We start from the raw sequence: 144,179 nt of genomic DNA, 5'->3' as shown, positions 1-144,179 counted from the left end.
TCCCAGAACGAGGCTCATATATGTACAGGGCAACTTAAAACTTACACAAAAAAGAAGACGAAGATATGATGATGACGAATAATGATTATAGATGATAATTACGACGATAATGGTATTTATCACAATGATCATAATGCTGGAGATAATATACTCATGCTGACGATGATAATGATGATGATGATAGTATAGAATGATGATGATAACGATAATGACGGACAATTGTGCTGCTGATGAGGATGACGAGGAGGAGGATGTAACTGGTGATTTTGCTGCTGCTGAAAAAATAATAACACAGGGAAGAGACAAATAATGACAAATTGAACGACGACGACTATGACTATCATGGCAAACATTTATACTATGTACCGGTATTACGAGTACCAGTATTGAATCCTACCCGTGATATGCCGTGATGTACCGTTATGCTATTTTTTTGAACATTTTCTGGGAAATATAAGGGGGAAGAACAATCTTTATGGAAAAAAAACAGCATCAAGTGGAAAATTATTATAAGCTGAAAAAGACATTGTTCAGGGGGAATGTATTGTTATAGGGAAATTATCCTTATCTAGACATAATCATCAATACTGAAATTATGTACTAACCTTTCTTTAAGATGGACTACTTCAGACTCCTGAAAGCCATGTGACCTTAAGTTGTCCTCCAAGGTATCTTTGTTACATAGAAAGGCTATCTAAAATAATAATATTTTATGAGCCTCGCTCTGTGAAAAGGGTGTTTAAGCATGTGCGTAAAGTGCCGTTCCATTTCAGCATGTGTAGTCCGCACAGGTTAATCAGGAACGACACTTTCCGCCTAAACAAGATTTTCGCTATCAAGAGACTTCCTTTAAACAAAAGATACCATAAAAGCGTAAAGTGTCGTCCCTGGTTAGCATGTGCAGACTGCACAGGCTAATCATGGGCGACACTTTACGCACATTCATTAAACCCCTCCTTTTCCACAGAGCGAGGCTTATAGTAATGTAAATATCTGTATTTACTGCTTCACTTACAGTAAAATGTACATATAGTATTATGTTTCTCAACCAAAACCTGCATTTTGCTTGTATCTCAAACATTTAATGAGCGAAGAAAGTAATAGCAGTGGTGATGCGTATTAAGTAGGTATTAGTAGTAGAAGTTGTAGAAAATGTAGTAGTATAGCAACAGCAGCATCAGCAGCAGACATAGTAAACACTTCCCAGATTTGAGCGCACATACGTTTGCATTATACCGACACAGTCTGATTTATTCAGGGACTCGGAGAGAAATGGCGTAAACATAATTTTATGACAAGTCTTGAAACACGCTATGTCGAGGACTGCATGGGATACGTACAGCAAACCTACATAACGTCAGATTGATTGTTCACGACTCTATCAGCTGATGTTGTCGACTCATGATTCGAACACATAATTAATATATAAGATTCTATTACATTAAATTGATGCACAATACCTTGCCATGTTGTACGCCGAGGCACGTGTTACGCAGTACAACCACCGCTTCCTGGTCGGTGGAATGGGCCAGGGTTCCACAGAACACCACCCGGTGTCCGGACATCGCTCCGTTCAATGCGGCTGCTTGCGGTGTGCTGTCTGTAGAGTAGATCACGTCAATAATTATAAACCTTATATTTCCTTAAATGATGCGAAGAAAACTGATTACGTCTTTCGGGCGCAAACCCGAAATTATATGCATTTTACACGTCGATTGGTCGAACTCTTCCGCTCGCACTCGTATTATGCGGTTAAACGCTTGTGTTATGTGAACACTCCGCGACAAGGGATCTGGTGTGTGTGACGAGATGTGGTCGCTTGCTCAGTCCTATTTATTCCGGGATTGTTCAAATCAAGAAGTCTTTTCGTGATATTGGTGTATTTTGCTCTACATTAAAAACAAACGTACTTAAAATATATCAAACGTGGTTTGACAAATACTTAAAATACGCGTATTATTAATTTTAGCAGATATGCATAAATTAATTAAAGCATTAATGAAATTCATAATTTTATAAATTATAACAAAAAACAATTTCGTTTATAGATAATAACATGATATTTAAAAATACTTGCGACATATAAGTTATTTCACTTTGAAAAAAAAAAATTGTATTTATAAATATCAGTAATTACAATATTTAGCAAATTTGTTGTTTTTAAATATTTTTAATAAAAATATCTTTATTACATGTATCACATCGCTAATCATTAATTAAATCAGACATAATTAATAATATCTCCCAAACGCATTACTGTATGAGATATCGTTCGACCTACAAAATATTACATAAAACTATGTGTTACTTTCATTCATAAAAAAGTTAACGTTATATATGACAAAAAAATAAGCAACGTATGCAATCAAAGTCCACCTTATTAGAAAGGAAAGATAACAAGTATTTAACAACTTCAGAGAAGTGTGTTGATAAAGCTGAATGCCAAAATAAGAATGCATATACATGTTTTCACACAAGAAAAAAGCTAAATTACGTTTCTGTTTAAAAATTAAAGAAAAATAAGCTTTACTTGAAAGGTATACATTATTAATTAATTAAATTAAGTTCTTACCTAAAATGAAAAAGAAATAGCCTGCTAGTGAATCTGTTTATTTTGAAAGACAGATTGTAAAAGCACTTAAAAAAACTAAAGAAATGAAGTCGTCAACACATTTCATTAATCGAAGAAGCCAATAAAAATGAGTGATTGGTTGAGCAGTTCCGCCCACGACACCCTAACAATCGTGACATATCGGCTATCTCCGGAATTCTCCGTAAGAGTTAAGCAATAAATCGTCTGCTGATCCAGAGTGGACACCTTGAGTAATACTTGACAGATTTGAGTGTGCTGACGGCTCTATAAAAAGATGCCATATATCTGTGGTAAGTCTCACTTAGAAGTATACATTTATCAAGACATTACACGACATAAATATATATATATATATATATATATATATATATATATATATATATATATATATATATATATATATATATATATATATATATATATATATATATATATATATATATGTATCTATAGATAACACTTATCTATTTAAAACACGAAATATCCACAGGTGGTATGGTTGTTACTGGTTGAGTCGTGGGTTCTGTTTGATTCGTGGGTATAGAAATCGCCTGAAATCTCGCGATAGAATGTTCGCACATGATGCAGTTCGTTACGGAAAAATGTTTTGACACGGTCACCATTTTTTCGATCAAAAATGCGTCAAAAGCAAGTAAATAGTGTAATTCATCATAACTTGATAGGTCGGTATGAAATATTTCCTCATTTATGTATTGTTCATATAGTGTTTCAAAGTAACACAAAATCGTTTATTTAGAAGTATTTACCATGCTACATCGTGTGTTGACATTTTTTCACAAGAAATTAACCTGTCCTGCAAGGTCAGTTTAAAGGCTATTTATAGTATGCAAATCTGGAAATTCTGGCAGCCAATCAGAACCCACGAATCAACCGGAAGCTTATTTTCATGATGGTAGTTTGACACTATCAATACAGTCGATTATTTTGATGATAAAAGACGATAAACATTTGGGAAAAAGCAACAAATCTTAAAGAAGAAAGGTTAATTATTATTTTCATAATGATTCTGGTCATATATTTATAAAATATTTGTGATGTAACAACTTTATGAAAATTACCCACGACTCAACCAGACTATAGCATAAGCGTGTGGCTTTGATATTAATTAGTGAAAACATAATTTTGAATGACAAATATTCATATTATAACGAAATATCAACTTTGTGTATATGTTAATTCTGTATACATACACGTACACATCATTCTACAAAAACACACGTGTACCACACTCTCCAAAAAGAATGTTCACCACACTATTCATGCAGACACGTTTATCACTCTCTGTTAGAACAAAGACCTTTACCACACTCTACATACATGGACGTATGCAATATTCTACAAATGCAACACTCCTCAAACATTGGCATAATACCAACTCTATATCAACAAGATACCAAACTATAAAAACATGTACCTACACCAAACATGGACGTATATCAAATTCTACAAAGATGAACATGTACACTCTCTACATGCATTGACGTTTATCACACTCTACAAACGTGGGCGTTTACCGCATTATACTTAAATACACGTGTACCAAACTCTACATAAAACACGTGTACCACACTTTACTTACATACATGTGTACCACACTTTACATGCATACACGTGTACAACACTTTACATACATACACGTGTACAAACCTGTACATATACCACACCCTTCAGACATGGATGTTCACCACACTTTATATACCTATACCACTCTAAATACATTAACATATACCGCACTGACCAATCATGGACGTATATAAGCATAGACGTATAGCACAGTATACAAGCATTTGCGTAATCCAGTCTATACATACAATGACGTTTACTTCACTCTAAAGGTAGTAAATCGCTAATCACCTCGCTAATGAAACCTTAATCCACACACCTTGAAAGTGAGAACTAATAATAAATATATGTTGAGTTTTAACTAATCGTATATTTAAATCATCGAACGAGTATTTAAAGCTCGAGTTTGTGTTTTCTAAGAAGAAACAGTAGATGCTATCGAACCAAGGACCTTCTAAGAAAGGTTCCAACCTTTGGTACAATGTGGTCGCAAGACGGACTACAACACCAAGTTTAATTTGAAGGAAATAATCTCTACTATTACGGATGTTTTATCAATTATTTTCCACTAATAATACGCGCCGTAAACCCGAATCTTGTAAACTCTTACTTACGGTTAAACGTCCATTACAATGGCATTGGTAAGTCCGGTTTAAGAATAAATTATACAAGAACAAATCCGAAATCCGACGAAAGGTACACTAAAAGGTAGATAACATAATATTTTCGCTTTGCGTATTACTAATGTAACTGCAATAATTTTACTGTGCAAGTACCATTAAGTACATGGATCGACAGATGGCATTTCAATGACTGTGTCGATAATTTAAAGCCGCGTACGATATACAGCATTACAGTGACCTACTTTCAGGGCTTTATTGTGTCCAAAAACCATACAACTCAGTCTGATAAATGTTTAAATGGAGCCTTACTGTGCCAAGGTTGACGATGTCGGTGATATGATACGGAACAGGCCAATAGCAAAACACAACGCATGTGAAAGATTTCGACATTAAACGCAATTGCAGCCAGATATAAATTAGTATACTAGTAACCAACATTAGTATTTACAGCTAATACTTCGGCGACAACACCACCAACTACTACTACTACTACTACTACTACTACAACTACTACTACTAGAACTCGAATAAGCATGTTCAATCTATTTTTTTTTAAATTAATGTAATGTCATCTATATATCATTATAGCAAATTCACTCATTTAAAAAAAGGAAGAAAAAAATCTTATACGACGAATATGTACCTTTTACATGCAGCTGACGCGAACTCCGTTAATTTTGATTATGTTCACGGCCACGAAAAAGAAAACAATAATCCAACGAGCGGTTTAATTAAAATAAAGTATTCCAACTGCAAATGTAGAATATGTATATACTTAACAAAACTTTCATCACACAATGGACTAAGAAATACTGTTATTTTCAAATTACTTGTTTCAAATACAATACGCCGTGGTATATATGAAATTCGCTTCAAAAATATTTCGGACTCGCTTTATCATATTTGACCTTTCAATTGAAATTCGTATACATTGTAAATATTATATAGCGCCTTATAGCTCGTTTTATCGATACCAGTTTGTATATATAGCTACTTAGTAATCATGCACATAATCCTTGCATGCACCCTGTATACAGCTACTTAGTAATCATGCACATAATCCTTGCATGCACCCTGTATACAGCTACTTAGTAATCATGCATATAATCCCGGCAGATAACGCATAATAAGTAGCATGTGTCAACTAACTACATGCCATTTGAAAGTTATACAAGAATGCGATTGATGTGAAATATCATAGGGCCGCCATTTAAATACTAGTATTTTGATATTTAGACACACGTTAAGATATATTGCTTAGCTTCTCGACATCGCGGGTGTTGTATTGCTCATTTTTAAATACTGAAATTTGTAACAGGCTGACAGAAAAGCAAAGGTCATGAATGGCAGTTGAAATATAAGTGACTATTCGAATGATCAACTGTTTTAAGGCTAATACAGTAAGTTTAAAAGGAGAATTACAACTTCTTTTAAACAAAACTGACTGTTGTTGTTTTTGTCAATAAGAGTACATGTATGTTGTTAATTTCAAATACTGTAGGTACATTCCTCTAAGGGACGGGTGGGGTACTACACAGTAAATTTCCGTCATATGTATTCCACATTATGGGTTTAGAATGAAACTTCTCCTACTTCAAGTAACTCTTGATATTAAAAGGGCCTTTTCACAGATTTTGGCAGATTTTGAAGTTTGTCCTTAAATGCTTTATATTGATAAATGTAAAATTTGAATATAAGAAGCTCCAGTAAAAAATAAAGAATTAAATTTAAAAAAAAAAGAAAAAAAGTAAACTTCAGAAAGGCTCGAACCAGTGACCCCTGGATTCCTGGAGTCAAAACGAATTAAACCGCTCGGCCATCCTGCCAAGTATGTATGACGGACGTATTTTATACTTTATTTAAGCAATCTACGTAGTTTCACAAAATTAAACGACAACAACAGAACTCTCCAAATTATTCAAACGTTTTGCGTTGCAACGCTTTATAATTCTCATGTTTTTAAATCGTCAAAAGATGCATATAATGGATATATTAGAGCATGGTTAATGTTCAGTTTTACTGTTTCCTCACAGATATCATAACTAAATCGAAAATTTGCGAATCTGAAACGACTTTTTTCAATTTTGTCAATTTGCCAAAACGTGAAAAGGCCCCTTTAAAAACATGACCTAGATACATTTGATACCCTTTGTGCGACTGAAGACTTTTGTGAGTTCGCACAACTTGATTTTAACCATCTTACCGTAGATAATAGACGTTTGAGACAACTTAAGGTTTATGTAGAGGCTTCAGTTTGAAAAATGTGGGACCCCTGGCATTGAACTCAAATTTGACTTAACGCAGAGTGTCACATTGAAAATGTATATATATTTGCTTAAAAGGATGGTTTTCCTTCAAACTGCTACCAATTTTGTGAAGCAACGTCTCATACCATCGACATAATCAATCAAAATACAAAACGATTTTAGCACAAAAATAGACATTATTTTCAAAAATCTGAATGATGTTTATTCAACGTATTTCGGCGGAAAATGATATAACTAGTTTATAATATCGACATTGATGAGGGCAAGTTACGCTTAAATAGTAAAAAAAGTTAACATATCTAGAAATATCAAAACTCGAACACATGTCATTTCATGACGATGGGGGCAGCCATTTTTAAATTAATAAAATCGAAAGAAACATGCTAAAAACTCACTCATCGCCTAATTGACAATCCAAACGGTTGACGATGACAAATGCATTGAATTGTAATCTTTCCGTTGATGTGTGCAAACTGCATATAATTCGATGCGTTACATGAACTTTATTGTATTTTAAAGCAAATGTAGCGAACTATAGCCGAGATTAGCAACTCAAAATAGATGCATCATCTTAGCTATTGTATCTTCCTATTTATCGAAAAAAACACCAACCTTTCAACGTATTCCTTTAAATATCACACGCGTTATAAACGCGACCTTTGTATGAAATAATATAAACACTTACTTATTGATGGCAAGGCCGTAGCTTATGGGATGGCTTAGGCGGCGTTGTCCGCAACAATATTCGGGCTACCGGTAATCGTCGTAACTAAAGTTGCCATATACAGGGATTTGCCCCCGCCTGTTGATGCATTTCTGAAAGGTTTTAGCGGATATGCGTTTACTTGTGTGCGTTTGTGTCATAAATATTGCCCAGGATAAGCTATAATCAGGAACGACACTTTCCGCTTTAACCCTTAAAGCGCTGGAGCCGAATTTTAAAGGCCTTTGCAAACAGTTTGGATCCAGATGAGACGCCACAGAACGTGGCGTCTCATCTGGATCCAAACTGTTTGCTATTCTGATAGTATTCTTTGAAAAAAAAATGAAGAAAATGCTTATTTTACAAATTCAGCAGACGACATTTTAGCAGACGACAAATTTCCCAGCATGCAAAGGGTTAATGTTATTTTTCGTGTAAATGAAGTCTCTTATAGGCGAAAATCCAGTTTAGGTGGAAAGTGTCGTCTTTGATTAGCCTTTGTGGACAGCATTAAGCCCAGTTTTCCGAGAGGTCGGCTCATATCAACTCTGAAGGAGGGCCAGTCCCACGAAGGCAGCTGACAGCTTCATAAACCAGATAATCCTCGTCATACGTGAAAGTCTGGTTATGCCGGCAACGAACACCAGGCAGGGATCGATCGCCGCCCATAGGGCATTCGAGACGTATCACCTCAATGAAATCTATCTAAAATAAATATGCATTATCTAAATATTGTGTCCTATTGATGTTTGTTAGTGTACTTTTACAGAGTTTATAATTAACTGACCACACAGATTACGTTGATTTACCGTTAATTAAATACATGTCTAATGTCTACATCAAATCATGAAGTTTGTGTGTATACTTTTCAGGATATGCGATGTTCGCTGCACCAATGTTTAAATGTTAGCTACGCCCCTGGATCACCAAATAATTGATCACCTATTATTATTGATCAGGTAGTTCTAGTATTACTAATTAATGTAATGTGAATGCACATGTGAAGCCTCTATAGTGTAGACTCGACGGGGAATGGTCTATTTGTCACCGCAGTCCAGCGAAAGTGCACTGGCGAGTGACGCTCTCCAGCGATATACATAGTCCAGTTTAACCGTGTTGTGTAAATAATTATTGAAGGTCAGACTTGTTCGTGTTTCAGTGTGGGGAGACCGTCCGCTAAAGCCGGATTATGGGCCTCGCTATATGAAGACGGTGTTTAATGTACGTGCTTTAAGTGTCGTCCCAGATTAACCGACACAGTCCGCACAGGCAAATAAGCGACGACACTTTCCGGTTTTATTTTTTTCTGGGAAAATGGGGTTTAATGCACATGCGTACAGTGTCGTCCCAGATAAGCCGGAACAGTCCGCACAGGCAATTAAGAGACGACACTTTCCGGTTTAATGTGAAAACGATGTTTAATGCAAGTGCGTAAAGTGTCGTCCCTGATATGCATGTGCTTTCTGTCCAGGTGTTGAGACGACACTTCCCGCGCATGTATTAAACACCGTTTTCACAGAGGGAATGTTTTCACAGAGGGAATGTTTTCAAACATTTATGTAACATTTAAAATGAATAAAGCCTATTTTGTTATTATATGCATGTAAGATTTTATTTTGTTCTCTGATCATTTTTATAAAGAAAATCGCAATATTTTCCATTAATTACACCGGACAATCAATGTCAAGTATGTTGTCTTGCAAATAGAAAGCGTGCAGAATACTCGAAAACATACTTGTTAAATTAACGTTTGTAATCTTTAAGTATATTTAACAAATGTGCAGAATTCATTCGCATTAAATTTTTGAAACAAACTTTATATACAACACAATTTTGATGTATGAGGTAGTAATGTAACTGGATTTGGTCACTCAAAGATATTGAATACATATTTATCACCCGCATTGATGTACATGTGCATTACCTGTACGTCAATAATATAAAATGTCACAAACCAGGTTGCCATGGACATAACGATAATCTATATCAACCGATTGTTGGATGGTTTGGTTGCCTGGTTATAATTTTGCCTTTGAATAGTATTGTCATTTATTTTTGATATAGAAGTGCTTCAGTTTGTACTTCGCCAATACAGTAAGACCTCTAATAAAGGAACGGTGTCTATATCTGTTTGACCTATTGGTTTATAGGCATTAGTTCGAATGAGTTTATTTGACAGTACATGCATATCAAAGTACATGTAAGTTTGCGGCCATTTCAAATGAAAAAAGTAAATCCTACGTTCAACAGAGTATGACACCTAAAGTACGCTTGCCACCACTAGGGTAAATGAAGGACGGAACCAGATTGATGGATAATTACTGTTTGTTTGTGAAATCAATATTGTAAGAGATATATCAAAGATTTATTACAAGATAAGTATTGACGCAAAGCATCAAAGGGCGTCTGGAATTTCAGTGTAAAAGGCACTCAATTAAGTTACATGGAACGATTTTCTTTCAACTGTAAATATTAATATATTTGCCGATTATTTTAAACAAAATAGAAAAAGATACTGGTATAACCATTATCTATGATTTTGTGTTATTACCCCCAAATAACCAATATCTATGATGTTGTGTTATAACCCCCAAATAACCATTATCTATGATTTTGTGTTGTAACCCCCAAATATTCCATAGTTCATTTTATTAACATTGGTTTCCTTTTTTTACTGGCGTCCGTGTGCAATTTTCATCAATGGAACAGAACTGTGTAGGATTTATAAAATCTGCTTCATCTCACAAAATGCGCATTGATAGTGTCACCTATAAAAGTCCATACCAAAGGGTCCATACCACCTGGATAGTAATACGTGTCGCGCTTCGCGCTAATTAAGGAACGGAAAAAGTGTCACAAAATGCGCATTGACAGTGTCACCTAAAAAAGTCCATACCAAAGGGCCCATACCACCTGGATAGTAAGTAATACGTGTCGCGCTTCGCGCTCTATATGTGGTTCTTAAAAAAAACTCCGAGGAGTGCTTGACTCTAGGAAAACGGGTTGCTGGGACATAGCTCCTCCTTGATAAGCGGCTGCTTCCTTTATCACAACTCATTGTTACAATCAATAATACGTGTCGCGCTTCGCGCACTATATGTGGTAGTGATAGTACTTAGGGCCTATGATAGACAGCCATAAACAACAACAAAAATACATGCATAATAGATGTGTTGTTTGCATTTATTTGTTCATATTAAACACGTGTATTTTTTTTATAAGATATTTTAGTGAAAAAGAAATTTTAATTTACGTTGTCACCACGCGGCATCCATAAATTTTAATAAAAATGTACTGTAAAAGTTTTAATGTGTTTACGATCCCCCCCCACCCTCTCACACATATTTTCATGGGCATTATAAAAACAAAAAATGGTTACAATAAAACAGCATATTTATTTAAACTAAAATGTCTACATCAAAACAAAAAGTTAACATAGAACCAAATAAAATAATTTGATTCTACTGGGGCTCGAACCTTGGACCTCTCACATGTGAAGCGAGCGTGTAACCACTACTCTACGGAACCGCTTGAACAATCACCCTCTAACTAAGCTATGTGGCTGGGAACGAGATTTTGATCCATCTGGTAAAAAAAAATATGACTTTTTAGTTAGGCATATATTATGAAAGTGCTTCATCTGACAAATCAAAATCTGAAATTTGAGCATCCAATTCCTATAAAGAGGCCCATGAGGGTCTGAATCGCTCTACTGCTATGAACACTGTGCAAGTTTGGAAATAATAAGATGGAAACTGTGCACTTAAACGCGCAAACAAGGAGAACTTTCTCAAATTCAAGGGGAGATTATTGTGTACTTACTTATCCAATACTACTCATATTCAATATGGTTCAAGTCCTCATTGATATAAAGATACTGTGCAAATTTGGAAATAATCGGATGAAAACTGTGGAATTAATTGCGTAAACAAGCGGGATTTCAAAATTTTCTCATATTCAAGGGGAAGTCATTCTGGATTTATTGCTGCGATATTGCTCTTTTTAAACAAGGGCCGTTTGTAAAACATTCATGCCCCCCATATGGGCTGTCAGCTGTAGTGGCAGCCATTGTGAGAATACGTTTTTGGTCACTGTGACCTTGACCTTTGACCTAGTGACCTGAAAATCATTAGGGGTCATCTGCCAGTCATGATCAATGTACCTATAAAGTTTCATGATCCTAGGCCTAATTGTTCTTGAGTTATTATCAGGAAACCATTTTACTGTTTTGAGTCACTGTGACCTTGACCTGAAAATTAATCGGGGTCATGTGCCAGTCCTGATCAATGTACCTATGAAGTTTCATTATCCTAGGTGTAAGCATTCTTGAGTAATCATTCAGAAACCATTTTACTATTTCGAGTCACTGTAACCTTGACCTTTGACCAAATGACCTAAAAAATCAATAGAGGTCATCTGCTAGTCATGATCAATGTCCCTATGAAGTTTAATGATCCTAGGCGTAAGCATTCTTGAGTTATCATCCGGAAACCATTTTACTGTTTCGAGTCACTGTGACCTTGACATTTGACCTAGTGACCTGAAAATCAATAGGGGTCATCTGTCAGTCATGATGAATGTACCTATGAAGTTTCATGATTCTATGCGTAAGCATTCTTGAGTAATAATCCGGAAACCATTTTACTGTTTCGAGTCACTGTGACGTTGACCTTTGACATAGCGACCTGAAAATCAATAGGGGTCTTCTGCCTGTCATGATGAATGTACCTATGAAGTTTCATGATCCTAGGCGTAAGCATTCTTGAGTTATCATCCGGAAACCATTTTATTGTTTCGAGTCACTATGACCTTGACCTTTGATATAGTGACCTGAAGATCAATAGGGGTCATCTTCCAGTCATGGTCAATATACCTATGAAGTTTCATGATCCTAGGCATCAGCATTCTTTAGTTATCATCCGGAAACCATTTTACTATTTCGAGTCACTGTGACCTTGGCCTTTGACATAGTGACCTGAAAATCAATAGGGGTCATTTGCCAGTCATGATCAATGTACCTATGAAGTTTCATGATCCTAGGCCTAAGCATTCTTGAGTTATCATCCGGAAACCATTTTACTATTTCGAGTCACTGTAACCTTGACCTTTGACCAAATGACCTGAAAATCAATAGAGGTCATCTGCTAGTCATGATCAATGTTCCTATGAAGTTTAATGATCCTTGGCGTAAGCATTCTTGAGTTATCATCCGGAAACCATTTTACTGTTTCGAGTCACTGTGACCTTGACCTTTGACCTAGTGACCTGAAAATCAATAGGGGTCATCTGTCAGTCATGATGAATGTACCTATGAAGTTTCATGATCCTTGGCGTAAGAATTCTTGAGTTAACATCCGGAAACCATTTTACTGTTTCGAGTAACTGTGACGTTGACCTTTGACCTAGCGACCTGAAAATCAATAGGGGTCTTCTGCCTGTCATGATGAATGTACCTATGAAGTTTCATGATCCTAGGCGTAAGCATTCTTGAGTTATCCTCCGGAAACCATTTTATTGTTTCGAGTCACTATGATCTTGACCTTTGATATAGTGACCTGGAGATCAATAGGGGTCATCTTCCAGTCATGGTCAATATACCTATGAAGTTTCATGATCCTAGACATCAGCATTCTTTAGTTATCATCCGGAAACCATTTTACTATTTCGAGTTACTGTGACCTTGGCCTTTGACCCAGTGACCTGAAAATCAATAGGGTTCGAGTCCTCATTAATATACAGACACAGAACAAGTTTGAAAAGAATCGGATGAAAACTGTGGACTTTATCGCGTAAACAACGGACGGACAAAAACTACGCCATCCCATAAGCTCTTCTGGCCTTTGGCCAGTAGAGCTAAAATGACGAAGTTATGTCATTTTTATGTGTCATGTCATAAACGCCAAATAGCGCCATTTTGAATGAAATGACGTCTCAATTCAATAAGTAACAGTGCATGTTATGTTGATAATTTCGTGCTGATAATAACTTCATTATTCGCATATGTCGATGAACATAATTTATTACAAAATACAGAATTTATTGTAGTATTAAAAATAAATACTCGTGGTTGACATGGATTTTTTTCATATTTATTACCATTTTAAAGAATTTAAGACAAAATCATAACAGCAAAATAAGAAAAATGCCCTAGACAGATATGGAACATCATAAGTATGTTTATAATTAAAAAAATGTTTGCACATTATCTTGAAATAGATTCAGAAATTGAACAGTTTGTATAGCTACAAATTTGAAACTAAAATAAATAACGGCTCATGATACAATTTGTGTTGTGCATCTATACTGCCAGACATTTTTTTAAATTAGCAATTCTAGTTTATTCAACAATTGATAAAATTAATAAGACAAATTTAATTTAGTTAATTTACAGTTGCTATGGAAACAGTACATTTTCAATTGCATATACATGTACTAACTAATTCTAATTATAGCCAGGCTATAATAGGTTTAGAAAATGTATCTTCATTAAATACATTATATATAATTATATGAGTATTCCTGAAATATCATAATCAGATAATTACATCTTTGTAACATATGTTGCTATTGTACCAGATGGCACAGTTGACTCAGTGACTATTTTGGTATATCACATTTCAAATCCATTAAAACAACATTATGTAACACTAATTACCGATATTTTAAATAGATGAAAACTTCAATCTTCTTCCATCAAATATCCATTAGCAACAATGTTTGCAACATGCTATGATAAAACGCGATTTTACGTGGACAATCGGCATGCCATTATGTTATAATATAATTTGTTTAAGGCCAACCTTCTGTGAATATTGATGAGGATACGCATAGGTTTTTGTATTAATCCTTGACACAACATATGTCATTTTAAATGTAATGGAATCAATATAGATGTGCCACTTTGTCGCTACAAAATTAATGTTTGTGCAAAAGGAAACTCAGAAAATGAACATAAAATGACTTGGTGAAGAATTGAGTAAAAGGGATGACTTTCAGATGGTCCAGTCGTCCAATACATTTGTTTACAGAACAAAATAATCATATTAAAAGAGAACACACGCTCTTAAACCCCGAGAAAGATGCTATGTGTTATCAACAATATATTTGTAGTTAATATATTATTAAACTAAGTATAAGTGTAGATAGAAAACAAAATTCATTCATTTCATATGTATAGGTTCAAAAACTCGATTTTTAACTTAAACAAAATTATAGCAATCAGCAAGACATATTTAATGGCACACATCATCATAGATTGAACGTTACACTTCTTGATTTTTGTTTACCGGTAAAAATAATATACATGTACACAATATAATACATAATATGACTACATATGTTTGCATCACATATCTTGATGTCAATATGAACTACAACAGTATTTGTGAATTTATTTTTAGAACACATACCAGGCATACAATACAATTTATTTATTATACTGGACAGAATATTTTAATAGTGAGATCACTATGAGTGAGTTTTTCATCATTAATCATAAAACAGATTTTCATGTATCATTGCAGAAACAACAAAAATGTATACATTATATTCCCTAAACATACTTAAAATGCTTAATATGCTCATTTATGGATGGCAGACTGTTAAAAAAGCAACATAAGATACACATTTTTTATATTATGTACTACAAGTTCAAGCATATCAATAAAATTGTATTTTTGTTATTTCCTTGATGAAAAATGACATGTTAAGTCTTGAATAAAACACTTTATCTGTTCAAAAAAACAGTCAATCACAACACAATATATTGTCCATATTACTATCTACACAATGTCCAAACTGACAGTAAGATGTAAACTTGGTAAGCTCAGGTTGCACCAGGATTGGCAAAATGCATTTTCGAAGATCTGCAATGATAAAAAATATATTAATAACTAATTACTTATAAGCAACCTTCTACGAACACATCAATAATACATCACACAATGGAGACAACATACTTGTCCGCAATTTATTGAAATTATATTCAATATAACACGCAATATTTGTCAATCTTCATCGTTATTTTTCTTTTTAAAATTAATCTTTGCGAAAATCGCATAACAAATTATTAATATATTTTAGGGATGGCAACGAATACCGATTTCGGTATTCGAATATTCGGTCACCCTTCCGAACGAATATTCGGATATTCGGTCAACATCTGTTGGAAAAAAGTCAACTTTGTTTACCGTACCATTACTCCATGAATTCTACTTTCGTTTTTACCGGAAGTTCACCGGAAGTGTTTAAATATTGACACGGCGTTGCCGTCGTTAATTCGAAGCTGATGTTGTTGATTACTTTTTATTGTTAAAATTGAATGACAAAAACTGTTTTAAACTATTATATCGTACATCAACAATAGAACGAGAAACATAATATTACATGACGACAAAATAATTACATGACAAAACAGTTAGATCTACATATAATTAAAGCTGAACTTAAACGAATTACTTAGTATGTACATAGCCACAACACACTTTGAACCTGTTTAACAGACTAAACAGTCAGTCTTTTAAAGTTGCCACGTTTAAAAGACACTTGGATCGGCGACTTCTTATCGGATGATGTCGTGAAATACTTCCAAGCAGCGGAAGGCGTAGGTGGCATTTTGCGTGGACAGATATTTACTTTATGCGTGTAGCAATTATAATATTTTCAATTAAATGAGGGTGAAATACCAAAAACATTTCTTTAAGTATAATACCTGATTGAATATTGAGTAATTAATTAATGTTTGGACCATACGATACGCAAATACTCATTAGAGGTTGAGTGAATTATTTTCTAAAAGCTTTTTTGATTGGACAACGTGATTATAACCATACGATCTGTTTTGTTTTTCACACCAAGTCGGCTCTTTCTTTACTCATTTAATCTTTGATCATTTTAAATGTAATTCGAGTTATTAGATCAATACGGGTCGGTGTTTTAATTGCCATACGGTCTTATTTGTTTTTACACAAAGTGGCTTTTCCTTTACTCATTTAATCTTTGATAATTTTAGTGCAGGTCGGTGTTTTGATTGCCGACGCGATTTGCAACTATCATAATTTTGACACAAAGTGTCTGGCTTTGTTAGCGGGATTTATGACCGGTATACTGTCATCACCATAGCGACGCATTAACGCGCCTACCGGAATAAACATTATGACACGAGAAACAACTTTTTTGACAATGTTTGAAGCAAATTTTACGAATACAAAGTCTTTGAAATTACTCGATTTTTTTTTCTTCCGAATATTCGATTCGGAAAACAGTATCCGAATATTCGGTCTGGGACCGAATATTCGGATATCCCGGACCGAATATTCGGATATTCGGATATTCGTTGACATCCCTAATATATTTATATCATCAAGATGAAACATCTTGTTTTGTACATAGTTCTCTCTGAAATCTGTCTTTAATACATCATTAAAATTCAATTGTGTATGCTTATATGTGTAAATATATTTCCCAAACTGAAAAAACACATTCATTTCTTCAAATCAGGCTGTTCACACAATTTTTTCCCTTTCATAAATCAACCACATGTTAACATTCCCTTTTTAAATTTACTATGCAATGTCTTTCCAGGATAAAACACTTGAAATTGAGGCATGTGTAATTAACAACTGGCCTGTATATTATTTCTCCTCATAGGCCAGTCTGGCCTGTAAATTGTGACGGTCTTTCGCCATGTCTGCCAGACATGCACAGAGAACAGAAAATAGTCAATGTTCTAAATTTAAAAAAATACAAATAATAAAAGTATAGTGCTTATTAATTACTTTATCATACATGTATTAATTGTTGTCACCATAGTGTTGAAGACAAGGAAGCTTAACACATATAAGGTAAAAAATGCAGTTTGTTAAGTCTTCTTTTACTTCCAATCCAGCACTCCTCCTGAATAGAAGATGTGCCGGCGCTTATAGGTTATGGGTTGAAAACTGTACAAAGGTGCTCAGTTTGGTGTTAATTTTAAATTATTTACGTGGTCATATCATACCTGATAATAATGAGCACATCTTTTGGTGTTCGCACCATGTCTTTTCGCTCAATCTGTATTTTTGGCTGAAATAAATGAATGAAGAGTTGCAGTTTAAAACAAGAATTTAAATATTTTTGAATTGATCATAAACACAGCCATTTATATGGACATAAGCAACTAGATCATCCGACAAGAAAAGAAACATAAAAAATTATTCTAATAATTATCATCAAATAGAATGAATAACATAATACATTGCTGTCACATAAGTCATTGATTGTGTAGTCACTTCGAATAAAATTGTTATTGCTTACATGCTGTTGTGTGATTGCACAAAGTTTTGCAAATGAATTTTGAATGTTGTTTATACAACCCTATTCAGTTCACTTTAACTTAAAGAATATAAAGTGATAGAATAATACTGAAAGGGTAATATATGGACACAACTTTTAAACGAAATGTCATTACTTTCATTATAGAAAAGTACAACAACAAATGTTAAATTGAGAAGTGTTATGGATTTTGACAACTTTCGGATAAAACTTACAAACTTGACATAGCATTATCGTCTAAAATCTTCATTGTGACACCCACAAGGCCACAACGGCTCATACACACACCATGATTGATGGAAGAGATTCAGTTTACCAACAAATTTGCAATTTGTTGAAGAAAAACAACTCAAAAAGTAAGAAAACCCCGGGGGGGGGGGTAACTTCCTATATACGGGTATATAGGGGTGTGCCGATTTTATGGGGTGTGTTTTTCGACTAAAATTATAGAAATGGGTATGGTTTTGAGCATCTAAGTATAGATATGGGTATTGAAATCAGAAATTTGCTTGTATATAAATGCATATAGATTTGAAAGTATCAGTATCAAAATGGGTATGATAAATGTCATTCTCGTATATAAATGGGTATAAAAATAAATTTCAGTAGCGGGAGAGATGCTGAAACTTGACTGTTTTTATATGTTGCTTGATCGACCAAGATGATATGCACTGACGTCATATATTAACATACGTCATATATGTGACGAAATCTACATAATCTAAAAGTGCCGGGAAAAGTGCAGTTACTGCAGATGATTTATGAAAATTGTGTCGGAATTAGACGACTGTCAATATAACCGACTTTACGCTACGTGTATGTGTAAACGGAATTATACTATATATCTCATTCCCGGCTGTCATTGTGACATCTTGGATAATAGCTCTAATATATGTTTTGTAGAAAATTTTGATTATGTGTGGAATCAAGAAATCGTTATCACAGGCTTTGAAAGTAAATTAAGAAAACATATTTAATTTCCGGTCATACTTAAATAAAGGATGTTATTAAAAGTTGAAAACATATTGAAAATGGGGATTTCTATTACGATAGACGAATTTGAAAGCGACCAATCTGTTTTCGTAGACAGTTTAGATATTTCTCTAGCTCAACTAAGGGCCCAGTTTATTAAAATGTTTGTATTGAAATGGGTCCACTTTCTTAATGGTATCGTATACAAATGGGTATGCTTTTTCAAAAATCTTGTATCAAAATGGGTCTACTTTATCAGAGTTCCGGTATAAAAATGGGTAACATTTCGGAAGTCTCCGCGGGACACCCCTACCCTAAAATTTGGGAAGTTACCCCCTCCCCCCTACTGTATTGATTCAATGTATAAGCTGAGGTTAATTTAAAACATATAGAAACCATAAGAAAATACGGAAAAGTATTTTTCCCTTAACTTAATTAGAGCTTGTGTACCTATTTCCGAACACTTAAGCCACTTATAATGATGTTCGGAATTACGATCACTTTCAATCAAAGGGAGACAGTAATCAACTAGATATGTGCATATGATATACTTTAGTCCAATATAGAATTATATAATGGTCCAACCAAAAAGATATTATTTACAAAGCATGCGGGCATCCAACTGTTCCTAATTCCGAACATATGTTCGGAATTCCGAACCGAAGTGTTCGTAATTCCGAACATGATGACCTTTTTAAAATAAAAATCCCGATGATTCCATTTAATTGACACAGTTTGAAAAATACCAACTTAGAAACAAGTTTTGTAATAAAAACGATTACATGTAAGTTCGATAAATGACAAGGTCGTTAAAAAAGTAATATAGAGCAATAGATCTGGAGGTTTCGGTAAATTGATATTTTTAAAAACGTCAACGAAACAAGGATATTAACACGCATTTAGATACTTTACAGTTATTCACACCCTTTGTCAAGATATATTCAACTCTTTTAACTTTTTACCGAACTTTTCATTTACCAAACTCACTGTCAATTAGTGAAAATGCAAAGAACACTGTAATCCATTACCACAATAGGATTTGTGTTATTTATTCAAATTACACAAATAAACATTACATTTAAAAAGTAAATTGTGGGACTGACGGATATAATTACATACGAATATTTTGGCGAAAATTAACCAGTCTCTATTCAAACCAGGCAGCGTTAATGTCAGAAGTCGCGTTGATGTCATCCAAAAGTGTGAAACATAATTTTAGTGATGTTACGTTTATAATTTCGGTAACTTGAAACGAATGAATGTATCATTTTAAGTCCCAAACAGTTAATGCTTAATGGCATGAGCATTAAATACATATTAGCTATTTAAATACAAACATCAGTTAATTTGATACTCAATGCAAGTGATTTTGTTCCAAAGAATAATTTTATGTCTATTTTACTCATTTCATATTTCAAATATAGATTCTATCTTGCAAAACGCAGTGTTGCAAAACGCGCACTTTTATTTCTTCAAACTTAATACAGCCGGGATTCGATCAAAAATTTCGTGAAATTATGTACAAAAGCATGAAACTGTATTCACCCGGTTTTCGATAATAAATCTTGTGACAACATGTTTAAAAAATTATGTGCTCGTTTCGTTGTAGTGCTTCGTTGCACCCTACTTTGGTCCATGTGAATTACCATGTCGCTAATGTAGACTAACCACAATAGTTATATCATCCCAATAAGTAAATGTATTTTGCGACTCAATGCGTAAACATCATAACCAGACAGATCCTTTTAAAACCCCATTAACACTCAACATCAACGAATATTTCGTTTATTATTTCGTAAAATAAAGTTAACCCATACAAAATCAGTGTCCCCTAATAATAGCCATAATTTCAACGCTAGATGTGGTCTGGTAACAATGTATCTGGTTAAATCTATGTAACCATACCACATCTAGCTTTCATTCTGGCTATTGTGTATTTAGTAAATACATAATGCTCTGGTCTAAGGCTATTTCTTGTTTCGCACAAAAGGTTAAAATACTTCTTGGGGCATCCATGCTTGTTTTTGAACACCAAAGAAGATGGTTTAATATATCCTCGCGTAAAATATGGTTATATTCACATTCTTCGTTGTAAAGTACTTCTTATTGAGCGTTCACAATATGGTACAGGCCTAAATGCACACATTTGGATTGGCCAGTGATTTCCCGTTCCATTAGTCCAGCTTGGAAACCCATTGTACATAGAAACAGATATAAGGCAAATCATTTACACTAACATACTCAGTCAATTTTGGAAAAAGTTTTTTAGCAAATAAAGAGGGAAAAGTAGGTTATATGTTTTAGAGGATTGACAAAGAGACATTCTTCCACTTCTTACAACTTCGGCAGTTTGATCCATCATACAGGGGTCGTATGACTGCCTCTTCTCTCCAACTTGACGGCTCATTACTGCAAAAGAAAAACAAATATTACAAGTCATCGGACATGCAACATAAAAAAGGATCAAATTTAGTCATTCTTTCGGTATTTGGATCAGTCCTTGAATGTGGTATGTAATTCCGAACACTATCAATTCCTCCTTTACACAACCCTACATCTTGATCACGAGGGTCACACATGATCAGAACATGTTTCTAGATTATTATCTTTCATAGAACGCTACTGAAACGAAATTATTTGTTTTGATATAATCTTAGCAAATAAGTGTAAACAATTGGCGATCAAATAATTTCACTTACCTGAAGGCTGTGTATATCGGCAAATGTATTTTTCAGAAAAACTAGCTGCACCTTTACCTCAAAATTGCACCGAAAAGAAAGAGAAAGGAAGTGATGTCAAACTAATTACGTTAGATTCCTGATATCTTTTACGGCACATGATTAAATAAGAAATTTATATTGTGTTTGGAATCAGGAACATGGTCGAATTATGAAGCACCCGCTCTACCATGGTTTAGGTTATTCTTCAAAATTAAACTATTGTTTTATCTCAAGAAGTGTGTTGACAAATAACGCAAAACGGTCATCACAAGTTAAAGTCATTATGGAAACGACGTCAGCGCAAAATGGGTCAAAATCTCATTCCCAGCCACATAGTGCCTGTAGTGTAACGGTTATCAATAAAGCAATTAACCGTGTAATCGCTGTCGTCTTGTAAAAATGAAGAAAATACGCGTTAACCAAAACTCGAATAGCAAAAGTCTGCGCTATTGTTAGAAAAACCACAAAATAAATATATTTTATTATGTTTTGTTTTTATACAAAACCAGAAAGTTTCGCGTATTTGCCCAGTCCCTGTGATCTTTCCCCTGTGATCAGTTGTGGATCGGTTATTAATTACAACAATTAGCTTTGCATTATTGGCAATAAATGTTGTAATAAATGTAATAGGCACAAATGCAGTACTAATATACACTAATTTACACAAAAAATCACCACTATGCAAGATATTCTTAAAACAAAAATATATACATTGATCCGTAAAATAACTTCTCCTCCCATAAGCGAAAAAAATGCATTACATACTAGTCGCCGCACTCCAGTGCGACGCCAATAATGCAAATGTGTATAGATGAAAAAATGTTAAAGCAGAAAGTTACATTATCAACAAAAGCAGTTTTTTCACATATATAATATAAAATGGGTGTCAATAAGTAGATTTTTTTTAACGGAGAAATAGTCTCTGTCATGAATGTTGTTAATTCAGTGACATAAATATATCGTTTTTAGTCAGCCAACACAAACGAAACTCGTTAAATTGAAATTTCAATTCGCAGATATGGTAGTTGGTTCCTGTCATACGTATTTACTGCATAATAATAATTTATGGTTTACTGTAGACATGATACATACAAAATGTAGCTTTCTGATATTCTTTAAATAAAAAGTCAAAAGATTATATAAAATATCACCGAGCTTATTTCAGTTTTTCTATTTTTATATTTATTTCCATCTTATGAGAGTGTCACAATGGTTTTGATTGTTACAACTGACTTTCCAAACAGTGATTTTATTCTAGCTGTTAGTAAAATATCCCCAAAGACTTTCCTTCTACAAAATTATAAATTCACTGCATGTGTTTAATTATAAAATCGCTGGCGTGTTGTATTATTCAGACTTATTTTAATTGCAAATTTATGATCTCGTCTCCAGTAGAGGTTATTCAATCTATCGTGGTAAATACCTTTCGTGAAGTAGAATGTGTTGACAGAAGTGTCGACATTTGTATCTGCATTCATGGTATCTAATTCAGCTAGCATTAATTCACTTATACTACGAATAATGCGTGAAGAATAATATTATTCATACTTAGATCTCAATACCCTTGTTTGATACCTGACATGTTTCCTTTACTTTCGTTGTAACCGGTATTTTCTTACTTTGTCTATCTGCACAATTTGTCAGATAATCAATGAAAAATACGTAAAAGTAAATTACCTTTGCAATAAGGTAATTTTAACTGATAAAAAATATGAGGTGATAAATGATCGAAGTATATGTATTCACGTTTCAGATATAAATAAAGATTCAGTTCATTTCTATTAAGTTATGGGTCCACCGCCATAAAAAAAATCGTGTTAATTGGGAGCGAAAATATGGGGTGCAAGTGCACGTATTAAATAATCTTTGTTCTGCTGTTGTTTGTTTGGAACGCACATGACAATTGTATTAATATCAACTCATAGTGTTTCTTTTTTTAATACATGTTTTGTATAAATTGAATGAAATGCAGTATTAGAAATGCCTATTTTACGTGTACTATTTTCGACGTGTTGACTTCAACGCATTCATCTGTTATGCATATGTGACCGTATTTACTCATATTACAAAGTAACCGGCGTTGAAATGACATGATTTGTCGGTTTTAGCTGGAAATGAAATAAATATAAAGTATCAGCGTATCAGAACTTTAAGGTACTTCCGGTGACATGAAAAATAATAGTCGGACCCGAACGCACAAAATGATATAATGATGACATATATACCTTAAACATGCGACGGACGATATTTTATTATTGCTTTGCCAATGAGACATTGAAAATTATTATCGGTATGTTAAGGATAAATTCCAAATCAAATTTAGATATTTAGCTCAAAATGCCTATGCATGCCACCGTGTATACGTTGTGTGTGCAAACAAATGCTGGCCTCGAGTGTTCGGCAAAAAACACACATATACATTGAACGAGTTATTTTATCATATCTAATTTCTGCACCATAATTCATTCTGGCGCAAGATTTGACAGCGACTACTACGCAAAATGCTTTTTGTGTCAGTTATAGAACTGTTCGATGCGCGGGAACTGTAGTGATAACAGAGACATGTTCACAGACTTTTTGTATTTTTAAAAAATAAAATGTCATTCAACGAATTTATTTACAAAAAAAATCGGACTTGATAACAAAATTCAAAATGCTTCAACAACAACAATAATCGCATTTGTCCCGATATTTAAGTAAAAAATATCAGTCAACAACAGAAATGGACCCGCGTATAATTTTCCTACAAATAATAAACGATGCGCCTTTATGCTCTTTATATCCTAGTCCCGTTTAAAATAAAGAACGTGGACAATGATATCCATCAGTAGACCTTTTCAAGGTGACTATTTCATATTTACCTATAAATTGACCTGATCAAGTATTTGCTTAAAACACCGCAAACAAAAATGATAATTGGCGAATGCTAAAAATCATCGCAAATATCATCTGTCCTGCACTTAACTTTAGAATTGGACATATCACTATTGTTCAATGACGGGGTGCCTTTAAACAATTTCATATCCGGGGTACATTAAAGTATATCTTACAGAACCCGTTGTACTTTCAAATACCGATAGTACTTGAGCCGACACAAACCTAATGAGCGATAGCATCCTAAGTAGAATCGTTTCCAAACTACCGGTACTCGTCGTTCGGAATATCAAACTGGATTGTGCACGATTTAGTAGAGCGAGCCTAGTGCCTGTCTGCGCTTTTGGTAGAGACTCTCGTAATTGTGGTCGCTGTTTCCATTCGTGTTTCCGTTGTGCGTTTAAATTATTTAGAGAAAAACAACAACAACAACATCGCTGCCTGTCGATTGTAGTTACATTTAACCACCCTGTTTCAAGTTAGGGCTCCTGCATACTCGTGAGTGGGGACCTTAACAACATGCAGTAGCTGACTGTTTCAAACTTGGAATACAGTATTGTAGATTTGTCGAACCAGGTATGTGTATTAGACACATACCTGGTCGAACAAACCCAATGGATCAGTTTCACTTTTCAGTCTTAGTATGTCATATTTATATATCATGTCTACAACGTACATACTCGTAGATTCTCTTGATTCAATTGCATTGAGCATGGATGCTTTTAATTCAAGACAGTACTGCTAGGTCTGCATAGCAGATTTTTCTCGCACGCATACCATGCAGGTATTAAAGTTATCGACCGTTTTGTGCTACGACCGATATGACTTACCCATCTTATCTCAGGGTCAAGGACTTCGCACAGAGAGTGAAGTCCGGTTTTTTTTGCAAAACATGCGACATTCTCGTGTCTGAGAGGTAACCCAATGTGTGACTCTTTAATTATATAAATCATTTTGTATAATTAATAATTTCAACAGAAGTAATATCGAAAAAATATGTTCAATTGAGTTTAAATTGTTCTACTCTCATGCATATTAGTTCGAAGCAACCTATTTCGGACAAAATTTCATACATTGTTTTCGCACGTGTTCTGATAGGCACATAGTGATTATTTAGTCTTCTGAAAACTGTTGTTCCGTCCAGGATCAACCTTTGTGTCATTTAAGCAACAGCACATTGAAGTTTTCAAATTAAAGTAGAAGATCTGCAAAATTCTGGCCACCATAACTTTACTTTTTTATGTTTTATGATGGTAACAAAACATGTTCTATTCACTTTTTTAAAGAAAACATTATTCTTTAGATAATCTTTAATAAATACTGTGATATAGTCACAAACACATTCAATTGAATCAATGTTCTGAAAGTGGATTTAAAGCTTTTATGCCTGCAACCTCACATGTCTGCATCTGTGTAATTTACTAGTTAAGATTGTCAAGATGACACACATCACCCTTCTCGTAACATGAAAAACAAGACACACTTCGTGCTGCAGGGAAACAATGCAGATGAAATTCTATATTGTTGTATCTATCACCATATAACCAATAATCAAAAAAAGATTTCAAACAATCAAGATATTTTTTCTGGTGATATTAAGTTTAGTTTGTGCTCTTTTATATGAATTTTATGTATTTTACAAGTCAATGAACAACTTGAATAAATAAAAAATGGTCAATATAAATGAATGGACAACCTGGTTTATCATATGACTGAATTTTTAAATGTCTAATGTTTATTGATTATGTTAAATTTTTAGCAGAAAGATGGTGAAAATCCTAGGTGTAGAGTTTGCTCCCTTACGTGTTCCACTGGAGAGACGGATTCAGGTTGTATACATTAATATGCTAAATTTATTGCCATTATTTTTATTACTGCTGATGAAGGCACAAGACATGCATTATTAAATTAAAAATTGCACAGAAGTTTTCATGTTGGTGCAATAAATTTATTTAAATTGAATCATTACTACGATGTCATGATTCAATTTAAATAAAGTTATTGCATGACAACCTGTATTAAGACCCTGCTGCTTTCAAATGTTCTCATGACTGTTAACCTGATTTCAAACACTGTGCAACTGTCAAGTGTTATAAGATAAAGTATTGTTTGCTTTTGGAATCCTCCTTCAAAAGATAGCATGTGATAGCTCTGTTTTGTATCCTGTAGGGATCAAAGTTAATAGACACAGACATCTTTACTTTTTCTTGATATGATAAGCCTCAATAGGCTTTCTTTAAAGTTTGTTTCCATTAAGTGACTACATTTTCTTCATTTTACTTAACAAAACACTTATATATCAATTGCAAAATTTAAGTTAACGAAGCTTAAGGAAAAGTGGATCAAATTTCTGTAATTCTGCATATTAGATTCATACTTTTATGAAAATGATGCACCCATCAAGTGTCAGTTTAGATAAATAGAATGTTTGTAATTGATGAAGTATCAAATACAGTTACGTAATTTGCAAACAAAATTATAAAACCTACACAAATATAAAAATGTTCTGAGCTACCAACAGCATTGGATGCTGAAGGGGAAGCAAACAATATATGAACCTCGTACTGGGAAAATGTGGCTTTATGCATGTGCGTGTCGTCCTAGATTAGCCTGTGCAGTGGGCTGATTTTAATTTTGTCCCAACTGCCTGTATTTCAGACACTCTGCCTTAGCCAGTGGGTGTTGGTGTTCCTGTTTGGAGGGTTTGGCTGTCTGTTCCTGTGCATCTATCTACTGTTCACACGGTTCTACTGGATCCCTCTCCTATATGCTGTATGGTAGGTCCTGAAAAGGTTATAGGTATAAGAATGGCTTAGCTTATTGGATTGAGCATTGTTCTGGGAAGAATGGGCTAAATGCATGTGCGTGAAATGTCATCCCAGATAAGCCTTGCAGTCCACACAGGCCAATCAAGGCCAACACTTTCCGCTTTCATTGAATTTTTTCATTTTAAAGAGATCTCTACTTAACAAAAATCCAATGTAGGCAGAAAGTGTTGTTCCTGAAAAGCCTGTGCTGACTGAAAAGGCCAATCTGTGAAGGCACTTTATGCATATGCGTTAAGCCCAGTTTTTCCAGAATGCAGCTCCATCAGACCTTTGGTTTGCTTATCAACTTTAACTGGACATAAAGAAAACACTGGGTTAGCTATTAAAGAATTGGTGTAGGGGGCCTGTACTGCATTACCATCGCAGGGCATGTTTTCATCCATTTTGGTCTGTTTGACATTGAAAAGTACATTTTATACATTGAATTAAGAATTAAAAATGACAAAGAAAGAAAGGAAAAAACACACCTTTTTTTTACTTTGCTTTCTCTAGTACTTGCCCACTAGGCCATGTTGGTGAAAATCATTACTTGATTTAAATATTGGTTGCCTTATACTAAGACGTTGTTGGTCGTTGTGAATATTGTTACAAATGAATAATGAATAGAGCGTGTCTTTGCTGCTCAGGTATCTACTGGATAGAAAGACATCAGAGACTGGAGGGAATGCCATATCATGGATTCGCTACAACGTTGTCTGGCGTAAGATGGGCGAATACTTTCCTGCCAAACTGCATAAAACTGCTGACTTAGATCCACGGAAAAGCTATGTATTTGGTCTGCATCCTCATGGTGAGTTCTGTTTATATTTAAGCTCTGGCTTCGTTAAACAATTATTGGCAAACATTCTTTAAGACCACAAGGTTTCGAACTTAAAGTTTTACATATTGTTAAGCGATCGCTTATATGTTTGCGATTAAAAAATGGGCAATTTTATAGATTAAGATTGGTTTAAATATTTTCCATCTGATAAATCATAACAAGTCTGGTTACAAATTGTACTAGTGCAGCCTCCAGGGTGTTTTGGCATGTGTTAATTTCAAGGTGTTTAAAAAAGAATTTTATGAATTTTTTTTGATAAATGAATAATTTATGAAAAACAAATGAATAATTTATTGAAAACTATTAACCATTTAGAAGAAAAGTGAAAATGGCTTATCGCAAACTGCAGAAAACCAGAACAGCCTCCGAGTAACTAAGGGACAACAAATGCGTACAAATACGTATCTAAGTGGTAAAGGGTTAAACACTACATGCTCAGATAATTGTCCTATCTTTTCAGGGATTATGCACATCAGTGGTTTCCTATCGTTTGCCACAGAGGCGACAGGCTTTAGCGAGCTGTTTCCAGGCTTGTTCCCCCACTTGGCCATTCTTCACGGACAGTTCCAGTTCCCCTTCTACCGGGACTACCTCATGACTGCTGGTATACAATAGTGTTGTTACTTGCATTTTAACTCACCATCACAGTAATGTTGTTCTAGGGCACTGATAGACCTGTGATCTGCAGATTGTATTTTTCTACTATTAGAACATTTTATGGTCAAAGAGGGCTTAATGCATGTGCGTTAAGTGTCTTTCCAGATTAGCCTGTGCATTACTAATCAAGGAAGACATATTCTGCTTTTATGGAATTTTTGGTTTCAGGGAAGTTTCTTGTAAACAAAAATCCAGCCTAGTAAGAAAGTGTAGTCTATACATTCTTATCTATGATGACAATTTACACACATGCATAAATTCCCATTTCCTAGAGCACAGTTCACTTTATCTAATCACAATAATGAACCACTTGCCAGCTGTCAGTCTGATACATTGATAGTCCTATGATTGGCTGATCTGCAGATTTAAGTGTATTATTCTACTATTTTAACGTGTCTATGAGCCTCTTAATGGGTCTTAATGCATGTGCTTAAAGTGGCATCCCAGATTAGCCTGTGCTAATCAGGGATGGCACTTTCTGTGAAGACTTGATTTTTGGTTTAGAAGAGAACTCATTTAAATTATATATTCCATGCACGCGGAAAGACTGATTAGCCTGATTTCTTCCCCGATTCCTTGTAGGTCATGTGTCATGGGCTCCAGTTTCTGTTTGTTTACGGCAGGAATGTGCTCAGTGAGTCGCAACAGCTTCAACTGGATGTTGAACCGCCCGGGTCACTGTGCCTGTGTCGTGGTGGGTGGGGCAATGGAGGCCCTCGAGTCAAAACCGGGCTCCCTTAATCTGGTGCTAATGAAGAGAAAGGGGTTCATAAAACAGGCCCTAATCCATGGGTAAGTGTAGTTCCAGAATACTGTGTGGGTACTGTACTTTCAGCCCAGAATGTATTTTCATTTAAAAGAGACTTCATTTAAACAAAAAGTTGCATAAAAACAGCTATTTTCTTCCCTGATTAGCCCGTGGACAGGCTATCTGTGTAAAATATTTATATAGACTTTTTAAATAAGTAGTCTTCTGTGAAACTGCATGGGTGAGGTGTTTACTATTTGGTATGTAAGAGCATACGGTGGTTGTCTACCATGTTTGTTCAAATTATGCTTATAGGTTGAAAATTGGCCCCGCCATAGGGGTTACTTGTTTTTCCTTATAAGCTCTTATTGTGTATTGTAAGAAAACTAATATTTAGTTTCATATATCTGAATGTTATATATTGTCAGAAACTTTTCTCTTAACCTGACATTTAACAACATATCATTGGTTTGTTCATGTTTTGTAAGAAACTAAATAATTGACCTATTTTTTGCGAGGCTGTTTTCGGAGAAAACCCGAGCTATTGTAATAGCCAGCTCGTCCGACGTCCGCCTTAGGCATTGTGCTAAAACCTTAACATTGGCTCTAAAATCAAAGTGCTTCCACCTACAACTTTGAAACTTCATATGTAGATGCATCTTGATGAGTTCTACACGCCACACCCATCTTGGGTCACTGGTCAAGGTCACTGTGACCTCTAATATAAAACTTTAACATAGGCTCTAAAATCAAAGTGCTTCCACCTACAACTTTGAAAATTCATACGTAGTTGCACCTTGATGAGTTCTACATGCCACACCCATTTTTGGGTCACTAGGCCAAAGGTCAAGGTCACTGTGACCTCTAATATAAAACAAAAACCTTATCATTGCCTCTAAAATCAAAGTGCTTCCACCTACAACTTTGAAACTTCATATGTAGATACACCTTGATTAGTTCTACACGCAACATCCATTTTGGGTCACTAGGTCAAAGGTCAAGGTCACTGTGACCTCTAAAATAAAAAGAAAAAAAAATCTACACGCTTTCGCAGCCAAGCGTGGCACCCGTTATGCAGTGCTCTTGTAAATATACATTTTTGTCACAGCCTGAGAAAGAAAATGCTCATGGTAAGAATTAATATGCAACAAAAAACCCTCGTTTTAAATAATAGAACATTAACTTGCATGTTTTGCAGGAAAACTTAATGGTTTAATAATTTGAACTGCATCACATGAAAAAGGTCTTATGCCGTATGCAGCTTGGGTTGCTACATGTCAGCCTGCACAATTGGGCAGTCAGATCAGGAGCTACGCTATCCTCTATTAAAAAGTCACACTAGGTTTTGTGGTCTCATAAGGATACAGGGTAGCTTCTGACCAGACTGTGCTGATGTATATGGCATAAGACCCATTTTCGCAGGACACCGGTCATTTAATATTTAACTACAGAGCCTCACTCGTGCCAGTGTTCAGCTTTGGTGAAAATGATGTATATGAGCAAGTGGACAACCCTGATGGCTCATTCCTGAAGAGGTTACAGCTATTCCTCACGCATCGGGTGTTTGGGTTCTCACTGCCAATCATCAGGGGACGTGGAATATTCAACTACACCTTTGGTGTCTTCCCTCATCGGCGACCACTGAATACAGTTGGTAGGTCACAAGTTACAGTAATGATGAGAGACTAACATCCTGTCCATCTGTCTGTCTTTGAAATGTTCATGTTTGCTGCATATGTCATTTATCCTTGAGCCTTTTCTAATTTTTAGCTCGGCTGTTTCGGAGAAAACCCGAGGTATTGTAATAGCCAGCTCGCTGTCCGCCGTCCTGCGTCTGCCGTCCTCAGTCTGCGTTGTGCTTAAACCTTAACAATGGCTCTAAAATCAAAGTGCTTTGACCTACAACATTGAAACTTCATTATGTTGCTATACCTTGATGAGTTCTACAGGCCACACCCATTTGTTGGTCACAAGGTCAAAGGTCAAGGTCACTGTGACCTTTAATATTCTTCTGACAAGTTTTCATATTAAAAACTGCACACACAGCCGAGCTTTGGCACCCGCTATGTGGTGCTCTTGTTTAGTCATGTGTGATTGAGGCAATGTGCTTAAGGATTAGGTCATGACCTTGACTCAAGATCAAGGTCAAATATATGAGCTGCGCTCTTTGGAAAAAGGGGTTTAATTCATGTACGTAAAGTGTCGTCCCAGATTAGCCTGTGCAGTCTGCATAGGCTTATCAATTATGACACTCTCCACCTAAACTGATATTTGCTAAGATGAGTCTATCTTTAAATGATAAATACTATACAAGCAGAAAGGAGTGTCCCTGATAAATATGTGCAGACTTCACAAGCTAATCTGGGACGACACTTTATGCATATGTATATAAACCCCCTTTTCATAGAGAACAGTCCATATAAGTTTTTATGTCCCCCACTATAGTAGTGGGGGACATATTGGTTTTGCCCTGTCTGTTGGTTGGTTTGTTGATTGGTTTGCGCCAACTTTAATTATTTAATGTCAATTCCATATCCCAATTACTTTTGATGGATTTGAATGACACTCAACCGAAAAGATTTCATCATAGAGATGACATGTCAAATGCATGAGTCTCTTACAATGTCCTAACAAGAAGTGACACATTCTACCACTAAGAAGCAGTTTTTTGGCCATCTACAATCACCAATACTGATAAACATGTGCTTAAAAAAAAGATGGATTAACAAATAGAACTTATTTGGAACTCGGCTAATCCCTATGTACAAACAACTTTTTACTTTTTTTACTTTTTGCTATGAACTTGTGCCAGAAAATAGGTTGTAAATGTTCAATTAAATCTAGCTGAATTTAAATTCATTGTTGATTAATAATCATGATCAAATAGGAACAATGACCAACGCCCTCACACCGGTTTGCTTGTTTATGCATGTTCAATGGGAATTCTCCTCACCAGAATATACATTAATTACATCAAGTCTTTAAGAAGCTTCATATCCCACTTAAAATTCCATTTCATATGACTTTTTCATGCATACACAGTGGGTACTATCTTAAGCCGTATTTCTCACGACCATTTCATGCATACTTATGTCTAGATTTGTATTTCTGACTGTTTTGTGCGAAAGCCAATAAGCCGTACTTCTCATGACTATTTCATGCATCCACAGTGGCGGCACCTATCTTAAGACTGTTTTGGGCATTGTAACTTATTATGCCCCCCTTCGAAGAAGAGGGGGTATATTGCTTTGCTCATGTCGGTCGGTCGGTCCGTCCGTCCGTCCACCAGGTGGTTGTCATACCATAACTCAAGAACGCTTGGGCCTAGGATCATGAAACTTCATAGGTACATTGATCATGACTTGCAGATGACCCCTGTTGATTTTGAGGTCACTAGGGCAAAGGTCAAGGTCATGGTGACCCGAAATAGTAAAATGGTTTCCGGATGATAACTCAAGAACGCATACGCCTAGGATCATGAAACTTCATGGGTAGATTGATCATGACTCGCAGATGACCCCTATTGGTTTTGAGGTCACTAGGTCAAAGGTCAAGGTCACGGTGACCCGAAATAGTAAAATGGTTTCCTGATGATAACTCAAGAACGCATACGCCTAGGATCATGAAACTTCATGGGTAGATTGATCATGACTCGCAGATGACCCCTATTGATTTTGAGGTCACTAGGTCAAAGGTCACGGTGACCTGAAATAGTAAAATGATTTTTGGATGGTAATTCAAGAACGCATATGCCTAGGATCATGAAACTTTATAGGTAGATTGATCATTACTCGCAGATGACCCCTATTGATTTTTAGGTCACTAGGTCAAAGGTCAAGGTCACGGTGACCCGAAATAGTAAAATGATTTTCGGATGATAACTCAAGAAAGCATATGCCTAGGATCATGAAACTTCATAGGTAGATTGATCATGACTCGCAGATGACCCCTATTGATTTTGAGGTCACAGGGTCAAAGGTCAAGGTCACGGTGACCCGAAATAGTAAAATGATTTTCGGATGATAACTCAAGAACGCTTTTGCCTAGGATCATGACACTTCATAGGTACATTGATCGTGACTTGCAGATGACCCCTATTGATTTTCAGGTCACTAGGTCAAAGGTCAAGGTCAGTGACAAAAGTCGTATTTACGCAATGGCTGCCAGTACAACGGACAGCCCATATGGGGGGCATGCATGTTTTACAAACAGCCCTTGTTTCTAAATTTGTATTTCTTATTGTTTTGTGCGTACTTAGTGAGAAAGCAATTTGGCATATTTCTCATGACTATTTCATGCATCCACAGTGGGGGCACCTATCTAAAGACTGTTTTGGGCATTGTAACTTATTTCTAAATTTGTATTTCTTATTGTATTGTGCGTACTTAGTGAGAAAGCAATTTGGCATATTTCTCATGACTCTTTCATGCATACACAGTTGGTGCGCCAATCGACGTTGAGAAGACTGATGAGCCCACACAGGAGCAGATTGACTCGCTGCATGAGAGATATGTGCGGGGCCTTAAGGAGATGTTTAACAGCAACAAGACCAAGTTTGGCTTCAGCGAAGACGCAAAACTGAACTTCATTGGTTGAGTTCAGGACCTTTGACTACATTTTAGCAGCAGCAGCAGCAGTCTTCAACTAAAATTTACCTTCATTGTTTGAGTTCACAAATGCTGGCTAAACAGAAGAATGGAATCAAAATTAATATTTACCTCCATATTTGTTAGATTTGAAAGCATATGTACTTGCCTGAACATGATCTTTTTTAACTTGACACATTCCAGTTTGAATTTTATTATTCTGTAAATATGTTAAAATCATCAGTAAGTGTAAGAACTTAGTTTAAATTTTGTTATACCGTTAATATGATAAAATCATCAGAAAGTGTAATAACTTATTTATGTAGAACATATAGGATCTGGTACGAGTTGTCATATCATACCATATTTTATTAAACAAGTTCAGGAAGTTTGTTAGTAAACGAGCCTTTGGCAAGCTTACTAACGAATTTCCTGGACAAGTTTAATAAAAGATGGTATGAAATGACAACAAGTGTCAGATCTTTTTTATCTCATGCTTTTAAAGGATCAAATTAAATAAATATTTACGCAAGCATAATGATAAATCCCAAATGTTGTTTAGATTTCGTGACATCATTTGACGTTGCATTGTCATTTCATCAAAATAACAAAATGAGATTGGTCAATCAAACAAAAATAAGCCAATGAAAACGCTTAAAAAAGTATATAACACATGTGTTAGATAAAAATATTCGTAATGGTTATATTACATGGGAAACAGGGTAGGGCATGTGATAAAATGAATTTTGCTACATCAAAGCACACAAGTTTATTTGCTTTTATATAAATATGTTTGAAAACAGAAGCAGAAACAGAAGCAACATATTGTCATCAAACAATGTCTTTAGATGAACTTAGAAGCTTTAATGGTCTCTTTGTGTTATTGATTGGAGTTTATCAAACAGCAGAACAACCAACAGCATCTGATTTTGTAGCAACAGAACCAACACCCATAGTGCTTTGGTGACAGAGTGTTCCATTTTATTTAAAATAATTGATATATCAAGGCAAAATAATGAATAGTGTTGCAAAAGTCTTCAAAAGTTACAGCGATCCGTTGCATTGCATGACTGTAAAAAAACAATAGTTTTTGTGTGACACTATTATTTATGGATTTTCTAGGGTCCATTTATTTAAGAAATCAAATATTCAACGAAACTTTACTTCTAAAGTCCTATATAGGATGTAATAAAAAAATAAAGAATTTAAGATTCAAAGGCTCAATTTTGAGGAATATACAAAATTTCATGTCAATAAAACTCGAATGAATCAACAGTTTTCCATTGTTTTATAAATTTATGAATAAAAACAGCAGAGTCAGGAAAATTTATCAGCAGCAAAGAATATATGCCTAAATTACTGTTATTTACTGTTATTGTCATTAAACTCAAACAACCATCTAAACTGACTATTCCAATTGGAAACAATTCAAGCTTAAAATCTACCGGGGTATGTTGATAGAGTTCACATGTATTGGTTTAATTAATCTTGCACTCTTGCTATATGTTACTTTTAGAGAAATAATGGCTAGCAGAGAGCAGCCAGGATCAATAAATTGTTAACTTGTGAACATCATGAAAAGTGCTGCCTTATTTTTTGTCTGTTTTTTGTCAACAATAGTACCATTTTAAAAGTCTTGTTTTGTAGCTTTAAATCTGCCAAAGACGTCGTTGAAATATTGTATATACATTAAAACTTAGTGTTGCCAAAAATCTTGCTTTAACATTTTGTTAATTTTAAATCTTAATAATTGAAAATGTGTGAGTTGATATGACAATTGCTCAATATTTATAATTAAATAATTTGTCAATAAATGTTCATGGTTAGTTTATAATCCTTAATGCAGACCAAAGATCTATTAATATACCAAGATAAGAATCATCAATGAGGTCAAGAAGGAAATCCTGTTAATTGTCCAAGCCCGAGAGTTGACTATGTGATTTCCAGTGGCGCAGAAATTAAACAGAAATGGCAGCCATCTTGTTCAAAGATCTATATATTAATAGATCTTTGTGCAGACCTATTATTTGCATTTTTTATCAAGAAATACATTTTTTTCTTTAATTACATATCATTTTATCAATTCGGAAATTTGAGAATATGAATTGCTGGTGATAATTTCCCTTACAGTAGTTATTTCATATTCATAATCATGTAAATCTGTATGTATTCACCATTTGCATTTTTGTCTTATGATATCGATTGAAGAATGTCTTACCTAAAATCTGTGATAATTAAATCATTGTGAATTCATAAAATGTTAAATTGATTCGATATCAACCTCAAATTCCATTGTGTTTCATTATGAAAGGAATATCTGATATGTATACTATACTTTATTGCGCAATAGATACTTCTTGTCATTTAGCTTATAACCTTGGCTAGTCAATAGTTATTTTTTATGTGTTTGTATCATGATTCAGATATATTTTTTATAATATCAATGATTTTTCAAGCAAATTTTAATTGAAATATTAACTGTGAAAAATTTAAACAAATTCTACAACATTAACCATTAATCAGAACATCAAAATGCCATTTATTCATTATACGTTATTGATATGTTATAGATTGCTAGTTGCTGTAGCAGGTGTTTCCATTGTTTTTTATGTTAACAGTATACTTGTTAAGTTTGTATTGCACACATATTTATGTAATGCACTTTTTCTTGATATCTTGCCATCCTGTTTTCATTTACTAGTATATTGCATTGATTCATGTTTTTATATGGTATCCATTAATTGTCTTTCCTGAGGCAGAGTAGATTGCTAGGATGGTTGTTTTACACTGCAAACGTTTGATAATCAGCTAATTTTCAATAAACCTAAGTTAATTCCTTTCAATTACATGAAATAGGCATTTTACTGTTTGGTTAGTCTTTTACTTAGTTTGTTTGTAAAGATCTTTTAGGGCTATACATTTCTGTTAAGTTTAATCACCCCCCCCCCCACAATAAAAAAAAAGAAATGATTAAAAATAAAATAAAAAGGTACCCAACGAACAATTAAAACTACAACAACAGATTTTAAACTTTGTTAAAAGAACTGTTCTTGTCTCACCAGACGTTTACCAAAAATGATGATAGTTTTGTACTACTAAGGCAAGTTGTATAAAACAAATTACCAGAAACTGTAGAGTTATAGATCTTCATATATCTCCAATATGGAAAGGGGGAATACCTGCTTTACAATCTTCTCTCGGCATTGTCTTTTGTCTTTTACTTGTCAATTTGCAAAAACATATTGAAAAAAACTTTCATAAATGATCAATCAATACAGATTGGGGGTGCCTTTGTATCAAACGTCCTACTGGTACATGTATCTTTAAATTATATTTGGAGTAATTTTTCAGGGATTTTTTGATGACATGTTTGTAAAAAATGCATTCAGACAGACATCTTAAACTATCATATTACCCCGTAGTTATTGGAGGGAAAACTATTTGAAACCATTGTCAATGCTTTATTGTTGTTTAATGCGTTTGTATGATTTTGTTAATTATGACTATTTTTGAGCACCCTGTAGTGAGACAGGTGTGTCGGTTCTGATGTATTGGTGCTATAATGTACAGTTCTGTTTCTAGTCCCTTAGTTAACAATGTTATGCCTCTATAGATGCTTATATACGCATGCTTCACTTGATTGTAATGATTATGTTATTGAGTTTCGTTTAGAGTGATTCAGAATCAAGTTGTGTTGCTGTAAGTCTGGAGTATAAATGAGCCAGGCTCAGTGAAAACGGGGGTTTATTAGCAGGCATAAAGTGTCGTCTCAGATTAGCCTGTGCAGACCACACAGGCTAATCAGGGACAACACTGCCTGAACTTGATTTTTGCTAAGAAGATACTTTCTGTAAACGAAAAATATCATTAAAGTGGATAGTGTCATCCCTGATAAGCCTGTGCAGTCTGTGGGACGGCATTTTGCACACATGCATTAAACCCCCTTTTCATAAAACACGGTCCAAATATTTGATATCAATCAAAAGAAAGTTTATATGTGTCATATTGTAAAATAGCAGGGTAGTCACTGTAGTGAAACTGTTTATATATTTTTTAGAAGATCATCAGCTTCAAAATATTTCAAAGGACATAATAAATTAACTAAAACAATTTAGTTTTGCTTCAAATATTTTCTCAAGTATAATTGGTAGAATTGAAAAGATTAACATGAATATGTCCCTACTCTTTTTTGCCTTACCGCATATTTCCAATATGTTTAACAGAACTAAAGGTCAAAGAATAGCATCTTTATTTCCATGTATTAAAGTAATATTAACATTTTTCACAGGTCAAAAGAGGAAGTTAAAATGTGGTTACTGACCAATTATCTGCAACTCATTTTGCTACCAGTTGTTTATAAAAATATATTTTATATTCGATATTTTATGTTACTAAATTTAGGTTCACATTGTACATGCGTGATCAGTTGTCAAACGAAAAAACAGTTGATATTCAAATGCACTATTTTTCTCCATTCATGATATTGTTTTAGTATGTTGATGCTGCATTAACAAATATAAGTGTACATGAAGTGAAAACACCAAAAATAAACAACGGTTTCGATAGACACCGTTAAAATGTTAGATGCCCATAATATCACTTTAAGTATTGCTTACTAAATATACAGGTCGACTTAAATGTTGTTATAATTACAAATTCGATAGCATAATTAAGGCCAGTCTGTATTTGATTCTTCGATAACTCTAGAATGCAGTGTTTTGATTCTACGTATAGTATTTTATCGAGCTATCTTTTGGAAATTTAACACAGTTACTAAGTTTTTCTATGTCTTAATCAAACTGTAATGGTAATCATTTCATAAGGAATTTCCTGTAATATTTGAAACGCGCTCATTGCAAGATTGGTTAAGGTACATGTTAACGAAATCCATTGCACTGTTCCTACTACATTTATTATCCCCCGCCATAGGCGGAGGGATATTGTTTTAGTGTTGTCCGGCACTTTTGTACGAGTATATATATGGATAAGAGGTTTATGCACGCCAAATGGCATTGTACACCATCTGTTAATAAAGGAGTTATGGCCCTTTGTATCTTGAAACAATGCTTTTTAATATTAGCTTAGAGCTTTATCTCCATTAACACATTAGCCAGAGCCATTAAACTTGCCATAGTTGTTCTTAATCATCTTGGGGTGCTTCACATTCAACACCCATAATCCTAAGGGCTATGGTTAAGGTGACACACTGAGCTCAAAGCTCACAATTTGATGTATTATTCATTATTTAGTCGTTCCTTTACTATGCATCAAGGGATTCTGTAATAACTGTCCACAATTGTTCTCCATTATCTAGCTGAGTGTCAAATATAAGATCCAGGTTGCTAGGGTCATGGTCAAAGTCACACACAAAGGTCAAATTCATACATTTTTATTAAATATGCCTTATTTTTGTAAGGATTCTACCATACTAAATTGGATTTTCAAAATGTTCGGATGTTATTGTTCTCAATTATCAGGCAGTGAAAGACCTTTGTGTTTTTGACCAAAGTCAAGGTCACACATCAAAGGACACACATTTATAGAAATATTTATTATTTTGCGGGGGATATCAATTAAACGAATTTGATTGTTCAGTTTGTTTCTGAAATATCTCAAAGGGACCTTTTCACAAATTTTGGCATGCATTAAAGTTGGTCATGGGCGTCACCCTGGAAGGCGGCGTTTAGTATGTAATGCATTTTTTTTGCTTATGGGAGAAGTTATTTTACGGATCAATGTATATATTTTTGTTTTTGAGAATATCTTGCATAGTCGTGATTTTTTATGTTAATTAGTGTAAATAAGTACTACATTTGTGCCTATTACATTTATTACAACATTTATTGCCAATAATGCAAAACTAATTGTTTTAATTAATAACTGATCCACAACTGATCACAGGGGAAAGATCACAGGGACTGGGCAAATACGCGAAACTTTCTGGTTTTGTATAAAAACAAATGATGTTTTGTATAAAAACAAAACATAATCAAAATATATTTATTTTGTGGTTTTTCTAATTTGATTATTTAGTGGAGAATCAATGTAGTACGATATTTGACGACCTATCGCGCAAGCAAGTTTATTGAAAGGCGTAGTGGTACGAAAACGTACAATGTATTAGTTTATTAATAGACATATAATAACGATCGCTATACACAACTTCACCAAATAGCAGTACATAAGTAAATGTCAGCCGGAAAAGCTCAGTTTGGAGAGCGTTAGACTGAAGTTGTTTACGCAACAGTCATCTAAAGGACCCCGGTTCAATCCCGGGTTGCGGCACGAACGAAACAGTTCGGCGGCTGACAATTTGTTCAGTCAAATATAATAAAGCTTTATTTTATGTAGACATTTTAAAATCCATTTTACTACAATTGGACATTTTTATTTAAATTAATGGATGCAACGCGGTGACAACGTTAATTAAAATTTCTTACATCACTTAAATTTCTTATAAAAAAATACACGTGTTTTTATATTAACAAATAAATGCAAACAACACATCTATTATCCATGTATTTTTATGATTGTCTATCATAGGCCTATCCTTACCACATATAGAGCGCGAAGCGCGACACGTATTATTGATTGTAACAATGAGCTGCGATAAAGGAAGCTGCGGCTTATCAAGGAGGAGCTGTGTCCCAGCAACCCGTTTCTCTAGAGTCAAGCACTCCTCGGAGTTTTTTTTAAGAACCACATATAGAGCGCAAAGCGCGACACGTATTACTATCCAGGTGGTATGGGCCCTTTAGCATTATCCGACCATTGCGTCCATAATTATCTTCCTTAGAATTTGAGAAATTTTGAAATCCTTGTTCGAAGTCCAAAACTTTCATCCGATTGTTCCCAAACTTTCACAGTTTTTTTTTGTCAATGAGGACCCAACCCGGACTCTATATGAGCAATATCTGACCATAAGTCCAGAATTAGGTCTCTTTGAATTTAAAAATAAAAGTGAAAAACTGCTTGGTTAGGTGATTATGTCAACATTTTTATCAGATTCTTTCCAAACTTACAGTGTCTTCATATCAATGAGCATTTTTGCCTCATTTAAAATGAGAAACATCGGGACAATAAGTCCAGATTTTTTTTCGATTAAATTTGAAAAAATAAACAATTTCTACTTGTTTAAAAGATTTCACAACTTTCGTCTGAATCTTTTCAAACTTGTTAAGTGTTTTTATATCAGTATTACTCGAATCCTATTGAAAATGATGAATATCGGAGAAATACATCTATTGTGATCTTTTACTGAATTTCAAAGTATTGTGAAATGCAGCTTCTTTATACAATTTACAGTTTTCATTCATTTTTTTTTAAAACTTTTACAGTGTTTTCATATCAATGAGTACTCAACCCCTATCGTAAATGAGCAACGTAAGATTAAGTTCAGAATCATCTCCCCTTGAAGTTGAGAAAAATATAAAATTACGCTTACAAGGTGAAGCAGATTTTTTAAAACCTACACAGTTCTGTTCCATTAATGAAAACTGCACACGGATACCAGTAAAGAAAGGAAACCAATGTAAATAAAATGAACTATGAAAATATTTGGGGGTTACAACACAAAATCATAGATAATGGTTATTTGGGGGTTATAACACATCATAAATAGTGGTTATTTGGGGGCTATAACACAAAATCATACATAATGGTTATACCAGTATCTTTTTCTATTTTGTTTAAAATAATCGGCCAATATATTAATATTTACAGTAGAAAGAAAATCCTTTCATGTAACTTCATTGAGTGCCTTTTACACTGTAATTCCCGACGCCCTTTGATGCTTTGCATCAATACTTATCATGTTAAATACTTTAATAAATGATAAATGTAAACATTGGAGCTAAATAGCTCCAGTAAAATAAAAAAACAAGGATAAAATTAAAACAAGAAAAAATGTAGCCAATAACTGGGTTCGAATCACTGACCCGTGGAGTAAAATTTTAGCACTTAAACACTCGGACAGACGTGTTCATACAGATCGGCGTTTTTTATATGTTATATAAGCAATCCTCGTAATGTCACAAAATATAACGATAACAACAAACCTCAAAATTATGTATTTTTATCGCTTTGTAACGCACTATAATTTTTAGGTTTTTAAATCGTCAATAGATGCATATAATGGATATTTTAGAGCATGGTAAATATTCAGTATTACTGTTTCATCGCAAATATCATAACTACAACGCAAATTTGCGAATCTGAAATGTTTTTCTTTCAACTTTGTAAATTTACCAAAGCTTAAATAGGTCCCTTTCATCCTAAACCCAACACAACGTTCAGCAAATGCATCTGGGTTATGTCCCAATAAGATTGGAAGAATACTGTTCGTCGGACAATTTGGATCAATATTCCTGAATATGTCAGAATCTTAAAAAGGACAGTGATACTACAAAGAATGATTACAAAGAAATGTGAAAACTGAATGTATGTTGCGACATTCAGAGGAAGAACAATTCAGTGCTAAATTTCACGTACAAATGCGACATCTAGCAGCACGAGGTTTTGCGACATTTAGTGTCCGTTGCGACATTTAGTGTCCGTTGCGACGTTTACCGTTAGCCTTGCGGCATTTAACGTTAAGGGCGTCATTTAACGCAGTTTCAATGATTCATATATAATTTAGATGATGGTGGTTAATTACATTTTTTTTATGTAAACAGTACTTAAAGATTTGTCTGTAATATGTAGACAATATCATGGGTTTGCATAAAATTTAGAACTATTCCAAATCTGGAAGGATTTTACTTGTGAGTATGATGTCTACCCTTTAAACGGGATGTTACAGTGCACTTGGAGTTTGCAACATAACATGCTTTCAGGTCATTATGTGTCAAAGAAGCAAATATGTTAAAGAAATATATGTCAAAGAAACCAATACATCAAAGAAATATGTATCAAAAAACTAATACATCAAATAACTATTTGTGAATAAAGCAGATACATCAAAGTTTGAATTCCGCTACACCAACAACTTGTCCGACTATGTGCATGTCTGTACACCATTGGAGTTCCTTTCTTCGCGAACATCCGCTTTACTTCCATATCCGCTACTGGATGGGTCACGTGATATTTCAAGTTTTATTTCGTTACTGTCGTGGGGAGAGCTGCCTAGCGGCCGTATAGTGTTCTTGCAGAAGGTGTGGGTGACCATGGCCCCCATCGTATGACCCATTGTATTGCTGGCGGTGCGAAGTCTGTCCCTGGGGTGAACAATCAAACAAAAAAAAACATTATCGGTATGTGCGTTTTTTTCGCTTAACGGTTTCGGTTTTCAATATTGGGAATAGCGGCGGTATTAATACGCTATCATCAAAGAAAATTAATTCAGTTAGGGCCCATACTATTTGAACTTCAAAATAAAAAAGATTAAAAAAACATACTAAAATTTGGGATAATCTAAACATTGGATTATATACTGGTATTTATTTTTATCTCGTTTAAATCATCGTAAGACCGGACTGCGTTTGTTATGGGACTTGACAAACTTACAGGAAGAACTCGACCGCGAGCAGAAGCGCTATTGGTTCAACGGGGATGAGTAGCGTGGTGAGGATCATGAGGATCGTAACGATAGACGCACTCGGCACGGATGGGATTGCAAGGGCGGCAAGCGCAGAGAGTACGCTGAAAGGTCAGAAACCTGTGAGTTATCTGAAAGGATCGTAACGATTGACGCACTCGGCACGGATGGGATTGCAAGGGCGGCAAGCGCGGAGAGCACGCAGAAAGGTCAGAAACCTGTGAGTTAGCTGAAAGGATCGTAACGATGGACGCACTCGGCACGGATGGGATTGCAAGGGCGGCAAGCGCGGAGAGAACGCTAAAAGACCAGTAACCAGTGAGTTAGCTGAAAGGATCGTAACGATGGACGCACTTGGCTAAGAGGTGCTTGCAACGGCGGCAAAAGCGGAGAGAACGCTGAAAGGTCAGAAACCGGTGAGTTAGCTGAAAGGATCGTAACCATCGACGCACCCGGCACGGAGGGGATTGCAAGGGCGGCAAGCACGGAGAGAACGCTTAAAGGTCAGAAACCAGTGAGTTAGCTGAAAGGATCGTAACGATGGACGCACTCGGCACGGAGGGGATGGCAAGAGCGGCAAGCGCGGAGAGAATGCTGAAAGGTCAGAAACCAGTGAGTTAGCTGAAAGGATCGTCACGATGGACGCACTCAGTACGGTGGTGATCGCAAGGGAGGCAAGCGCGGACAGAACGCTTAAAGGTCAGAAACTAGTGAGTTAGTTGAAATGATCGTAACGATTTCAAGGGCGGCAAGCGCATACAACACGCTGAAAGGTCAGAAACCAGTGAGTTAGGTGAAAGGATCGTAACGATGGACGCACTCGGCACGGAGGGTATTGCAAGGGCGGCAAGCGCGGAGAGAACGCTGAAAGGTCAGAAACCAGTGAGTTAGCTGAAAAATAAGACACACGAAAATCTGATGAAATGTCAGAAACCATCAAGAAAGCAGACAGATTAGAAACATTGGGTAAGATCCAATACAACAACACAGACAGAGGTTAATCTTTGTCAAATAAGGCGCAACGTGCAGTCTGAAAAATAAAAAAACAAACAACACTAACAACATAACCAAGCCTACAAGTTATATATTCCTACAAAACTTAATTGTAATCATGCGATTGCATATTTCTTTTAATAATAAATTTGGGCTTATTTTTTTCATAGTTCAAATGCACTGACATTGTTGTTACCGCTAGACGTAAGAATTAAGAATAGAAAACAGTCTGTTCTAAGAATATTTTGTTAAATCCGGATTCTAGCTTGATTTTTCTCTGAAAAGTCTGAGTTATACATCTCTTTCAACCGCCGGCGTTGCAGTCGGCGTACTGTTCCGTTTTAGGTGCAACATCTTGAGTCGCGTTCTGAGAAAACTGGGCATAATTCATGTGCGTACAGTGTCGTCCCATATTAGCCTGCGCAGTCCGCACAGGCTAATCAGGGACGACAATTTCCGCCTAAATTGGATTTTTGCTAGGAAGAGACTTCATTTAAACGAAACATGTCATAAAAGCGGAAAGTGTCGTCCCCGATTAGCCTGTGCGGACTGCACAGGCTAATCTGGGACGGCACTTTACGCACATGCATTATGCCCAGTTTTTATCAAAACACGACTCTCTTTATTTCACGGTTTCTTCTCAAGGTTTTCAATGGAACCTACACTAACGTGTTCGGGTATTTGAGATAAATCTTTGACAACGTTCCATCACTCTGACCGAAATTTAACAAAACATGCCCCCTGTTTGTACTCTAAATTTGTAATTATATGAAGAAGAATAAGATGTTTTTAAACAATTACTGCGGACGGGAACGCACATTCAAACCTTCCGAATATTCAACCATGTGTACTTACCCTACAGTGGCTATAATGTCAGCCGACGGGTATGTGCCCGTAAAGTTGGAGATAAAGAGGCAAGAGCAGGCGATGAACACGGCACTTCCGTTTGCGCTAAGAGCGATGCTGAACGGAATCACGAAGCGCGCAATCCGCCGGTCCGCTCCAAGCTTTACTTCGCAGGCGTGGAGCATTTCCGGTAACACAACGGCGCTTTGAAGGCGGGCGAAACGGATTAAAGGTTATTGCTGTTGTTGTTTCGTTATAACAAGAGCACCGCATAACGGGTGCCAACGCTCGGCTACGGGTGCAGTTTTGAATAAATGAAAACTTGTCAGATTTTTTAGAGGTCACAGTGACCTTTACCTTGACCTTTGACCTAGTGACCCAAAATGGGTGTGGCGTGTAGAACTCATCAAGGTGCATCTACATATGAAGTTTCAAAGTTGTAGGTGGAAGCACTTTGATTTTAGCGCCAAAGTTAAGGTTTTAGCACGCCGGACGGCGGACGACGAGCTGGCTATGACAATACCTCAGGTTTTCTCCGAAAACAGCCGAGCTAAAAATATATGTGTTCTATATAAACTAGAAGGATACAGTTATGAACCAAACAAAAGGATGCGGTAAATCGACATTTCCAGAGATTTCGCGTTTCAATGTATGTAACTGTTAGCAGTATCAAACGAATTCAGAATGTTTGGAAAGTAATTATTCAATTGATAAATGTTACGAACGTGTCATAGTTTCATAAGTTATTCTTTTTGTAGATATTCATTCCGTAACAAACAGTTTTTATAGTCCATTTTTCAGGTGGACAAAACAGTGAGAATCTTAGACAATGATTTCGTATCCGTTACATATATAGTAGCTCAATTTCAGGAATCTGAAACACAACCTTAAAAGATTTTATATTGTTGATCAGTGTTGCAATAACGCAGACAGACAGACAGACGCCCTGAAGAAGTTAATACAAACGTGCTGGTGGCCGCGAATGACGTTAGAAGCGCACGTGATATCGCTGCCAGGAGCGTATATGGGTTCCGCTTCGTCAGCGCAAGGTACAGAAGTGGCATGATGAGCAGCTGCTGCAGCAACAGCGCCACCGTGACCGCTAGCACGTGCATACCGAGATCACCGAATATAACCCCGACGTCTTTGATATTGGCCACCGCCACCAGAATGAGGCTAAGCACCCCGAGTGGCGTCGTCCTTTGGAAAGATTAGTTCCGGTTGTTATGAAGCGAGATTCACTTTTCGAGCGAGAGGTATCTCTAGCATAGTTAAAGGTAAATCTTTTTTGGGCACAATGCAAGGGCGTTGTTCGAAGAAACTTACATTTCAGGGCTGTTAATACACACATCAATGAAATCCTTCTAGGAATATGGAATTCGTAACCTTTCACTATTACACAAATTACAAGTATGTTTATAATTGTAACTAAATGTCGTTATACATAACGTTATAACTAAGTTCATGTATGGTTTGTTATTTTCGTAGCAACGGTATGGAAAATTTGTTAGAAAAAATACTAATACAAATTGCAGTAATAGAGACAGCGTTCAGCATTGCCTTTTAAAGTCATACAACCGGTATTACAATGGTATTTGTGTATTAGTTTTACATATGTGAACGTACGCTTAACAAGTTATAACACTTAACGTTCAAATGACCTCACAGCACACTGAACGCACTACAAACAACCCAATACCGGAAAAAGCTTATCAGAAGGATTACTAAACCATGAACTCCAAGCAGTGCTACCATAGAAACCAACGCAGGACAGCTATCACTATCTGCGTGGCGGACTCGAAGAAGTCGATGACTGATTTGCCCTTGTCCCGCAGCGAGGCGGCGGCGATACCCAATAGTGTGCACGCGAATATTAGACCTGAATGAGGCAAATGACAGACCTGTAAGAGGCAAATATTCGACATGATAGGTTAATATCAGGTCCATAATTGGCAAGTATCAGGCCCGAAAAAGGCAAATATTAGACCCGAAAGAGGCAAATATCAGACCCGAAAGAGGCAAATATCAGACCCGAAAGAGGCAAATATTAGACCCGAAAGAGGCAAATATCAGACCCAAAAGTGGAAAATAATAAGGTCTGCTAGCGGCAAATATCAGACCTAAAAGAGGCAAATATCCGACCTGAAAGAGGCAGTCGTCAGACCTCAACAAGGCAAATATCCCACCAAAAGAGGCAAATATCAGACATAAAAGAGGCAAACCGACCAATAAGAGGCAAATATCAGACATTGAAGAGGCAAATATAAGACTTTAAAGAGGCAAATACCCGGCCAAAAAGAGGAAAATATCAGACATTAAAAGAATATCAGACCCTAAAGAAGCACATATCTGACCTGGCAAAGGCGAACATCAGACCAGGAAAAAAGCAAATGTAAGACAACGAAGAGCAGAATATTAGACATTGACAGAGCGAATATCAGACCAGGTAAAAGCGAATATCAGATCAGGAAAATCGAATATCTGACTAGGAAAGGGCGAATATCAGACCCGGAAAACTAGAATATCAGCACGGGAAAAGGCGAATATCAGACATTGAAAATGCACATAACATACTTCTAAAAGCTGAATAATTATAAAACATTGCAAAAGCGAACACCGGACCTAAAAATGCGCCACATTGACATTGACAATGCGAATTCACAACTGAAAAAGGCGAATATCAGAAATGGAGAATGCATGCAAAAGACAAACACTAAACTGTTTATAATATCCGTTAATATTATTTCCTTACTTGATTATTTTTGTTATTAAATTTATAATTAATACCTAGAAGATTCGGCCCCCGGTTAAAGCCTAACGATCTCTTGAACGACGTGATAGTCTCGTTGGACGTGGCGTTAAGTGTCGTAATAGGAACGTACGTCGTCACCGTCTGCTGGATTGAGGCTTCGAACAGATTGTCCGGTACTAGGTTCCTGTAAACATATGGGCGGAAAATGTACGTGCTATTTGAGCAGATACCACACAGTGGCTTAACTACGTTTAACAAGGAATATTTTCAGTTACGTTTTTGGTCTATTTGGCGTTTAAAACTACACTTGTCTGGTTAACAAATATGGAAATACACATAGTAACGCAAAACTGGACCGTATGCGCGTGTATGTCTATGCACTGCTTATGACTACATATGAGTCGCGTTCTGAGAAAACTGGGCATAATGCTTGTGCGTAAAGTGTCATCCCAGATTAGCCTGTGCAGTCCGCACAGGCTAATCCGGGACAACACTTTCCGCCTAAACTAGATTTTTGCTAAGAAGAGACTTTCTTTAAACAGAAAATATCATAAAAGCGGAAAGTGTCGTTCCTGATTAGCCTGTGCGGACTGCACAGGCTAATCTGGGACGACACTTTACGCACATGCATTATGTCCAGTTTTCTCAGAACGCGCCTCGTATACATGCGTATCACTTGTTGAATTGATAATGGATTCAAAGATTCGTGAATATTTTTGTGTTGTTACACGTGAATACGCTACGTATATTACTTGTTGCACAGATAATTTCTGTGGATGCGTTTGCTACTTTTATATGCATATGTAGTGTAGTTAACGATGTTAAATCCAACATGACTAACTAGATAGACAGACCACTATCAATCCGATAAATAGTTTGGTTGACAATTATAAATCCGATATGAAATACTTGTTAAACAGAAATATATAATTCCGATATAAGTTTTTCGTAAAACTGACATGTATTAATCCTATATGACATACATACGTACTCGTTTTTTACTGACACTGATGTATCGGATACTAGTAACTATAGTTAATATAACAATGACAACTCCGATATATGTTACTAACTACGCTGATAAATATAAATCACGAATCCATTAATTGTTTAAATGAGACTAGGTATTTGAGTCGCGTTCTGAGAAAACAGGGCATAATGCATGTGCGTAAATTGTCGTCCCATATTAGCCTGTGCAGTCCGCACAGGCTAATTAGAGACGATACTTTTCGATTTATGACTTTTTTCGTTGAAATGAAGTCTCTTTCAAACAAAAATCCAATTTAGGCGGAAAGTTTCGTCCCTTATTAGCCTGTGCGGACTGCACAGGCTAATCTGGGACAAAACTTTACGCACATGCATTATGCCCAGTTTTCTCAGAAGGCGACTCATTTGTTACGAGTTATTTTGACAATGATGAATCAGATACAAGTACGTGTTGCACTTGCATACGTGACCATACCTAAGTAGATCTGCAAATATATCCTGGGTCTCAATCGAACGAGATAAAAGGCTAGATTTTGCGACCAGCTTCTGGTTTGAATTACCTGCAACAGAACTGGATATAAGTAAACTTTATTTTGTGAAATCCTGCAATTGTGTTTTGCAAATTCATCTCAACCAAAGCGATTTTTTAAACCACGAAATTTCTTGCCGGTGCATATTATAAATATCACAGTTTTTTAGATATAAACACTAGGTCAGAGTGCGTGCCCGATGAAATACATGACCACAAGTATTACCGTTTTTGTCCGTTGATTACCCACCATTGGTGCATCCCAGCTTACCTGGCTTGAAAACGATGAATTTTTCCAGTACACATTACAAGTCTCTTTTGTGGTAGTGGTCTAACTATAGGGAAGCCGTGCTTACCTGGCTTAAAATGCCAGTGTCCCTAATATGGCGTCTAGTGTGTTGATGGAGATTGGTGCGGCGCAGCTTACCTGGCTTGAAAACGATGAATTTTTCCAGTTCACATTATAAGTCCCTATTGTGGTAGTGGTCTAACTATAGGGAAGCCCTGCTTACCTGGCTTAAAATGCCAGTGTCCCTAATATGGCGTCTAGTGTGTTGATGGAGATTGGTGCGGCGCAGCTTACCTGGCTTGAAAGCGATGAATGCAAGTACCCCTAGTATCGCCCCTATCGCGTTGTTCGAGAATATGAACACAAAGGAAACCATGCTGATCTTGCCATTGGTCTTCGGGTCCAAGGACGACGTGCCTGAAAACGTAACGGTGAACCTTACGTTAGGGTGGAATCATCATCACTACCACCATCATCACCATCGCCGCAAACACCACCACCATCATCATCATCATCATCATCATCGTCATCATCATCATCATCATCATCATCATCATCATCATCATCATTATCACCATCATCATCATCATCATCATCATCATCATCATCATCATCATCATCATCATCATCATCACCATCATCATCATCACCAACATCACCATCATCATTATCATCACCATCATCACCAACATCACCATCATCATCATCATCATCATCACCACAACATTATCCTCCTCTCCATATCATGTTCAATAATGTTCAATAGTATCATCAGCGTGCTCCTCTTTTGATTGTTTAATCAAAGCTCAATAGTGTACGTATGCTAAGACCGACCGAAATCACCAGGGAGACGTCATCATGCAGATAGGAATTCTCCACTTGGGAAGTAGTAACAATCGCCAACTTCCTGTGTTATTTCGGCCAATATAGAGGCAGAGTTTCAACAGTAAGTATTCGAATTACTTTGCATAGTAATTTGAATAATAAGGCACACTGAACGTTTGGCATAAACGATCTTAAATGAAACGCATAACACTGCTCGCGACATTACCGCTGATGACGCTGCATACCACCAGTGGTACTATCATCATCTTCAGCAGTCTCAGGTACAACTGACCGGGCAATCCTGAAACACAACAAAACTACGTCCGCCGGAGTAACCACGTTGTAATTGTGCTATGTAAGTGAGGTCACTCTAGAAAATCAAAGTTGTTAGGATTTTTTTCATTTGTTTGCAATACCAGTAACACAATTCCGGTTTTATGATCTGGAAGTACATTATCCAACTCCCAGTCGTTTCTTACTGTCAAAGTATCAATGATAACGTGTTATTTATTTTGTAAACATGGTTCTTTGTATACATGTACTAGAGTTGGACACTAAAATAGCTGAGTACCTACCAAGCCACATAAGCACTGACTCCGAGGGGTGGGCGGGTCTGATGGCAAAACCCACCCCCAGCCCTAGAGCCACGCCCAACAGGGTGAGGATCAGGCTGAGGTTGTCTCTAATGAACGCGTTGATTTTATCACAGGTACCCATGGCTGAGAGGCTGTTGTTTCAATACCTTTACACGCCTAACGAGATTGTATTCAATACCTGAAACATCAAAGCAATTGCTTGCGAAATAGCAGAAACACTTGCTTGTGTAATGGCTAGAACAGCATAGAAATTGATTTTTCAAAAGCTGGAGAAGCAAAGCGATTGATTGTTGAAAAACTGGAACAGCATAACGATTGATTGTTTTGTAGCAGGAAGAGCATGGCAATTGATTGTTCAATAGCAGGAAAGGCATAGCTATTGATTATTCAGTAGCAGGAACAGCAGAGCGATTGATTGTTCAAAAGCTGGATTAGTAATGCGAGTGTTCAATAGCTGGGGCAACATAGAAATTGATTGTTCGATAGCTAGACAGCATATTGATTGATTGTTGGAACAGCAAATCGATTGATTGTTCAAAAGCTTTTTCAGCATAGCGACTGATTGTTCAATAGTTGGAGAAAATAGCGATTGTTTGTTCCATAGCTAAAACACATAGCATCTGCTTATTCAATAGCAGGACTATCATAGCGCTAAATACATAGAACAAAATAACGATTGACTTTTCAATACCTGACAAAGATTGATTGTGCAGTATCTGGAACAGCACAGTGTTTGATTGTTCAATAGCTGTAACAGCAAAGCAATTGATTAGTCTATAGCTGTAACAGCAAAACGATTGATTGTTCAAAAGATGTAACATCAAAGTGGTTGATCCTTTAATAGCTGTAACAGAAAATCGATTGACTGTTCAATAGCTAGAACAGCAAAACGAAGTCCGCTAATTATGATTATGTTCGCGGCCAAGAAAAAGAAAACAATAATCATACGAGCTGTGAATATATAATTTAGTATCCCAACTGCAAATGTAAAATATGCTTTAAACTTCGAAACTTTCGGACTCACTTGATCATATTTGACCTTTCAATTGAAATTCGTATACATAGTAAATAGTATATAGCGTCTAATAACTTGTGTTATGTATACAAACGTTCGTCGTTTTATCAAGACTAGTTTGTATAATTGTATACAGCTACTTAGTAATCATGCACATAATCCATGCATGCACCCGTATACGATATCCATTCACATAAATGTCAAGTACAATAAATTACCATGAGGATCAGCAACAAAGTTGTGTATTTTATAGTCTGTGCTATTAGATATAAAAATAGCTGTTACCCTAGAATTAGATGAACCATAGCTTAAAAAGCAATCACATCCCCATTCTGAATAAATAGTACTGTATATATCAGGAGTGAAATGAGTATCCTGCAGACAATATATACTAGCATTAAATTTTTTCAAGTAAGTAAAAACATTTAGCCTCTTAAATTTCCCATTTAATCATCTGCAGTTTGAAGAAACAATATTCACATCACTAGCCATTTGGTAAGAGAAAGTTTAACGATCCCAAATTCTTATCCCTTGCCTTTAAATTATGATCAAAAATAAGCACTGTGGTTCTACTGGAAAAATTTCTACACATACATAAAACGAACACAGTACATTCTAACTTCATCCAAACAAACAAAAAAGCATACAAACAAACAAAAAAGCATACAATCAAAGTAATAAAATTACAAACAAAATGTTTTGTAACAGGGAAAGATAATTACAAACAAAACGTTTTGATACAGGGAAATACAATTACAAACAAAATGTTTTGAAAAAGAGAACATACATATATATATAGTAATACCTTCAGTTATAATTGTATTAACAGAGTGCCATTGACATTATTATTTAAAGGTAATACTTTGATTCTATGGCGAATAATGATTCGCATATAAAGGTAACGTGCGAATGGAAAAAGAGAACATCGACACTTAAAAAACCAACAACAAAAAACAAAGTGATTTGATTAAAGCAAGTTGCGGGTATTTATGTGCCCAATGGAGCAATGAATAATGCAAAGTGTAATGTACCTTGTGTAAGCAACCTTCTATTTGCAACTAGCACTTAGTAATGAACAACTATTACAGACAAGTACAGTTAGTTTAAAAAAAGGAAATACAACTTCTTACAAGCAACACTGGCTGTTGTTAGTTTTAGATTAAAATGTGCTGTTGTTTTTAAATACTGTACGTACATTCCGTTAAGGGGCGGGTGTGGAGTACTACACAGGAAATTTCCGTCATATCCCCATAATAGACTTAGAATGAAACTGATCCTATATCAAGTAACGCTAGATATTAAACACATGACATAAACATAAATACATGTAATATATAAATAAATTTGAAACCCTTTTTTGCGGCTGAAGACTTTTGTGATTTTGCACAAAAATGATTTTGACCATCTGACCTTAAACAATGGACGTTTGAAACAACTTAAATACAAACAAATTATAGCTTTGGAAATCTGAAAAGAAAGCAAAAATCGTTTTGAAACGTTTTTGGGGCGATTGCCTTCTGCAATTCGCCCCATAGGTAATATTATATACGAATACCGAAGAATGTAGTCCCTTACTGCATTTAACCACTTTGCATCCAGATTTTGCATTCGCAAACAAAAAAGCTCCGATGAGCGCGTTCCATCCATGGCAACGTCTTTTCACTGTGGCATTAGCACCCGAGAAACATGCAGTCCTCATGGAATGTGTATACAGCGACGAAATATCGGTTCAATACTGAACTATCTACACTTAAACGATACAGCGCATTTATGTTCTTTCGTTTTTAGAAATCAACTGCATTCGCGATATGGGCGACAAAATTTAATTATCACGCGCTACATTTTTTACTGTCAAAGTAAACATCTCAATTTTCTCTGCGCTACAAAGTTTTTACATAACAATTCGCCCGTGCTTTTCATGCCAGTTTTGAACGTTTTCCTTACACACGAAATACATGTTGTAGTTGTCACTTTCACAGCAACTAATTAATTTGCGTTAATGTTTTCAAAGTGTGATTTAAAATCCAGCAATTAAATTAAATAGGCTGTACGTGACGCCAACTCTAATTAAAACCCCGGGCCGTTACTAGATCAGTCCGACAGACAGCCGATGGGAGTTCAGCGTGCACTAGGGCTCTTAAGGGGGATAACTCTTGTTTGTCCGTTATGGGCACTTAAAGGTGCATACCCACTCACCATGTAAATAGAGCAAAATACGCTAAATAGGTGACGCCGACCATAATTAAAACCCCTAGCCGAAACTAGATCAGCCCGACAGGCAGCTGACAGGAGTTCAGCGTGCACAACGTCGCTTCTGGGGGATAACTCTTTTTTGTCCGAAAGCGGCCCTTAAAGGTGCATACCCACTCGCCATGTAAATAGAGCATAACACGCTTGATAGGCTGTAGGTGAAGCCGACCCTAATTAAAACCCCGGGCCTAAACTAGATCAGCCAGACAGGCAGCCGATAGGAGTTCAGCGTGCACTAGGCCGCTTCCGGGGATAAGTCTTGTTTACGCTAATTAGGCTGTATGTGACGCCGATCTTAATTAAAACCCCGGACCGAAACTAATTCAGCCCGACAGGCAGCTGACGGGAGTTCAGCGTGCACTAGGTCGCTTCAGGGCGATAACTCTTATTTGTCCGAAATGGGCACTTAATGGTGCATACCCACTCGCCATCTAAATAGAGCATAATACGCTAAATAGGCTCAAGTTGACGCCGACCCTAATTAAAACCCCGGGCCGAAACTATATTAGCACGACAAGCAGCCGACGGAAGTTCAGCGGGCACTAGGTCGCTACCAGGCGATAACTCTTGTTTATCCGAAAGCGGCCCTTAGAGGTTCATAACAACTCGCAAAAAAAACAAAACCGCATAATACGCCTTATAGACTGTATGTGACACCGACCCTATTAAAACCCCGGTCGAAACTATGTCAGCTCAACAGGCAGCCTATGGAAGTTCAGGATGCACTAGGGCGCTTCCGGGGAATAACTCTTGTTTGTCCACAAGGGGCCCTTAAAGGTTAGCGCATAATACACTAAATAGGCTGTATGTGATGCAAACCCTTATTAAAACCCCGGGCCGAATGGAGCTTGCTCGACAGGCAGCCAACGGGAGTTTAGCGTTCACTAGGTCGCTTCCGGGAGATAACTCTTGTTTGTCCGAAATAGGCCCTTAAAAGTGCATACCCACTCGCCATGTTAATTGCGCCTTATACACTTAATATGCTGTATGTGACGACGAACCTTATTTAAACCTCTTGCCGAAACTAAGTTAGCCCGACAGGCAGCTGACGGAAGTACAACTAGCACTAGGTCGATTCCGGGGTTAACTCTTGTGCGGCCCTTAAATGTACATACCCACTCGACATGTAAAAAGCGCCTAACACACTAGATAAGCTGTATTTGACGCCGACCCTTATTAAAACCCCGGGCCGAAAATAGGTTTGCCAGACAGGCAGCCGCCGGGAGTTCAGCGTGCTCTAGGTCGATCCCGGGGGATAACTATTGTTTGCCGAAAGCGGACCTTAAAGGAGCATACCCGCTCGTCATGTAAATAGCGCCTAACACGCTAAATATGTTGTATGTGACGCCGATCTTTGTTTAAAACTCTCGACCGAAACTAGATCGGCCAGACAGGCAGACGACGGGAGTTCAGCGTGCACTAGGTCACTTCTGGGGAATAAGTCTTAATTGTCCGAAAGCGGCCCAACTCGCCATGTAAATAGCGTATAATACGTTAAATAGGCTGTATTTGACGCCGACCCTTATTAAAACCCCGGCCGAAACTAGATACCCCGACAGGCGGCCGACGGGAGTTCAGCGTGCACTAGTTATTTATTATTAGTAAAACTAAGCTGTCCTTAAAGGTGCATATCACTCGCATGTAAATAGCGACTAATTCGCAAAGTGGGCTGTATGTGACGCCGACCCTAATTAAAACCCCGGGCCAAAATTTGATCAGCCGGACAGGCAGCCGACGTGAGTTCAGCGTTCACTAGGTCGCTTCCGGGGGTGGGGTAACTTTTGTTTGTCCGAAAGCGTTCTATTAAGGTGATACCAATAAAACACCCGGGTCCAATAAAAAAACCAGGGTCGAAACTAGAGCAGACCGACATGCAGCCGTCGGGATTTTAGCGTGCACTAGTTCGCTTTCGGGGGATAACTCTTGTTTGTCCGAAAGCGGCTCTTAAAGGTGCTATTCCATTTGAAATGTCAATTGCTCCTCGTACAATAAATAGGCTGTATATTACTGCCGACCCTAACTAAATCCGAGAGCCGACATTTTTTTAGCCTGATAGGCAGCCGACGTGAGTTTATCATGCACTAGGTCGCTTCTGGGGGATAACTCTTGTTTGTCCGCAAGGGACCCTTAAAGAAGCATATTCACTCTTCATGTAAAAACAAGAGCTGTTTTTGTGAAACACAATGCCCCCCCCCCCCTCTACTGCGCCGCTTTTAAGTCATGTATTTGACCTTTGACCTTGAAGGATAATATTGACCTTTCACCACTCAAAACGTGCAGCTCCATGAGATACACATGCATGCCAAATATCAAGTTGCTATCTTCATTATTGCAAAAGTTATCGCAAAACTTTAACCAAGGTTAAAGTTTTAGGACAGAATGACAGACAGACAGACAAGCCAAAAACAATATACCTGGACCATTCGATCCGGGGGCATAACAATATTTTATGTACTTTCCAACCTATGTACTAAACTTGTTAAATAGGCTGAAAAATGTGCTAAATAGGCTAAACAGGCGAAATAGGATACATGTTTCAAAATATGTACTAAAAGGCTAAATATATTGAAAAGGCTAAATATATTGAAAAGGGTGCTAAATATGCTAAATAAGATGCATGTTTCAACCTATGTACTTATTTTGTGAAATATGCATAACGGTAATAGCCTGAAAATGGAAGTAACTAGGCTAAATTGTATACATGTTTCAACCTATGTCAGGGCTCGCGCTGTCGTTCGCCATTTGAGCCATTTGCGAAAATATTGAGAAATTGGCTCAAGAAAATTCTGATTTGCGAAAATGCTAAAATCTCGCAAATCTTCATTGAAATTATCCGCCATTTAAATCCAGACTGGTTTTCTATAGTTTTCTCTTTGTTTCATTAAAAGTGTTAGCAAATTAAACAAATTAAACGAAAACCGTTCTGCACCAGAACATGAGACATCGCTTGACCGTATTGTCATTGAAGCGCACGTGGTAGCTGGCCAATCAACATTGAGTTCGCTCACAAATAATATTGGGTCAATCATGCGTAGACACTTGGAATGCACAGTTGATATTGTCGTCTGCCTACAATTTATCGGCCGATGGCAAACGTCGTATTTAAAGATAAACAAATGACAAGAGCAACAATTAATAATTTCTCAGCTGATCACTTTAGACCTGTCTACCGACTATCGATCTGAATTAAAGGATGATCATTAAATAATTAGTTCTATGTTGATGATGTTACACCTTTCGACGATTATCGACGTTATCGTTTGAAATAAAAGGCGATTATGAAGTTGCTTTACCCACAAGCTATGCTATTGCAAAGAAAAATGTCAACCAAATGGTATATTTATTACGTATTTGCTAGGCTACCAATTTTCATTTTCTGCAATCAAACGATATGCAAATTTTATTTCAAGTGCAGAACGCCAACAATTTTTCGGACTGTCTTTTTCGGATAAATTATTTTTCGCTGATTTAAATTTATTTTCGGAGTTCTTTATAGAAGAAATAGAATGCCGAATACACATGCGGTAATACAGACGATATGGTTTATATTATTTCGAATTGTATTCACTTGAAATTGCAATTGGAAAGACTATAACAAAGAACAATTTGTAAGTCTCTGGGTGGGGTGGCGGGCTTTGCCCTTTATTCCTGTTGGGTTCCTGGTTCTAGGACCCCCGGCCTAATTTTCAGGATTTCAAATTTGGGACAACTTACTCCACTGTTAAGTGTACATGTACAAATTAACTTATGTTCGTACTTTGAAAAGTAGCATAATAATAACTTCTATAAGGAAAACTGCATGTTATCACAGGAGTTTGAAATTCTATCCATAAAGCTAATCTAATGGCTAAATAAAAAAATACCCCTGAATAGTATAAAGACTACACTAACGCAGTAACGGAATTAAACGCAGCAGACACCGGACCCGCCCATATTCCAGTAAACAAGCAGGGCTCGCGCTGTCGTTCGCCATTTGAGCCATTTGCGAAAATATTGAGAAATTGGCTCAAGAAAATTCTGATTTGCGAAAATGCTAAAATCTCGCAAATCTTCATTGAAATTATCCGCCATTTAAATCCAGGCTGGTTTTCTATAGTTTTCTCTTTGTTTCATTAAAAGTGTTCGCAAATTGAACAATAAACGAAAACCGTTCTGCACCAGAACATGAGACATCGCTTGACCTTATTGTTATTGAAGCGCACGTGGTAGCTGGCCAATCAACATTGTGTTCTCTCATGCATAATATTTGATCAATCATGCGTAGACACTTGGAATACACAGTTGATATTGTCGTCTGCCTACAATTTATCGGCCGATGGCAAACGTCGTATTTAAAGATAAACAAATGACAAGAGCAATAATAAATAATTTATCGTTTGAAATAAAAGGTGATAATTAAAGTGTTTTACTCACATGCTACTGTGAAGAAAAATGTCAACCAAATGGTCTATTTATTACGTATTTGCTGGGCTACCAATTTTCATTTTCTGCAATCAAACGATATGCAAATTTTATTTCAAGTGCAGAACGCGTACAATTTTTCGGACTGTCGTTTTCGGATACATTATTTTTCGCTGATTTAAATTTATTTTCGGAGTTCTTTATAGAAGAAATAGAATGCCGAATACACATGCGGTAATACAGACGATATGTTTTATATTAATTCGAATTGTAATCACTTGAAATTGCAATTGGAAAGACTATCACAAAGAACAATGTGTAAGTCTCTGGGTGGGGTGGGGGGCTTTGCCCTTTATTCCTGTTGGGTTCCTGGTTCTAAGACCCCCCGGCCTTATTTTCAGGATTTCAAATTTGGGACAACTTACTCCACTGTTAAGTGTACATGTACAGATTAACTTATGTTTGTACTTTGAAAAGTACCATTATTACTTCTATATTGAAAACTGCATGTTATATTATATGTGATATGCCCTTGCTGTCATAAAAAGAAATATGAACAAGTTGATAGTATATATTATTATTTTAAAACCACTTTTCGCGCGCCGAAAAACGAAATCTGGTTGGCTCAAAGAAATTTTGGACCAGCGCTAGCCCTGAATATGCAATATAGGCAGACAAGGGTGCATGTATAAACCTATGTAATTAACTTGTAAAATAGGCTAAATAGGAAGACAAGGCTACTAAATAAGATGCATGTGTGAACCTATGTACTTAACTTGTTAAATAGACTAAATAGGCTGAAAAGAGTGCTAAATAGGCCATACATAAGATGCATGTGTCAACATTTGTACTAAACTTGTAAAATATGCTAAATAGACTGAAAAGGGTGCTAAATAGGCTACATAGGCTAAATAGGATGCATGTGTGAACCTATGTACTTAACATGTTTACTGGGTTAAATAGGCTGAAAAGGGTGCTAAATAGGCTAAAAAGGATGTTTTAACCTATGTACTAAACTTGCTGAATAGGCTCAATAGGCTTAATAGACTAACTTCACACACGTGCTTTAAAGGGGCTTCTTTTACAGATTTTGGCATGTTTTGAAGTTTGTCAATAAATTCTTTCTATTGATAATTGTAAACATCGGATAAAAAAGCTCCAGTAAAAAATCAATAATAAAATTAAAAAAAAGGTAACTGACCCCTGGAGACCTGGGGCGGTATTCTGAAACTTTCTGAGACAAAATATTTACTAAGAATTCACGTTTTTTCTAAGTTTTTTGCTATAACTGTAATATTTTCTTAGTTTTTGTCTTAGAAACGTTCTAATATCTTAGAATTTTCTTAGAGTTGCCGAATTTTACTAAAGAAGTTAGAAACCTCAACACCTGTCTTAAACTTATAGAATTTTATTAGAGAAAATTTTAATCCGAGATTTTGTGTTGATCAATGAAAACAATCTCGAATTTCACGTCGAACTATCACAGGTAAGTTAAATTTTAACATTGTTAAATAATGTTTACGTTTTAAATGAGTGAAAGGCAACTTATATGTTAATTACGTAACATAACTACCTATCTTCGTAAGTTTACCCCCGCAATTTAAATGTTGTTACACAAATTATTAAATATATTTTGACAGTATTTATCATCCACCAATTTAATAGTATTCCGAAACATTCACTTCACCTCTTATATAAAATACGACACTGTTGAGTGACGAAACCACCGTAGATACAGTAACAAATGAAGTAATTAGCAACCCAATGTATCACACTATCATGTGTTCATATTTTTCCCTAAATGTAAACGCTTATGTAAATTGACTTTTTATTATTACAAAATGTTTCTAATATTATTATTTTTGTATTTTTCTTACACAAAATGATACGCATTTTGATGAAACTGGGCTTGAGTCCGCACAGGCTAATCAGGGATGACACTTTCCGCTTTAATGGTGTTTATGTTTAAAGGCAGACCATTTTTACTAAAAATCTTTTTTAAGCGGAAAGTGTCATCCCTGATTATTTAATATATGCTTTTGATATTGACACACATAGTTCCAATGGCAAAAAATGGATATTAAAGACACACAAACTACCACATTTTAATTTTAGGTGGTATTCAATGGTCAAGACATACTTATAGACTTAGTTGCGCGGTGGCCAGGGCCAACCCATGACAGCCGGATTCTGAAGGGTTTTCCAATTGTTTTGAGAGTTGACATGTAGCTTGCAAGCGCAAATATCTGCTTGGGAATTAGGGTTCGAGTGGGGTTGACTTAAATAGTGTTTGCTTTATTATTATATCATTTACATATTGAAAGGCATTGGCAAAAATTATTGAGTGTTTATATACACCAAACATATGATGATATTATGTATTTATCTGTTTTGTTTTTGTTGTCTTTCGTTATTTCTTTAATACCTGCGGCCATAATCCACTGATTCACTTTGCCCTGCAACCATTTACATGTACTGTGTATGGGAAGGTATTGCTTTGAAAATAGTTGGTTTCATAAAGTGTATATTTAAGCTAACAAATGTAGCAAATAATGCAAATAAATTGGTGTTAAGGTTTCAAAAGTTTTTTATTATTATAATTATAATTCAAAAAGAAATGTATGTTGAGATTAGCATGCATTTTTAACAGTTGTGTTTATACAGACACTCAATGAGAGAATGGGAATAAGCATATTTTCACATCAAACTGTACCTTCCATTACTCTAACAACTTACAAGGTCATGTTATTTAAGATCTTTTAGCTTTGTTCTTGATGAATAGCTTTTATGAGTAAACATACAGCTCAATTGCTGGGAGTTTAATTATTGCAACTTCTTTTAGCCAGGAAGAATAATTTTACACAGTGATGATTAATGGCACGTGGAATATTTATCTTTTACGAATAACGGTTTATTGTCAAAAAATGTACGGAAAAAACTGTATGTTCAATGGTGAAATTGCTGTTGTGAAATAAGGTCACTTCCAACAGCCTTGCTGTTGGGCTAGCTCATTAGCGACGTGGTTAAAGTGTCGGACTACCACTCTGGAGGTCGTGGGTTCAATTCCCGGCCTGAGCTCAGTATTTTCACATTAATGGCGACGAGGCAAAAAAGAAATGTGCTGGAGTGGGTCTGAGCTGTTTAATGGATTCTGGGAGGGCAATGCGGATGCAAGACATGCTGTAGCGGGCGTGTCTGGGCCTTGAAACATAAAAAGGGGGAGGAGTGTAGTGAAATAAGGTCTCATCCAACAGCCTTGCTGTTGGGCTAGCTCTTAGTCAATGTAAATTGCCGCCATAGAGTCTTTTGATGATTTTTGCTTTTGCAGACTCTTGGCATCAATAGACGAGTTAACGCGTGACGTCACACGCGCCTGCAAAATTTAGACTCCGCCCACTGGTTGGAAAAAAGAGGTAGAATTCATTTAAGCGCACATAAAGAAGGTTGACAAAGTCATCGTTTTTAATGATAATCATGCGCTATATCAAATGTAATTTTACTAATTATGTCTGAATAAAATATTAGCATGCAAGGAAATTCATTTTTGGAACGATTATATTGTTGTTATTATTTGTTTTTACTAACAATGAACTCGGGAGTAGAACACAATGTAAGAGCTCGGTATGTGGTAACGACAAAAATCACCATACTTGGCACTTCTTCGCGACCATTTTTAGTTAAAAAATTCTCATAAATTGAAATTATTTCAGAATAAATTAAATTTAATGAACGAAAACAAATAAGGATGAAAACAAACAACAAATAGATCGATTTTATGTGCGCAACATACCGGTAGTACCTGATTTGAACCCTAATTTGTCTGAAAAACATTAAATAAATTCTCTTGATTAAGGTAATGGTTTGATTTAATTGTTTACACCAATGTTGACATTCTTTGTTGCAGCATTTTCATCTCGGTGTTTTATTGCACCTTTGTTCATCACAACCCGATAATCTCGTTATGATCGGATACTGTCCAGACAATTACAAAGAAAACAAGGTGTCATAAACCCAGGGACCTATACTTGGGTCCCTGCATAAACCACATGTTGCAAACGAGTGTCTGGTCATTAAACACAATTTATGATACCTCCATGTCATCCCTTGGCATATTAAGCAGTCATTTAAGCCAAATTTAAAAGCCAAAATACCGAACAGTTGCTTCAATAAAATATTTTAACATTAAAAAATGACATTTTTGGAAATGGATTCACAGGAACTAGTAGCCAGTTTAATCATAATAATACAGTGTTTAATAACTATAAATAAATTAAAAATATTGTGCAATTTTACTTCTACGCAATTGAGGTATTTAACGGGTGCCGGCAAATGTTAACTCCGCTATTACGTGTATAGATTGTACGTTATTGGAGTGTCGTAAACACCATCAAGAAAACAAGCAATCACAATAGGGTAAAACATACTTGCGTTGAATAAATTAAATATATAGATGTATTGATCATAAAATGCTATATTTTTATCACTCCTTATCACTTGTAAAGCGATTTCAATATACATGCAAAGACAGTTCAATTTGCATAACATGCAGAGTTTTTTTCCGTATGTATGCTAACATTTATTATTAGTGTGATTAAATGTTAACGAATCGAAAATTCATTCAATGGAAAAGACAATTACCACAACATAAAAAAGTGTAATGTATTATTCAGCTTTTTATTGCTTTGTTTTATAATTGAAATGCACTTTCATTCGCTGATGAAAAATAACACTATCCACACCACTTAATAAAATTATATGATGTTTTGTTATTGTTAAAATATCATATTTTTAAGTCTTGCTATCAGAAAGAATACGGCTAATTTATTGTTGTTGTTTTTTTGTGAAATTGTCAGTATTTAGTCTTCCGCCCATGTTTACTCCATGCTTATAACTACATCGCATTTTTATGAAGAGGAAATTATATTCGTGAATATACATTTAGTGGTACTAAATATGATATATTTGCACTATTTTTAAGAGTTTTAATGATTTATTTGGATTTGTTAGCAATTTATTGACTAAACAAAAGCCCTTTATACATGTTTTACGTTACAGTAACCAGTGTTTTTTGCCAACCAGTCAGTGCGCATGCACGGAAAATCCCTAATGTAAACAATAACAATTAACTCGTCTATAGTCCACTCTATCTTTTTAATAGCGAGAGTTCCGACACGAATTTCGGTCGCATCACTCCTGAATTTAAATACACACATATTTATGACTATTATGAAAGAACGTTGCCTAGATAGTATATATTGAGCAAAATATATCGAAATTTACCTGTTAATAAACTATATTTCGAGTTTGTTTCATCCAATATGAATCCTTGTATAGTATTAGTAAAGGTTATGTTATCTCCCTTGGTGGAGGTTAAATTCAACTATGTTTGTAACTGAGTTCGAACAAAAAAAGTGTGCAATATACACAAAACAGTAAGAAATGAAATTGGAAATAATAATCATAAGAAGAAAAAGAAGCAAAAGAATAATTATAACTACTATAACTCAAAATATTAGAATCGACAGTAACGAAATACCCCAAAAGTAATAGGTACGAAATAGCTATGGTGCGAAATAAGAACAACAAGGGTGATGGAGGTTTCGTCACAATGCAGTTTCGTCACACTGATATTATGAATGAGGGCAGTGGAGGTTTCGTCACACTGATATATTGTATAGAATAAAATGATATTGCAATTGAATATGATGTTGTTAATAATATTGTAAACTAGACAATAAATAAAGAACTGTACTTACGCTTTGTCGCTGTCTGTGTCACTTAAGATAAGTAACGTCCAGAATATTCTTGGATTTCCAAGGAGAACGTAAATACAAAATACTTCTAAGAATAGCAGGACCGGAACTGAAGACTATTTCCCATCAGTCACTGCACTCTGGGTCAGAACGGACAAGTCGAACCGGTCTCTACCACACTCCTCCCCGTTTTAACAAGCCCCCTTCCCTAGCCCAATTTAGCTATGCAATCCCCAAACAGCTTAAACAGAAAATCCAATTGTGTAAAACCCAACCAAAATCTAGGATATTTAAAGCCCAAGTATATTCTAAACAATATCTTTTCCCACCCTCTATGAGCTGCCCGTCTCCAAGTTACACCATATCCAACACCACCCAGCCCATGTATCTTCATCCCACATTACCCACCAGAAATCTGGTCAAAACCACACTAATCCATACACCACTTTAATTCCACCCCCCCCTGCCGGTGAACGAGCCCACTGGGTCCGCATGACCGATTACTTAATGTGTGGGTCCAGTGAAAGTGACAACCCAATGCGGACGGCGCCGCATTCCTAGGCACTCCCACTCTCAGACCACACCATCTTCCCACCACCTCCATATCCTCCTCAAACTGGACCCTCCCAGATTCTGGGACTACGGCCATCTCTCTCACCTCCACCTAATCCTCCAACCTGACTCTCCCAGACTCTGGGACTACGGTAATCTCTCACCTCCACCTCATCCTCCAACGTGACCCTTCCAGACTCTGGGACTACGGCCATCTCTCTCACCTCCACATAATCCTCCAACCTGACCCTCCCAGAATCTGGGACTACGGCCATCTCTCTCACCTCCACCTCATCCTCCAACCGGAATATCCACCTCCATCTCTGAGAGACTGAGTCGTGTGTCCTCTCCGGTTGGAGCCAACTCCCACGTCACCCTCACCTCCTTGCCATCCACACTGCCTAACATTCAACCGGAGTCCTCAACCTCGGAAGAGAGCCAAACTATCAGCACCCTCCGCCTGCTGAGACTCTGGTATAACTTCGACCGGAGCTTCCGCCCCCACCTCTGAATCAGAGATGACGATGGCCTCTTCAGCAAGGCTATGCTCGGCCTTGCAATGTACTCCTCACATAACTAAAAACCCCTATCCGATCTGCTGTTTTGTTTGGGATAGCATCAATACCAAAACCGTCACTAAGGTAACCCCATTTACACACATCAAGCATTCGCACACACTTATCAATTTTACATCTGAATCCCGGTTCATATCATTATTTCATCCTTTATCGACGTTTAGTGCCGACATTTACGTAGATTTTTTGTTAAATAATGATGGACAACCTGCACAATTCAACCCATATTCCATACAATTTATCATACACAACTTAACAAATAAAGATATTAATAATTGTTAAGGGATGGTTCACAGTTGTTCTGAAAGCTAAATGTGTAATCACGCCTTAACCAATTACCACTCAGCAATCATGGTCTACTATTAAGGACATCATAATCATTGACAGTATTCTTAAAACCATACTTTGCCTTTCAATTTGTGAGTACCTTACGTCAATAATTTTTAAGGGATGGTTCACAGTTGTTCTGAAAGCTAAATGTGTAATCACGTTTTCACCAATTACCACTCAGCAATCATGGTCTACTATTAAGGACATCATAATCATTGACAGTATTCTTAAAACCATACTTTGCCTTTCAATTTGTGAGTACCTTACGTCAATAATTTTTAAGGGATGGTTCACAGTTGTTCTGAAATCTAAATGTGTAATCACGTCTTCACCAATTACCACTCAGCAATCATGGTCGACCATTAAGGACATCATAATAATTGACAGTTTTTCTTAAACCATACTTTGCCTTTTCAACTTGAGAGTACTTTTCGAAAAGGAAAGGTTGCATAGGATACTTACTATTGTATTTAATATAGTATTATCCGACACGCAATATACTGCAAAGTAACTGAAAGATTATTGTAATTCAAGAAAGATTCTCTTGTTTCAAAAAGTTGTTGCCCATCCATCAACATACAATCTCTTCATACTCACTGCAAACTCTCAACAATATAGGAACCATTCAATCGAATATGCAAATAATTCTACCCAGTCATTCCAATAATTTCTACTACTCCCAAACCGGAAACTATCTTGCTCCCCTAAGCTTAACTAGGTAAGAGTGAACCATCAAACTGAGCTCTGCCTTCACCTGTCAATCAGATGAAAATGGCATTCTCCACACAATAACCTCCGACATTTCCTATACCATTAGGCATTGACGGGACCTCCTCCACGTCTGGCTTTCGGAACTTAACCCGATACAGGCACTAACACCTCCTCTAACAACAACCAGAGTTAGCCCCAAAAGGAGCCTTCTGATTCTACCTACACAGCCTATCACATTTATATTGCTCAACCAACTGATTGCATCGCACGGCTAAACCACCATTTGGAGTGTTATTCAACCTGTCACTGCAATCAACCTCTCTTCACACCGTCGTTACCATCTCATTTTATGCATGCGTACTGAACCACCAAGTTACGCTCACTATCAGATGGCTCAGTTCCATGCATCAGCCACTTCTGTGTAAAACAGAAATCATAATCATAGGCCAGTCGCTCCCCTATGGTCAGGTCTACTCGTGCCCTTTCCATAAGGTCATGAAGGTGCTCTGGCCATTCTGCCTCAGTACGATTCTCCAGCCCCTCCACAAACCGGTCAGGAGAAAACTCCTGTGACACCGGATTTACAAGCCTAGCCTCTTCCGCTCTACCCACAACTCGCCCTTTCCTAACCTTTACTGAATGATCGGACGGCTTCAGCATAGCGAGCCTCAACTTTCCCTCACCTGTATGTACCGACATAGGCACTATGAGGTCCACTCCTACCCCCTCAACAACAAAGGTATCAAGCTTAGTCTCCACAGAACAGGGTACCAATGCTACAGAGTTCGGTGGAACTGACATAGACTTGTTAACCTTAATCTTAGCCACTCTAAGACCATCACTCACCACTTCCTCGTTCATTGACACTACTGTGTCCCTGATGCTTATTGTGGACCTAGGAATATCAATCTTTATTCCATGCTTCCTCATGAAGTCCAGTCCCAAAAGCATGCTGTCTTCTATTGGCGCGACATACACTTTCTCAATGAATGTCTGACCCCCAATCTCAATCTTGACGGGGCCAACAATTGCGCCTGTCATACACAAATCCCGACCAGCGGTCATAACCGACACCTGTTCTAATACCGGTATATCACCTGGTATTTTTGAACACCCTATCAGACACCAAAGTCACCTCCGCCGCTGTGTCAATAACAGCCTGTACCACAAGGCCATCACCCAATGTCGCGATAATACGAAATATTGAGCCAGACCTTATCTGACAAACAACAACAGATTGGCCCTTTTCCTTCGGGGTCGTGTTGGGACCACTTTCACTGACCCCCTGCCGTTTAAATCTGCAAATCTTACTGTTTTGCCTTCCTTTGAGCCAAGGATTTTCTCCTGCTCATCAGGACGTTCAGGTGCGACATTCGGGCAATCTTTCTTCATATGCCCATATCCTTTACATTCGAAACACCGGTCATTACTGAGAGGTGACGGAGTCCTGCTACACAACTTCGGACATTCCCGCTTAAAATGTCCGCTTTCGTTGCAATTGTAGCATTGTCGGCTTGGGGAAGTCGTTGGACTCTTACTCCGCCTTTCCAGTAGTTTGTCCAACTTCCCCATAACCGCATCCATCTTCTCCTCCACCCTTCCAACTCGTTTCTCAATAGCATCAACCCTCCCGTTGATCTTGCTCTGTTCTCCAACCCTCACCTCCGCCACTTGTACATCCTCTGCGCATACTACCTTTTTCACCGCCTTTGGCCGTCCATACATCAGGCCATGCGTGTGGATTGCCCACTTCATTATCCCCACGCTTTTTGAAAAAAAGGTGGGGATATTGTGGTTATCTCCGCCGTCCGTCCGTCCGTCCGTCTGTCTGTCTGTCTGTCTGTCCGTCCTGGCCACTATCTCCTCCTACACTAAAAGCACTAGAACCTTGAAACTTACACACATGGTAGCAATGAGCATATGTGCGACCCTGCACTATTTGGAATTTTGATCTGACCCCTGGGTCAAAAGTTATAGCGGTTGGGGTGGGGCCGCGTCAGAAATTATCACTCATTTTTTTAGGTTATTTTACATTTACTTCTTTATTTCTACACCGATTCACTTCAATTTGATACTGGACCTCTCTTATGACAATACGGTCAATCTCAACCATGCATGGCCCCATTCCCAACCCTGGGGCGCCCCGCCCACATAGGCCACACCCACCAAAAATTTCCATTTACTATAATTTTTTCATTTCTACACGGATTCACTTCAAATTGATACTGAACTTTTGTTATGACATTAGGGTCAATCTCAACTATGCATGGCCCCAATCCTAACCCTGGGGCGCCCGCCCACATAGGCCACACCCACCAAAAAATTCCATTTACTATAATTTTTTCATTTCTACACGGATTCACTTCAAATTGATACTGAACTTCTCTTATGACATTAGGGTCAATCTTAACTATGCATGGCCCCATAACCAACCCTGGGGCCCCCGCCCACATAGACCACACCCACCCAAAATTGCCTTTACTATAATTTCTTCATTTCTACACCGATTCACTTCAAATTGATATTGAACTTCTCTTATGACAATACAGTCAATCTCAACTATGCATGGCCCCATTACCAACCCTGGGGCGCCCCGCCCACATAGACCACACCCACCCAAAATTGCCTTTTACTATAATTTCTTCATTTCTACACCGATTCACTTCAAATTGATACTGAACCTCTCTTATGACAATACGGTCAATCTCAACTATGCATGGCCCCATTACCAACCCTGGGGCCCCGCCCACATAGACCACACCCACCCAAAATTGCCTTTTACTATAATTTCTTCATTTCTACACCGATTCACTTCAAATTGATACTGAACTTCTCTTATGACAATACGGTCAATCTCAACTATGCATGGCACAATTACCAACCCTGGGGCGCCCTGCCCACATATGTCACACCCACCCAAAATTGCCTTTTACTATAACTTCTTCATTTCTACACCAATTCACTTCTAATTGATGATGAACTTCTCTTATGACAATACGGTCAATCTCAGCTATGCATGGCCCCATTACCAACCCTGGGGCACATCTAGGTCAAACATTCGGCGTGGGGATACGCGTCGGCCTCTGCCGCGCCATTTCTAGTTTTATCTATAGCCTGCTCTCTAGTTTGTGGGCGTTGGTAAATCACCTGTTCTCCCGCCTCTTTCTCTCGGGCCCCCATACAGAATCGCAATATGGCCTGTTGGGTCATGAAGGCATCCGGCAGATCCCGGAATGCCTTACCGGCCAACGTCAACACTCTATCCGCCCACTCATCAAGGGACTCCTCCTCTCTTTGTGTCGCACTCGAGAATGTTACCATTGCCGTCTCCGGCAACTCACGGTAACCGAACCGCCTCTCCAGTTTTTCCACCACTGCCGCATAGGCCATTTATACGTTCCTATCCGTAGTCAGTGCATAGAACTCACTGGCCCTATCTGGCAAACACAAGCAGAGATAATCTCTCTTTTCCTCCTCCGTCCATTCGAAGATTGAGGCAAACTTCCCGAACTTCGTCAAGAAAGCCTGCCAACTCCCTTTGCCATCATACGTCAATGATTTGGGCAAAGATTGGAGCCTCGCCTTTTGTTGTCCCACCCCGGCTCCTCCCATATTGCCCCCGTTTGAGGGTGCAATTTTCTTTCGAGTCCCCTGTGCCCCTTCCTTGACCTCAGGCTTCAAGGGCGTATCATTAGTGGGTACCCTGTCTGGCACCACCTGTGGCGTAGCCCCATACCCATGCGGCACTGGCGGCATGGGTGGGAACATATAACCCCCTGGCCCTCCCATCCAAGCATAAGGATAAGGATAAACTGGCTGCCAACTACCAGGGTGCATTCCCGGATACATGGGCATGGGGTACCCCGGGTACTGCCCCCACTTTCCATTTTGCTTTCCTTACTTGGGTTTATCCCAAAATGCATCGGCGTAAAACCCGAGTATGAATAGCCACCATCTTCAACCTTTCCATTTTTACCCAGGTACATTCCCGAATGCGTCGGCATAGGCGGTTACTCCGGATATGGATGTTCTACGCTCTCATTCCAACCATCCTTATACCTAAACCGTGCCCCCGACTCTCTACTCTTAAAAGAGTCGACTGGGGTCGACGGTGGTCCACTCAACCGAGCTTGATCGATGACCGTTGTCAACCTTTGAATGGTTTCTTTGCCATCGCCAACCTGCTCTTTCTTTTTTACCTCAGTCTCACCCTCACTTTTCTCCTTTTCCGAGCTTTTGCTGAAGCGTACCATGCTCCAGAACCCTTCGAATCCCGAAAATGTGGGATTTGAGTTATTAGCTCCCTTGTCATGCAACCTTCACTGTCCCTAATATGTACAATTGCGTCTGCAGCCTTTTTGCCAACGCCTGGCAAGGTTTGCAACTCATCCGATGAGGCTGTGTCTAGATCGACAGTGGAATTATAGGTTGCCATTGTGAGTATTAAAGACAAACTCAAAATATTCTTTGTTTATTTATTTTATTTTGTCACTTGGGAAATGCTGAAATTGCAGTCAGAAATAAACAAAAACAAAATTGAAATGGATCCTTTATTTTTTATGTATTCTTTGAAAATGCTGAAGTAGCAATGCTGTGAAATCACAAAAGATAAACTGCAGTTATGAAGAAATTCTCAAGAAAAATAATCAAAATGACATTTAGTGAATTAAATCACTAAATAAACACTGTTCCTAAGAGGAAATATCACTCAGCGAAAATGACGCGAAGTGAAACTAAAAAAATAGTCAAAATGTTGTTTTAGTGAATACAATCACTAAATAAACAAATAAATAAAAACTCAATAGTTCAAAATACCGCGCAGTGATGTCAATATCACTGGTGAAACAAAAAAATCAAAATGCCATTTAGTGAAACGAATCACTAAATGAGAAAGATATGATCACGTGGAGATATCACCGAGTAAAGATAAGAACTGTCACCATGTGAAATATCACACAGTGAAAATATCACATAGTGAAAATATCACCGAGCAAAATAAAGACCACTCAGTGAAAAAAAATTCACCGCATGAGATTGATCACGCAGTGAAACAAAATATTATTAGGTGAAAAGAATTGTCACCATGTGAAAATATCACACAGTGAAAATATCACAGTGAAAATATCACCGAGCACTCAGTGAAACAAAATTCACCGCACGAGATTGATCACGCAGTGAAACAAAGTATTAATAGGTGAAAAGAATTGTCACCATGTGAAAATATCACACAGTGAAAATATCACATAGTGAAAATATCACCGAGCAAAATAAAGACCACTCAGTGAAACAAAATTCACCGGATGAGATTAATCACGCAGTGAAACAAAATATTACTAGGTGGAAATATCACCGAGTGATTACAATATCACTAAGTGATGTTACTGTCACTGAACAGATAAGAGTTCACTAAGTGAAACAAAATTCACCACATGAAATAAATCACGTAGTGAAACAAAATATCACCAAGTGAACAACATTCACCGAGTGTCGGAGTGAATAAGTACACCAAGTGACCAGCCGACAAAGCACAGCAGTTTATACAGCAGTTGTGTTAAAATTAACTGAGAAGAAAAAATATATTTCTTAAAAGTGTTTACTGTAGTGTAGCCTCCAGTATTTACGTTTAAGAAAACGAAAGTAAAAAATTCCCAAATTTGAATATAATACAGTTGATAATGACTTGCCTTTGCCTGAAATACGATAACGTTAGTGATAAACCAAATATGAAATACAATTGAACAACAGGGAGATAACTATTTACAGAAAGACTAAATTTAGAATGGAATTACACGGTTCGATAGTACGCTGTTCGACGAAATCTGAAAGTTTCAAACACACTTAAAAATATAGTAATTAGCCTGAATTCCGGGAAAAGGCGTAATACTAGTTTAATATTAGGGTAAATAGGGACTATATGACCTAAAGTTACTTAACAAATGTTTAAAATAACAGACAAACAGAAATGTTGTTAACTAAAATTCAAGATGGCTGACCATTTACTTTGTTAATAATGGCCAATTAGAAATTTAAAATACGTATAGATTTTTTGCTCGCAGCGCCACTTATTGTAAACTAGACAATAGATAAATAACTGCACTTGAGTTTGTCGCTGTCTTGGATCACTTGGACTGAGGATCACCCAGGATATTCTTGGATTTCCAAGGAGAACATAAATACAACAGAATCGTCTAAGAATAGCAAGACCCGGAACTGAAGACTATTGCCCATCAGTCACTGCACTCTGGGTCAGAACGGACAAGTCGAACCGGTCTCTACCACAATAAATATATTGGGATATATGCTTCTTTATGTTATTTTTTAGCGTTGTTGCGTGCATATTATCCTTTTTCTACCATAATACCAACTTTTTGTGTGCGCGTAATATATGAATAAAACACATATGTGTTGAGCACATGAAAACACGTCCACACCCTATCGTCTACAAATCTACGATTATGAGATATTTCAATTATTGATAACTTGATAGTGCAAACATATTAATTAGCGCATTGCAAACAATCAATTAGCGACACACGCCTTTAATTGGCAATTAAAGAAGTTGACTCAGGAAAACCATCAGAGAAAACTGCTAGAGTCATGATGTACCATTCAACTATGGAAGGCTCTGATGGGAATGTACGATGTTGTATTATTTAGATTTACAAAAATACAGTGATATGAAAATCAATCAATTTAGAAAAACAAAATAATGCAATTGTACACTATGATTCATAGTGTACAATTGCATTATTTTGTTTTTCTAAATTTCCCAATTTACATATTTGAATTATGCAGTTTCAGTAAATATGACACAAGTTTAATTGTTACTTGTTAGAAACTATTTAGTTAGGTTGATGTTTTATAATGAATGGACCCAAGAGCGACCGTGAAAGGCTTCGTGTTCCACTGGAATTAACGTGTGTACAGGAAGGTGGTGAATGAGGGTCTCGCAACAGCTTATGCGTCAAAGGGCGATAAGTTCCTCTTCTTGAGGAAAAGTCATGTCCTTGCCGTATCTGCCGAGCGAACACATCACCCCTGCCTTCGAACAGATGATGCTACAGGCTAAAGAGGTACTAATATTTTATAACTTACCTCATTATTATTTACTTAACACATGTGGTATTTACATGTATTATTCGCTTAATTACTTCAATGGTCTTCTATTGTTAATAACTTAATATATTATAAAAATACAATAATTAAACTGTAATGTACGCATATGTCATAAATTTTGCTTATTCCAGGTTGGCAGTCCTCTTCTGAATGTCGTCAATTACGTTGAGCGCACGTGGATCCGGGGATCAATGTGGAAGCCGGAGAACTGGAGCGTCTAGAGACAAACAGTTAGGACTAACAACGATGTTGAAGGTATGCTTTTATTCAAAGAACAATTTATGTTATTCTTTATTTTTTCATTTTACGTAACGTTATAAACAACATCGTTTACAGCATTTTTATTTCGCCTAACATAATAAACAACAGTGTTCACAAACTTTGCTCAATAGATAAACATTATTTCAGGGTGGGATCGAAGAATCAATACGCGAGCCGGGCGTGCTGACCTTGGATTCTACATGCTCGTCCCCCTTTCCCTTTTATATGTCAATATTTATGTTTGGTGTAATATTGTTTGCAAATAAATTTGTGTTGTGTAAAGGTAAGTATATTATTATACCGTTTATTGAGTAGAGTTGTATTTGATTATATCTGTATGTTTTATATGTAAATATTTATGTTTGGTGTAATATTGTTTGCAAATAAATTTGTGTTGTTTAAAGGTAAGTATATTATTATACTGTTTAGAAGAAAGGTGTCAATCAAAGGTGCTAAAGATTCCCGGTATTATTCACACCTATATATTACCATTGTGACGAACCCTCTACCCGTTTTCTACAGTAAATTCAGTGTGACGAAACTGCAGTGTGACGAAACCTCCGTAAACCGAACAACAACAACAATGCCAAAATGGTTGCCTTTGAGAAAATGATTGTTCAATGTCTATGATTTCGAATGAAATACAGGTAATTTTTGTGATCTTAGTTCATATTTGTCAAACAACGGGTAGATTTTAGATATATACACGTGTAAATACTGTAATTTCCATAATAGTATTGTATTTATTTTTCGTTATGGTTTTTACAGACCGAAGTTTCAGCGTTCAGATTTATTCTGAACGCGAATTATTTCAGCTAGGCTAGCTCTTTAGCGACGTGGTTAAAGTGTCTGACTACCACTCTGGAGGTCGTGGGTTCAATCCCCGGTCTGGGCTCAGTATTTCCACATTATTGCAAAAGCTGCTAGACACAAAATAACATTCACTTTAATTTGATTACCTTCAGTGAATCTGTGTCTCATCGGATCAGTGTTGCTCGATCCATGCAAAAACGCAACGCCACAGTCTTCCCCCATTAAATTGCATGAGATTATGCAGTCGTCTAGCGAAAAATTATGTTCACTCTTCTTATTTGATCCACTGTACTAGTCAACTTGTCGAATGTTTACATTCCGTGTGAAATGTTCTATTTTTAGAAACGGGAATTCCAATTCTTGACGAAGGTGAATGGTTACAAAATGACATTATCATGAAATAAATATAGAAGCACATTATTTCAAACATACCATTATGCAACCAACCGTTTTCTTTTCACGATTGAAGATTGTTTAGACACGTAACATTGTAACAATCGTTCCACATTCGCGCGAAATTCGAGGCACATTTTAACTGTTACTCTACTCTGAACGTTTAAGCGATTTCATTATTAAAGGCGTCAATGCGATGAAGATGGAATTACATCCTAAATTAAATTTAAATAATGTATTTGAAATCTTAAAGCACATTACAATCACGTATTTGAATGACACACTTTGTTCATCGAAGTTTACATATTGGTTTGCTTCGCAGTGGTAAACGCGCATGCGCACAACTGCACAAAGCGCTTTTTCTGTCGATAATACAAATTTTTTACGAACGAAAATAGTTTTATTTTCTAAGAACGTTTTTTCTCTAAGATGAAAATCTTAGAAAAAAAAAACTTTCTTAGTGAAAAAAATTAAGAATAAGAAAATTCTATTCAAAATATCTAAGAAAGTTTCAGAGTACCGCCCCAAGAGTAAAAACCTACTACTTAGACCACTCGGCCGTCCTTCCGGATACAATGCCAGATGCATTTTATACTTTATATAGGCAATCATCGTAGTCTCACACAATATAACGACAACAACAGAACTCTCCCAATTACTAATTCTTTGCAATGCTTAATAATTTTCGGGTTTTTAAATCGTCAAAAGATGCATTATAATGGTTATTTTAGAGCATCGTAAATGTTCAGTATTACAGTTTCCTCACAAATATCATAACTAAAACGAAAATTTGTGAATCTGAATCAACTTTTTTTTTAATTTTGTCAATTAACCCAAACGTGAAAAGGCCCCTTTAAAACCAAAAAACTACACAATTTTCACAACAGCCCTCTGGATTACTACCCAATACAATTGGAAGGATATTGTTCGCTGGGCATTATGATCAATGCCAGAATCATTCTAAGGATAGCACTAATGCAAAAAATGATTGTATCCAATTATCAGTCGTGCATTGACGGTATGACACCCCATGGAATCAAAGAACTGAAGGCACTGAAGTTGTTCGCTGTTGTCAAGGCTAATCAGTGTGCACAGGCTAATCTTATTTGACGTGCATTCCGTTTCCCCTGAAAGCAGCCAATATGTACAGATTTCAATGATAAACACTAGACTGGCCAATGTCGTCTTACAAGCTGGTATATACACTCACTGCTAGAGCAGAATCATTTTTCGTCTGCTGCAGACAGGCAGCGGTAATCGTCCCTAGCAGAGTGAGTTGCGGTTCTTACCGTAGCTAAGGCTTCTAAGCACATACTGATTTGCAAAATATGCTCTGTAAATTTAGTCGGCCGTTAACGCGACCAACTTATAAACTAGCCTCTATCCCACATTGTTGAATAAACGGGTCGCGTGCTTTTTTGAGATCATTTATGTTTTTTCCAAAAATTGGAGAATCTGCGGAAGAACAAAATCGTCTAAACAGGCGATATTTGAACATTATTAATGTAAAATCGCGCTAACATGGTTCTTAGCCTCGCATGATAAACTTGATCTCAATCCAACACTCACATAATATTCTCTATATACTAAAGTCTGATAACTGAATATATGCTGCGACATATAGAGGAAGTACAATACATTGCGAAATTTTAATTTTAAAATGCGACATCATGCAGCACGAGGTTTTGTGACATTTAGCGTCCGTTGCACTATTTATTAGCGGTTGCGACGTTAAGCGTTAGCCTTGATACATTCAACGTCAAGTGCGACATCAAACGTTGAGGGCTAACTTTAACGCTGCATATATTGATATGAGCCGCGCTCTCTGAAAAGAGGGTTTAATGCATGTGCGTAAAGTATCGTCCCAGATAAGCCCGTGCTGTTCGCACAGGCTAATCAGGGACGACTCTTTCTGCCTTTACTTGATTTTTGCCAAGAAAAGACTTTCTTGACAACACTTTACGCACATGCATTTAACCCCCCTTTTTACAGAGCGCGGCCCGATTATATAATTGAGATGATGGTGGTCGAATACTTTATTGTTTTTTTAAGTAAACCATACTTAAACATGTATATGTTATATGGAGCCAACATCATGGGTTTGCATAAAATTAGAACAAAAAAATATAATTTCAAATCTGGAAGGATTTTACTTGTAAATATGATGTCTATCCTTCAAACGGGATGTTACAGTGCACTTGGAGTTTGTAACATAACATGCTTTTAGGTAATTATGTATCAAAGAAGTCACTACATCAAGGAACTTTGTGTCAAAGAAACTTATACATCAAATAACTATTTGTGAATGAAGCAAATACATCAAAGTGTTAATCCAGCTACACCAACAACTTGTCCGACTCTTCGCATGTATGTACACCATTGCAGTTATTTTCTTCGCGCTTATCCGTAATAATTCCATCGTTGCTGGTTTGGTCACGTGATATTTCAAGTTCTATTTCGTTAATGTCGAGGGCAGAGTCGCCTACCGGCGTTAGTGTGTCCTTGCAGAATGTGTGGGTCACTACGGCCCCCATCGTATGACCCATTGTACTGCTGGCGGTGCGAAGTCTGTCCCTTAGGTGAACAATAAAATCAACCTAGACATTATGTGCGTTGTTTCGCTAAAAGGTTTCGGTTTTCAATATTTGGAATTCCCGGTAACAGCTGTAAACTTAAAACTTTATCACCAAAGAAGTTTATTCAGTTAGGGCAAATAATATATGAACTTAAAAATATAAAAAGACACCTATTAAAATTAGGAATACCGGTAATATATACATGAAATTATATAGTGGTAATTATATTTATATCGTTCACATCATCATAAGACCGGATTGTGTTTGACGTGTGATGGGACTCATAAAACTTACAGGAAGAACTCGACCGCGAGCAGGAGCGCTATTGGTTCAACGGGGATGTGTAGCGTGGTGAGGATCATCAGGATCGTAACGATGGACGCACTCGGTACGGAGGGGATTGCAAGAGCGGCAAGCGCGGAGAGAACGCTGAAAGGTCAGAAACCAGTGAGTTAGCTGAAAGGATCGTAAAGATGGACGCACATGGCACGGAGGGGCTTGCAAGGGCGAAAAGCGCGGAGAGAACGCAGACAGGTCAGAAACCAGCGAATTAGCTGAAATGATTGTAACGATGGACGCACTCGGCATGGAAGGGAGTTCAAGGGCGGCAACCTCGGACAGAACGCTGAAAGGCCAGAAACCAGCGAGTTAGCTGAAAAGTAAGAAACCAGAAAATCAGCCGAAATGTTTGAAACCAAAAAGTAAGCAGACTGACTAGAAACCATTGGGTAAAGTTCAATTCAACAACAACAACAAAAGATGTAAATCTATGTCAAATAAAGCGCAACGGACAGTCTGAAAATAATTTTGAAAAATACTCACAACAACTAAAGCAAGCCTATAAGTAATACATTCCTACAAAACTGAATTTTAATCATGCGATTGCTAAAATTTCATTTAATAATAAACTTTGGGCTAAGTTTTTTGTTTGTTTTCATAGTTCAAATCCACCGACATTGTTGATACCGCAAGACAATGAAGAATACTCTCGAAAACAGTCTAACCCAAGAGCGTTTTTAATCCAGATTTAAGCTTGATTTTTCGTTGAATAGTCCGAGCTTTACTACTCTTCCAAACGCCGACGTTGGAGTCCGCGTACTGCTCCGTTTTAGGTCAACGTGCAACATTTTCATTTCACGGTTTCTCCTTAAGGTTTGCAATGGAATCCACAGTAACGTGTTCGGGTCATAGGGATATATCTTTCACAAAGTTCCATTACTATGACCTAAAATTAAAAAATATCCCACTTTTGTACTGTTAATTTGTAATTGTATATCGAGAATGAGAAAAAGCAATTAAATAATAACTGAGGATGGGAACGAATATTCAAATATTCGGAAACCTTCCGAATATTCAAATCCGAAACTCCGACTCAAATATTCGATTGTTAAAGAAAATATTTGATATTCTGCATACACATTGAAGTTGGTACAACTACAATGTCGCATTGAAGTTTAGTTCAGACGACTGTCGTGTATTAGTCAATGATCCGATAACGGAAGAATTCAATTAGCGAGATAATTAATTTGATAATTGGAATACAATAGGGAATCCGCGTCTCTGGTAAGGAGTGTCAGTTTGCGTCCCGCCGAGATGCATTTTGTCGCTATCAGTCAATAATGGAAGTTACTGTGATGCAGAACTTAAAAATACACCCACTAGTTCCGTGTTTAAAGGGACGTAAATGGAGCCGCGTCATGCGAAAATAGGTCTTTTGCCATCCGTGACTTGCGTAGCTCCAGACTAGTCTTCGCAATCGCGCAGTCTAGTGAGAAGCTAACCGGTCCGCAAATGAGACTACAGATCATGCGTGACTTAAGAGCGGACAGCGTAGCCCATATCAGCCTGTGCGATTGCGCAATTTGGTCTTGAGCGGCAAGCACGCATATGGCATACCATGACTCGGTTCAATTATAAATAACTAATATAAATAAGCGTATTGCTATTTATTCATTATACTCAATTGTTGAAAATAAATTATATGACGGTTATTCTTTCGAGATCATTTACTAGCTGTAACGAAAAATGGCTCAGACACAACCGGAACTAAAAGCTTTTCATACAAAGATTTAAAAAAAGCTTGTTAATGTTTTATGAATTGCCGACTCCAGTTTGAAGTCGATATAGATTTTATTTACAAGTTCCGTTTCAAAAATTCAACATGTGTTTGTCTTTAAATTAATTACAGTGTTGAGACTTGACTATATAACAAGAGCATACTTTGAGGTACATGCTTTCGTATGTCTATTCTCTTTATAGCAATTCGTAAAGAATATTTTTGACACGCGAATCCAGTTCTGAATTGGGTTCTCGTTTGAGCCCTATGGGCATTGCCGCATTCGTCCCCCAACCCCGCCCCTACCCTAACAAACCAACTCCATAATGAATTTTCTAATGTTTCCATATCGGTATTTACTTCATTGAATTTACATACAGTCATGACAGTGGCTGTGAAGTCGGCAGACGGGACAGTGCAATTGAAGTACCGTAATATATTCCTTATGTTTACTTACCCTACAGTGGCTATAATGTCAGCCGACGGGTATGTGCCCGTAAAGTTGGAGATGAAGAGGCAGGAGCAGGCAATGAACACGGCACTTCCGTTGGCGCTAAGAGCGATGCTGAACGGAATCACGAAGCGCGCAATCCGTCGGTCCGCTCCGAGCTTAACTTCGCAGGCGTGGAGCATTTCCGGTAACACAACGGCGCTTTGAAGGCAGACGAAACGGATTAAAGGTTATTGCTGTTGTTATTTCGTTTTAACAATATGTGTTCTATATAATTTAGCAGGATACAATTATGAACCAAACAAAAGGATGCGAAAAATCGACATTTCCAGAGATCTCGCATTTCAATATAATTATGTTACTGTTAGAAGTTTCAAACGAAATCAGAATGTTTGGAAAGTAATTATTCATTTGTTAAACTTTTCAAGCGTATCACAGTTTCATAAGATATTGTTTCATGGATATTCATTCCATAACAAACTAGTAATTATAGACCTTCTTTCAGGTGGACTATACAGTGAGAATCGTAGACAATGATTTCGTATGCTATATATATATATATATATATATATATAAATAATTGCTCAATTTCAGGAATCTTCAACACATACGTAGAACATTTTATATTGTTTATCAGTTTTGCATTTACACAGACAGACAGACGCCCTGTAGAAGTTAATACACACGTGCTGGTGGCCGCGAATGACGTCAGCAGAGCACGCGATATCGCTGCCAGGTGCTTATAGGGGTTCCGCTTCGTCAGCGCCAGGTACAGAATGGGCATTATAACCAGCTGCTGCAGCAACAGCGCCACCGTGACCGCTAGCACGTGCATGCCGAGATCACCGAATATAACCCCGATGTCTTTGATATTGGCGACCGCCACCAGAATGAGGCTAAGCACCCCGAGTGGCGTCGTCCTTTGGAAAGATTAGTTCCGGTTGTTATGAAGAGAGATTCACTTTTCGAGCTAGAGGTAACTCTAGCATAGTTAAAGATTAAATCTTTTTTGGGCACAGTGCAAGGGCGTTGTTCGAAGAAGGTTACATTTCATGGCTGTTAATACACACATCAATAAAATCATTCTAGGAATCTTGAATTCGTAACCTTTCAACATTACACTAATTACAATTATGTTTATAACTATAACTAAATGTCGTTATAAATAACTTAGTAACTTAAGTTCATCTATGGTTTGCTATTTTCATAGCGACAAGATGTAAAATTTGCTTGAAAAATACTATTACAAATTGCAGTAATAACGCCGACGTTCAGCATAACCATTTACAGTCATACAACAGGTGTTACAAAGGTATTTGTGTATTAGTTTTACATGTGAGCAAGTACGATTAACAAGTTATTGCACTTAACGTGCAAATGACTGCAAAGAACACTGAACGCACTACAAACAACCCAATACCGGCAAAAGCTAATCAGAAGGATTACTTAACCATGAACTTAAAGCAGTGCTACCATAGAAACCAGCGCAGGACAGCTATCAGTATCTGTGTGCTGGACTCGAAGAAGTCGATGACTGGTTTGCCCTTGTCCCGCAGCGAGGCGGCGGCGATACCCAATAGTGTGCACGCGAATATGAGACCTAAATAAGGCAAATGACAGAACTGAGAGAGTTAAATTTCAGACCCTAAAGAGGCAAATGTCAGACCCAAAAGAGGCAAATAACAAGGTCTGATAGAAGCAAATATCAAATCCGAAAGAGGCAAATATCAGGCATGAAAGAGGCAAATATCAGACCCGAAAGAGGCAAAAATCAGACATAAAAGAGGAAACTATAACACCTTAAAACAATATCAGATATGAAAGAGGCAAATATCAGACCTAAAATAGACAAATACCAGACCTAAAAGAGACAAATGTCCGACCTGAAATGGGAAAATATGCGACCTTAAATGAATATCAGACCTGACAGTGACAAATATCAGACCTAAAAGAGGAAAATATTAGACCCAAAAGAGACAAATATCAGACCTTAAAGAGACAAATACCAAACCTAAAAGAGACAAATATCCGACCTGAAAGAGGCAAATATTAGACCTTAAAAGAATATCAGACCTGAAAGAGACAAATAGTAGACCAAAAAAGTCAAATATCAGACCCGAAAGAGACAAATATGGACCCGAAAGAGGCAACTATGAGACCTTAAAATAATATCAGACCTAAAAGAGACAAATATCTGACCTAAAATGGGAAAATATCAGACCTGAAAAAGAAAAATATCAGACCTGAAAGATGAAAATATCAGACCGAAAGAGAAAATTATCAGATAAGAAAGAGGCAAATATCAGACCTGGCAAAGGCGAATATCAGACCAGGAAAAAGCGAACATCAGACAAGGAAAAGGCCTATATTAGACCAGAAAAAAGCGAATATCTGACCAGGAAAATGCAAATAAAAGATCAGGAAAATACGAGTATTAGACTTGGACAGAGCGTATATCAGACCAGATAAAAAGCAAATATCATATCAGGAAAAAGCGATTATCAGACTAGGAATAGGCGGATATAAGACTGGAAAAGAAGAATATCAGACTAGGAAAAAGTGAATATCATGTCAGGAAAAAGCGAATATCAGACCAGGAAAAGGCGAATATCAGACCAGGGAAACTTGAATATCAAATCTGGCAAAGGCGAATATCAGACCTGTAAAAAACCAATATCAGACATTAAAAATGCACATAGAAGACCTATGGAAGGTTAATATAAAACCTTGAAAAGACAAACACCGGACCTAGAAATGCTCCACCTAGACATAAACAATGCGAATATCAAAACTGAAAAAGGCGAATATCAGATACGGAGAATACGAAAATCAGGAATGCGAAAGACAAAAACTAAGCTGTTTATAAAATATGTTAATATTATTTAATTACTTGAATATTTTTTTAATTAAATTTATAATGTAATACCTATAAGATTCGGTCCCCGGTTAAAGCCTGACGATCTCTTGAACGACGTGATAGTCTCGTTGGACGTGGCGTTAAGTGTCGTAATAGGAACGTAAGTCGTTACCGTCTGCTGGAATGAGGCTTCGAATAGATTGTCCGGTACTAGGTTCCTGTGGAACATAAGGGCGGGAACTGTACGGTTAAACTAAGTATAACAAGGGGACAGTTTCAGTCACGTTTTTGGACAATTTGTCGTTTACAACTACACTTGTCTTGTAGATAAATATTGAAGTCAACAAAGTAACGCAATACTGGTTTGTATGAACGAATGTGTATATACACTGCTAACGACTACATATCCATGCGTGTTGTGTGATGTATTGATAATGGTTTCAAGGATTCGTGAATATGTCCATGTTGAAACATGCGAATACGCTTTGAAAATGTGGATTGCTTGTTGCACAGATGATTGCTGCGGATGCGGTTGCTACTTTTTGTAACTGATAATTCGTTAAAACGTGTATACGTGACCATACCTGAGTAGATCTGCAAATATATCCTGGGTCTCAACCGAACGAGATAAAAGGCTAGATTTAGCGACCAGCTTCTGGTTTGAATTACCTGCAACAGAACTGGATATAAGTATGCGTTATTTTGCGAAAGTTTGGGGTTATACCAAATCCAAAGAATTAGAAAGAATACACCTTATTTTTTTTTTAAAGATTATTAAGCGTAAGAAGTAATGCGTGTTCTGCTGCAGTGTGCGGCGAACTGGGCAGATACCCACTGAATATTCACAGATACATAAGAATAATCAAATATTGATTAAAAATCAAAGACAGTGATAATATTCTATTGAGAGTTGTGTATAACGAGGCCCTTAAATATTGTATTAGTGGGAAGACAAATTGGGTCACGAATGTAAAAACTCTGCTGAACGAATATGGATTTGCGTACATTTTTGAAAATTACCAGTACCTTAATAATAATGTTTTTCTCTATGAGTTTAAATGCAGAGTCATAAAAAAATGTGCACTGTCTATCAATATTATTAGCATATTCATCCACTTTATATGCGTAAGATAATCAACTCTCCATTTTGGTTTATTTTACATAAATATAAACAGCATGATAATCGATTGCCACCTGTCACAATATGTTTTAACATTGCGATTGTTTCCAACCACTGTCATGTATTATTTAATACGTTATGTACACTAATTATTATTGTACACCCACTTTCTTTTTCACGTGACCAGTTGAAATGTATAATATAACATGGCTAAGACAGACGATGTACTCTGTACAAGTCGAAATAAAGATCTGTTCTGTTCTGTTCTGTTGGTGGAGATTGATGCAGCCTATCTTACCTGGCTTAAACGCGATGAATGCCAGCACCCCTAATATCGCCCCTATTGTGTTGGTGGAGAATATGAACACAAAGGAAACCATGCTGATCTTGCCGTTGGCCTTAGGGTCCAAGGATGACGTGCCTGCAAATCGTAACGGTGAACCTTATGTTAGGATGGAATCATACTTTATTTAAACCTCGGTCTGAGAAAATTGGGCTTAATACTTGTGCGGTAAGTGTCACCCAGATTGTCCTGTGCAGTCTATACAAGCTAATTATTGACGACACTTTCCGACTGAAGTGAATTATCGTTTAAAAGAGACTTTCTTTAAACGAAAAATACAGAAAAAGAGAAGAGTGTCGTCCCTGTTTAGCATGCGGACTAATCTTGGAGGACACTTAATGCACAACCATTAAGCCCAGTAACCCAAGAACAACGACAACAACAGCAATCATCATCATCATCATCATCATCATCATCATCACCATCATTACCATCATCACCATCATCACCATCATCATCATAATCATCATCATCATCATCATCACCATCACCATCATTACCATCATCACCATCATCATCATCATCATCATCATCATCATTGATATCCTTCTCCTCGTTATCATTATCATGACCACAACATTATCCTCCACTCTATATCATGTTCAATAATTTTCAATAGTATCATCAACATGCTCTTCCTTTGAAGTTCTTAATCAAAGCTCAATAGTGTACGTATGCTAAGACCGGCCGAAAACACCAGGGAGACGTCATCATGCAGATAGGAATTCTCCACTTGAATAAGTAGTATCAATCGACAACTTCCTGTGTTAATTCAGCCTATAAAGAGGCAGAGTTTCAATCGGATATATTCGAATTACTTTAAATAGTACTTTACATAGTAAGGCACACTGAACTACTGGCATAATCGCTCGACCTTACCACTGATGACGCTGCATACCACCAGTGGTACTATCATCATCTTCAGCAGTCTCAGGTACAACTGACCGGGCAGTCCTGAAACACAACAAAACTACATCAGTCTGAGTAACCGCGCTGTGTTTGTGGACACTCAAGGAAATCAAAGCTGTGAGGATTTCTTTCATTTATTTACAATACCAGTAACACAATTCCGGTTTGAGGATCTGGAATGTACATAATCTTACTACAAGTGGTTTCTTACTGTCAGAGTATCAATGATAACGTGTGCTTTATTTTGCACTAAAATAGTTGAGTACCTACCAAGCCACATTAGCACTGACTCCGAGGGGTGGGCGGGTCTGATTGCAAACCCCACCCCCAGCCCTAGAGCCACACCCAACAGGGTGAGGATCAGGCTGAGGTTGTTTCTGATGATCGCGTTGATTTTATCACAAGTCCCCATGGCTGGGAGGCTGGTTTCTCAATACCTTTACACGCCTAACGAGTTGATATTCAACACCTGAAACATCACAGCAATTGATTGCTAAATAGCAAAAACATGTGTTTCTAAAATGGCTAGAACAGCATAGCAATTGATCAATAGATTGTTCAAAAGCTGGGATTGTTTGTTAAATAGCTGGAGAAGCATAGCGATTGCTTGTTCAATAGTAGAAACAGCATAGCAATTGATTGTTCAAAAGCAGGAACAGAATAGCGATTGATTGTCGAAAAGCTGTAACAGCAGGGTTATGGATTGTTCAATAGCTGTAACATAATAGCGACTGATGGTTGAATAGCTTGAACAGCATAGCGAGTGATTGTTCAATAGCTGTAAAAAAAATAGCGCTTGATATAACACTAGCTGATCAGTAGCTGTAACAGCAGTCAAACAGCATTACAACTCCACCATGCTACAACTTATAAAGGTCCTTACGTTTCCAAATGGGTTGTATGTTTCTGTACAGTTTTGGGTGAATTTATTTTCGCTGAATCGCACTACATTGGCCGATTTATAAAAATGATGCAAAAACATATACAACTTATCAACTTGTAAAATTATCCGTTAAATTTGAAAACATTCGGGACTGAGCACCACCTCGGAAGTAGCATTGGCTCATTTATTAATGCATCTCAAAAAAGATGTGACGCCCGTTATTTACGGCCGTGACACATAATCCCATCATAAACAAACAGCATTAAATCATTGGCGTCGCACTGAATTGCGGCGACTCGTATGTAATACGTTTTCTATCGCTTATGGGAGGAGAAGTTATTTTACCGATCAATGTATATATTTTTGTTGTCAGAATATCTTGCATAGTGGTGATTTTTTGTGTAAATTAGTGTAAATAAGTACTGCATTTGTGCCTAATACATTTACTTCAACATTTATTGCCAATTATGCAAAGCTAATTCTTTTAATTAATAACTGATCACAGGGACTGGGCAATAATAAAAGATCTGGGCAAATACGCGAACCGGTGAAACTTTCTGGTTTTGTATAAAAACAAAACATAATCAAAATATATTTATTTTGTGGTTTTTGTAACAATAGCGCAGACTTTTGCTGTTCGAGTTTTGGTTAACGCGTATTTTCTTCAATTTTACAAAACGACGGCAATTACACGGTTTATTGCTTTATTGATAACCGTTACACCACAGTCACTTATTAATATGTTAGTAAGAAGCTGATTTTTCAAGCTGTTCCGTAGTGTAGTGTTTACACGCTCGCTTCACATGTTAGAGGCCCAAGGTTCGAGCCCCAGTAGAATCAAATTATTTTATTTGTGGTCTATGTAAACTTTTTGTTTTGATGTAGACATTTTAGTTTAAATAAATATGCTGTTTTATTGTAACCATTTTTTACTTTTATTATGCCCATGAAATATATGTGTGAGAGGGTGGGGGGTCGTAAACACATTAAAACTTTTACCGTGTTTTCATATCAATGAGTACTCAACCCCTATCGTAAATGAGCAACGTAACAATAAGTTCAGAATCATCTCCCCTTGAAGTTGAGAAAAATATGAAATTACGCTTACAAGATGAAGCAGATTTTTTAAAACCTACACAGGTCTGTTCCATTAATGAAAACTGCACACGGATGCCAGTAAAAAGAGGAAACCATTGTAAATAAAATGAACTATGAAATATTTGGGGGTTATAACACAACATCATAGATAATGGTAATTTGGGGGTTATAACACAACATCATAGATAATGGTTATACCAGTATCTTTTTTCTATTTTGTTTAAAATAATCGGCCAATATATTAATATTTACAGTATCGTTCCATGTAACTTCATTGAGTGCCTTTTACACTGAAATTCCCGACGCCCTTTGATGCTTTGCATCAGTAGTTATCTTGTACATAGAAAACATACTATCATAAACTGACATACTACCATCATAAGCAGACTCAATACCACCATTACCATTAAGAATACCACACTAACAACACAGCATATCATGATTAACACAGATACATAGTGATATTGCAAGAAACTGTCTATCATAATTCAGTGTTTATGGTTTATCATGCGAGACTTAGAAAACAAAAAGCACGAGCCATGGCGAGCGCTTTTTTGTTTTCGTGCCGAGCATGATAAACCTGATCTTTAACCAACACTTATTTATTATTCTATTTATCCCACTTTTTATTCAGTTAACCTTTTCATTTAAACAAAATAAGTTTTCATGAGTGTTTGTCGAACTTTGATAATGACTGTAGTGTAACCAAGGTAAGTGTATTACTCCGCGCATTGTGTCACATCGGTCTAACTGATAATAACGTAGTGACGTCACCATCTATGTATGGAATGTTACTCCGCGTTCCAAAAATAACCGCTGATCAAATTATCTTTTTTTTAAATCAAAATATCGTTCTGTGACAAATAGTCGTGCATTATTAATTACTATTGTATTCATTCTGAATTGTAAATCTAAAAGTTTTATATCAACAATATAACATTTAGTTGTTATATACAAGGAAATACATTTGTTTACAACGTAGCCTAACAACGTAGCACGTGCCGCGGTTTATTGCAGAAATTTATTAAACGGAGCTTTAATCAACCGAATTCGCTGTAAACGTGGGATAAAATATATTTGTAAAGGGTAAGATATGTTAAATTACAAACCTTTGTTCGCTCAGCGCCTTGTTAACATATCCGGCATGAAAACGTATGTGTATTATTATATTGAATATTTTGTATTCTGATGCAATATAAACGAATCTGTTTCCTGAAGTTTACCGGTAATTACACAGATTAAGAATAACCATACCTTACATCGGAATGTCCGCAATATCCTAAATCATATATGGAACAAGAATAAGAACATTAACAAGAATTTATACCGGAACAAGTATTTCTTTCTAGAAAGCGTTGATGTAGACTGTATTTATTGTATTCAATACAACAACAGTTCGCTTTATTGGATACCACAACAGCTGTGATGATGCGTATCGCAGTATATATCGTCAGTGTTGTTATATTGTTGTCTTAAAGGGGCCGTCCAACAGATTGGTAAATTGACAAAATTAAAAAAAGTTGTTTCAGATTCGCAAATTTTCGTTGTAGTTATGATCATTTACAATGCTCTTAAATATCTATTATATGCATCTTTTGATGATTTGAAAACCTGAAAATTATAAAAGGTCGTTCGACGTGAAACGATTGAATAATTTCGAAAGTTCTGTTGTTTTCGATTTATTTTGGGATACTACGAGGATTGCTTATATAGGTAAAAGAATACATCTGCTCTAAGTATGAGCATGGATGGTCGAGTGATCTAGGCGGGAAATTTTTTACTCCATGACTCCAGGAGTCAGTGGTTCGAGCCCTGTTGAGGGTTACTTTTTTCCTTTTTTAAATTGTATTCTTGTTTTTTTTTTACTGGAGATTTTTAGTTCAAATGTTTAAATTTATCAATATAAAGCATTTAATGACAAGCTTCAATACATGCCAAAATCTGTTGGACGGCCCCTTTAATAAGCTATTAGCAATAGAGCTATGTTTTGTTATGTGAATGAAACATATTTGCGATCTTTCGAACACATAGTTTGTTCAACAATTTGCTATGGAACGCCTTATTAACTGTTTTCTATTGATCATTGATTAACATATACTGGCCTTTTTATTGAAATGGCTTAGGGTTAAATGTTATACAATGAGCTTCACAAAGTGCTTTGTGTGTTTTAGAATGCGGTGTGCTTGTCATGATACGAAGTGTGTGGTGGCATGCTGCTGCTATAGTAACGATGCCAAATGATGATATTATGTTGAATATCGCTCCAACTATTATTTTTGATAAACCAGCAGCTATTTATCTTACAAAAAACATTGTAGCACTTGTTTATTATACAATCGCGCGTATCATCGTTTACAATAGTATATTATCATAAAATAAATTATCAAGGTAAACGTGATATCAAATCGATTTATCTCTTTTGAATATGGGCAGCAAACTGTTGAATATTACGTGCATGTTTCATTAAACTTTACATGCTATTTAATGCTTGCTGTCTTTAATCGTGCGTGTTAAGAATCACGCATGTAAGCTATGTTATGTTATCATTTGTGTCTTGTTCTGAGAAAACTGGACATAATGCAACTGCGTAAAGTGTCGTCCCAGATTAGCCTGTGCAGTCCGCTAATCAGGGACGACACTTTCCGCCCTAACTTGATTTTCGGTAAGAAGGAAATCATTGAAACTAAAAATACCATAAAAGCGGAAAGTGCCGTCCCTGATTAGCCTGTGAGGACTGCACAGGCTAACCTGGGACGACACTTTACGCACATGTAGTATGCCCAGTTTTCTCAGAACAACACACACATGATTGAACTATTCAGTGCAAAATGACGACACTTATAAACACGTATGTGTAATTTATAAAATCCAATATTCCGTCAGTTTTTTTTGCTGTTTCAATTTTCTTCTATAAATGTTTGTGACATGGTTAATGTCGACTAGAATGTCATCTGTTGCTCTTTAAAGGGGCCTTTTCACGTTTGGGTAAATTGAACTAATTGAAAAAAGTTGTTTCAGATTCGCAAATATTCGTTTTAGTTATGATATTTGTGAGGAAACAGTTATACTGAACATTTATCATGCTCTAAAATAGCCATAATATGCATCTTTTGACGATTTAAAAACCCAAAAATTATAAAGCGTTGCAACGCGAGACGAATTAATAATTTGGAAAGATCTGTTGTTGTCGTTATATTTTGTGGAACTACGATGATTGGTTATATGAAGTATGAAATACACATATCATTGTATCCGGAAGGATGGCCGAATGGTCTAAATGGGAGATTTTTTAGTCCAGCACTCCAGGGATCAGTGGTTCGAGCCCTGCTGAGGGTTCCCTTTTTTTCCTTTTTTATATTTAATTCTTTATTTTTTAATGGAGCTTTTCATATCCAATGTTAACATTTATTAATATAAAGCATTTAATGGCAAACTTCAAAATATGCCAAAATCTGTGAAAAGGCACCTTTAAAAGAGACACGTGATTGTATACGAGATATCCGATCCTTAGCATGAACTGGCAACGATACGTGCGACAACGTAAACTGCCAGCTGTTTGTCTTAATTGTAGAGTTAGGTTTTGCCAAAGAAGATACATGGCGATTTCAAAATGTTTTTTACATCAACTAATCAATATTGAATTCAGTAAGAATAAAAGCGCTGAAGTCAATGAAGTTGTTTGCTGTTGTATAATCTTCGACGCAACTCATTTTTTAAAATTATGTTATAGCTTTTTATATCGCCAGTTTGAAATGCATACAAACCGTTCAAATTTATAAAGAGTGTGTCTTAAAGCACAGGTCGAGATGTTTTGTTTTTTTCAAATCAATAATAAAAAAGATAATATAAGCTTCATTTTGGGAAAACAGGGCTTAATGCATATGTATTAATTGTCATCCCAGTACCAGAGACTCTCTTTAAACAGAAAACACCAAACAATCACAAAATGTCGTCCTTGATAAGCTTGTGCGCATTGCACAGGCTAATCAGTGTGCACATGCTAATCTTATTTGACATGCATTAAACCCCGTTTTCCCTGAAAGCAGCCAATATGTACATATTTCAATGATAAACACTAGACTGGCCAATGTCGTCTTACAAGCTGTTAAACACTATTGATCATATACACACACTGCAGTGTACCAGTGGTGAACTATAAACAGGCAGATGCGGTGATTATCGCTCCTAGCGTAGTAGAGCAGACGCTCCTACCATTGTCGTCTTCATAATTTTACTGAAGGTAGTCCAACAGGCAGTGGTTATTGTTCCTAGCGTAGCTAAGCGCATCTGACTTGCAAAACTTGCTCTGTAACATTAGTTGTGAGCGTCAGCTCACAACTAAAAACACAGTTTAATTTTTTTTAATTAAATTGATATGGCTAAATATATCTCAACAGGACATACCGCTTATGTAAATTTGCTCATGTAATGGGTTGTAAAATGCTCGTTCTCTCTGTTTTATTTTTATTTACCAGCATGACGTTGTGCTTTTACATTTAAATTAATAGTGCGATAAACCCAATTTTGAAAAAAATGAGATAGTATTAGTAAAATATAACATTATTCTAATTGTTTCTTAATAACAAAAAAAATAAACTGAAATATTATGATATTAAGTGCTACTTCCATTTCTACGTACTAAACATTTAATGATAATATTCTACTAATATTCTTTTAATTCATGTTTAGCTTTCGTTAATTTGTATAAAAAAGAAGAGAATAACCTTATACTTTACTTGTAATATAAACAGGTTATTGGCTATTTTGATTACGTATGGAACACAAACTTGATTTCATTTACATATTATGTCATGCAGTTGTTATCGTTTTATTTGTTTATGCAAACGAAAATTGCAATGCTGTCAGCTGTGTCAGTGTTACAGCATTTACATTGATCTATGTTATACAACGGAATGTTGAAAGCTAATTATTCTGGCATTCTGTTTTGATAAAAAAAATTATCTTTATTATTGTCGTTAATGTTAAAATGTTGACAAAAACAATATATTGTTCAACAATAACATGCATTTATGTCGGTGCGTCATGACTCTGCTCTCCTTAAACAATACTATATGCAGTTGCCTCCAAATCGGTCTGCCTTGAAAAGTATATACATGTACATGTAGTTCGGCTTACTTTCCTTGAGTACAATTACTATTTATCACCCTATTAGACACTTAATTAGCTTACTTAATAAAAAATTTCTTAATTCTAAAATTTAAGTCCAAAGTCTTATTTCTGGTCAAAATAAGTTAAATATTTTATTAATTTAGACGATGAGGGTTAGTCAGTTTGATCATTTTCTAAATAATTGACTTACGTGGTTGCTCATATCACAAGGTCAGAACCTTTATTTTCACTGCTTCGAAAACAATACTTAATCAACTTTCACAAATTAATTTATGAGATTGGGATGTTCTTAATTGTTAGGAATCATTAAGATTTGCATCAGCCTACCACTTTACCTTGTATTCGCTTTTCCTCTTGTTTTGATATTCCAAACAATACACCACAAATTATTGAATTTAAATTTGATTCACTTAAACATACAAAAGATTTAATTATAACTGAGGTTTGAAAACCTTATTAAATTACCTGTATTAGTTGAATTCACATCGATTCATATAAAATACCGATAACTGCACATATTATGAAATTAAATATAAATATCAAATTAAATATATGATTTTCTAAACATAATAATGATTATTATATCAAAAAGCAATTTTCTGATTAGGTAAACATTTCTTTTACCCGGATGTAACTCCAAAGGGGCAACTCAAATGTTGTAGTTCTTATTTGTTTATTAATCTTAACACAAAGAAAAGAGGTCAAAGATAATCCGAAGTAAAATCCAATCCGAGTCAAGTAATTCTATTTAATCCGGTTAATACAACACGTCCTTCCCACACGACAGTCACACACGACCTGGATGAAATTATTCAAAATGGGTATACGACGTATGAAATGTAAACTTTTATGAAACAAAACGCGACTTGTGTAGTCTAAATGCAAATGTTTTCGTTGCCAATATCGTCTACAATGATTGTAAAATGCTTTCAAGCTGTTCCTGTTGATTGATCCGAAGACTTTTGAAACTTTTTTTGAAAAAAAAAATGTATTACTCGTCATACGAAGCCATTGAGCATTATGACAAGACGGCATAAACAGGTTCCATATATTTCAAGCACTTATAATATTATCGTTATGACTAGCGCTGTGGTGTAGTGCAAATATGAAACAAAAAGCAGCTACCATAGGCACAATTAACCCACCAACACTACCAGCGACAGTTTTCAAAAACGTTTTTTTTTAAGTCAGGGTTCGTCATTCGATGTTCTTTTACCAGACAATACCTTACAAAATGAGTCTTTTCAACCATCTCCGATTTAATTGGTCTTTGATCGCATGTCAACATAGGGGATTCGTGTCCACTGTTCGCCCATTTGATGTACACAATTAAGTGATCGCTTGTAACAGAAATATCATATACCGTTAAATATATTCTTTCAAATTTTGCCTCACTCCGGTATATATATATTATTTGAAATTTTGCCTCAATCATATTTTGTGTTCTGAGTAATGCTAACCAAATATGAAACTACAGTTTCGTCCAAATTGTTGCACACTACAAGTCGAAAACACTTGAAAGTTTCCCTATTGTTTTCACAGCACCAATTCGCACTATGTAAAATTTACCATTGTATTGTTGTTGATGGTATCTTGATTATCATGCAATTGTTGGTATCGCTACGAACCCACTTTTAGTAACAAGTAGCATGTGTATCCGTGGTATCGGCCTTCTTAATGAATACGTCTAAATTTTTAAGTGAAAACAAATATAAAAAGCACACATTTTAAATGTAAATCTATAGTTAAATGTGTATTCTTGGACATAAAAACGAAAACTGCATTTAAAGCAGCAATGTTTTGACCAAATACGGGTAAGACTTAGATCCTTGTAGTTATCTCTATCGTGTAAAATGTGCCTGAAAATATCGGAACTTCTGATTGGTTGCAAAGGTTTGTTTATATGCGCATGTGCTTGCTCTTTAAATAGTTTCTTAATGGAAAAACGAACCCTTTTTTCATGTTTTTCTGATTTTTTTAAAATGTTTTTTTTCCACAAATAATACATTTGATAAACCTACTTATAAACCATAGCACACAAAACAATTATGTGTTTCGTAATTTAAATAATCATAACATCAGTCAGGAGTAAACATGACCTACTTTCCAATGAAAACATGAAAATAATCGTCGTTATAGTCGTGTGTATCGTCGTGTAATAAACAGCAACTAAATTTAAACGTCTAAAAATTAAAAGAAAACAAAATTAACAGTTCAGCATGTATTGAGGGGGTTTCGTTAAATTCTCGATACAATGAGGAAGGTCGATACCATGAGAATTAGTTATACTATCAAGCATACCTGTATATAACTTCACTACATTTATAAATTTATTGCATAAAAATACCCGCAAAAATTCAAATACCATTTTTATACAAATTGCTTGTCATGACAACTTAACACGTAAAATGTACACTTAGCAACTAAAACATGCGCGTCAGTCCCAGACTTCCAACCACCACTGTTAACAGAGAGGCCACAATCATGCCGATGATGCCAGGTCGATGAACATTGGCAGGGTTGCACATGTCTCCGTTGCAGGCGCACACATTTCCGAAGTAGCTATCGAAGCGCCCCGAGTTGCACGTGTTGTCGTCGAGTTTCATGGACAGACAGCCTCGTTTGATGTCTAAATACAGCTTTTAATTAAAAACGTTTGTAGCAAACTCTGCCGATACTTGTATAACTACGTTATTTATTTAACAGAGCCCATAGAGATTAACATTTAAAAGTCAAATGGTGCTATACAAATATTTATTAATGTACCATATTTCAGCAATAACTCGACAACTTTTCACGGTGCTGATACCGAATGGCAGTTCAGGTCATGTCTTATATGCTTCGCACGAGTGGGAATTTCAAAGTATGCCCTTTGTGTATTGCTTCGATTTCTGTGCAATCGATCAGTATATTCAGTAACGTTCTTACACATGACAACATAGTATATTTGAAATCGTATACATTGTTACTGTACATCATGCATGAATAGTTCGATTACAAGTCACAGGTGGAAGTAACGTACCCAGGATAGTGTTTTTCATATATATATTTTTAGGAGCCCAATATATTCAAATAAATATATAAAATCATGTTTAATGAGAAAAAAATTGACAAAGAGCCATGAAAAAAAATCCCCACCCTCTGATATTGAAATCATAACAAGGTCATTAACTAGAATTTATCATAGACCTGTCTTCGCGGGCCGCAAAAAAGTCAAAAGTAGCTTTAATCAAAAGCATCCATTGATCCTCCTATGGGCTATTGGACAACCTTTCAAAAAAAGTTCAATTTAAAAAAATCTGTCCAGCCGTTAACTCACAGTCGGTCGAAAACCGAGCAATATTTCGAGTCCGTTTGTCAACCCGAATAAATCTTCTACAGACTTTCAAACAATATTTTTGAGTTTTTGGCCCCTTAATCGATAGCTTGCGTCCTATTCCTTTAAAACAACGAGGCGTGTCAAATAATGCATGCATATGCAACCACTTACCCCTCAAAACTTATTCCAATACAATCAGAATGATAAGTATTTTTCATTTATTTACATTTATTAAAACATCGTTGTTGTTGTTGATTGGATATTTATGTGCCTGGCTCTGTCAGTGTAATTCACTGCTAAGCCGGGTTCAAGAGCGATGGCTACTTTCGTTTTCAAGTAAATCAAATTTAGACTTAAAACAGTTGTTGCAAAGAAAATATAAACTTTTGGAATAAGTTTTTATGGGTAAGTGGTTGCATATGCATGCACTATTTGACACGCTTCGTTGTTTCAAAGGAATAGGACGCGAGCTATCGATTAAGGGGCAAAAACTCAAAAATATTGTTTGAAAGTCTGTAGAAGATTTATTCGGGTTGACAAACGGACTCGAAATATTGCTCGGGTTTCGACCGACTGTGAGTTAACGGCTGGACAGATTTTTTTAAAGTGAACTTTTTTTGAAAGGTTGTCCAATAGCCCATAGGAGGATCAATGGATGCTTTTGATTTAAGCTACTTTTGACATTTTTGCGGCCCGCGAAGACAGGTCTATGATAAATTCTAGTTAATGACCTTGTTATGATTCCAATATCAGAGGATAGGGTTTTTTTTTCATGGCTCTTTGTCAATTTTTTTCTCATTAAACATGATTTTATATATTTATTTGAATATATTGGGCTCCTAAAAATATATATATGAAAAATACTATCCTGGGTACGTTATTTCCACCTGTGTTACAAGTGTGTAGATAAATAAAACGGATTTGCAAAGCATAAAGAAAATAAAAAAATACTTCCAGTATTTTACTCGTGTATGCTGAGTAGACCGTTTAACCCAAAAGAGAGGTAAAACTGCGTGGTGTTAGATATACGCGTATGAGTATTTTACCGATCTAGTGTCATTGATATTGCACGAAGAACGACAATCCGAGAATTGTGTCCCGTCAGTATGTCTTTAAACAAGTGTGTTTCGGGAGGTTACTGTTTTTTGTCGATAAATGAATGTCGAGTGTATTTTGTCTGACATGTGTTTTAAACGTTAGCAGCGAACAATATATTAGCATATTTGACTAACCATGTTCCGCTAGATGCGCATTTTTGACCCGTTTGGAGTCCCTCAGAAAATCTAAATTAAGTTAAAGAGCTATCTTAATAGATCCAAGTTTTAAAGGCATAGTTTCCAATCCAAAGATACTGATGAGCCGCAAACATCATACAACCGGAACAGACTCCGAGTAACTCGTAGGACGTTCTGGTTGTATGCCGGTTGAATTTAGTCATTTTAACCCATTTATGCCTAGCGTCTAGAAAAAGGCCTTGGCAAACAGCGTAGACCCATATGAGACGCCGTATGATTCGGCGTCTCATCTGGGTCTGCGCTGTTTGCTTAAAAGAATTTCTGTAAGAAATATTCTAAATATAGAAATAAATATACTAGACATCCCTAATTTTGGAAATAATTTGATCCAAATTTCAAGAATGGGAGAGTCCACTAGGCATTAATGGGTTAATTTTGCATCTGAGCGGGAAAGGATTAAGAAGATCTAACACGATGATATCGTGAAAAGCTGAACGTATATTTACACTGCTCGCCCTCCTCGGAGCGTCCCTCCAGGGTGTAGCAGCTTCCATCACAGTCCACCATGTCGAATTTGCCAATCTTCATGTCACAATCATAACACTTCGCACACTGCTTCTTCTTCTGCGCCATGTACCCTGTATGCAACGAATCAAAATCAGTGTATGTGTGTAAGTTTATAATGTCGTTCCGCGCCTGAGGCTGCATTACGTGTCGACCCGGAGTGTACCCCAGCACTTCAACCTAATTAACTTACTAGACTCACGAAATTATAACCGAATTTTGAATTATAGCGGCAATTTCCAGTCATTTAGTGTATTCAGGGTTGTTACTAAACGGTTTTCAATGTTAGATGGGTCTAAAATTGGGGGGGGGGGGGGCAGAAGTACCAGGAGAAACCCGAACAACCTGTCATAAATGGTGATCACCAACCCAGCCAAGCTCACATGCTTTCGGGGACGGGGCTTGAACCTGGGTCGTCTAAGTGACAAGCGCATGTACCAAACACTGCGCTTACTGGACAGCTACGAATCGAAATCATCCATACAATTCAATTCTTATATCCAATGGTTGACCTATTTAAGCCTAGTGGACTCTCCCATCTTTCTAAATTGGATCAATTTATTTCCAAAATTCGGGATGTCTAGTATATTTATTTCTATATTTAGAATATTTCTTACGGAAATTCCTTTAAGCAAACAGCGCAGACCCAAATGAGACACCGCATTATGCGGCGTCTCATCTGGGTCTACGCTGTTTGCCAATGCCTTTTTTCTAGACGCTAGGTATAAATGGGTTAAGTAAGCGAAAATAATAGTTAATACAGGTGCGACAAAATATAAGAGCATGTATACATACAAGAGTATTGTCTAAAGCAGTTTATACTTTAATATGTATGCCTAAAACACTGTAAGATTTCGAAATAAAGTATTTTTCTGTTGATGAATCGTAATAGACCGTTGATGCAATTGTCATTACATGATATGATTGAATATACAGTAGCTTGTACACGAGGGAAGCCTCTGACGTCCTGGGAAGTATTTTTTAATTCAGCTTTTAAGCTCGTTCTGGGAAAAGTCCGCACAGGCTAATCAGGGACGACGCTTTCCGCTTTATTGGAATTCTTCGTCTAAAGGAGGTCTTTTGTAAATGAAAATCCAGTGAAGGAGAACAGTTTTGTCCTTGAGTGGCCTGTGCGGACTGTACAGGCTTATGTGCTACGAAACTTTACGCACATGCATTAAGCCCAGTTTTCTCAAAGCGAGGTTCATTTATAGACCGACACTATTATCACCGTTAGTAGAATTACGAATATATGTACAAAGCCTCTGACGCGAAATTAATAAGTATAAAGGATTACGCACTTGCGATCGAATTCTCTTGGCATTATCGATTTGATTTACAATAGTAATGTCTTAAATCATGTGGGAAATATTATCGTTTTTTTGTGAAAATTAACAACAACAACAACTGCACTTGAACATTTTTTTAATACAATTCATAGGTTGGAGTTTATTCCTGTTGTCTTACGTTTTAATCAAATTAAAATTAATTCCGATTTTAAATTTGTATTAAGTCTATTTGATCCTGTATAATTGTGTAGCCTGTCATTAGATAAATGCCTAGCCAAATAGTATGATTATCGTAGTAAAACTAAATATTAACAACGTTAAATGTATAAAACAAGTGTCGAACCTCAACGCAAAGTACAGTATAGTAATAATGCGAATCTCGTTCTGCGAAAACTGGGCTTAATGCATGTGCGTACAAGTGTCGTCCAAGATTAGCCTGTTCACTCCGCTTAGGCTAATCTGGGACGACATTGTTTACTTAAGCGGATCTTCATTTATAAGAGAAATTCTTTAAACGAAAACTTCTATAAAAGCGGGAAGTGTCGACTATGATTACCATGTGTGGACTCATTTCTGTTTACAAGCACCAAACTATGTGTTCTGTCGTGCTATGCTTTATGGTTCGCGGCTATTTAAACTCGAACAAACGCCATCGTTGTTTTATTCAAGCGTATCAGAACTGAAAATCGTTGTTTTTGGCCAAGAACAACTTAAATACTTGTTTTCCTTAAGTACACAGGTAAAGACAACAACATTACTAAAATTTAAACAATATAATTGTAATTATGTCGAACACAAGAATTAATTTACACAAAATATGCAAAATGACAAACACTCACCCGAAAACAGCGAAACCGCGCAAAAAGATATTATAATCGCTCGGTTTATGATACCTTTCATTGTAAATATTTTCACAAATAAAACAACTGAACGAACAACGGAGTCGATGTGTTATTTGTTGGCTTAAACGCGGATGTACAATGTTATAAGGACGGAAAGGCCATCAACCACTCGACATTCGCATTTGATTTCGGAAAAGCAACTTACAATCAGGAAATAAGGCAAAGGCTGTTGTTCAATTCAATTCAGAAACACTTAAAGGGACCTTTTCACAGATTTTGGCATGTATTGAAGTTTGTAATTAAATGCTTCATATTGGTAAATGTAAGCATTGGATCTTAAAAGCTCCAGTAAAAAAAAAACAAGAATGAAGTTAAGGAAAGAAAAATAAGTAACCCTCAAGTGGGCTCGAACCACTCACCCCTGAAGTAAAAGTCCATCGCTAAGACCACTCGGCCATCCGTGCTCATACAATGTCTCTTATATCTTACATACATCCTCGTAGTATCACAAAACATAACGACAACAACGAAACTCTCCAAATTATTCATACGCTTCGCGTTGCAACGCTTTATAATTGTCAGGCTATGACATCGCAAAAAGATGCATATAATGGATATTTTAGAGCATGGTAAATGTTCACCATTCCTGTTTCCTCACAAATATCATAACTACAACACAAATTTGCGAATCTGATTTTTTTTAATATTATCGATTCACCAGAACGTGAAAAGGCCCTTTAACAAGAAAGTGATTTTTTTCATACTTCTTCTGACTTAGCTAAATTGTTCCCACGTATTTGTCAGCCAATCAAACTTTTTGTTTTAATTAACCCCTTACCGGTTTCACCAGGGGTTTAGGGGCAATAGGTATACCATCAGCCTTGCATGTATGTGTGTCCGTCAGTCTGTCCCTCCGAAAATATGTTCCTGCAATTTCTAAAAAAAACTGAACTCAAATGCAACTCAAATGCAATGCCACAAATATGCACGAACATGTTTTCACAAGAGGTCAAACGTCTGTTCGCTGTAACTACGTCCTTAATAAATTCCTCTTTTTATCAGTTTGTCTGTCTGTGCGTTCCCATTTACTAAAATATTGTTATTAATACATTTAGATTTGCATCTTGGCTTACACGTTCGGCCTTGTGTTTTCTGTATGTCTCTCTGCAAATCCTTTCCTTTCTTCAACCGGCCGTGTGAATTTCCGTCCGAAAAAATCGAAAAAGAAAATGTAACATATCATATAATTGGAGCCTGTAATTTCTAAGGAAGCGTTTTTCTTTATTTTAATAAATGACTGCATGTTATAGTGATAGTAAGAGATCTGTTCTTCAGATGTATCTGCAGTTGCATTTGGTATGTATACGCTACAATTATGAAGGGCAATGTGTGTATTATGCAAGACCGTTCGGATCCACCAGAGGCCCAAGATTATGACAGTGTTTCTATATTGATTTTTTAATTTGGCTTGGTATTGTTATAAGGCTATTTTTGCCTTTTGTATGTTTGTCATTTGATAGTAATATTATGCATAAACCTTCGTTTTTATAAATGTCAAAAGCAAAGTGACTTTTACTATAATCAGCGATACAAAAACCATTACAATGAGTTCATTTTGAGATACGTAACATATAAATTGGTGTGCACATGAATTGCAATGTGACGATAATATGCACAACCTTTTTATCAGAGGACAGTGGTATGGCAAATTTGAAAATCCAGATCATAATATGGTTGTGCTTAACCATTTGCCACTTTGATATTATTTTGACGCATGTGTAGTCCCATAGAAAGTTATATTTACCTTTCTTAATACCTTTCTTTAGACTAGTTACTGATTAGCAGCAAACAACATACCATGTATACAAATTATTAAATTGATCACAATACTGCTCTTACAAAAAGTATTTAGGTCTCATTTATTTCAGTTTTTTCCGTTCAGCAAGTTAACCGTTAGGTCGGTACTTAATGACGTCGTTAAGACGTAGGGACGACCAGTTAGTAAACTATCGAATACGCACTCAGCAAGTTAACCTTAGACAGTCCGGTACACATCCGCAGTACACGGGACACTCGCGCCCTCGGATGGTGTATTGGACGATATTCGTGCCCACACAGTACGGGTCGTCCGGGCTTGTCTCCGGACACGTGTGACGGAGCGCCTCCACGGTGGAGCAACACCAGTGCTTGCAGCTGTAGGTCACAATATACTTAATATTTTCATATGAATTTCAATATAAAAGGGGCAACTTTAAGCGAAAATAAATGCAACATTTGCACATTAAGACCGTTAACATACTTTATCTGAAAGAGCATTCTTAGCAGAGTTGATTTAAACTGAAAGAAATAAAAAGGTATGTCATGTAAATTGCAAGAAATAACTAGATCTAGACACAATTCAAAAATTGTTGTTTTTTTTTCGCCTTTTTTATTTCTACCATTTTTTAGTTTTATGTTTAACAATAGTCTCTAACTTTATCATTCTTCAGTGATTAAGTAGAGAACATCTTTGCTGACCCTATGACTATATCCATAAGATAGAACCAGAACAACTGTCTAAAGTGTTATTTTAAACATGCCTTAAATACGTCCGAGTTAAAAATGTTGATTTATTTAGAAAGTACAGCCTTACATGACTCGATTATTGAGTATAATGTAACCTGCGCAGACACTGGAAGCCGTTTTCGGTCTCGTACTGGTAGCTCGTCACACAGTCGATGGACGGCTGGGGCGGACACGGGGGCTGCCCGGGGCACACATCTACCAGAGGGCAGAAACAGATTGGTGTTTTTAATGTCGCCAGAATATTTAGCTTAATTCATTAGTGACCATACAAGATATATTTTTAACAAGCGACATAAAAACGAGCGGAACATATAAATCAATGTACGTTGTATCATAATTAATCTGATACTTAAACGATATTTAATGTTTTTTTGTGCTTATTGATTTTATACGGATAACTGCCCCATCGCGATGTCATTTTGTTACAATTTAAAATAACAAAATGTAATATAAAGACAAAAACGTCAATTTTGTTTATTGCGATTGATATTCCAATATTAAATAACTTAAGTAGTTTTAGAAGTTTGTTCTAAACAAAAAAGAACACATATGAGATACTTCTAAAAGTACTATAATTACGAAATTACTTAAATAAAATAAAATAGTTAAAATATCTTTGTAAATATGTTTGTTTAATACGACCTTTATCCGTTGCCTTTAAAAAGTAAAATATTAATAGATAAACCGATTTTTACACGATAACAAATTGTTTGCAAAGAAATCAAACAGTTATGTTACCTTACTATTTGATGGCAATGTCGTCGGGACAGTCGTTGTGCTGCTATTTTGCCCTGAAAATGCATTTTATGAAGATAGCGTTTTGCATAAACAGTTTTGGTTTATTTTTGTCTGACTTGCTGTGCGTTTTTTGCATGAATCGTTTCTCTTTACACAAATTTGCTTGTTTTCAACTCACAAACCTGTGAGAATAGCACTTGTATCAACGTAACATTTTGTTGGTGCGTGTCATCTTTTTTATCACTAGCTTTTTTCAGTGCGCCTCGGTGTTAGTTATGCTATTCGTTTGAATATGAAACGGTCGTAAGATGAAATTTGTACAGTTGCCTGTCCGGCAATTGTCATACATCCGTGCACATAATAAAATCAGTTTAATACGAAGTTTGAAATCTTAACCACTGAATCTAACATGTAACTCAGCCACTGATCTTTCTGCAGTTAGTTTAAACATATTTAATCGATTACATCGAAAGCAGAAGGTGTAAAGAAACAATCTGGGATAAAAAAACCTGTGTAGAACAAGATCTGAAGAACGCCCAAAAGTGGGGATCGAAGTCGCGACCACCTGGTCGTGAAGAGGACACCATATACACTACGCCACGGCGACATACCTTCTTATTGACAGAACACAACGAATACCGGTTTTAACCAGATAATATGAGTTGCGTTCTGAGAAAACTGGGCTTAATCCATGTGCGTAAAGTGTCGTCCCATATTAGCCTGTGCAGTCCGCACAGGCTAATCAGGGACGACACTTTCCGCCTAAATTGGATGTTTGCTAAGAAGAGACTTCATTTAAACGAAAAATGTCATAAAAGCGGAAAGTGTCGTCCATGATAAGCCTGTGTGGACCTTTTGACAAAACGTAATATCGAAAAGTAATGTATTATTTAAATTGTAAAATATAAACACTGAAATCATGTCACCGCTCTAGTTCTTTTAATCCTTCGCAACAAAAATCCAAATCCTTTTATATTGACATATACACGACGGTATAATCTCTTTAATTATGAAAACATCAATTATTATATCGACATGCACTTGCTGTCTCCGCAAATTAATAGCCAAAATAGCAACACACTAAATAACTAAGTTTAAACATAATAAATGAAGCGGTGAAACAAAATATATGAACATATATCTGAATTTTCTTTATAAACAGTGGATGGCCAATGTCAAAAATAAAATACCATGAATGGATCCGACGAGGATAATTAATACAACGACGTATGAAAGCAGAAGACGAAGCATTTGTGTGATACATCCGGCGTCGAAACTGGAAAAAATAAATATGAATCTCTCTGGTTGTGAAGCTACTTACCAGTACAAAGTTCCGAACCAAAGAACAGCGTATTAAAGTGAACTAATTGCACTCGTTGTTATAAAAGGTCTTCCTTAAACATCACAATGTCAACAACAAACTTGACAGAGATTAATACACACCATAACTGTCTCCATATTTTAATGGTATTTGGCTTGCGGATTGGCCAGCATGTGGCACATGTCAAAGTGCACAAAATGTTACAAAGTCACAGTATGTGGCTTTCAACAGGCATAGTGAACAATACGTTTATTTCCTCCAAGTAGCGATCTTTACTTTGTAGGAAAAGAAAATATAAGTAGATACATTCTTCAAGCAAACATTTGAAACAGACAGTTTATATGAAAAGGGTTATGCATCACACAGTCATGTGTGAGCATTCCCACCATTTAGACCAAGTAGCATGTCGTTGTTGTAGTTGATTCTGCTGCTGATAATGATGGATCTGGAGCTAGACTGATTAAAGTCGCCTCATACTGTTCATAAAATGGTAGTTTAATATTTTACTTGATTTATTTTATCATATTGTATTGCATTGGTAATCAATACTGTCTTGGGAAAGATACAAAAACGAATAGCTATTTAAAGCAATGCATGGATGAAAAGTAGTATATTAGATGAATCACTATGTTTACATTAATAGCTATGTATGTATAATCAGCTCTGTATGTATAATCAGCTATGTGTGTATACTCAGCTATGTGTGTATTATCAGCCATGTATGTATATTCAGCTATGCATGTATAATCAGCTATGTATGTATAATCAAATATGTATGTATCATCAGCTATGTATGAATAATCAGCTATGTATAGATGATAAGCTATGTGTGTATATTAAGCTATGCATGTATAATCAAATATATAAGCATGAATAGCTATGCACGTATCAATAACTATATATGTACGTATGTACGTATAAACGTATGTATACAGTCGCAAAGTGAACACATCATATACTAGTTAATGAATTAAATGTTGTAGTAACTAATATAGCTTTCTTCTTTACTTTAATATGGATTTTATGTGTTAACCGAATGAACTTACACGAGATTGTGTAGTATGGTTACATACATTGATTTGAACCACTGTTTGAGGTTGATGCCATATGGTACGAACGCCCTAGATAAGGCACTCGTAACGGCAAGTATCTACAGGCGTACAAAGGCGACCCTTTAGACATCCATGTATCTATTACATCGCCGAACGACAGACCGGCAAGTCACTGGTATGGTTAAGAACTTTGCACATTTCTTAAGTATGTTTCCTGAAGAGCTCTCCAAGTGGGGTCTGAATTAAGGACAACGGATATTTGTATCTAAACACGAGTGTATACAATACAATTGTAAATATGTTAACGACAAAAATGAATAAAGCTTTATATTGTAAATCAAATTGACCAACATGTGAATCGGGCAATTGGATGAAAATATTTTACGAGTATAATTACAAATTCATACTTGACATCTACTCCTATTCCAGCAGTGCCATGAATCCATCAGGCATAATCGTGTTTGCGAGTGTTCTATGTCTCACATACGGTAAGATGTTTTATATTAACCCATTTATGCCTAGTGGACTCTCCCATCCTTCTAAATTGGATCAATTTATATCCAAAATTAGGGATGTCTAGTATATTTATTTTTATATTTAGAATATTTATTACAGAAATTCCTTTAAGCAAACAGCGCAGACCCAGATGAGACGCCGCATCATGCGGCGTCTCATCTCGGTAAACGCTGTTTGCCAATGCCTTTTTTCTAGACGCTCGGCATAAATGGGTTAACGATGCGTTTCCTTTACACAATACCTAGTTTTTTTTCTACTTATTATTAGCCTTTAAAAAATTATACTATTTTGAGATTCGGTTTGCCCATTAAAAAGTAAATAAGCAAATATAATCTATAAATTATTTTCTCTTACCACATTTGCCTATCATTATTACACATTGTAACATATCTAATAATACTCTATCATTGTTCGCTTCAGGTTATTACATCGAGCTGCGAAATGACAGAGATGGTAAGTGGCACTCAATTGGTCATTGTCGGCTCGGGTACTTCTTAACATACATTGTAGCAAACTGTAGAGTTTCGGGGTGCGAAAAATAAACTAAAAAGTACCTCGGAGTATGACCTAGTGTCTTTAAGCGTGTTTTCCATACACATGGTAGATTGTAGTAAACTTACAAGTACCCGGGGTGTTTGTAATTAGTACCTGAGCCGACAATGACCATTCGAGTGAAAAAGACATGATGTAACGACGCATATGCACGTCGAAACATCTACGTGAGCAAATGGGTGTATTCGCTTTGATAAGTCAATTCTGCGACGCGCGGCACATGTTGATTTTTTTGTGCAGAATTATGCGTTTTAACGCATATATATATCTTACTTTTATAATCACCGATAGAGACTTTAAAGGCGGTACAGTATAACATGGTAAGCATGCCTGTTATTCGCTGTACTGAACATTAAGAACTGTATCAGGCTGATGTTTACACTGTTTTTGTGCATTACACTGCCTTAACCACGAGCCGCGAGCTCGAATGCGTTGAAGTATCTTAACGTTAGCCTGTAAAACACCTCGCCCTTTTTGCCAAATAGTTTACCGGCGTTTATACGATGAACCCTCCGAAGCCCCCACCCCAACCCCCACCCACGCTTGTGGCAAATATAAATCGAGCAAAGTAAAATGCTTTATGATATATAAAGAAACCCACAACAGTAGGTATTCAGCCCATGACCTCCCGATCGCTAGGCGGAAACCATATCCATTACGCCTATCGACCGGGAGGTCATAGGCCAGATCCTTGCTACATGCCCCTTGTATCAACAGTGTGTGCCGGCGCCCCAACATGCCCTCCCCCACCCTCTCACGATTGTACCACGAGCTACCAGCACAAGTACGTGAATGGCGTCAGGTGCGACTGGGGCTGCAAGCACTGGTGCTGCTCGGACGTGCATACGCTGCAGGCCACGTGCCCGGAAACGAGCCCTAGCAATCCTTATTGCGTCAGTACCCACATCGTACGCTACACGATCAACGGTCGCGAGTGCCCCGTCTACTGCGGCTGCATCCCCGACTGTAGAGTCCTCACTTGTTAAATAGTGGCGGGATTAGGTCAAACGGTGTATTTCTTACTTATACGACATTTTTATCACAATACTATGCGTGTTTAAAATCGTATTATTGAGTATAGAATAAATATGGAACACAAGAACTGAGTCTATACCTGATGTATGTTCACCTTACTTTTTTTTACCTTTCTGGTATAAACTATTTGTATCACCGACGATCCTGAGCACACGAAGTTTTCTCAGAATTAAAAAGTTATTTTGTGATTGATTTTTTAATTGAAAACATCGGAAACGGTAAAAAACCGTCTGTTAATAAATAACTTATTGGGTTGCAAAAGCTTTGTCATGGAATGTAAAAGTAAATGAAATAGTAATTTAACTCTTTCAGTGCTGGAACCGTGTTTTGAAGGCCTTTGCAAACAGTTTGGATCCAGATGAGACGCCACAGAACGTGGCGTCTCATCTGGATCCAAACTGTTTGCTTTTCTGATAGTATTCTTTGAAACAATCGAAGAAAATGATAATTTTAGAAATTCAGCAGACGACATTTTAGCAGACGACAAATTTCCCAGCATGCAAAGGGTTTAATCAATGTGAACAACACCTTTGCGTCACGATTTATGAAGTGACAACATTCTATGTTTTGTTAAAGAATACATTACTTTCAAAGTAATGAATCTAAGGAGCCGCAAACAAAAAATGTTTATTTCAAATAGTATACAGCCTAGTGAATATGAACTTGTTCCTGGTATTTTGAAATGAACTAATTATAACATCGAACTGGTCTTTTGGACAAACATTTTTTATATCTTGCGCATATTTCAAAAACGAAATTGTATCGTATTGCGCATGTGTTACACCTTTCATAGAATGATTACCTCACATGTGCACCAATAGCTAATGCGGGGAGAAAACTTGTTAACACGAATAGTCATGGAGTGCGCTCCCTGTTTATACTGTTTATAAAATGGCGGATTAAGGTAAACATGTATTTCTTGTATTCTTAAATTAGATCGTTTTAACGGTTTTGTGATCTTTTATTGTATGTATTGATGATTTAGTTAACTAATTTTTTGAACGAATGAAAAAACAACAACAGATAAATCTTCTTTCGTAAAAGTAATTGTAGAACCTTGGTGGTTTACCTGTGTTGTTAGTAACTTATATATGGATGTTTTATTGTTGGTTTCACGTGATCACGTATTTACATGTCTTATATATATTCAATTTGCATGAAGTTTTCATTGCTATATAACGTTACGCGAGCGTTTTATAAAAATTATTTGCAGAACGCATGTTAAATCTAAATATAGTTGCAATACGGCTAAATATAGTTGCAACTGGCTTAAGTGTATTAAACTGCAGTCAAATACGTCTAACATAAAGTATTATCAGTTGAAGTAGAGTTCAAGGTTGTTTTGTTGATTTTACAACACTACACTTGCACTGGCCTTTAATATCTGAAACTCCAGTTATTATTTAAGAAATAGTAAACTCCACTTAGGTCCCTATGGCATTATAGTGACCAGCCAGGCAGCCCCAAACCGTATATGGTACGAAGCCGTAGGCCATTCGCCTATAAAGTAACATCTAACTTCATAAATGTACGTGCTCATTGCATCTAACTAAGTAGAACTACTTATAAATTATAAATGAACGTGTTTATAGTTACTCATAAAGTTTATTGATATATAATAGCCTAATATCTATCTCTTTTTTGTGTGTCATTTGTTTCTCTCTAAAGTAAAATAAAAACTGCTTATTAATTACTTTTTGGCTGCTTAGTCTGGCGAAGAGATTGTTTACATTTAACCATGGTATGACCGTATCATGTTTACTACGTTGAAGTGCTTGTTAACCCATTTATGCCTAGTAGACTCTCCCATCCTTCTAAATTGGATCTAAATTAGGGATTTCTAGTATATTTATTTCCAAATTTAGAATATTTCTTACAGAAATTCATTTTAGCAAACAGCGCAGACCCTGGTGAGACGCCGCATCATGCGGCGTCTCATCTGGGTCTACGCTGTTTGCCAAGGTCTTTTTAAAGGTGTTAATGAATCGAATAATTCACTACACACTCGGGCGTGGAGGCTTTGCAAACAAGGTCGTAATCGAGGACATTTAATCTGCAATATCGATCGCCAACACCCCGGACATGGTTGGGCTTTTTGTGCAGTACTATATCATTTAATTAAATCATCATTCAGCGTTATAAGCTTATTTATGCAGTTGGATGAGAAATTCATTGTTTAATACATACTTTCGTTTCTCTTTCCGTTCTATTGTATCATGTGAAAAAACGTCTGTAACGAGTATTTTTTAGTAGTTTTCGGTTTGTAATCAATATCTTAAGAAGCAAAAAACGAAAGACAGTTGAATGGTTCTATATTTATTTAACAGCATAGAACATGCATACATGAATAACGCGGTGACAGCCAATTTCAGAAAATATTAGAAAAAAGCTGTGTATGTTTATTTAGTTAAAATGTTGAAAATACCCCTAGACATATCCTCTAGTCATAAGATCAATACCAAAAAGTCATGTGTTTCACTAACATCACTAAAAATGAAGGTTTTATGTGGGCCAAAAAATAATGATGTTTTAAAAAAAGTAATTAAGCGAATGTGATTAAATAAAGCAGACAATATCTTAACACTAAAAAGTTAATTAAGTGAATATGATGGAATTTAACAAAATGTTTACAAATTAACCTGGATAAATGTACACTAACAACATGCCCATTCCGACACTGAAGCAAATTGAATACGGCTATGTGCAAACAGCGAAAAAAAAACAAAAGAACAGCCTGCGAGTAACTCGCAGACTGTTCAGTTTTTATGCTATTTGCTGCTCATCAGTACCTAAGGGTTGGACATGAAGCATTTTAATCTTGAATCCAGTATGAAAGGTCTTTAATTTAATTTGATTTAAAAGAGACTCCAAATGCGTCAAAGTGCGTCTCTGAGTGGAAACGGGTTAACGCCTTACGCCCACTGATTTAACCCATTTATGCCTAGCGTCTAGAAAAAAGGCATTGGCAAACAGCGTAGACCCAGATGAGACGCCGCATGATGCGGCGTCTCACCAGGGTCTGCGCTGTTTGCTTAAAGTAATTTCTGTAAGAAATATTCTAAATATAGAAATAAATATACTAGACATCCCTAATTTTTGAAATAAATTGATCCAATTTAGAAGGATGGGAGAGTCCACTAGGCATAAATGGGTTAAACAGCGCACCGGTACATGCCCGCGGCAGTCAGATCACTTGTTACTTACGATACATAAACCACTTATATCTCTGGCCTTAATACGTGGACGCATGACTAAGTAACAAAATCCAATACTTGCGTTCTCTTGGTAACGATGGTGAATATTTATTATACAGGTCTTATATAGGTATTTCTATTTATGCTGCTCCGCAGTGGATGGTGTATTGATTTCCGGCGGCAGTCGCTAGCCACCTGTGTTAATGTCATGACCCACGCCTTGTCGACGTGACAGGGAGTGACTAATTGTATGTGACGATGTTAAACGGGTTAATAACAACGATAAAATCGTTAACGCTTAAAAGATGACTGTGCACAAATAGTTGGCGTTTACACTGTTTGTCCATTCGTCATTGAGCCGATCAGTTAGTCAGAAGTCGTTTCTAATGTAAATTTAAGTTTTATTCTCACGACCGTCTTCTTCTTTCAAAAAATGCATCATAGTTAAATGCCCGGCTTGAGCCCGGCAACATGACTAGTGTGGGGATTGAAGTGTAATTCTTTCTGTGACCATTCGCTCCCAACGTCTGAATCAAGTAGGGCATAACTCAGTTGCGGACAGAAGTGTGTTCACTGATAGCTGGTAAACAAGCTATCACAGGAAAAGTGTAGGTTCGTTAACTGACCGTCGTGATATGATTGAAATACTGATGAAACAGTTGAAACAATTCCAACACAACGAGCAAACGAACAAATCTCCATAAAAAGGCATTTCAATCGTCATCGACAGCTCATGAATTCACAGTCGCTGAAGCGTCCGAATATTTACGACATCCGAATAAACATGTTATATACCAAACCGAACAAAGTCATGGAATTGTGACGGACCTTAGAATGTAAAACTTTTATGCATGCATGCATGATTTATTATGAAATGTGAATTATTTACTTGCATTGTGTGGAAACTTAACGTTCCAGTATATTTCAAATAGAGCATTATTTTTATCTGTGACTGGCAATGCGTCATCACCGCGTGCATTATTGATGCTCGATTCAGTCGGTGTTCTAATAGTTCTATTGATTTACTCCAAGCATTTCATTATTTGCACAATTCTGTTTCACGCGCGTTTGTTTAGTGTGTTTTGTTTATATTAATACCTGACAGAAGAGTTGGGAGCTTTTTTTGTATAGTTTATTTAGGTATTATTTATCGTTTCAGAAAGAACGCTCAACGAGTTTCGGACAAAAAGTTGACGCATCAACATCCACAGCCATGGATTGGAAAACATATACTGGTGGTTACGTGGTGGTTCTATTATTAACAGTTTCGTATAGTGGTGTTTCAAGCTGTCCCTCAGGGTGCAATTGCAAAGGAGATAACGTGTCGTGTACGAATATCACAGAATTCCCCAGCTTGAGCACGAGAAATACCACAAAACTTCTGAGCATATCACAACACGCCCTTCAGACTTTGAAGAAAGGCGATTTTGCGGGTTTTATTGTTTTAGAACATCTAGAAATCATCAACGGAACGCTGATGTCAATAGAGCCGGGAGCGTTTGATGACGTCAGAAGTACATTGATGAAATTGACAATCGTTCTAAATAAAATGACTAAAATTAGTCCAGGCGTGTTTAATAATATGAGTAATCTTCATAATCTCATCTTAAGAAGCGACGGTCTACAGACAATCGACAACGGCACATTCGCGAATCTCACGAAATTAGACACAATAGATCTTGGATTTAACAATATCACCCACATCGACAACGCGTCGTTTGTGAACACGCCCGCCATCCAGACGTTGAAATTAACGTCAAACTTTTTGAGATCGATACCATACCCAGCGTTGCAGCCGTTGACGTCGCTCACGCATTTGTACCTAACGCAGAACCATATCTCCCAGCTGATTGACGAGGTGCCAATGAATCTCAACTCCTTGGAAGTTCTCACACTTGACAGCAATTACAACCTAGATTTAATTGGAGCATTTCCGCGCGTCGGCACTAAATTAACTGAGCTGAATCTCGGATTCACTAACATCCGAAATATGGACCATGCGACGTGGACCAACGCTGGTGGACTTCAGCACTTAACCCTGAACGGTATTCATAGCAAAAATTTTATGTCGGGAATGTTCGCGGGGTTAGGCGATGTCAGAATATTGCTCGCCATGAACATGCACAATCTGGATACTATTGGTCCCGACGCTTTTCACGGACTCAACAATCTGAATAGTGTAGATCTGAGTTATTGCAGCTCGTTGAACTATATCGACGAAACCGCCTTTATGTCTGTGAAGAATCTTACACATTTGTTCCTGTACAACTCCGCCGTGTCCTACATTCCCGAGCGTCTTGTGGACTGGAAAAAGCTCACCGCCGTTAACGTAACGAACGTTCCACTTAACTGCGATTGCAACGTCAAGTGGATGTTAAACGCTGAAAATTTCGGCGACAAAACGGATATAAAGAACGAGTTCTGGAGTCTAAAATGCGCCACGCCCAGTAATCTCAACGGAGTCAGAGTTTCGAATCTCAAACCCGAGCAGCTCATGTGCGAAACACTCGATGACCACAAATCCCGGCTGGTGACCGGCATTGTTGTTGCACTAGTGTGCCTGGTTGTGGTGATAGCGGTGGCGCTGATCTTCGGGAACCGGAAGCGGATTAGCACGTGGTGTCACCAGTACTTCCAGTACCGTCGCTATAGAAACGACCTGATATTCACGGTGGACAATGATCTTGCCGAGCTGGACGATGCAGCGGATTCGAGACAGCTCCGAGAAATCAAGCTGGAGACACGGCCCTTAGATTCACTATAATATGTTGTAATAAGGCTTTTTTCGGTTAAAATTTAATTTGAAGCTTCTTCTGAGTTAAAAAAAATCTACTAACCAGACTGGAAACAAATCCATTATCACTCTGGGAAAACGAGGTGTAATGCATGTGCGTAAAGTGTCTTCACCGATAAGCATAAGCCTGTACAGTATAAGCACCTGCAATAAGTCCCATTTTACCATAGTGAGGCTCATTTTTTTGCACGTGAGAACGTCTCTCCGTTGTTTCATCCGAAAATCTACTAGGCAGAGGACGCTAAACAAAGGATGAATTTGGTGTGGTCTAAGTTAAAAGTGTTACATGCCTATGAAAATATAAGTTGAGAGCGGTGACTTTTGTGTTAAAAACCCACATCGGAGATGCCTTTATTGGATTCAACCTAATGATCTGTGTAAATGCTGTAGAAAATCTCAGTGCAAAGCCTTAATAGATCTGAGATTTTAAATTGGAGCCATGACCATGAGGTTGGGCATTATTTATTTTCTTTCATAATTGAAATGTGTTCAACTGACACTGGAGCGCAATAAAATGTTATCATCTTGTGTGCACATTAACTCCGGTTTGCTAATTTTTAATCTCATTGGTCGAAACTAAAATAGTTTGGTAGTTATAACGGCGAACACTTCAATGAGTGTACTGAGTGAGCGCTGCGACGTTTTGTTGATGTATTCATTTTTATTCTATTTGGGATTTTTTTTCAATTATATTATTGTATGCCGTTTTCAAGAGATGTTTACTACTAAAGGTTGTAATCGAGCGAACTAATCAGAAATACATTTCATTGGGGGAACGGTCATTCATTATATGATTAATTATATCATGGGGGAAAATGCAGTTTATAAAATCGAATCAGTGGTGTATGCTAGATGATATTCAAATGATGTCACCAAGTGTGCATTACGGACAGCTAATGCAGCATGGGTACGTATTTCTAAAGCAAAATAGTAAATCTTTAGGACCTTGTTTATATGAATACATTTCCTAAGATGTCGGCTAGTACATGTAAAGGGGTATTAAGCTCTAAATCAGCATGTATAAAACAAGTGAATATTACTAAAAAGTATTATTTTCGCCCTTTGAAAACATTAAATGTATGATCTGAAATTTTCACTTTATAGTATAACGTCTCTTTTATGGGTCTTGGTGTCGAGGGGCTATATTAATGTATATTTTACACTACTGTTTTGTATTTTTAGCGTGTATTGTTATGTTGTTAATTGATGTATATTGTTCTAAATTGGTATTGATGTTGATGGTATTTTACGCAGCAGTGGTGCATTTTTAGCGTTTACTTTTCTTTTTTACTTGATAAATGTTGTTTTAAATTGACATATATTGAATTGTTTTATAATCAACGCACTATCATTAATTCCAAATATATTACTACTAGACTCTCCAACCCGGAGTATGGTTCTGTATTGTTAACAATCAAATACGTGTATGTGTATTCTGTGCTCGCAGTTGTACAATGATTTCCTTTGATGATTGCAACACAAATTCGTGCCTTACTTTTACAAAGCGTGATTTTAGTAACTTGAATACAAATTAGGTTACTGCATAATAGGTTCGATGTTAGCAACAATCATCATCTTGAGGAAGATAAGATGTCGAGTAAAACTAAGTTCCATTTGGTAACTATTGTAACCTTTTCATTTCACATATTTCATACGAATTCGTTAGTTTACTCAATATGTATATTTAAGCCTTTGCCAGTATAGCTACTGTTTAGGCTTTAGTATCTTTAACTTCTAAGTAATAAGAAATACTAATTAGTCGACATGCATGAGTCCATTGACGTTATTTTTTTATATAGAACTCGATTAAAACAAACAAGACAAAACAATTAAAAACCACGTCTTTTTAGTTCTTGTAAAACGTCTAATCGAATCAAGCTAGTAAAAGCCCTGTATTGTATACGGAACATATTTAGAGATATGAACATGCGAACTCCCCACAAATCAAGCATAGTAAAAACATATCTGTAAGACGCAGTGTTTATATGAATTTCACTAAAAAACACGTGCTTATAATTTTAACAATGTTTTGATTCATTTTTCGACCTGAAAATGTGTTCTTATCGATATTTGTTGTTATTATATATATATATTGTCTACTTTCATTACGTGTTCGGATTTAGGGACCAAATTTGTGTAGAGGTCAAGTTTAGCAAACAAATTATAATCTCATTTGTCTATGAACCATTTAAAGGACTTACCTTTACAGTTGTCGAAGTTACTCATTTACTTTTGGTTCACCTGAAAACAAAATTTACAAGGTGAGCTTTTGTGATACCCTATGCCCGGCGTGAGTTGTCGTTTGGTGCGTGGAGTGCGTCTTCAACGTTAAGCTCGTTAAATCTCTAGAGGGTACACTTTTTAACTAATCAAAAGTATTTAAGAATGTTTAGCTTGACAAGGTCAAGGCCAAAGATAACATTCGCCAAAAAACTAGGCCTTTTTGGTTATATATTAGTAAAAACTTGTTACCACACTAGAAGCAATTTTTATGACTCAATCCCGACGAAACCCTGCCAGAATGTTTATCTTGACACTATCTAGACCGAGCTTGAATCTGAGTGACATGCGTCTATATACTAGGGTACCTCTATAGAAGCCACATTTATAATATTTTAACTAGATAATAATGCTTATCCTAAAATATCTTGGTCGAGTTCGATTCTTGGTCATGTGCGTCTAACATATAGGTCACCAAGTTGCTTCTTAGAAAAACCTTGTTATCATTGTAGATGCCACATTTATTGCACACTATTGATTACAGTTTGGCAGAATGTTATCTTGACAATATCTAGGCCTTGTTCCAATCGAGATCTTGTTATATATAAACTCACTTTAAAGGTTTGATATGCTCCTACGAATCTCACTATTGATATGTATTGATAACAATGTAGTCTGTAGAAGCCGAACTATGTCATGCTTGACTGCCGTCGTTTCCAATGGCTACAAGACCGTGCTCATATTCTGTATTTATGTTGTCATATTTGTCTACCTTTTAATATGTACTTTGGCTGGTATGTGAAAGTGACTCGTTCTACTTTATTCGACCCCTAAAAGGTGTAAAAAATTGAGGTTTACATGTTCAACCGGCCATGCGTCAGTACTATCGTATGTTCCGAAATGTCACTGGTATGAATTATTTTTATAGTTTATTAAGTACGACCTTTTAATATGTGTTGTACCAACTTTTTATGAATAGGTTTAATGCTATTTTAACTGTCATATTTGGTTTTCATATGTCATGGTATTGTCACCGATTTATGTGTATTTTTCTTGTTTATTGTATGGTAAACCATTTAAATTATGGTATTTTCTTCATCAATCGTACAGTCAAATAATCTGTTTTAAATGTATGTGGGCGTTTAATGTCTTCCTTGAATGTTTCGTTGACGTATGAGATATACATGTTCTTTGAGTCGAGCGGACGAACATTTAGATGAATGGAACTGTTTTCGACACATAGTTGTCTTTTAAAAGATATACTAACATTCAAAATTAATATTCAATATATTTTGATCGTCATTTCAACAAAATGTTTATAGTTAAATGAACAACGTATTAAACAGCATTACAATACCAACATACTACTTGTAAACGGACTCGTTTAGCGTGTATGAAATAAATCTAATGACGCACACTCAAAATGAAAATACAGTTTCGCGTATGAATGATTATCATTTGAAAATGATATAAATGTAATTATTAAGCGTAGCAAATGCGAATTGAATGAATCATTCTCAATGTTTCTACTTTTTTCCGTAAAGTTAATTACTACACGTGGATCAGATAAGTGACAAATGCATACACACACATTGAAGTCCGTAAAGCCGCGTAGTTTAGACGACACTGGTGCGAGTCCCATTGCGGACAAACGTTTTGTACGACTTTTTTTGTTATATTTTATGATTGTAAATATAATGGAGCACTACAGTGCCGATGTTCAATTTTAGCAATGTTAAGGTATTTACAAACACATAAGAAATGCTTAGTCGGCGATTAAGTCCCTTTAAATAAACAAAACCATCAAAACACATCACGTTTAAACCAACGGAAACATTTTCCCATAACGAATCGGCTTGATGAAAAGCTTATTTAAATATGGTAAATGTCATCCAAACAGTTACATGCAAATCATTAATAAACTTTTGTGTCATTTTATCAGATAAGCAACTTATTTACAAACAAACGACAAATATTCAACTAGTCCGGTCATAATATGAACAAATACCACTCCGACCAACACACCATTTCTAAAAAAGGTATTTCAAATGATGATGGTGAGTAGAAGGTCCTGTATAAAATATCGAAAGTTTACAAAAATAGGACCTCTTGAATGATGGCGTCCAAGCTGGCGGCCAAAACCTATTTATGATGATAACTATGTGACTATCCACTCAAATAGGATGAGTTTGATTTCTCAGGTTTCTGGGGGCGAAGAGAACACGTTAACCCATTTATGCCTAGCGTCTAGAAAAAAGGCCTTGGCAAACAGCTGATCTGGGACTATTTGTTTATTGACAATTGCCTACACAGCCAGCTTATAGTCGAACTGAGTCAGAAAGATCCCGAGAAACGTTAGACAGCATGTGATTAGGTATAGGTTGGACTACGTAAGTCTGTCATGAACTAATAAAAGTTTCATACATGAACAACGAGCCATCAAGATAGCGACTGGAATATGTTTTTTCTACGTAGCTATCTCTTGATATAGGTTTCTTTAAACTCAACACAGCGGTTATCCCCCCACAGCTACCGACGATAACCACTGGCATCACAAGAAAATCCTCCTAGATCTGGAATGATTTTTTTATGTTGAAGTACCGGTATTATATCATGAAAAGTAGTATCATTTTCTGTTATACTTTGAAAAAAGTGTTTACTTTTACGTTAATAATAAAAAATACGGTACTTTATTAAAAATAGAAAAAAATACAATAGGATTGTAATTGTACCAAGAGGCTCGCTTATTATCACGTGGTTGGTTAAAACGGCAGGGATTTGATGTCGAGCTATGCTCGGAACAAGTCAAATCTCTGCGCGGAGGTTGAGATTTCTTGTGATAATTTTATGAAGCGGGAAAACTGACTGCCAATAGAATTGCCCAAATTTTCATGTTTTAGGAATGCAAACAATAATTTGATGTATTTATGAACGGTTTTTATGATTGTATGTTACAATAAGAATGATATATTTATTCATCTTACCAATGTACTATGTTCTTAAGCCAACGAAACTGTCGATTTCAATGGTATAATTCCTTGCCATTAATTAAGGATCACGTTTAACAAAACGTTTATTCCTACCAATGAAGCTGAAGTTAACATCTCACTTTGTTAACATTTGTAATTAGCAAAAAAAACGTGTTTTTTCCGTTCCATTTATTTGATTGTTTATGTAAATATGTGTGTTATGGTCGAGGGCATCCCACTCCACACCCCACAGAGTTTTCAAGCGACGTATGCATAGTATAACACATTTTATACATTTTACCATCGACAGTTTTTACATTACAGTATACACCATATTTGTGAAACAAATAATTTACAATACATGACTTCTTAAGTCCCCAATCACAACTACTGCAAAAATAGCATTTGTTTCCTTTCTTTACTTTGTCATCAATCATTAAAATCGTTACTTTTATAAGTATATAATGATATAATTAAATAAATGTATAAGTACATTAAAATGCAAGGACATGTATTATTTTGGTGCTTAAATAGTGGGTATGGTTTCGTTCATTTAACAATTACAAATACACGTTTTTATCAATACAAATAATAAGTTTAATGGTCATTTGTATTCCCATGCCCCAGTATAAAAGGCGGCATATTTAGAAACTTCGAATATTCATAAAGTTGAACTTTTCATGTTGTTTAATGATCTTAGCATAAATACACAAGTTTCAAAACAAATGATTGGTATAATATATGGCTGAACAAGACCAGATCTAAATACATTGGACTGGCGTAAAATATATCTCGTATAATCTTGCTGTAATTTCGGACAACGTTAACTATTTTTTTTTTGTTAATGTGCCTGACAATTTATAAATCAATGTACCATTATGTTGTTTTAAGGTTATTTTCAATTACGAAATAATGGTGTGGTATATGATCTATTATTCATGGTTCAGATCATAATTATATTAAGTCTCAAACAAAACATGGGCTATGTAGTCCGAACAATATGGTGTTTAAGAATCCTCGTTAATGGCCAGATAGTGAAAGTCAGGGACCGGTGGTAGTATATTTAGGACAATACAGACATCAACATGAATTTCACATATGATCATCTCTTTAAAGACATTTCTTGTATCTGATCATAGCGTATGCTTTATTGCTGTTTTCTTGTATGGCGTGCGTATTTGACCATATTGGATTTGAATATAGTGTCCTAAAGCTCAACGAATGACACTTGCTCATGAATTAACCCATTTATGCCTAGCGTCTAGAAAAAAGGCCTTGGCAAACAGGGTAGACCCAGATAAGACGCCGCACGATGCGGCGTCTCTTCAGGATCTGCGCTGTTTGCTTCAAGGAATTTCTGTAAGAAATAGTATAAATATTGAAATTAATATACTAGACAGCCCTTATTTTGGAAATAAATTATCCAATTTAGAAAGATGGGAGAGTCCACTAGAGTAACGCTATAGAAACAAAACCGTAACATTGCAGTAAACAAATCGTAATGAAACTGTGAGCATATACACAAATGCCAGGTTAACGTCACAGTTGCCTATTGCAGAATGCAACTATTTACAACGCATTGTTTATAACTTTATCTTAATGTGCTTGTAAAGAAAAGATGATGTATGTTGATGTATTAATAAAACGGATTAAACGTATCACATTTTTTTTTTCTAAAAGAAGACACGAGAAAAATAACAGTTAACTGGTAACTAAGTTTTTAACCCTCAAATTTTTATTTGTATGTTATGATTATTACTACGTACTTTTTGAAATAATATGCATACGTGTTTGTGTTTTATGCACAACGTTGTCCGTATGTATCATCTAAAATAATTTATGATAAATACCTTCATAACTACTTCTTTATTTACATATAACCACTCTGAATCAGCAGACGATTCATTCATAAATCGTCGGATGTATCACTATTGTTACGGAGGAAGTCGATGTGTCACGATTGTGTTTGATATATGTCTGTCATATGACCGGAAAAGTTAAAAGGTAAAATTAGATGTTGTGTATAAACACAGAACATTACAGATCTGCTGTATATTAGAGGTGTGTTGACGAACAGTAAGCTATCGACAATGGCCGCAGAGGTAAGTTTATTATCTTATTCATTGAGCTTATGAACCTCTATACCTGTTTCGTACATGCCGGTACATTTTGATTGTTTTTTCTTAGCTTTTGACAGACCGCCGATTTTTAATTTTTATTCTTATTTAGTTTCCAAACGTTATTGAGCTAAACGTTGGCGGTATGCTGTATACGACAACGTTGTCGACGCTTCGCACATATGAAGACAGCATGTTGGCCGCCATGTTTAGCGGACGTCACGTGATTCACCGAGACAAAGACGGTCGCTTCATGATCGACTGCGACGGCAAAATATTTTGTCATATCCTGGAATTCCTGCGCTTCGGAACGCTGCCACCTAGCGACGTTTCTGAAGCAGTGCACAGACATGCGGAATACTTCGGACTTAATGAGCTTTCGTCAAAGCTGCTCGACTATAAAAACGTGAGGATTGCCTGTGAATTTACTGCCATTAAAGCTCGCAATCCGTTCTTTTTGATGGTTATCAGCAAGATTATCGACTTGTTAAAGCCTGTAATGTACGCACATATCGCGAAAACAATAATTATAATTTTAAACGTCTCCGAAAGGAAAACAACCCTAGTCTATACTCTTAAGGGACTTACCAGAAGCGGTTATGCATTCCTTTACAGATATAATGGGACGGTGGTTAACCAGGAAGAAATAATACCAGATGTAAAATGTCTAAGATTAAAATTATTTACAGATGAATGCAATTTCGAAACTATTAACATCGCTGAACTATTGTTTGTAGTGACACACTTTCTACAGGAACATGGGTACGGGAAACGTGTTGGATATAGCTTACACCCATACCCCAAAAATCAATCCATCTACAGCAGCTCTGCTAAAGATATAGGATACATACAAATATCCAAGGACCATGTTAGTTCTAACATAGTTTTGAATATTTCTTCTCCGTCGAGTATGGAAGCTGAAAGCCTGTAAACTACCTGCTTACTTTTATAGCAAATGCGTGTATAACTTTTGTAATTCACTCATATTCCGATGACACTTTTCCTAAATACCTGCCCGTGTAACTCTGTGAAAGGGCGAGAGACACGTCAATACTTCTAATTACTGGACAGTTAACGTTGTGTGCGTGTGGTGACTGACGGGCGTTCGTTTCGTAGGCCTATACTTGACCTACACATACCAAAGTATTCTGACTTACACGAGTTTGTTTTTTAGTTGTATGGTTTCTTATCATTTGTGTTGCATTATTTACAATGCGCATGCTGTTCTTCATAATATCTTTGCTCTAATGACAATACAAAGTTTGCAAGCATTATCTTGTACAACCAAAATTGTACATACGTTTTCTTTTGTCAAACGGCATATGATTTGATCGCAGCATAAAACTTCCATCTCGTTTTGTTGATAAATTTGTAATCGGCGTTACTTCGTGTTTGTTCTCACAGATTATCATATGATGTTTGGAACTCACTCTTCTTGTCTACTGTATCTGCTTCGATACTCTCGCTGACTGGATACGCATTATGTGCTGATACTCTGCTTTGTCAATCCGCTGCTCGATACTCACTCCGCTTCATATTCCTTCTTCCGCGATACTCACTCGGGTGTGGTATTCTTCTCCGATACTCACTCTGGTTTAATTCTTAATCTGCGTTGATACTCATTCTACTTTGAAACTCACTCTGGATTAATACCCATACTGCTTTGATACTAAGTCAGGTTTAAACTCACTCTGCTTTGGTAATCTCTCTGGATTAATATTCACTCTGATTTGATACTCACTCTGATTTGATACTCACTCTGATTTGATACTCACTCCTTTTTGATTCTCACTCTGCGTTGATATTCACTCTGCGTTGATATTCACTCTGCGTTGATACTCACTCAGCGTTGATATACACTCTGCGTTGATATTCACTCTGCTTTGATACTCACTCTGCGTTGATATTCACTCTGCTTTGATACTCACTCTTCGTTGATATTCACTCTGCTTTGATACTCACTCTGCGTTGATATTCACTCTGCGTTGATATTCACTCTGCGTTGATATTCACTCTGCGTTGATATTCACTCTGCTTTGATACTCACTCTTCGTTGATACTCACTCTGCTTTGATACTCACTCTGCGTTGATATTCACTCTGCTTAGATACTCACTCTGCTTTGATACTCGCTCTGCTTTAATACTCACTCTGCTTTGATACTCACTCTGCTTTGATACTCACTCTGCTTTGATACTCATTCTGCTCTGATACTCACTCTGTTCTGATACTCACTCTGCTTTGATACTCGCTCTGCTTTGATACTCACTATGCTTTGATACCCACTCTGCGTTTATACACACTCTGTTTCGATATTCACTCTGCTTTGATATTCACTCTGCGTTGACATTCACTCTGCTTTGATACTCACTCTGCTTTGATACTCACTCTGCGTTGATGCTCACTCAGCTTTGATACTCACTCTACTTTGATACTCACTCTGCGCTGATATTCACTCTGCTTTGATACTCACTCTGCGTTCATACTCGCTCTGCTTTAATACTCACTCTGCTTTGATACTTACTCTGCTTTTATACTCACTCTGCGTTGAAATTCACTCTGCTTTGATACTCACTCTGCGTTAATATTCACTCTGCTTTGATACCCACTCTGCTTTAATACTCACTCTGCGTTGATATTCACTCTGCGTTGATACCCACTCTGCGTTTATACTCACTCTGCTTTGATACTCACTCTGGTTTGCTACTAACTCTGCTTTGATACTCACTCTGCTTTGATACTCACTCTACTTTGATACTCACTCTGCTTTGGTACTCACTATGCTTTGATACTCACTCTGGTTTGATACTCACTCTGCTTTGATACTCACTCTGCTTTAATACTCACTATGTTTTGATAAAAACTCTGCCTTGTTAGCATTCCGCTTTGATATTCACTATGCTTAAATACTACTTCTGGTTTGATACTAACGCGCTTTTATACTCAATCTGTATTCAGATGAAAAGTTTCAAACTGGATTCCCCCTAAGGCAGCACGCATGAAATACGTGACACTGTGTTCTAAACCTAAAAGATGCAATAATACACTCAAATAACAACATTAAATTGCTGCAAATATGTTGCATTATTCAGCGTATTGTTGGAACGATGTAAAACTGTTTTCACACTTTTCCTGTGCGACCTAGTATCACAGTACTTAATGCACAATCTTATTCTAGTATCAGGAAACTGCTCTCGTTGCAAACGAAACTGGGAGAAAACGATCGTAAACAAAAAATTCACGATTATTCACCACCTCACCAATTAACTCACCAAGAAAACGAATATAAATCTGAATACATCGCCAACTGTTTCACAGGACTTAAGTATCGATATCACAGCATTGGCCTTATTCCTCCGTACAAACAAATATTCTAACACGAGCATACCCCCTTGATAATACTCAGTAACTGAGCACGATAAGACGAGTCCCTAATGTCAGCGCCACATTTAAAACAAAGTTACTTTAAAATACATGTGATAAGTTAAATATTAGGCCGCACGTGTGAATCATGAACGAAAAAATATATATGTCATATATGCACGACGAGCCATCAAGATTGCGGATATTATATGTTTTTTTCTACGTAGTTGTCTAAGGTGGGGTTTGTCATAGATTTCTAATGACATTTATAGGTCACAATACACTAAATGATCGCTTCATGTAGGGCTGTACTCTCTAAAAAAATATCATAGTTGACAGGAAGGCATGTTTTACACTTTTTACCATTATTTGGGTGTTATCTTGCAGAGATAATGGTAGGGCATGAATAGGTGTTCACTACTGAATCCCTGAAATATGATACACGTGAAGACTATAGTAAACCATTGCACTAGAAAAGGTTACATTCCACTAAGAAACGGCCGAAAAAAAAAGTTGCAAAAACAGTCGATTTTGATTTGTGTCAAGTTCTTTCTTGCTTTGTACATGACATATCTTTTTTATTGCATAAATCGATTCCGCTTAGAATGGCCTTTAAGAAAAGGTATGTTATGGGGGTCTCTATGTGCAAAATGTTGCATTTATTTTCGCTCAAAGTTGTCGCTTTTACATTGAATTATATAGGGAAACTATTTAGTGTATTATGACCTATATGCATCGGAAAAACAAACTGCCAACTGCCAAACGCATTGCACAAGTTATCATGTTTTATGGAATGCAAATTTGCAACAACGTTTTAATGTTTTTTATGAACGATTTTAACAATTGTATGTTACAAATAGCATGATTTATTTTTTCGTCTTACCCGACTTCTGTTGTAAAGCAAACGATAGTGTCAATGTTAAGGGGTGTTGCGGCAGTTTATTTATCAGAGGATATATTTATAGCAACACCGATGATGCTATTATCACAACTCAGTATTTTTGTTATCACAATCATCAGAAATTAACGAGTTGGTTCATAATATAATTGTCAGTAGTACGATCCAAGGTGGTGTCGACTTTTTTATTACTTTTTTTTACTTTCCTCAATTCCATTATTGTTTTACACGGGGGCTCTTTAGTCCTGTTGTTAACATTTATCAATAAAGCATTTAATCACAAACTTCAAAACATGCCGAAATCTGTGAACAAGTACATGTAAGTTATTAATGATTAAGGTCGAGTTTGATACTGTATGGTATTATGTTTGTGATTAAATATGGTCTTTTATTAATGTCTTTTAGTTAGCTGTTGCGATCCCAGTTAAGATTGTAAACAATTTCTAATGTTTTTGCATATTTCTAACAATCTATGTACCGTTACTTGGGTTTTGCCTTATTGCTGAATTTTATGAAATTTGACGTTGACGGTAGGACTAGTAAAAACAAAACAAATTATTCATATTTATAAGGAATAATGTCCATTTATTTTTTAATACAAAACGGGTAAGGTTGTTCGCTTCCTCGTATCAAGGGACGCTAACAGGTTGCTAACGCCGAGGTTCTTCGAATTTGCACACGTGACATTTTCTGGAATGCTACTTCCTTTTCCGTCGAGACGAAATTCAGTTCAGACAAACTTTAAAGCTTTTGTATAAAATCGCATTTAATCTCAGTCAGCATGAGAGGTAGAGGCGCGCGATGAAAGGCGGGGACGCAGAAGGGGCCGAGGTCGGTAAGCCCAGATGAAGGGGATAAAGGTAAACAAATAATCGATTTTGAGCAATTGCTTAGAGAGGCCGAGAACGGTGGTTCAAGCGGTTCAAATGGTTCAAGCACTGGTATCGTTCCTCGTGAACCCCTTCCTGTTAGTGTACCCACTTTTAGTTTGCAGCAACCGAGCCAGTCAACAATGTCCGCCGCGTCGAACATCACAACAGCGAGTGCGGCCATGCCAAACATCCGGATAGTTTCGGATGACGTAGCGGCCCACATTCCCGATCAGTTAAAACAACAAATCGGGCGTGGTGAATTTGTCAATTTCGCGTTATTGTTAAAAGGGTCCGTAGAGCTCAAAAGTCATCTGTCAGGGGCAACATTTTCAGTTTCAGCGGGCGGCCGCCTGGTGGCGAAACAAACATAATGCAAAGACACGATTGGTTCGATCGAGAAATGGTCAGACGCATTCATTATCTTCATATCTGTGTATTTATCGTTTGATCATAACAAATCAAAAACACAAGAATTGCTGAAATATTTTTGGACCATAAGAGAGGCCGCGTAACGCCAGGGTGGATCGGCTTGGCGCACCTATGACGAGCAGTTCAGGCTCCGTCAGAGCATCTCACCCTCACCTTGGTTTGAGATAAATAATGACCTTTGGTGGCGCTGTATGCTCGTACAAACCGGAAACGCGCGCACATCGGGAACGTTTCTACGCCCCTCACGCGACCAGTACACGTGTTATTATTTAAATCAGGGAACTTGCCGCCTGGTGAACTGCCGTTTTCCTCACAATTGCTCGCGTTGTCGGGGTAACCATCCAGCAATAAACTGTCAGAGCGTAGCGGAAGCCTCGGGAGTCGTCCAGCGCGCAAACACACCGAGGTTTGATTCTCCATTTCTGGTCAGAAATAACCCAAATTCACACAGGTTCGGACAGCGTCAATTCGGACAAAACCGAGGCAATTTTAGTCGATACACGCAGTAACTGTCAAAACAAAAACATTATAGACATCGCTCCGTCGCCGGTTAAATTATACGCTTTACAAACATTTTTACGAGGGTATGATAATGCGGATGCAAGGTTGCTTTTTTTATGGCTTCAAATACGGTTTTTCACTTCAATATCACGGACCGCGACAAACACGCGTCGCAAAAAATTTAAAATCGGCTTACGAACACCCAGAGGTAATTTCTGAAAAACATTTCGAAAGAACTGTTGGAGGGGCGAGTTGCAGGCCCTTTCTCTTCACAACCGTTCAACGAATTCATAGTATCGCCAATAGGTCTAGTTCCAAAAAAGGACCCCGGGGAGTATCGCAAGATACATCACATGTCTTACCCAGAAGGGGAATCCGTCTTTGCAGCAAAAAAGTATGGAAGCGTCGACGTACATAAAATAACGATTATTTGGTATAAAGATGTTTTTAACCAGGTTTTCCGAAGGAAAAAACTGGTTATTAGATTAGCGAATGCGGGCGGGTTGGCGGGCGGGCGGAACAAGCTTGTCCGGGCCATAACTATGTCGTTCATTGTCAGATTTTAAAATCATTTAGCACATTTGTTCACCATCATTGGACGGTGTGTCGCGCGAAAGAATTACATCAATATCTCCAAGGTCAAGGTCACACTTTGAGTTCAAAGGTCAAAAATGGCCATAAATGAGCTTGTCCGGGCAATAACTATGTAATTGATCGTCAGATTTTAAAATCATTTGGGACATTTGTTCACCATCATTGGACGGTGTGTCGGGCGAAATAATTAGGTCGATATCTCCAAGGTCAAGGTCACACTTTGAGTTCAAAGGTCAAAAATGGCCATAAATGAGCTTGTCCGGGCCATAACTATGTCATTGATTGTCAGATTTTAAAATTTGGCATATATTTTCACTATCATTGTACGGTGTGTCGCGCGAAAGAACTACGTAGATATTTTCAAGGTCAATGTCGCCACGACTAAAAATAGATTGATTTTGAAACAAGCCCTTTATCAGACTTTTTTTATATATTGAAAACCTGGTTTTGTGACAATTTAGTCCCTTGTTATTTTTTTAGCTTTATTTATTCATTCTGTGTTTATTTATCCTTTAAAGGTAGATGGCATTCCTGGTCCGTGTGTGTTTTCATTGCTCTTCGAGTCATGGATTTCTAAATCAAAGGAAATACAAGTGAGTTTTTAAAAAACAGTTTTGGTGATTAGGGGGCACTTAAGAACATAATGTCATATGAGAATTTGGTTATTATCACAAATGTCTTCAATATTGAGCAAACAATATTGCTGCAACTGAAAGAATTTCATTGACAATTGAAACACATGTAAATATGTGGATATGTGTACCAACTGCTTTTAGATGAATCTGTTATAACACAAAAACATATTTTACATTTCAGATGGAGATTCCCAATTGCGCTATTTGTGACCTGCCTTTGGATGGAGCATCAACTTACTGTAAAACTTGGATAAAAACGAGCTACAAGTGTAAACCAAGCCAGGCCCTGTTTAAGAAGAAAAGAATGTAACGTTTATGTTAGTGAAGGGTGTGTAGTACATACGGAGTGCCGTAGACAATACATTCATACACGAAATGTAAAACAACAAGATCCAACTAATAATAAGACTTCTGCATCAACAAGGTCCTCCTATTTATTTGATTTTTAGAACAAATGTCTGTTTTGTGGGAAAGATGCCAAAATCACAAACAAAAAAGAAGCATTGATGTTTATGCTGTTCGCACTATTGACTTTCAAAATAAAATAAAGGAAAAATGTGCTGAAAGAGATGATGAGTGGTCACAGGAAATACTCCACAGAATTGCATCAGTGATTGACCTACCTGTAGCAGATGCATTGTATCATCAAAACTGTAATGTAAATTTTAGAACTAACCGCGCTATTCCTAAACGTTTTGCAGATTGTGACGCAAGTCCAAGTAAAAAGTTTGTAGGTAGACCAGACTGTGTAGATACGGATTAGGGTTTTAAAACAGTTGTTTTCTTTATAGAGGAAAATGTTGGATGTGTATTTTCCCTTGGTGATCTTGTTAGCGTTATGGAAGAGCAATGTGGAGAAAGAACCTATTCAAGTAAACATTTAAAGAAGAAATAAATTGACCATTTTGGGGAAAGGCTATCAATAAATACTATAACTGGAAAAGATGACACTTTTAACGCTTAAACAAACTGCAGCTGAAATGTTATATGAAACAGCAAAATCAGGATCCCAAGTTTCAGAGCAGGCGAAATGACAAAAGGTGCTTATGGCTGCAGCTAAAATTATCAAAGATGACATTGATCTTGTACAACCAAACAAGAAATTTTATCCAACATTTTCAGCTATAGCTTCTTCTGAAGAAAACACGAATTTTGTTTCGGCAAGTCTCCGCCTTTTCCTGAGTACAATGTTATGTGGAAAAGAAGTAAAGATGAAGTTATCGTCAATAGGACAAGCTGTAATGCAGGTATGTAGACCACGGACTATTATTGTTCCTTTACAATTAGGATTAGCAGTTCAACTGCACCATCATTTCTTTTCACGGTACTTGGTCGACCTATTGTATAATCTTGGAGTTTGTGCATCATATTCTGAAGTAAAAAAATTTGAATCCTCTGCGGCAGCCTCTATTACTACGAGCATACCAACGTACTTTCCTGGGAAATTCCTCCAATTTGTTGCAGATAATGTGGACCATAACACAGCAACATATGATGGCAGTGGTACTTTTCACGGGATGGGTATCATAGCCTGCACCACGCCAGGCTCAAAGCTGTGTATGTCGATTCCAAGATCAGATATAACTTTAGAAGAATTAAAGAGGCTGGGAAAAATTGACATAAAATAGTTCCTGAAAATAATGAACTTGAAAAAAATGCAAATTCAGGACTTAGAAACTCTCGAATTAAAAAGTGCCAGTCATGATCATCATGGACAATTTGATGCATTTTTAAAAGTTATTTGGACATGAAACCATCAAGACGTACTTGGTCTGGTTTTATGCACTTGTTTGACCGACCTGGAAATTGCACATACCCCAGGAAAGCAAGTATCACTTTCCTGCCTATGATTGACATGGGTGCAAATGATGTATCATCCATACATTCTACTTTACATTTCGTCACAGATCAAGCTCATAGGTTGTTCATTAATCGACACATAACGATAATGCGTAAATGAATAAGAATTTTATACATGAATTAAAATACTTGTAGAATAAGAACCTGTTTCAGCCTTACTCTGTATTTGCGTTGAAAAGGACTAAAGTATACCGATTAATTGCCCGTTCAGTCTGTATCAACATATCGAGTATCGGTTTCTAATAATCAATATGCCTGTGAAGCATACACCGATTGACGTACAATGATTTTGCTTTAGTAGTTTTTACATTTATTAATGGATTGTAATTTTAACAGTACTTTGTTAAATAAGGAGTGTTTACGAACAAGACTAATTCATTTTGATCATCAGCAAGCGACAATGGCCACAGAGGTTTGTGTTGTTTCTCTTTCGTTTGTATGTATTGAATATATTAGATTTGTGTACATGATTTAAACATATTCGTGGAATAAGACTCTTTTTTTTTCAAAGTTTGCGCGGGCTTGTCTTATAAACGTTTATCCGTCTATCAACACGTGTCGTCTGTCTTTTTGTTTTGATGTAATTTTGTTGTCTTTAGTTTCCAGATGTTATTGAGCTAAACGTTGGTGGTAAGCTGTATACGACAATGTTATCAACGCTTTGCAAATATGAAGACAGCATGTTGGCCGCCATGTTTAGCGGACGTCACGTGATTCACCGAGATAAAGATTGTCGCTACATGATCGACTGCGACGGAAGTTCATTTGGTCATATACTGGAGTTCCTGCGCTTCGGAACGCTGCCACCTAGCGACGTCTCTGAAGCAGTGCACAGATATGCGGAATACTTTGGACTAAAAGAGTTGTCGTCTAAACTGCTCGACTATAAACAAGTGAGGATTGCTTTTGAAGTAAATGCCATTAATGTTCGCAATCCGTTATTTTTGACTGTTATCAACAAGGTTATTGACTTGCTCAAGCCTGTAAAGTATGGGCATATCGCGAATACAATAATTGTGATTGTACACGTCTCTGAAAGGCATACAACCATAAGTCGGACAACCTAAGCTGGTATACGTCAAAACGGTTTTCGTTACGAGGTGTTGGTTGACAAGGAAGACCAGACACAATGTCTTCGATTAAATTTGTTTACAGATGAATTCAATTTCGGTACTACTGACATTGCTGAACTATTGTTTGTAGTGACCCACTATCTACAGGAACATGGATACGGAAAACGTATTGGATATAGCTGCCTCCCACTTTGGTCCTTACCTTTTCAATCCTTCAACATTTCTTCAGATATTGGATACATACAAATATACAAAGACTATGTTGATTCTAAAATAGATTTGAATCTTGTGGAAAATACACAAAATAGTTGTTGGCAAATGCATTTTAACTAATGCGATCTTATCAGAAACGGTTGAAAAAACTTTTGCAAAGTGCCTAAAACATTGTGATAAGTAATGGATACGTCCGTACTTAAAATAATTCGACAGTTAGCGTTGGGATTATAAAAGGTTATTTTATTTTTTAGGCTTACAGCCGACCTACACGGTCTGAAGTGTTTTGCCTTACGCAAGATATTCTATTTTCATGGTTTATTTTTAATTTATTTTTAGTTGCATGGTTTCTAATATACATGCTGCTATTTTTCACATCTATGTTCTATGGACATAATACGGTAACCAAGCAAAATCTTTAACAGCCAAAAGTGCACATATATGTTCTTATGTCAGAACAGCAAAGGATCGCCAAATATAACATCTATCTCGCTTTGTTGATGCATCTGTGATCGACGTTACTTCTGTATTGTTCTCCCAGATAATCATCTGTAATTTAGAACTCTATCTGGTTTGAAAGTCGCTTTGATTTCGATATATTTTAATACATAATCTTATTTGGCACTCACTCAGCTTGATACTCGCTCTTCTGTGATTGTAACTCTGGTTTGACACTCACTTTGAATTGGCAATCGATCTGATTTGATACTCACTCTACCATGATAAGCATCCTTTTTTTGGTACTCACTCGGCTTGATTCTAACTCTGGTTTGACACTCACTTTGAATTGACAGTCAATCTGATTTGATACTCACTCTACCACGATACGCACTCTTCTTTTGTACTCACTCGGCTTGATTGTAACTCTGGTTTGATACATTCTCTGCCTTCGTATTCACGCAACATTGATGGCCATGCTGCTTTGATACCCACGCTGCTATGATACTCACTCTGCTTTGATACTCACTCTGCTTTGATGCTCATTCTGCTTTGATACTCACTCTGCTTTGATACTCACTCTGCTTTGATACCCCGCTGCTATGATACTCACTCTGCATTGATAATCGCTCTGCTTGTATAATCACTCTTCTTTGACAATACCCACGCTGCTTTGATCATTGAGCTTTGCTACGCACTCTACTTTGATACGCGTTATGCATTAATAGGCACTCTGCTTGAATACTCACTCGCGAGTTGTAGTCGTACGTAACATACGGACGAATATAGCTTTGGAGCGGTGTCTATATACCGAGAATCACAATTAAGAAATAATTGAACACGAAAGACCTAAGATCAGATAGGTAGCAGTTAGTATACCTTCTTATTATACCCAATTAATTATTCAATGGATACATGTTCCCTTATGATGCCAGATGTCCAGTACATGCACCTCGGCCTATATAATACTTACTCCCAGACATGATAGGACACTAGTGTTAGGAGGTAGGATAGGTTTTTGTATGTTATTTTATAAGTCTTTTGAAATTAGTAATTATTATAACTTGAGATTGTAAATTAATAGACCTCTACACTAAATAAAATTAGTATTGTGAATTGACTGAGATGTGTTTTATAATACTTATAAAGTTAAGGCATAGAACTCCGTCACACTGCTTCGATAATCGAATTGTGTTTCGTATGTAATATAAATATCGTGTAATTGTTTAAGAAAGATACTTACAATGTACTTTATTATTAACACTCACTCATAACTTTATCAAAAACTGACTCGTAATATTCAAAAAGCACTGAATTGTTATTTTAATCATCTTTCATCAATGTTTGAGAGAAATGAATCATGTAATATCTCGGTGTATTTCATTATTGAATGCTGTTCGAAATGTTACCACTGACTAAAGTATCAATATCACAGCATTGTCCATTGTCCTCCTTACAAACAAATATTCTTACACTAGCATTCCCTTTGAGAATATTCAGTATCTAAGCAAGATAAGACGAGTCCGTAATGTAAGGGGCGCACAGTTGGGAATAAATAACGTTAGAATGCACGTGATTTAGTAGTAATTAGACAACATGTGTCTGCCATGAATTAATGCGATTTTCTTGTATGGACAACAATCAAGATTGCTGATATTATGTTTTCGGCGTAGCTGTCTGAGATGGGATCTGACATAGATTCTTGTGATAATTACATGAAGCGGATAAACTGATTGCTTATAGCATGACTTGATGACTTGATGAGATGACTTGATTTTCATAGTCTTTCATAATCCAGTACACCTTTAAACAGAGAACTTGCAACGTATAACCATGTACAAGTAGTTGTCACTCAAACATGTAAAAAAGTACACGATTAAAAATGTATATGTTTAGACTAATTATGCACTGCACAATAATCATTTGCCAAATCTTCATTCTTGGAGCACCATTATTATGTATAATGCTGAAATGGACAATCACTAGAATTAATGAATAAATAAAATATAATATGTAATAAATAATAATCCTAATAATATATTATAGTCAGATTCATTATTAGCAATTATAATTATTTAAATGTTAATTTATGAAAAACTTTTAGAATTGAAAACTTTCGTGGTATGTACACATAAATACAACGAGTTTATAAAACAACTAAGTCAGTAATACAAACGGAAATGAAAGTAGGAATGGCATAAAAAGTCCATTCGATTAACTTCATCAAACTGAACAAACAGTGTTTTACATCGGAAAATGTGATGAAGCCAGTTTCACTTTCGTTTTCAAAAGAGGTCAATGTTTTGATGAAATAATATTCGAAAAGTGTACTTTATGTATAAAATATCAAAGTGCACAGCGTTGAAAGTGCTCTTTTCATCAAAATTTTGAGAGGAAGTTTTGCGCTAATTCAACGCGCCGCCGTACACAGCCTTTAAACAATAAACGAATTACTCTTTATGCGTATCCATGTAAGATTGCGTTCAATAAACAAGATATCTAGTTTAAATAGGATTTTGTAGATAAACGATATATAACGGTTGTACTAATCATAAATCGGTCATATGACCGGAGCCGCTGGTAGCGAGGATTAGATGTTCTGCATAAACAAAGCACATGGTATATCTGCTGTGTACGAGAGTTGCCCAATTTCATGATGAACAAAACAAAATCATTAATAATTTATAAGATCAATGGTAATTGTAAATCATCCTGCAACGCTTTGGTCACGATTTCAAAGCCTTGTATATGGTAGTTTGTTCCAATTTGCGCCATTCGTCCTTCAGAGCTCTTTTGAGACCAGAAAGTAAGTTGACTTGTCGTTTCTGTAAGCGTCGTTTTAGTATCCTGCATATACCAAAATCGATTGGGGCTGCATCTGGAGACGTTGGCAAATATTCTTCGGGTGTAATGAACTTAATGTTTTGGTCTTTTAGAAAGTTCACTGTGTGTTCGGAAGTGTGGCTAGATGCAGTGTCCTGATGTAACGTCATGACGTGTTGTTTACCCTCCGGAAACATCTTTTCGTCTACTGGTTTCAGAACTTTATTGATATAGTAATCTGAGTTTACCTTGGCTCCTTTTGGGAATCATTCTGATCTCTGATTTACCTCTGGACGATACAGCAGCCCACGCCATGAAGCCACGGGCACACGCATCACATTTAACAAACTTCATTTTATCGCCAACGCTTTCTCCCATTCTGACATAACATACTCTTCTTCTTCCATAAATTCCACCAAGATAAAACATCGCCTCGTCAGATGGTACAAAATCTTGCCACATTTAAGCTTAAGATATAGCTTCCAAAACCTGGCCCTGCGCTTTTGAATCTGTGCCATGTTGAGCTGATGAATCTTGAACTTCTTCTGTAGTTTTGCTTTAAAAAGATTCCTGAAGATGTAGTATACTGATCCCTTGGACATTCATGTGTCCAATGCTATTTTAGCTAATCTATTTTTAGAAAAAAGAGCTATTGTCATCACCTGGGCGTCGGCGTCCGGTTAGTTTTGTGTATAGATCCACTTTTCTCATAAAGTATCAAAGCTATTGCATTGAAACATGGTACACTTACTTACTATCATGAGGGGACTGGGCAGGTAAAGTAAGATAACTCTGGCTGACATTTTGACAGAATTATATGCCCTTTGTATACTTAGAAAATTGAAAATTTGGTTTAGTTTTGTGTTTAGGTCCACTTTATTCCTAAAGTATCAATGAAAGTTATTACTTTCATACTTGCAACACTTGCTTACTATCATAAGGGGACTGTGCAGGCAAAGTTATGTAACTCTGACTGTCATTTTGACAGAATTTTTGCCCTTTTCTGACTTAGGCCAGCATTTTTATTTTATTTGTTTTACGGGAAATTTAAAAAAAAATTGAGTTCGGGGGATAAATAAAAATAAAAATAAAATCATGAAAAGTGAGCAGTCTACCCAAAAAATAAAAATAAAACTGTCTAAACTGATTATTTATTTTATTTTTGAAAATTTAAAATTAAACCAGTTTAACCTTATGTATACTTGCATAAACCTTTAAGGGTTTTATATATCTTATTACACTGTTGTAGAAGCTTTTTATAATAATAGTCAACATATTTATATATATATTTATATGTAAAAGCACCTTTCTTATGTATTATACTATATTGCTTCAATAGAGACCATTAACCACGCCAGGTGTGTATTGTATAATAGTGATCGTTAAACTTTTGTTGAGTGTTAATCATATGTATGTTTATAACAAATATAGCATGCATTTGACTTAAATAAAAAAGAATTGAAAACTTTTTTAATTGTTTAATAGCTTTAAATAACAACCAACTTTGTAACTTTCATCCATGGAAGGAATATGCACACTAAAAATACTATTTAATATACAACAGACTTGCTTTATATCATGATAATTTGTATCAATCATGAGAAAAAATGAGCCACATAACAGGAAATTGGACCTTAGGGCGATTGCGACCAGTTTGGCTCCAAAAGAGCAGTCTGATCAGGATCCAAACTGTTCAACATAATTGTCATTCAGTCAGTACTTCTAAAGATGTTAAGCGAACACTTTGGATCCTGATCAGACTGCGCTTGAATTGATCTTGATCCAAACTTTGTGTAGTGAAAGTTCTAGTACATAAAATGTGAATATTTTATTTAAGAAACCGTGAGTTATAGACTTATAAAAATATGTGCTGCATTTCATTTTATATTCAAAGAGAGTTATTGTGTTGATATATGTAAAGTGAACACAAGATGCATGACTACAATATTTGGTGTGTAACATCGTTATGAGGTTCTCTTTGAATTTGTTCAAATCATGCAGAAAATTTGCCCTCCCTAGGGGTTACTGTTTTGCTTATACATATAAATAATATACTGTGAAACCATTTATTTTCGACAGCAGAAAATTTCGTCATTTTTATAAAAATGACGATTTCGTCAGCACTTAAATTCGCCGATTTCTGATTTTAAATTTAAAAAAAAAATGCGTCAGTCAATATCCGATTTCTGTGTAATACATATTCGCGATCAATCGCAGTTGCGAAAAATCGTACGAATGCGGGAACACACTTGAGAATCACAGCAGGAGGTGGGGCCTGTTTGTCACATGCCAATTAACTAGTCTTTTGTTATCAAGGGACAGTAATGGACCCTCTTAATGTATGCCATTCACACGTTCATTGTTATGATTAGCGGACAAGTGGGATCGAATAACCGTTAACGAGTGTTTGTAACAACGAAGCCAATTGCCCATTAGGCTTTTTCTATTATTATAATTGCCATACTGATAACAATCGTAATTCTAGTTGGTATGATTTTTATTAAAATGCTGTCAATACCGTTTTAAAACTGTTTGTGTTATACGAAAGAGGTTCCAGTTTGTTAAGTGTTTTTTTTTTCAAATAAAAAGCTTTTTTATTCTGATATCAACATTAAAATTATAAACTCTATGTGTGTGTTTGTTCTTAAAAAGTAAACTACCGGTATATAAATCAATAATGTCAATAATTAAAAAATAAATAAATTGATTCATTTAAAATAGTAATAAGTGTGGTTAAACGCAAACAAACAAACAGCAATTAAAATATTCTTTATTAATTTGTGATAAATACGCATGTTGATCACACATCGTCATCTTTTCATTTGGTTTATTGTCTTTCATCGGCATTCGCTGCGTGATGGCTAATATGCAACACCCCTGAAAAACACAATGCACCTAATGGGTAATAAAGTTATAAACAATTAGCGCTAATTCATTACCATTCTACATAAACGAAGTCAACGCATTCGATACCGCTGTACTGCACACGCGTTTTAAAGAAGTGTAACGTGTCAGTTAAGTACCTTGTGTAATCTACATCCCTTTGTGTCAAAACCGGATTAATCTTGATAACGAAACAGCAGTGAATGTGTGCATGGATTATGTTGGAATTTAATGCCTCATGTCTACGGCAAAGTTTTAAAATATTGTTCAACTCAGTGTTTGTTTTTGTTCAATCATAGAAGATGATTGTTCGTTAGGATCTTAAATTCGCCGATCGGTCGACTGACGAAACTTATGAAAATTAATGTCTGACGATTAATTATGGTTTCACAGTAATCATTCTCTGAAACCACAAGGCCCTTTGGTTTGTTGCGTTGGATGCCAACCATATAGTGGTTCTTTGCTAAGTTTCCTCAAAGCATGTCCCCGTGGTCAAAACTGTTTGCGCTTCAGGGGTCAACTGATTTATATAGATTAATGTCTTCGATAATCCCTAACAACACAGACACCGCAAGGGTCAGGGGTTCAATATTTGGTGTGTAACATGTAAGTGTTTTCTTCTTCTAGGTGTGATCAAATCATACATTAAAAATAACCCGTCCTTGTTTCGCATGCGTAATATTTACTTATATTATAAAGAGTTAAACAATATTATTCTCTCAAAACGCATGGGTTAGGTTATAACTATTTTGTATGTGACATTGTATGGCGGTAATCTTCGTAGGTTTTGTATCTAGTCCATTGGCTTCACATTAGCCCAAACAAAATATTGAGGTAAAAGACACAATATACCTAGACACCTAGATTTATTTCATTGACCATTTTCTTAAGTGAAAGCCGTATAAAGAATTAAATAGCACATGTACCAAGGATTTAAATTGTTCTAGTAGATTTACTCTGCTGACTGTATATAACTTACTCGCAAGATTAATTATATATACAACACAACTTTTGAACTATGTAATTGTATATTTTAAAATAGTATTTTATTTTAAAATTTTCGTAAAAGACTCACAGTATTGTCAAAATAAAATGGTGTAAACTTTTGCACATATTATTTTGTTCCTCTCTTATTCACAGTTTAAGTTCAAATGAAAATTTCTATGGAATGTGTTGTCTGTATTATTTTAAGGAGAAACAGCAATAACATGTTTTGGATATATAATAAACAGAGAGAGCTATATAACTGTGAAGAAAATAATTACCCTTGGAACAAATACATAGAGCCGATTGAGCACCAGGGCCCTTGCTACACTTTGGGGGATTGGGCCGGGGCCCTTAGAGGGGGGAATTTCACGTCGTTTTCGGCGAAAAGGGGAATTTTACAAGATCTTTTCACCAATCATTCAACTCTTAATATTGCTCTATTTTAATGTAATTTACATAAATATACATTTACTCAAAGGTTTATAGCAAGATACCAGCTGGCAACATATGTATAAAAGTAAAAAAAAATAAAAATACATGTTTTGAAGGGGGGCAATTTAAGGTGAAATAGGGGAAAAAAGTATACTTTTTTAAGGTGGGAATGGGACCGAATTTCGGCCCCATAAACGGCCAAACGAGGGCACTGAGCACATTTATCAACAGAACCTGAGGTGTGATAAATTTATTTGCATTTCTTGCAGTACAAATCTTGCAGTATGAAAACATTATTTACAGTTGATAGAACATCATATTTCGGCTAAATTATAACACATTTTTGAAAAATAAAGTCAAGAAAAATAAATAAAACTTTCTTGTGACTTTGACGGACATACGAACATCGGGACCAAATGTTATTTTCTTCTGCATCATCTGACAAAACTCATTATTATTTTGAATTTCGTTTCACATAATATGGGCATGATGTCAACAATGGTGTTCTGAAGATTATCTTTTCTAATTGAAACTGTTTCTGCTCCATTTTTAATTAATTTGATTTTAGAATATTCTACATTTGTCTCGTTGATGTTATTGTCCGTCATTTCGGAAATGCAATATGAAAATCATTTGTTAAATACTCACCGATTGGCTAATAGCTTGTGGTAATGGCTGCAATAGCCAATGAAAATCGCTGACGCTTTACAAGTCGAATTGGCACAACGAAACAACCCGTATTATAAACAAATTTTGAACAACACTTTCGGCAATCTGCGCATTTTTTTCTAGTATTGGATAAAATACTAGGTCGGCGGGTGAAATGTAAATAAAAAAACGAAAGTGACTTTTATTTTTATTTGTATTTGTCGAAAAATAGGGTCGGTCGCTCCCGTAAAACAGATAATTAAAAAAATGCTGGCCTTAGTAACTTTGAATATTTGGTTAAATTTTGTGTTAAGATCCACTTTTTTTCTAAAGTATCAAAGCTATTGCTTTCAAAATGCAAATACTTGCTTACTATCATGAGGGTACTTTACCTGGCTAGTTGAATTTGACATTGACCCTTAAATGACCTCGACTCTCAAGGTCAAATTATTAATTTTGTCTACAATTGCCAGAACTTCTTTATTAATGATCAAATTTGATTCATTCTTTGACATAACAACACTTAGACGACTCCAAATTGATTTGTTGGTGTACGGATTAAAAAAAAAAGTTGAAGAGGCGAGCGTATTTTTTTTTTTTTTGGAAAACAGGAAAATTCTCGAGCGAGCGAAGAGCGAAGAATAAAAAAAACACATTTCGATAGAAAAATATTGCATTATCAAAGGATACATGTTTAAACAGCTATAGTTTACATTCAAATCAATTCTTAAACAAAGAATATATATCGACCTCATCTTTATAGGAGTAAGTTGAATATGACCTTTGACCACGAAATATACATGTAACCATATCATTGAAGTGAGGTACACATGTCTACCAACTACTGCTTATATTTGTTTGAAGTTTTAAACAGTGAAAGCTGTGAAAAATTATACCATGTTGCAAGCTGTGAAAAGGTTTTCCATGTTGCAATAGCACTTGAAGATGGACAATCATCAAAATGATAATGACAGACAGTCCGACAAAGGCCATGCATATAATCCATTGTCGCCACCTTATTTTAAAAGGGACAAATCGGCAGTATTGTATTTTTCTGAAATAAATGTATACATTACAAAGAACTTATTTGATGTTTCTGAAATACACGGACCTAGCTGTTAAACATGTTCCGTCAACCATGTATTTTAAAAATTATAAAACATTGTCCCTGTGAATCTTTTAGAAACAGCATTTAATGATTTTATGTTTATTTTTTGTTCACTTAAAATTGTGTTATAGGAAAAATTTGCCTACATATAGGGAAGTACCGTCCATTTGTCCATTTAATGAAGAAAACGTATAAAAAATAAATCTTACGTCATGTTTCCCGATGTTGTTTGAAATTGAACATGCTTCAACAGTATCTGCTGATAGTTGCAAATTCGAAAGTAAACAAACACATTCAAATAAGTCACAGAACGTAGAGGATGTGTTTATATTTGTAAGGGTTGGCTGCAGCAACTATTCACCGCAATTTGTTAAAACGGTCACGGCAGCAAAACATGTACTGCTCGCACAGGAAGCCATTTTTTCCTGGTCGTCTCGATCGAATTTTTTAGCGTCTGCAGTTTTCGATAAAAAAAGGTTACGAAACACGATATTTGGCATTCGTATTCAGCGTCAAAATCGTTTCTGCTAGATCGAGTTTTTTTACAAATTAAAAAAAACATGCTCTATGGTTACAGAAGGACACAAAAATTAGTTCGAGCGGCAAATCCGACGACCAACAAATCAATTTGGTGTGGCCGTACCTGATTTTCTACAATAGACTCCACCAAACCATCCCCCACGCCTTAACCGAGAATCCCCCGCCCCTCGAAATTTTTTTTTATATATTTTTGTCATTGTTTTACTTATTTTTGAAATCTTATAAATGACCACACCCCACACTATCCCCCTCTCACCCCCGACCTCCCAAATAAAAAATTAAATAATTTTGAAACATGGTTAAAAAACACAAATATATATTTTTATTATTCTCATTTTTGAAAGACTGTCCAACCATCCCACTCAAGAATCCCCCCTGATTGTTTTTCATTTTTGGAAGATAATGTAATAAATGACCACATCCCCACACTATACACCCATTTCCACCAACCCTCCCCCTTTTTGATTGAAGTATTAAGAGAAGTCCCATCACCTTAAAAAAGAAAAATAGATGAGCGGTCTACACCCGCTAGGCGGTGCTCTTGTTCTCTGGGTCGTCGGATTGAGTTTAGAGATCGTGCGACGAATATTGCATACGTCAGGTGTGACCTTATATGGACGTTTATTTGAAGTAGAATTTGTAGCACCACCAGGCGTTGCACTGCACTGTAAAGTAGCGTCATGTCGAATATTCCGTATACTTCCCAAAGAAATAGCATGGCCCATCATTTTCAGTTCATATTGAATGCTTCCGTAACTGCATTTGCATCTCAAAAGGCCTAAAACAATACCCTTCACAGTTACACTAATTTTTCTTCTGAGGCATGTTGAATATTGACAAATTGCATGTACATTGAAGTATAGTATATTACACAACTGCTAAAACAACAATTGTTCGAGAAAATCGTGCATGTACTTGAAAAAACAAACACGGATTCCTTCTGTTCATTTTAAATTGGGCAACTCTCGTATTAGGTGTGTGTTGACGAACAGTCAGCGACAATGGCCGAACAGGTAAGTTTGTTATCGTGTTCATTTACTTAATATACCTCTTTACCTTAAATGACTATCCCGGTACATTTTGCGTGGGTTAGTTTTTATGAGTTTTCGACTCTCTGTCGATTGTAATATCTAATGTTGTATTTAGTTTCCAGCCATTATTGAGCTGAACGTTGGCGGTAAGCTGTATACGACAACAATCTTTTTTTTGAAAAGCGGAAGTAGAAATATATAATTTCTACACAATCTGGCAAGTTATTAAACGATCTTATCAACTTATATCAACTTTTATAACATATGGAATACTTGCCAATCTAAAACAAACGTTTTAGACCCCAAACTGACAAATTTAGGAAAATTTCTGACGGATCAGGATCACCAGGCGCTTTAGTAAAAATTGAATACGCCTAAAAGACATTGACGTATGTAAACAACATGGTCGCTTACATCATCAAAACAATATTATTTGCAGTCATTATACTTTATACAAACTTTTTGCATGTAAGCACCATCTAACCAGAAGATGTTGATCACCATCACTATAAAAAACTTCAGCACACAATCGCTGATCATGTTTTACCGACAAACCCTTTATCTGTGTGCATCGGTGATAGTTTTAGCGTGGACACCAGGTATGTTTTATACTACCATGCAAAATACACACGTCGAACCAAAATATACCCTACAAGAACCACGAACAGACTTTTTCAGTGCCTTCTCCTGATATGTGAAGATGTAGAAATGAACCCTGGCCTCATTATATTCCCGTGTTTAATATGTGGAAAACCTGTGGCCAAAAACCAAAAAGCTCTTCAATGTGACACATGTGACGTATGGTCACACATTAGATCTCAGTGCCCATATATCACACCGGAAGAATACATCAAACTAGGACAGTCCGATTACCCAAAGTATTGCCCGGAAAGTCTTTCTTCCAAAACTGTCCAAGAAGAAACCAGCAATACAATACAAATAGTCCTATCAAACTCAGAACACATTAATTTATCTAATAATACTATCGTATTAAATAATGACTTCAACACAGAAGCAGTTCCTACATGTGAACATTACAAAAACATAAATGACAGTTATATTCCTGAACCTGACCCAGAAGAAGACTGGATGATAGAACCTGAAACACCATTTACAGAAGACCAGTTAGGAAACACTACTGAAAGTTCATTTAACACGGAATCATCAGAAAAAGAAAAATATGATATCTTCGGTGAATTAAGGAAATTAAGAAATGAAAACAAACACAGACCAATTTTTAGCCACTTAAACATAAATAGTGTTAGATACACATTTGATGACTTAAAACTAATTTTAGAT

At 36.4% G+C, this 144,179-nt stretch overlaps 8 protein-coding genes and 2 long non-coding RNA genes across 31 annotated transcripts in view; 6 read left to right on the top strand and 4 right to left on the bottom strand.

Annotated features, from left to right (window-relative positions):
* The window catches only part of LOC127833696 (guanine deaminase-like), a 67,681-nt gene extending 59,983 nt beyond the window's left edge, over positions 1 to 7,698 (bottom strand). Inside the window, exons 1-3 of one of the 9 annotated variants that reach the window (XM_052359114.1) lie at positions 7,680 to 7,698; positions 1,461 to 1,600; positions 606 to 694 (exon numbers count right to left, since the gene is read on the bottom strand). In XM_052359114.1, coding sequence (XP_052215074.1) covers positions 606 to 694; positions 1,461 to 1,565 — 194 coding nt within the window. In that variant the 5' untranslated portion in view covers positions 1,566 to 1,600; positions 7,680 to 7,698. Of the gene's footprint in view, positions 1 to 605; positions 695 to 1,460; positions 1,601 to 3,804; positions 3,871 to 4,791; positions 5,047 to 5,443; positions 5,618 to 7,462; positions 7,607 to 7,679 lie in introns of those variants that run through there. The other 8 variants (XM_052359106.1, XM_052359113.1, XM_052359108.1 and 5 more) reach the window with 8 other exon arrangements.
* Positions 7,699 to 25,484: 17,786 nt separating this feature from the next.
* LOC127833507 (2-acylglycerol O-acyltransferase 2-B-like) lies at positions 25,485 to 38,396 on the top strand. 2 transcript variants are annotated; one of them, XM_052358799.1, is made up of 8 exons: positions 25,485 to 25,563; positions 26,407 to 26,476; positions 27,306 to 27,424; positions 28,102 to 28,265; positions 28,756 to 28,899; positions 29,576 to 29,744; positions 31,152 to 31,354; positions 34,139 to 38,396. In XM_052358799.1, the coding sequence occupies exons 2-8, from the start codon at positions 26,414 to 26,416 to the stop codon at positions 34,294 to 34,296; spliced, it is 1,020 nt and encodes a 339-aa protein (XP_052214759.1). In that variant the 5' UTR covers positions 25,485 to 25,563; positions 26,407 to 26,413; the 3' UTR covers positions 34,297 to 38,396. The 2 variants fall into 2 exon arrangements, with proteins under 2 accessions (XP_052214759.1, XP_052214760.1); XM_052358800.1 differs by having other exon boundaries at positions 25,505 to 25,563; positions 26,410 to 26,476.
* Positions 38,397 to 43,180: 4,784 nt separating this feature from the next.
* Positions 43,181 to 89,526, bottom strand: LOC127833505 (excitatory amino acid transporter 2-like). Of its 12 annotated transcripts, none has more exons than XM_052358791.1 (12): positions 73,327 to 73,419; positions 52,330 to 52,386; positions 51,618 to 51,816; positions 51,269 to 51,343; positions 50,512 to 50,634; positions 49,875 to 49,959; positions 48,448 to 48,596; positions 47,413 to 47,539; positions 46,627 to 46,860; positions 45,670 to 45,864; positions 43,791 to 43,925; positions 43,181 to 43,501 (listed from the first exon to the last, which is right to left on the bottom strand). In XM_052358791.1, exons 3-12 carry the CDS (start codon positions 51,757 to 51,759, stop codon positions 43,282 to 43,284), a joined length of 1,485 nt encoding a protein of 494 aa, XP_052214751.1. In that variant the 5' UTR covers positions 51,760 to 51,816; positions 52,330 to 52,386; positions 73,327 to 73,419; the 3' UTR covers positions 43,181 to 43,281. The 12 variants fall into 12 exon arrangements, 11 of the variants coding, with proteins under 11 accessions (XP_052214751.1, XP_052214752.1, XP_052214756.1 ...); XM_052358792.1 differs by lacking the exon at positions 73,327 to 73,419 and adding an exon at positions 64,585 to 64,607; XM_052358796.1 differs by lacking the exons at positions 45,670 to 45,864; positions 46,627 to 46,860; positions 47,413 to 47,539; ... (5 more) ...; positions 52,330 to 52,386; positions 73,327 to 73,419 and adding exons at positions 80,898 to 81,092; positions 81,578 to 81,811; positions 82,365 to 82,491; ... (4 more) ...; positions 86,391 to 86,589; positions 89,211 to 89,349.
* Positions 78,808 to 81,673, top strand: LOC127833509 (uncharacterized). The gene is made up of 3 exons (XR_008027450.1): positions 78,808 to 79,043; positions 80,905 to 81,120; positions 81,545 to 81,673. It is a non-coding gene; the product is annotated as an uncharacterized LOC127833509 (long non-coding RNA).
* A 6,022-nt stretch (positions 89,527 to 95,548) lies between the features above and the next one.
* On the bottom strand, positions 95,549 to 103,242 carry LOC127836411 (uncharacterized). Of its 2 annotated transcripts, XM_052363038.1 has the most exons (4): positions 103,141 to 103,242; positions 101,614 to 102,673; positions 98,292 to 98,423; positions 95,549 to 95,860 (listed from the first exon to the last, which is right to left on the bottom strand). In XM_052363038.1, the coding sequence occupies exons 3-4, from the start codon at positions 98,416 to 98,418 to the stop codon at positions 95,655 to 95,657; spliced, it is 333 nt and encodes a 110-aa protein (XP_052218998.1). In that variant the 5' UTR covers positions 98,419 to 98,423; positions 101,614 to 102,673; positions 103,141 to 103,242; the 3' UTR covers positions 95,549 to 95,654. The 2 variants fall into 2 exon arrangements, with proteins under 2 accessions (XP_052218998.1, XP_052218997.1); XM_052363037.1 differs by lacking the exons at positions 101,614 to 102,673; positions 103,141 to 103,242 and adding an exon at positions 100,478 to 100,631.
* A 549-nt stretch (positions 103,243 to 103,791) lies between these two features.
* LOC127834343 (uncharacterized) lies at positions 103,792 to 106,282 on the bottom strand. The gene is made up of 3 exons (XR_008027873.1): positions 106,151 to 106,282; positions 104,974 to 105,059; positions 103,792 to 103,836 (listed from the first exon to the last, which is right to left on the bottom strand). It is a non-coding gene; the product is annotated as an uncharacterized LOC127834343 (long non-coding RNA).
* Positions 106,283 to 106,554: 272 nt separating this feature from the next.
* LOC127834342 (uncharacterized) lies at positions 106,555 to 108,326 on the top strand. The gene is made up of 3 exons (XM_052360098.1): positions 106,555 to 106,644; positions 107,093 to 107,125; positions 107,942 to 108,326. The coding sequence occupies exons 1-3, from the start codon at positions 106,593 to 106,595 to the stop codon at positions 108,208 to 108,210; spliced, it is 354 nt and encodes a 117-aa protein (XP_052216058.1). The 5' UTR covers positions 106,555 to 106,592; the 3' UTR covers positions 108,211 to 108,326.
* Positions 108,327 to 108,673: 347 nt separating this feature from the next.
* LOC127834341 (leucine-rich repeat-containing protein 15-like) lies at positions 108,674 to 117,600 on the top strand. Its single transcript, XM_052360097.1, has 2 exons — positions 108,674 to 109,163; positions 112,613 to 117,600. The coding sequence occupies exon 2, from the start codon at positions 112,667 to 112,669 to the stop codon at positions 114,215 to 114,217; it is 1,551 nt and encodes a 516-aa protein (XP_052216057.1). The 5' UTR covers positions 108,674 to 109,163; positions 112,613 to 112,666; the 3' UTR covers positions 114,218 to 117,600.
* Positions 117,601 to 121,389: 3,789 nt separating this feature from the next.
* On the top strand, positions 121,390 to 122,857 carry LOC127835431 (uncharacterized). The gene is made up of 2 exons (XM_052361858.1): positions 121,390 to 121,538; positions 121,666 to 122,857. The coding sequence occupies exons 1-2, from the start codon at positions 121,527 to 121,529 to the stop codon at positions 122,482 to 122,484; spliced, it is 831 nt and encodes a 276-aa protein (XP_052217818.1). The 5' UTR covers positions 121,390 to 121,526; the 3' UTR covers positions 122,485 to 122,857.
* Positions 122,858 to 131,061: 8,204 nt separating this feature from the next.
* On the top strand, positions 131,062 to 132,276 carry LOC127833320 (BTB/POZ domain-containing protein KCTD7-like). The gene is made up of 2 exons (XM_052358500.1): positions 131,062 to 131,116; positions 131,304 to 132,276. Exons 1-2 carry the CDS (start codon positions 131,105 to 131,107, stop codon positions 131,769 to 131,771), a joined length of 480 nt encoding a protein of 159 aa, XP_052214460.1. The 5' UTR covers positions 131,062 to 131,104; the 3' UTR covers positions 131,772 to 132,276.
* Positions 132,277 to 144,179: the final 11,903 nt, after the last annotated feature.

This window comes from Dreissena polymorpha, chromosome 6 (genome assembly GCF_020536995.1).
Source record: "Dreissena polymorpha isolate Duluth1 chromosome 6, UMN_Dpol_1.0, whole genome shotgun sequence".
Classification (NCBI taxonomy): domain Eukaryota; kingdom Metazoa; phylum Mollusca; class Bivalvia; order Myida; family Dreissenidae; genus Dreissena; species Dreissena polymorpha.
This window is presented reverse-complemented; position numbering and strand designations above follow the sequence as displayed.

Coding starts and splice junctions, on each gene's coding strand:
- LOC127833507 (XM_052358799.1), top strand. CDS start 26,414: ATGGTGAAAATCCTAGGTGTAGAGTTTGCTCCCTTACGTGTTCCACTG. Junction 26,477..27,305: donor CACTGGAGAGACGGATTCAG/GTTGTATACATT, acceptor CCTGTATTTCAG/ACACTCTGCCTTAGCCAGTG. Junction 27,425..28,101: donor CCTCTCCTATATGCTGTATG/GTAGGTCCTGAA, acceptor TTTGCTGCTCAG/GTATCTACTGGATAGAAAGA.
- LOC127833505 (XM_052358790.1), bottom strand. CDS start 86,532: ATGGGGACTTGTGATAAAATCAACGCGATCATCAGAAACAACCTCAGC. Junction 85,290..86,090: donor GGTATGCAGCGTCATCAGTG/GTAAGGTCGAGC, acceptor TACGATTTGCAG/GCACGTCATCCTTGGACCCT. Junction 84,418..85,166: donor ATTCATCGCGTTTAAGCCAG/GTAAGATAGGCT, acceptor GTTCTGTTGCAG/GTAATTCAAACCAGAAGCTG.
- LOC127836411 (XM_052363037.1), bottom strand. CDS start 100,538: ATGAAAGGTATCATAAACCGAGCGATTATAATATCTTTTTGCGCGGTT. Junction 98,424..100,477: donor CGCGGTTTCGCTGTTTTCGG/GTGAGTGTTTGT, acceptor CGTTGCATACAG/GGTACATGGCGCAGAAGAAG. Junction 95,861..98,291: donor CTCCGAGGAGGGCGAGCAGT/GTAAATATACGT, acceptor AGCTGTATTTAG/ACATCAAACGAGGCTGTCTG.
- LOC127834342 (XM_052360098.1), top strand. CDS start 106,593: ATGAATCCATCAGGCATAATCGTGTTTGCGAGTGTTCTATGTCTCACA. Junction 106,645..107,092: donor TGTTCTATGTCTCACATACG/GTAAGATGTTTT, acceptor TGTTCGCTTCAG/GTTATTACATCGAGCTGCGA. Junction 107,126..107,941: donor GCTGCGAAATGACAGAGATG/GTAAGTGGCACT, acceptor TTGTATCAACAG/TGTGTGCCGGCGCCCCAACA.
- LOC127834341 (XM_052360097.1), top strand. CDS start 112,667: ATGGATTGGAAAACATATACTGGTGGTTACGTGGTGGTTCTATTATTA.